Below are 132946 nucleotides of genomic sequence, written 5' to 3' on the forward strand. Positions count from 1 at the left end.
ATAATGATCGGTACACCACCTAATTTTAGCCGTACACTATTAAATGTGCATAAGGGTGTTGTACTGTACAATATTGTAAAGCATAATTGATGGTGTACGGCTAATATTTGATGGTGTACAGATCATCACCATTTTTTTTAATTGTTTGAAATATAATCAGCTTACATTATTACTCAGTCTAATTTAATAAGAATGGTATTTGGTTGTGGATATTATTTTGTAAGAGATGGTAATGGTACTGGATAAGCTATAAGAGTGGACGGAGCGCCATGCGATGGGGAGGGGTACCCGTCCGATACCGGTTGGCACACCGCGCCGACCCCCCGGTACCGATAGGGTGGGGAGGGTTTTGGTGACAGTGGTGCCGGTTTACATGCCTATGAATTCGAACGTTAGGAGCTTAAAAAAAATTAATAAGCACATGGGTCCCACCCCCCACGGCTCCTTCTCCTCTTCTTCTTCTTTCTCTTTTCTTCTTTGTATTCATTATGTTCTTTTTTTTTTCTTCTTTCAAACAGATCACACAACACACCCACATATATTATCATATATACACATATATTTTATCAAACAACAATCATGAACAATTTCTTCAACAGTCCTATATTTTTTGAAAACGGCCCAACACCCCCAAATATCCAATCAGACTCAAGTTCATCCGACGAGACGAAACGATATATTAATCTCTTCACAATGGCGCATTATGCGATTGAACAAGATGTCCGCGATACTGCCTCCTCTTCAAGAAAGTATACAAACAGAGACAATCGTGTCGAGTCGCACGACTGTCTTGTTCGAGGTTACTTTGCCGAGGAACTAAAATTTAATGAGAATTTTTTTAGAACACGGTTTCGGATGAGTAGACGATTGTTTGTGAAGATAGCTACAGATTTGGAAAGCAATTTTGAATATTTTCAAAGGAGGGTCGACGGTCGTGGGAAAATGGGGTTCTCGGCTTTACAGATATGAACATCTGTCGTTCGTCAGTTAGCATACGGTAGTAATCCCAACAGTTTAGATGATTACTTAAATATGTCGGAAAGATCGTCACGTGACACCCTTAATGCTTTTTGTGATGGAGTCATTAGGTTATACCGACATGAATATTTGCGTAGGCCAATGCGTAATGATATGCAACGCATTTTTGATCATCATGCGTCTTATCATGGTTTTCCCGGCATGTTACGTATATATTTACTTATATACGGTTATGTATATATATATATATTACGTAGTTTAGTTAATACTTTCGTTTTAATATATGTGTATATAGAGAGTCTTGATTGTACAGACTAGGCTTGGGATAATTGTCCAGTGGCTTGGCGTGACCAGTACACGCGAAGTGACCATTACGGGCCGACGATATCGCTTGAAGCAGTGGCGTCACAGGATTGTTAGATTTGACACGCATACTTTGGTGTTGCCGGTTCAAACAACGACATTAATTTGTTGAACCAATCTCCTTTGTTCAATACCTTTGAAGGCGGCACAACACCGGTGGTTCCTTTCACTGTATATGAAACCGAATATAAGTACCCGTATTTTCTCGTGGATGGGATCTACCCAAGATATGCGATGTTTGTGAAAATGATTCCTCATCCAACCGGTGAGAAAAGGATTCAATTAGCACCAACAGATGCTCGATTAGCAGAAAAAAGGATATGCGATGGGATCCCCCGGTTGCGACACACCATCAGATGCTCGACTAGCAGAGATACAAGACTCAAGCATTCACGAAGATCTTCGGATGGAGCTTATTGACCATATTCATCGCACATTTATCCCGTGCATCGATCGCTAGTTTAATTATGTATTGTGTTGTCGTTTTCGTTTAATATTGTACTTTTGTGTTTTAGATTGTTGTTTTATTTTAATATTGTATTAGTTTTAATTTATTAAATAAAAATATTAGTTTTTAAAAATAAACAGACATAAAATTAAATAGAATAGGATGAGGAGGGGAAGGAATGGGTGGTAAGATATTCCTAACATTAAGGGTAGGGAGGAGAAGTAAAATCGGGGTGGGGAGGGGTGACGAGCCGCTCTCCCACCCTAAGCTATAGTATAAGAAGTCATAACATCGAATTGATTAGTGGAGCCTTACCTAGAAATATTGGAGAAATAAATATAATTGTTCCTTCCGTTACTTTTATGATTCAATCGTCATGATTTCTATGCAACTTTTCACTTAGCATTTCATTTGTCATTCCATATCTAACGTACTCTTCGCCAAATTAACTTGATAGAAAAATTAGTCAAAGTGCATTCATATTCTCTACAAAAGAAAAAATAATTACAGGGTCTTGTAAAATATATTAGATACACATATTCAAATGAAAGTAAAGCTTAATTTGAAGCCTATGAAAAGTTATAATCACCTATAAGGCTATAAGGTGCTATAATAAAACTGTGTTTATCCAACTATCCAGTAGTATATCTGTATATATTTGAATCACATTAGTTAACAAACAAACCATAGTCCATGGCGGAGCTATGTGGTGGCCATGGCAACCCCACAATATCTATAAAACTCTATATTTTTAATACTATTTTTTATGTATTTATTTAGTTTAAAGGTAAATGACAACCCAGACTAATATAATATAATATTGTAGTTTAATTTTATGCATATTAGTATCGATCATTAAAAATGTTCGGCGACTCTAGACTGGAAATCTTGGTTCCGCCACTGACCATAGTTATAAAAAAAATAATACGGAGTAATAAATAATTTAATAAAAAAACAACCATATGCATATAATGATAGTGGTTATGTAGTTTTTCACTTTGTGATTTTTTTTTAGGGGTCATGGGTTTAAATTTTGTCACATGCAAATGTGGTGAGGGGGCCTTAGCAATGTTCTTCTCATCTACATATGGGAGAACAAACCTTTTATGGCATTGCCAAAATTCGAACCCGGCGTGGGCGCATCAAAGTTGGAGGTGTGTTAGCCATTTATCCGCTTTGTCTTTAAAAAAAAAAAAACTTAAGAAAGGATACAAACTTGCAATCGATTTCTGGTTTGAATTATAGTAACTTGGTTATACCGAAAGTCCGAAACCAATCACTTTACTTGTGGCATATCATAAAAAATAAAATAAAATATTCCTTTTGTTTAACAAACCCAAACCATGTCGTAATATTTCAAGACGATATACGAATAACGCCAAGACGACTAGGGATGAACAGATTTTCCAAATCCTGATCTCATCCTGATACTATCTTGATCCCGATCTCGATCCCGAAAAGTGGTACCGAATGAGACTTGGGATTGGGATTGGGATCGGTACCTATTTTTCTTAGTTCGCGGGACTTGAGACCACAGTATTAGGATTTGGAACCGGAATTTGGTATCAGGAAATGGTACCGAATGAGAAATGGAACTGGTGCCGGTAACAAGTTTTTGAAAAATTCGAAACTCGGTCGGTACTGGATGCCCATCCCTAAGACGACCATATCTCTATGTTCACCATTGTAATTTGACATATAAAGGCGTGTTTGAGATGGACGTAAAGTTAAGTCCACGGTCTCGTACCTTGACACAACATCACATAGCCTCGAAATAGTTGAGACCCCGAAAGCCATGAAATGTTGACTCTAAACAACTTAGAAAAGTTTGGATTTCCACATTGAAATTTTAACTTTTAATCTTATACGAGGGAGTTTTAAAATGCATTAATTTGAACTTTCTATATATAGCATGGAGAAGTTTCAATATTCTTACTCAAAATAGCAATAAAATAATATGCTTCTAAGGAAGAGTTACTGCATATAAAGAATTCAAGGATGGGGTCAGTCAAGTTGCACAATGTTTGAAGGTTTAAGTTGACGTCAACAAATTGTTTATCAAATCCACCATCCCTTAATCGGTAAGACTTCTCAATCACTTCTCAATCACAACTCTAGACCTCGCTATTTGGTCATAACTATAGACAAAAGGCAAGTTACATTCTTACACCTTTTCTTTCATCTAAAATCAATTGGAGCCCTTGTACTTGGATCCTATTTTTCAGTTTTCATGTGCAAACTTGGATTTATCAAATACCATAAAATTAGTTTGAATATGTTTTCAAATAAAATTATGTCATTAAATAGTTGTTAATAAGACATTAATTTTTAATTTTTAGTTTCAAAATTTTATATATATTACATTTTTAAATATATCACATAAAAAATAATAAAATGGTATATTAAAATTCTTTTATCTTTTAACCATAGTATGACTATATGAACTAATAGTGTGATTACACGTTGAGAAAAGGTTCCCTCAAGTTGTTTTTAACTTGAGAGGGTCAAGTTAAGAACATCTTAACCCTTAGATTAAATCCAAGGATCAAAATTATCTTGACCTTTGTTCAGATCTCTCTAACATCTCATGTTAGAGAACTTGAGGGAATCTCCTCCCTTATATGTTTAGTAAAAAAAAAACATGTCATTAAATATGGGTGAAGATTGGTACATATTTCATTCGTATACTAGCAAACATGTTTTAACTACTTACATGATTCTATAAAATATAAACGCTGAATAATAAAACTAGATAACTTAAAGTTTCAATTAATTATCTGAAGTGTATCAAAACTACTATCAACGTGATCTAGTAGCTAAATGTTTTAATATCGCTTAAATAACTTCAGGTTTGAAGTTTTTTAAGTAAATATGTTAAAAGAAAAAAGAAAAAAAAAGTGAATGGAGATGCCAGAAAACTTGTTATCCATGAATAATCTCCATGGACAAAACTTCATTGATTGACCCTCAAAACATCCACCAATATATGAATATAGTACTTATATCAGCAATCTCCAGAAACATTAAGGACTAAATATTAACAACCAAATAGTAGAAGAGCCTGAAGGTCAAGCAAGTCCAAACTTTTTTTCTATAAATAAAAAACATTAAAAAAGCCTCCATCACCTCCATGGTTCATGTGCAATTGTCCACCAACCTCTCCCCTCTCATCTCTCCCTTTCACAACTTACTAGTAAAAACTCATTTTATTTATTTTTTAACATCTTCTTCATACTCATTTCCATGTGATCTGCTTCTTCAAAAAAAAAAAAAATTCAAAAATATCACATCCCAACACACCCAAGAAAGAAAGGAAAAAAAAAAAAAAAAAAACTCTACTCTCATCCCCCCCCTCTTTCATAATATATACATACACATTCAATCCAATATATATAAATTAAAAACAACTCTGATGAATTCATCATCATCATCATCAATTCCACAAGGTCTAACTCAAGATGAATACAAAAACTTGCAACCATTAATAAACAGATACCACATGTTTGACAAAATGCCAAACACATGCACTTCTCTCATCACTCAACGAATTGACGCGCCGGCCCACGTGGTTTGGCCCTTAGTCCGTACCTTCGATAACCCACAAAGATACAAACATTTTATCAAAAGCTGTAAAATGGTCATCGGAGACGGCGGCGTCGGGAGTGTCCGTGAAGTCACCGTGATTTCGGGGTTGCCGGCTTCCACAAGTACGGAAAGACTGGAATTGGTAGATGAAGAAAAACATATTATAAGTTTTAGAGTTGTGGGTGGGGAACATAGATTGAATAATTATTTGTCAGTTACTTCTGTTAATGAATTTATTAAAAATAATAATGAAAATGGTGAAAATAAGGGGGAAGTTTATACAATTGTGTTGGAATCGTACATTGTGGATATACCCGCGGGGAATACAGTTGAGGATACCAAGATGTTTACGGATACTGTTGTTAAATTGAATCTTCAAAAGTTGGGTGTTGTTTCTATGTCTTGTTTGCATGGTGGCGGAGGTGGAAATATTGGGTGACAGTTTAATGATGTGCAGTGGGCGCGGCGGCGGATAGGTAAAGACTTTTTTGCTACTACTGGCGGCGAATATCCGGTTGGTGATGTGAATGATGATCTTAATTGGTTTTAGTTAGTAAATGTTTTGTGTTTTTTTTTTTTTTTTTTTTTTTTCTTGTTTGATCTTTTTTAACTTATAATTTCTTTGTTAATGAAATAAATTTTGGGGTTACTTTTTCCTTTTTTTTAACGGTAAATATTACTTTTACACTTTTTTTTTTTTATTGTGTCAATATAAATCTAATTTGGTTTATTGTATTTAACTAACCCGTTAAATTGAACGATTAATGTAAAAATGTATACGTGACTAACCATATGTGCTGTCGTGTATAAGTTTAGTAAAATTTTTCCATTAAACATAACGGGTTAGTTACATACAATTAAACAAATAAAAATAACATCCGTACGATAGAAAAAATATATAAGTTACTTACACTCACAACTACTTAACTCATAAATATTCCAGCGTGACTTATGTTTGTCGATCAATTGAGTAAAAAATCCTATGTCTCACGATCAAATGCAACCTTATTAAAAATCCATAGACCAACAACCCAATGACAAACTTTGAGGTTAATTTAGTTAGTTAGAAATTTCTAACATTTTTCATGTTATAGTGGTTTTTTAAATTGCCATATTCACTAGTTGGGTTTTTTTATATCATTGTCAACACCTAGTTGTTTTTCTTTGATATTATTGTCAATGTCATTACTACAGTTCATGATTTTGACTTTAGAAATTTGTTGATTGTATATTAAAGATTCTGAAATAGAGTTCAATGGTCACCATCAAGAGTTTGCTATCTAATTTAACAAATGTAATATATAATCGCCTAGTGGGTGCCATGTTTGATTCTTAAAATATGTTATCAACTATTTAGAATCATATATATCCATTGATATACATATGGAAAAGTTTGAATTGTTTCTGATTCTTATATAAAAGGACATATCATGTCGCATAAACCCTGTGGAGTCGTTGTTATCTCATTTTTGTTTAATATTACACAACTAAGGTCCAACAATAAAGATGTGTATTGCCATTTTTCAAGATTTTTATATGCATTGTATTCTACACTATCAAGTTATGATTTTTTTTTTTATATAATTAAATTTACAAGTTTGCTATCTAATCATTTGATATTGTGCTGGATAGCATGGGATGATGGAAGATTTATTTTCTATTTTTGAGTAACGTACTGCTTTATATCCATATATATAGATCATGTCACATGCTTGTAAGTTGTAACTTTGTAAGTGACCATACTTCTTTTTTGATTATTTTGCAATTAGTATATGTTCTGTTACAATTAAAACTCCCCCTTTTGGATGTTGATCAATTAAGTACTGAAATAATCTTTCTAGCTTCACATATACGGAGTAACATGTATTTAGTTTATTAGATGTGAAATGATGTGATATTTTCTTTTCACACACGTACGATGTGCAATTAGAGATCTAATATCCGCAGTTAATTTGTGACAAGTTTAATACGTTTGGTATAGACATTCTGTTACAAATATGCCATGTAATCCTACATTGTGATTCATAAACACATTGGGTTTAGAGTCTAAAAATGAGGTTCATATACAACGTTTACATATGAAAAAACACCTAAAGAATTACATAGAGGTAGAGTTAAATAAAAAGCTTGTGTTGGTGTGCAAATCTCATGTTGTACGTAAAGGAAGACGAAAAAGGTTGATGAAGTTGGGAGACTTGTGAGCAACAAGTAGAAAACATGTGACCATGAAGCTACTTCTAGCTACCTTAATACTTTTTGGAGCACATATATGATATATCCATTTCCTGGTTTAATTTCTTGATATGTGAATAGGATATTCAATAGTACTTTTCTTTTCTTTTTCTTTGTAGTCATGATTTTCAAATTTTGGCCGAGTAGTCGTGATGAAATGAATTGTAGGATTGAATTTATTAATAGTTGGATGCAATGAAAGATTGTGATTAAAAGTTATGAGTATTTTGAAGACGAATTACGGAGTAAATGTTATAAGATGTTTTAAAGGTGAGTGATTGTGGTAGATTAAAAAATGAACATTATATTAATTCAATATCTTTTTTAAGAAAATGTAAAGGTTAAATATATTAACGACTCGAGAACCCTTGGTTTTCTCAAGACGTTATGGATAAGTATATCATAAGTTCACCAAGAGCAAGACATATATGATGTCAAAAGTTCATGAAAAGTCAATCAATGTTTAAAGTTGGCATCATATATAACAACCACATGACATTTGCAACTATACTTTGAAAAGATTTCACTAAGGACTATGTTTAAAGTCACTGGATTGTCAATTAATGGTGATTACAAGATAGATCTCTTGAGTCATCTAAAGGGGACTTTGTAGTAGTCCTTGATAATTCTTTCCATTCCACATCTGACTCTATCGAGTCACAACCATGGAAAACCGGTGCGAGCTGAGAATGACACTCTTTTTTCGAACTTCATTAGAATGACACTCTTAAATGGGAAGATCTTCAAGATCTTAATAGAATTATGATTTCGAAAAGGAAATCAAAGAGTTTAGTTTTGGGCAGGATGAAGACGAATCTTATGGAACAAACAGGTGGTCACTCACTAGAAAAGAGCATTAGCTTAGGGAAGTACTCGGAGTGCCTCACCTCTCTCACCACTTTTTCTATCCTTTCCCACTCTTTATCTACTTGCAAGGAATGCATCACATCCCCTCACCCATCTTTTTATTTTTACTATACAGAATTTGACTATTTTCTTTCGGCTTGAACCGACGAGAAGGTTGTAACCAAAAGTAAGATAGTGCACTCCGACATGCCTTATGGAAATGGCAACTGTTAACTTAAAAGATATGAAGTAGCCTTAAATAAATAAAAATAATAATAAAAGATGTGAAAATGAAGCTAGAAAAGCTGTTTGTTCTTCACTTTTCCTATACATGACTCCAGCAGGGAAACTTGTGTGCTTGGAAAAGGTACATACATAGATAAGCTTAGAAACAGTTTATGACTAACAAGTCACGAATATAAGACAAAATGCACACTACAAAAGATGAATTTCATCAGCAAGAATTAGTTACATTACATTTAAAAGTTTCAACTATAGATAAAACTTCCTTTCATTTCATTTTATGATAGACAGAGTCCACAAGAAAATTGAATAAACTTATCTCAAAGCGAGCCAATGAGGCCAGCTAGAGGCGTGGGGTATTCCTCCAAAATTCAGGTTCAAGTCTTGATGGAGGTTTTTTTTCCTGGTAATTCATTTTGCTGGTTAAGACTATATAGTTTACATTGAGTGGTCTTATCCATATATGGTGAGTTAAATGTGATTCGAAACACACCGTTACAAAAAATAAAGATAAAAATATAAAAGAACTTATCTCAAAGCGAATAGCTTCTTCATACAGACAGAAAGGTTCCACCTTCAAAGTTTATTAATTAATTAATGTTCCTTTACCATAGTATAAAACAACCTTTATTTTGCAAATATACATGACTATCCCTTTTCTACTTAAATTTTTCAAAATAATTTCAATCTTTGCTCTCTATCATTTTCTCTCCTATATCTATAATAATATACCTCCATACAATCTCTCCTATAATATGCAAGTGGAACAACTAATCCTCACATACTTCTCACAAGATACATAGAATGACAAAATCTTGCAACATACCGCCGTACATCTCCTTCTTTCAGACTTGCGAAAGTCGAGTTTTAATAGGTTTTAGCTTTAAGCCCATGCTTTCTGGTGTATAAAGCTCGGGGGAGATGGACGTTGGGCTTAATGGGCTTCGTGGGCTTACGTTCATCTGAGAGGGCCTGTAGAACCCGTACCCCATGAGGAAATATTCCAGAGGTATCAACATGGCGTCTGGTTGCTCCTCCGTTACAATCGATCCACATCCTTGAACCTATAAAGGCATATGAGTGCTATTAATGAAATAATAATAACACTGGTTGTGTGGGACTACGAGTACATGTCCATACTATATGGAATGATTGAATATCTGAACAATTTGTTCGTTTTCAATTGAGACTAACCAACATTCAAGTTGAAATGCCAAAAAGTAATTCTATGGGGAGAGAATGGGGTAGTCTATTTTCTTCTCACATTTAACAAATGACAATAACCTTAATTGAACAAGGCCATATATGAAAATGTGAAACAGTAAAACAAATATTTCCATTTTTAGTTGCTTACCTCTACCAATGCACTAAATCTTCTGTCTAGTTTTGAAGTCATGTGAAGGGACTCGGAATTGAATGGAGAATTCTCCCCCACAAAGATCAGGGATCGACACTGCAATCTCTTCAATCCTTCGGTGATGTCTGGTCTCCTGAAGATAAGAGCAAACATTTAAATACACTGCAGATGACTTACAATCCATTTTACCCATTTCCTTTTTAGTTAGATATTTTTGCTTCTCTCATTTGACTCGATTTGATAGAGATCAACCATAATCCAAATCAATCCATTTGTAAAAATGGTTGAAATTGACACATCTTAATGATATTTTTAGGACAATAAGATAACCATCACAAAAGAATTTTACCCGTTAATGGCTTCAAGAAAGTGGAGCACGTTTGAACTCTGTCTCTCACTAAGTAACTGCACAAAGCAAATTTTGAGATGAGAACCCTAATTTAGGACCTCTATCTAATAAGCATATAGAATTATAAACAGATCACTTACTCTTCTACATGAATGAACTAGTTCTGTTTCTGGAATTATAGCTCCTCCGCGAACTTCCTGTAATTTGAGTTTATTACATAATAAATCATATACATATAATATTCAAGAACCACATTTGTACCATGGACTGGAAGGAGATATCTACCTTGCTGAAATAGCGGATTAGCAGTAATTCCTTTATCAGACCACACATCCCGTAGTAGTAAAGTATGTTTGCCAATAGCTGTAAACAAGAGCAGAATAAGTTAAAGAAGAGTTTCCTTACTCATTTCCCTAGAAAAGTATTGGAAGAGGGATAAAAAAGTTTGGGGGTTGGGTAACAAGTCAAAGCACGTATTTTTTTTACTGGTCAAAATGGGTTGGGTTGGCCCAAAACACTTATTGTCCATAATGCTAACTATTGAAGTATGATATTTTTTTTTTTGGGTAAACTATTGAAGTATGATATAAATTATATTGTTACGGAATTAATCTAATTTACTGAATAAAGAAACTTGGGAGGTTGTAAACATCACAGATACACATTGTACAGTTGTGTCGACCCTTCTGACCCGTTTCCTTTTAGCTTTTTTTTTCTTTTACCCAATTAACCCATTCCCCAAACTAACCCATTTATTTACAACTAAATTGGTCAAAATTGCCACCTCCAAAAAGCATGACGAGAATTAACCTTGTTACACAACCATTCCGTCCAAGAAGGTGCTTTACATAGAGGAGAAACAAGTATGAGACCAAGCACACGGCGTGTATATTTTATCTGTTAGCAAAAGATGCAAAGACACTCATCATATCTAGGAATCAGATTTTGATATTCTGTTCAATATACAACAGATATGACTTACAGCAAACAAGGTGAGTATGTATGCACCAGCTGTTACTCCCATGCACATAACAGCACCGAGTCTGGAAGAGTAATTCATGAGAAAAAGAAGAAGAAAAAAAGAGAAGAAGCACTTTGCAGTTTCCACATAATCAAAAAAAAAAAAAAAAAACAAGCGATATGTTCCGGCTGAAAATAATCATATACCAGATATCTAATAGGTAGAGGCATTGTCAAAATAGGCAGATAGGGTAACAGGTCAAAAGACTTAAGGTTTTGTATGCTTTGGGTCGGGTTGACCTAATATAGTTATTACCCAAATTTATCATTTCGTACAGAAAAGTAGTGTGCCATAGGACTTCTTCTATTTTTATGAAGGGGAAAATTACCCTGGCAAATTTGCTAAAAAACACTTTTAGGGTTAAGGCAATGTTCCACCGTTTAACCAGTTCAACCTATTTCCTTCTCAAAAGACTTTTTTTGATCTTACGTGTTTAACCTGTTAAGATGAAACATAATCCAAATTGACCCAAAGTGGTAAGACCATAGTAGCAAGTCGATAAACAAACTACAAACAACCTTTAAGGAAGTACATGATAGGAACTATACAAACAAACAAACAATTTACCCAAAATAGTCAAGAACCTCAGCAACCTGATCAGCTAAGTCGTCAACAGATAACACTGAATCATTAAAGGACATGGCAGCAGCTCCGACCTGCAAATTCTCTTAAGGAAGTACAACATTAGATAGGATGCAGTTGTAGAAATACGAAACTGCTTATTACAGCAAAAAGGTTATTTGAAATGGTGAAGTTACTGATTACGGACCTCATGGCCAGGGGGGCTAATATGGTATATGCAAAAATTATGAATTAACAGAGAAAATGCTTCAGGACATAAGAATAGACCTTGGAAACAAGACATATCTGTAATAACATGCAAAGAAATACATCAATTATGACTGGTACATGATATTTTCCAAACTTTATTATACTTGAAAAAGTAGGTTCACTTACGATTTAAAGCTAAATCGGGATATGTAACTAGAGCTGGCTTGTCCTGGTCCCCAAATATGGCAACAGTAACAAATCCATTGGAGGTTTTTACAAGGTGCTCCTGAATGCAATAGCAAAAATCTTTATTATTATGAGCATAGATAAGATGCCGAATTTCATCTGCACTTTTACTGAATGAAACTAACTTGCAAGAGCTTTACACTAAACGATAAAAGAACAAAAAAAAAGGTGACCGGCAACTATCTCCCAATCTTTTTTTAGATAATTAATCTTTTTTCATGTAGCATGTAACATGAATAAAACGGTAAGAAAGACGAGAACTGCATAAAGAACCAAAATGAAAGTCACAAGCAACTATCACCTTGATTATCTACAAGTGAATAATCTTTTCCCGGACCATATAAGTTAATCAGACAGAGACATAGGAAAGAACTAATAGAAACAAAAAAAAGGCCACTCGGAGCCCTCGCTTTAACACTCCAAAAATACAATTTGACCTATCATATATTCATATAATTTAAAATCAGACAAAGACAGAACTAATTTATGGCTAAAGGTCCCCCGCCATAACTTTTTGGCATAGTTTCTAATTGAATAAGACAAAGACACAACCAACTTATGGGCAACCGTCCCCTCAACCTGGTTGAGTACAATAACTCTTTCACCAAACTAACAATTTTATACACAATTATACAAGTAAAATAATGCTATAAAAATTGTATATCTTAAATAAAAACATTCATATTCTGTAATCCTGGAATATATAAAGTAAAAGTAGTTGAAATGTAGCATAGATATATTAAGGGTTTGTCTACGCCATGTGTTTAAGAGATAAAGACGTGCATATATTTATGGATGTCGTTTTCACTTGACCGCAACCGTTGGGCATGTCGTTAACAACAACGATATCCAATCATGTCAGGGTATAGAAGAGGTGGGATAATACCTCTACCTAGGAGATAGTCAAACCTCTACCGAGGGGTAGAGACTAGAGACACAACTTGTCTGCTTCCAGAAAGACCTTTGACTTAGGGATGTCGTTAACTATATATACGAAGAGCTACTACAAATGACAAATATCATGTTATTAGCTATTAGCAAAGATCCCCACTTCATTCACCTCACTACATGTTTGTTTGCTTTACAGGAATCCTTCTCTGACTTACTTAATACCGTATTTATAAACTATTACCAATAATCAAATTATTGAATTCCCGACAAACCCAACCAGTGAACCAGTCCATCATGTCATAGGTAAATCAACTTCACTTGGAGGCCAGCTAAAAAGATAGACAAACCAATAAATCTAGCTACACCAAGTTTGATCAATCAAATTCTTCAATCCTCATTAGCTCAAGATTTAACCCGGGATACTTTCTAAACGACATGTCAGCATATCGTCGAAACCAAGTATATTTGATTTACTTATTGGATGCATGAAAACAAAAGAATATACAAATCTCTCTTCCAAAGAAAACAATGGAATCAAAAGATAGTAAACAACAAGTTACAAATAAATGTATAATAAATTTAAACATAAAAATTTATAGATGATTAAACAATTTACCTACCATTTACTTAGAATTTACTGAACCACTTAAAAAGCAAACTTAAACAAAAAGAAAAACACAAAATATATTCTCCAAACTGAAAACAAAAACTTCTGATAATTACACTTTAACATATAAATAAAAAACAAACAATAAACTACATTATACAATAACAATATGCATCAAAATCCTAAAATATAAAACAACATACATTCCATCCAACATAAAAACTGAAATGTATGTAAATGTATATTGTAAATATAGGATATACATTCAATGAATGAATCATATATAAAGAAAACCCAGATAATAAAATGTACATTCATCACCAAAGTTATTATTAATAAAATATTGTAAATAAGCATTTTATGTAAAATAAATAAATAAAAATACGAAATGGGGTTTTAATGAAAGAGCAAACCTTTCCGGCAATAGAGCTGGTTTCCATATCAATGGAGATAGAATCGCTTGAATCCGCCATTTTATATATATTTATATCTTATATTATATATAAATATATACAAAAATAAATGGAAAAGCTCAGCTCGCTCGCTCGCTCTGGAGCTTTTTTTTTTTATGAAATTTGAGGAGCATTGGATTTGGTAGCCATGGATTTATATAGAAATCTGCGATTTATTCTCTCTCTATATGTATATATATATATATCCGTATTAGTAGCAAGATATATATACACACGCATTAATTTAGATGTGTATGTGTATATGATCTTTTTATAGATATAGATACAGTTGAGATGTCAATTTAGGTCTCACAAGTTTTTTGGTTTTTCAATGTGGCAACTAAAGTTTGAGATATGCAATTTTCGTCACAATTATTTGGATTATGTTTATTGATATATATGTGTGTATAACTAACTATATATAGCCAAGGAAATGATTAATCATTCTAACTAAATAACCTAAATATCTTCCTAATCATGAGATGATGAGACAAAACCATTGGGCAAAATTAGGAAAGAGACTTATGTAACGTGTTACCTTCTTATAGTTTAGGATGACTTTTAAGTTATTCTTTAAGAGGAGTTATCATTTTACTTATAACCATATAGGTGACATGTCAAGTCCGATTTTTTTTTTAGTTTTAAAAAATGCTACGATTTATGTAACGTGTAACTGGAAAGAAAAAAAAAATTATTGGGGAAAACCTTTAACTAAATCAAATCACATCTAGCAAATTGGGTAACTATATGATATTGATTGGGTTAATTACTTAAATGTATAGCTAATTTATTATTAAGAAAAATTGAAAATAAACATATAGATTTCTTTTGAGTTAAATTGTTCAGTTAAGAAACATAAAACTATAACGTTTTATTTTTGTTGTACTTGCCACTAGTTTCATTTGAAGTTTTTTTATGCTTTCTTCTACTCTAACAAAATTGACAAAGTGATCTGTTGACATTCTTAATCTATCACACGACCAGTTCAATGGATTTGAGAAAATTACTTATGTAACATATATTCATGTCCAGAAATATGAATGGTGGTGTCTTAAGTACAATTTCACTATTATATGGTGCAAAGTAATTGTCATGATGATATAGGTTTCATATGTATTCAACTATCAACTTATTCTCACATTTAATAATTAAGTTCGTGGTGTTGAATGGTGGTAGGAAAAAGTAGACGTGAACTAAATGACGTTAGTACTCTGGTAGTGTCTATCTTGGGGAGTTTCAATGTTTCATTACTTATTTACTAGAGGTCTAATATTTCTAAGGAAACGTTAATTTAAACATAAGGTTGCCGAAAGCTAAAATAAGAAAACTCAAACAGTTGACAACTTCCTACACGTTATACTAGCAAGTTTTTAAACTGGCCTATATGTTACTAATTAAATTCTATTAATAAACTTTGGTAAGACGCCAAAAAGATAATTACATTAGAAAAACAATATATACTAGACGCCCAAAAAATACAACTTCATACAATGATCAAATTAAGATCCACAAACGAGACAACTTAACGAAACAATGGAAAGAAATGCATGATCACTACTAGAGTACTAGGACGGGAAGTTCAAAAGTTACGTCATTTTGATGAGAGACCATCATATCATCAAACAAGATACATGGTTCCTAGATACATTTTAATAGATAACAAAGTATTGAAATATAATAACTATTTAATTTTTTATGACTTTAACTATACTTAACATTTAATTCTCATGGCTTAATATTAATATCAACAACTATTTCAATCAATGGGTTTTCTTAATATTGATTTTATCTTTAACTTTATCAACCTAAAGTAAAATCATCAGTTTGCATTGAATTTGTGTTTTGATTTATCCGATAGCTAGCAATTCTAAAAGTTTAAACGAGAAATGTTACTGACAATAATAATGGTAAAAAAGTTTAAAACTGTTAATGATAAAATACTTTTTTAAGCCTATCCAATAAATAATCATCATGATTATAAAAAGAATTTTAGCAAAAGTCCATATTTTAATTGCCAATTTAATAAATGATAATGGAAAAACTTAGAACTTTAAAACGATAAACGATTGGACCTCAACGATAAAAACATTTGCTAAATTTAGAAAAAAGTAAGTACGTAAGCACTCAATGCCGTCTTTTACGGGTTTGAGTCTCAATACCTCGACAGTGTATAAGGAGATTAAGATGTAGACAGTTTTGTCCCTACCACGGCGGAGTAGATAGATTGTTTCTATGTTTTTAGAAAAAAAGACTTTCTGCCTTGTAATGCATGAGAATTTGTTTGTAAAGACAAAATGACAATTACTTATCTAACCTTGTTGGTTTAACACATTATCTTGATAATAGTGACACTTTGTTAGTTTTACAACAGAAAATGAAATAAAATAAAAATATAGAGTTAAAAGACAAGTAAGTTGTTAAGCTTTTCTTCCACCACATCAATACACACTTATTGAAAGGCAAAATAGCAAGAGAAACAAATTTTATCTTTTCTCAATAAATAAATAATCATCTTTTCACTAAAATAAAAGAAATTACTAGAATTAATGAAGGTAAGGTATCATCACCATCGTAAACTACCACACTTAAAACAATGTTAAGATAACATGGACCCTGCTTCTTTGTTTCAAAACTATATAATGACTTATTGTATTGTCACAAAATTGAAGTAATCTTTCTATTATATATTGATAAGGTGCCCTCACTGAAATAATTTAAGTCCTTAACTAGCAATGCACAATGTCTCAGATATAATACCTATGTTTCTTCATGGACTAACACTACTTATGGCAACAAAATATGCAAATTTATGACATGTTTGCATAATCTTGTTATCTACATTGTTAAAGAAAAATATATTTCCATTAATCAACAATGATTGATCTTTTATTAATTATTATTTCATCTGTGTCGTTTTGTTTGTACACAAGCATGAAAGATGTTTTAAAATATGATTCCGGGACACATATATATATTTTGTGTTCTGTTCAAAAAGTTTTAAGTGCATAGATGGCTTGTATGATAACACTAGTGATGAGCTCCGTTTAATAGATGGGTAGTCTCAAAATATATTAATCAAAGCTAAAAAGTTGGAATTCAAGTATATTAAATCCCTATGACCAATATCATAATTTAATCAATACGAAAACTATAAAAGGAAACATATGAAAATTAATTCCATATAAATATTGATTCCAGATTACCTTTTTTTTTTCCAACTTTAGTTAAATGCAGTTTGTTATATCTAAACTTACTACAAACACAAACAACAATAGACTAAACGATTTAGAGTTAAGCTCAACAAAAAGAAAAACAAAAAGTGTACAGTATATAGTTTGAAAAATACATATCAATTCATCAACAAATACCATCTTAAACGTTTTAATTTTCTTTGAGTTATTCCACTCCGAAACAGTCCATACATGCACAACACAGAGTCGTAGATGAAGGTTAACATGTGTTGGCTTAAGATCTTCAAGATGAACTAATGCGGTCTTATTTCATGTGGCATTTAATTAAAGAGTGCTCATTCGTATTTTTTAGTCGTATATTATCAAACATATTTTAAGGTGTTATATTATAATGATGTGAAACATATTTTGGTGATGTGCAACTCAAAAAAAGTGGTATACAAATCACTACTTATACTTAAAAGCCACCTAAGCATTGGCATATAATTTAAAGAGTTATGAATCCATATAAGCTAGAATGATAACCACATCCTCATGGTTAACAAAATTTAAAAAATAAATGACCTATATAGAATAATTTAACAACATTAAAAGGAAATAAAAAAATACAATGACCAAAAAGGACAAACAAAAAAATACATAAGAGTTTTAGGCAAGAGATCCTTATCACTATATTTAAACATACATTTGAATTGAAATTTTACACTGATGGTATTTTTACAAAGAGATATAGTAGTAGCTAAACAAATGAGTAAATGTATGTTTTAAAACTAGACACTATTTATAGGTAAGCCAATAATAATGTGTGCAATTATAATGAAAAGAGAAAAAGGGAACTAAAGTGAGAGGTACCTTTCTATAAACAATAAAATGGTGAAAGATTGTAACTCGGACGATGATTAAGACATTTTGTATTAATGGATTGTTTTTAAGTCTTGATTAAGATCTATCAACAGTTAGGTTTTATTTAATATTGATATTGATATTTAATTAAATTAATGTACTAATGATTTATCTAAAAGTATATCATATAGATAAGAATTAGTTTTTCTTTCTGAATCTGCTTTCTCTATTAAGATATAAGGGTATCGACTTTAGCGTTTCTCAAAACAAATTAAGAGTATTTATCCCATTTTATTTTGCTTTAACACGTAATTATTAACAAAAAGAAATTTTACTCGTTTTTAACAGCAAATAAAATAGTAGCTATTAATCCATTTCAACAAACAAAAAGAAATTAATTTACTATCAAGAAGTATCTAGAGTGGTGTAAAATATAAATTACTGTATATCCTTTCTTCACAATATTTGAATAATCAGTTAATCAATTAATTACTACTGCTACTTTGTATTTGGGTTTTGTTTGTTTGTGTAGAATATAGAACAAATAAAACTTAAGTGCAACATATACAAAATAAAAAACCTAAGTGCAAAAATGAAACTTGATGTGATATAAATTCTTTCGAAGAATCAACGCAAATTCTGGTGAAGCCACACCACCAAGTCACCGACGCTCTACATAAATTTCCTGTCACTTTTAATTGGTCCAGCTCACGAGTGGGACTGGCCCCACCTCCACTTTAACCGGATCTTAGAGTTTAGGATTTAACTATAGTTAGAGACCGACAGGTTTCAATTGAAATTCCCAAATTACCCTTTATTGCTGTCTCTTCATTACAATGACATTTGTGAATTGTGTCACATTGCCCAAAGAGACAAAACATAAAATCAAAAAAGGTGAAATTATGAGGATGATTATGATTAGCAAACTTTCTTTTAGAAAATATTTTGTGAAAAAAGGGAAAAAGAAAAATTCTTCTAGGAATAGAATAGTTGACTATAAGTTAGGTGAGTAGTTTGGTAATATTGTATTTTGAACATGTCAAGATTATATAATTATATGAGCATTTTTTTTAGAAAGATTAGTTAAATTGGTTGAATGTTGGTCATCATAAGTAATTAAATAACATAACATTGTAATACTTGAGTAGTTATACCGATAATCATCATTATCATCACTTATGAATAAGGTTTTTTCGTGTAAAAAGAAAATTTTACACAAACAAAAAATTTATACCATCTATTAATGCTCAGATCCGTCCAATGAACGAGTAGTCTTAAAATATATTAATCAAAGTTAAAATATTGATTTCATTTTATCATTATCTTCTTCTCTTCTAGAGAAACGGCGAGAATATGTAAGGGATTTTTAGGTTGTATATATAGATAATAAATTTTATGAGAATTTTAAGGATAAAAGGTTTTTCTATTTACAATTATAATATAAAGGTGACCATTTATTGAATAAATATTAAAAATAAATAAAAGATTAGTAAAGAGAGATGATTATGCTTAAGGAAGTGGATTAAGGGTGCCAAGTGTACCCCCAACCTACTCTTTTAGTTATACTAGTTAATAAACCCGGTTTCAACCCGGGTATTTTAATAAAAATTGTTGACATGAAATAAATAAAATATAAATATAAATATATGTAATTTTTGTTATTTGATATATTATAATTTGATTTGAAGATATTAAATTAACTAACATATGATTTATATATATAAGTACACATTGCATTAATAAAACATAAAAAGACATTTTCAATTTAAAATAAAAATTTAAATAAGCATTTAATGGATTATTTATCTTTAAAAATGTTCAATAGTATATATGACATCATAAATAAATTAAAATCCTTTCGAAAAAAACTATAAACATGCCACATAATATTTTTTTTAAAAATAGTTTTATAAGACAATTTTTTTTTATTATATATAAAATATAAAGATTATAGATTAAACATGTAAAAAATATAAATACTACTGTAATTATCACAAATCTTAATGGACTACTCGGGTGTGTGACATGAATCTAGAAAAAATCAGCCGCTTATTTATGGACTTATCTAGGGATGTGCGTGGTCTGGTTTGGCCGGTTTTTGCTAAAAATATCAATCAAACCAATGTAAACGGTTTAACATTTTTTCAAACTAATCCGTCCAAATTGTTATGCCAAACCAAACCAACCAAAACCAATTAACCGGTTTGGTTTGGTCCGGTTAAACGATTATCATACTCTTGACATTCATATATAAAAGTATTTTGAAAAAAAATAAATATTAATTAGCTTGCTGATTTCGGGATCGTATCTTTAAAAATTTTAAATCTAGATATTGAATACGTTCAACTTTATACCAACTAATAGTTTATTATTTATAATTTATAATATTGATCGAATATTAATATATACATGTACATTTATATAGATATCTATATATAATAAACATACCATTGATATAATTTAATGGTCCGGATTGGTTAAACCGGTTTGATAAAAGTCTAAAACCACGAACCAAACCATAAGAGCGGTTTATTGAAAAGGCAAACCGACGGTTTAGTTTTTTGATTTTAAACCGACCAATCCGTCTAATTACTTCGGTTTAAAGAGTTTAGCCGGTTTAGACTAAACCGTGCACATCCCTAGACTTATCGTGTGAATTGAGATCCTTCCTCTCCTCTTGGTTACAAGTCGTTATTCTGATATTGTGTTCAGATGAAATTATCAAATGAACTTCTGAGTTAAAAGTCTTAAAGAACATATAAGCTCATCTTTGTTTTATGAGGTGATGGTTGTTCGGAAAGCATATATACGACTATACGAGGTCCTTTTGAACGGAAACACTCCCTCAAGTGTTGTATTTAATTTAATAGTTTCTATGTCTTTTTCTAGATTAATTATCGAATTAAGAAGGACACGTCAGACTGTGCCTTATGACAAATTATTCTGTCGTACCAGATGTAACTTTTTTTTTCTTTCGACACCTTTCGAAATATTATTTAATGCAGTTCCGCTATTAAAAAAAAATAACTAATATATCAAACAACTCTAAAAACATTAAAGGTACAACCAGCTACCGTTATCTTTATCAAACATATTATAGTTTTATTACCACTGGATAATGATCATGAATTCACTCAACATATATATGATTTGCTTTAATATATATACATATTGTCATTGTTCTAGTGGAACACTAAATTCTTTTATGAGAAATTGTCACAAATCGTCATTGTGGTTTGCTGGATTCGCATTTTCATCCCTGTGGTTTTTTTTATCATTTGGTGTCCCTGTACTTTTCATTTTCATTGGCAGTCGTCCTTGACACTAACAACCATTAGTTTTCATCCGTTAAACCCTCATGTGCATTTTCGTCCAGTTTGTAACCACAAGGACTATTTTTTTATAAAACTAACATCTTTGAGGTTTACACACTTCATCATATTCCCTCACAATTTACGCCACTATCTCTGACTGGCCGGTCACCGCCTGTCAAAGCCGAAAAAGTCGCCGAAAGCCGAGAACCACCATCCCATGCCGATAACCTCCATTTTCGACCTCCACCTCACCCAATCTCTCTCTAAAAACCCTAAAACGGGTTCCTTTTTCACCCTGGGTTGAATCGATGTGAACACCACCAACCCACCACTTGCCAATAGGCGGTTTCTTTTGGCTAGGGTTTGTGAGGAATTCGCGCCTGGGTGTTTTGGTACCAACCTTGGGTTCTAAGTCAAAGAATCGCGGGAGAAATCTCGAAAATGAGTTTTCAGGTGACGTCTTTCCAGCAGCAACGGTCAAAGAGAAGGGTGACCTAAATTCAAAGACGGGATAGAGATGGGGGAGGGGGAGGGAGGGAGGTGGGGCGGAAAGATGAAGTGAGGTGGTGGTTCTCGACTTTCGTCGAGTTTTCCCGTGGTGGCAGGCAGTGACCCGCCGGTTAAGGATGGTGGCCGAAATTGTGGGGGAAGATTATAAATTGTGTAAACCTCAAAGATGTTAGTTTTATCACAAATAGTCCATGTGGTTTAACGGATCAAAACTAACGGTTGTTAGTGCCAGGGACGACTGACAATGAAAATGAAAAGTACATGGATACCTAATGATATAAAAAAAAAGCACATGGATGAAAATGAGAATCGAACAAACCACATGGATGATTTGTGATAATTTATATTCTTTTATTGTTTTCTATTAGGTAAATTTTCATATCTATTGTTAGTTCCTTAGTTTTATTTACCAAATGATATGTGGACAACTTTAAGATTCATTAAAAATGTAAAGGATGTAAAATGTACATTTTAAAATTATATACGAAAAAGATAAATTTAGACTCGTGAGCAATGTTCAATTTGTTAGGACATGTTAAAAAACGTTGTACATTTAGAGTTAATTACTGAAATGGTACCTAACGTTTGCGTCATATTACTGGTTTCATACCTTTCTTTTCGAAATTACGCTGATCATACCCAACGTATGCAAATCTCCACTCGGACCATACCAGAAGCTAACGTCGTCACGTCGCCGTTAAACACCCCCCAGTGACTTGCACGTGAGGGGTAAAGATGTAATATCGCGTTTTTTAATTACTTAAATGGTACCTAATGTTTGCACGATATTGTTGATTTCATACCTAATGTTTCTTAATTACTTAAATGGTACCTAATGTTTAGTTATTAATTTTTTTTATTTGAAATTTGAATTCCGCTTTAAGCCAATGTCTTAAAAATTGGTATTTTAGTCATATCGTGTGGAAAAATTTATGGTATTATCGGTATTACCGAAATACCAGCCGGTACGACTATTTTTATTTTCTTTTATTTTTCTTTTATGAAAATTTTCCAAAACTTGTTACAATTTAACGAAAATAATCAAAATACACTTATAATCCACTCAAAAATAATACCAAATAGGTTTTTCATAACAAAATTGTAACACCCCGAGATAGGGCTCAAAATATTACGTAAATTATATATCACATAGTGGAATTATCGTAGAACATAAACTACATGAAAATAAAGGATTCGGTGAACCCAAACCAACATTTAAGGTGCAAGATGCAAAGTAAACAAGAAGTCATGAATGAGATTAAAAACAAGACATTACAACTAAAATCATAAGTATTTAATCATGGACCCTAAATGGACAACGAATCACGGATCCAAGGGAGTCCCAGTCCAAGCTCTAGCAGGAATCGACAAGTAGCCAATCAATACTCCAACTTCACACGAATACCTGAAAAGTGCACTAAACAAGGTCAACACTAGGTTGGTGAGTTCGTAATGATGGGTCACACAAAACCATCATCAATAATCATAATACATATAAGGACAACCAAAGCCTACAAGTAGCCTTCACGTGCTACACTATCAACACATCAAGATTTTGCGATATAAACAAGCGTGTAATAGTAAACACATATAACGCCAATGTCAAATAGGAATCGTATGCATGTCAATGACATAATGCGTATGATATGCATGTTAATGTCGTGATGCGTATGATATGTATGGCCATCATGCCATTTATGCAACGATACTCACATGTCATCATGACCAATGTGGCATCTCAAAAAGCTTCGGCGTATATACGCCTATATACCCGTATCAATACCGGTGCATACGTCTATACCCCCGGATATATATATATATATATACATTTGTCTCATCAGACAATCATATCATTCAAATGCGTGTTTACGTACCCCAGGGAGCGAACGACCTCGCACACGTTTCCCATACAAAGGGGTGAGAACGTTCCCGCTCACGTTTCCCATTAGCTTGGGGCTACGTACATCTCATCGATAACCAACAAATGCATGATACCTCAATCACAATCGATCAATCCAACTAACCAAATGTGTACATACACTTAGGAGGGTTCTAATTTCATTGGGTCCCAGATGTTTGTATACAGGGTCACCCACAGCCTTCCCACCACATCCAAAACCCAGTAAAGGTAGAAACGACCTTCATGTATGTACAACTATCCTAAATAACCACAATATCCCAATCATATGCATAATCCATCAAGCTAGCCATCAATCAACCCATAATTCAATCAACATCCACTCACACAATATTTAATCATAACGAGTGCAAGTAAATCAATTAATACCATCAAACCATCAATAAATCAATCAAACAAATAAACACTTATGGGTGCACTTTCCAGCCCGAATCTCAAGCGAGTAAGGAACTTCGGAACTCACCTTGGTTTCCAAGCTACAATAGCGCGTTAGCGAAGAGTTAGAAACGCTCAACAACCGCTATGTGTCCACAACCTAGCAATGCATATCATAATATTATCAAATTCAACTCTATAATCCTAAACAAGTTGATTTAGCAAGATTAAAGTCGAGTCACAATCCTCAAACGCTTAGATAACTTTCCCGCGTAAGAGTTAGACACGTTTGACTCTATATTTTTAGAAATGGAGGAATATTCAGCCCAAAAGAGTTATACCATGATAAAGTAGACTCTCTCACGATTCCAACGATAGGTCATACGTATAAAACGGACTTACGGTTTAAAAGTTACTAATACTAAACGAAAGTAAAGTCAAACGCTGAAGGTGTGAAAGTTGCGTCACACCCTTCCAAAGTTGCGGCGCAACTTTTGATCAGTGGGGAAGCCAAAGTGAAAGTTGCGACACAACCCTCCAAGGTTGCGACACAACTGCCCAGTTTCCCGGAACTACACGACCCAAACTCCATCCAAACTCATTTTTGAACATCCAAAGACCAATTTGAAGCTAGGAAACATGTTACAAACATATTCTTGACAAAACCCATCACCAAGTTCGTTTCAAAACATAATCCAACAAGAATCTAACCATAAAACTCAAACCAAACCCTAGAAAACTAAAAACAATTTTTGACACCAACGAGACAAGAGATGTTTAAATTCGACCAAGAAACATATTATGCAATGTAAAATGATGAACTTGAGCTAAGAAATGCTTACAAAATCAACCTGAAGCTTTAAATCCCTAAACTGGAGCTAAAATAGTAGAGAACACTTGAAATACCCAAAAACTCTTGAAGATGGGAGATGAGGAAATGATATTTAACTAATTTCTAACCCTTTTGATGTTAACTAAGGCCTTGAATCTGAAATTTTGATGAAAATATAACTAGTGTGTGTTTTGTGTGTTCTTGGATAGAAGAAAGAAAAGAGAGAGAGTGAAAAGGAAATGAATGGATGAATGAAAGGATAAGGTGGGGAGGGGATTAGGGTTGGGTAAGTTCTTGAATCATGGGTTGTGGGTTTGACCCACAGGTTGACCCGTCTACACTATAGTACATAAAATCATCTCTAGTTATCGCGTCACATAATAGTTGATAATTTGATCTGTCAAGCATATCGCCAGTCATAATGTCCCGAAATAAAACATTTTCATTAGTAATTTAAGTTATTAGTCAAATTACACGGAAAGTCAAAATGGTCAAAATTGACGGATGTTACAAAAATATAAGTTTAAAGTTCACAAATAACAAAAAAATAGTAATAAAGTATCATAAAAATAATTTTATAAAAAAATTCAAATTTTCTTTTTTCAAAATATAGGGAATACTGCAACAGTATTATCAGAAATATCCAGAAATACCAGAAGTATCGGTCAGTATTTACCGGTATTTAAAACATTGCTTTAAGCTCTTGTTGCAGTAAATATTGACCGGCATTTCTGGCATTCTTGGAATATTCCGGTATTACCATTGCGTTATTTCCGGTATTTTCGAAAAAGAAAAAATTTAAAATTTTTCTAAAATTGTTTTTATGATACTTTATTGTTATTTTTGGTTATTTGTGAACTTTAAACTTATATTTTGTTATGAAAAATATATTTGGTAGAGTATTATTTTTGAGTGGATTATAAGTAACAAGTTTTGGAAAATTTTTATGAAAGAAAAATAAAACAAATTAAAAATAGTCGTACCGGCCGGTATCTCCGGTAATACCGATAATACCATAAATTTTTCTACACCAGTATGACTAAAATACCAGTTTTTAAGACATTGTATTAAAGGGGAATTCACTTTTCAAAATAAAAAATTAAAAAAGTTAATAACTATACATTATGTACCATTTAAGTAATTAAGAAACATTAGGTATAAAACCAGCAATATCGTGCAAACGTTAGGTACCGTTTAAGTAATTAAGAAACGCGATATTACATCTTTACCCCTCACGTGCGGTTAACGGCCACGTGACGGCGTTAGCCTCCAGTATGGTCCGAGTGGAGATTTACATACGTTGGGTATGATCTGCATAATTTTGAAAGGAAAGGTATGACACCAGTAATATGACGCAAACGTTAAGTATCATTTCAGTAATTAACTCTACATTTTATCTAACAACTTCTTGAAAACATACAAAATTATCGGCATACAACAATATCATACATGTCTAAACAAATTACTTATAGCCTCATAGGTTAGATTTAACATTCCTTAAAATTATAGTTAATATAAAGATAGGATGATAAAAGTAGATATAATAGTCATTCAGGTAATTGAAAAAAAGATGGTTCCTTTAAAAGAGTAAGATTTAATATCAATTAATTTTGAATTGACCAAACAAATATTAGCTAGCAATCTAGTATAGCAGGCAACTCAACTAGTAGTTTTGGCTAACATGTGTTGATGGTTATATCTAAACCGATCTAAGCATCAATATGGGCATGTGTTCCGAATTTCCGAATTGCATAATGAATAAACTTTACGTCTCTTATTAGTATTATCATGAAATAAATATAGAATTGCAGAACCTGTAATTATAGTTTATAGTTTCTCTTAGTCAATTTGATATACAGGTTTTAGGTAAAATAAAACAAGTATTAAAGCAAAGCAAATAAAAAAAATAGGTTTACTTTAACCGAAAAGCACCGTGCATCATGAAAATCATCGTACATCAATTGGTTCGTGAATCTTCGTGCATGAATATAACCATTATCTTGTCTTATCTGTTTTACTTTAATACTTGTTTTACAATACCCAATCTCTTGATATGTATTCTAACTCAAATTTACAGTCACTCATGCACTCATGCTTCCATGGCTTGCTCAAGGAGTCTCATATATGCCCCGTTCTTTTTTCACTTAATAAATTTAATAATTAAAAACTTAATACATTTAGTCAAATTTTATTTTTATTTTTTTTACTTAATAAACAAAAATAATTGTTAATTATCTATTTTTTACTTAATAAATTCAGACATTATTTATACATTCAGTCACTTAATACATTCAATACTTAATTACTAAAAAAAAGAATGAGCCTCTATTGTTACAATATTCTTTACAAAATTCATGAAACAGCATTGATATTCCTTTCTTCTAAATATTTTACCTTTTAATTACAAACACAATACGACTACTATGTTACACGGAAGAATTTTGCAAATATAGTCATATAGATAATCAAAATCATTATTACGAGGTTGTAGGTTTTTTCTCAAAGATTGAAAGGGCTGAATAGGTTTGTAGATAATTTTGTATGTATTGCAAAAAGTATTTTAGTATATATACTAGATATTAGACCCATGTCCAACACTGGACACGGGGTTTACGATATTATTAATATTAGATCGATCTTCATACATTTAAGTCATAAAAGCTTACAATTTGAAGATATACGGCTCCAAGTGTTATACTTTGCAAGTTGTAGTACAATAATCATAGGTTCATCATTGTCATTATTAACTGAGACATATTGATGGAATTGTTTGTCATAGTCATTACATAAGGCACGTGCTATAATTATTTCCCTATTCTAGATTTGCTGGAAACCAGTTGTACTCATAATGTGATATTATTATGAAAAATAACTAAAAATTAAAATATAAACATACTTGTGATCCTGTACTTGACATTTAAGTATATGTATTTGATCATGATGCGGACCCTGAACATGAATAGGTTTATTCTCAATCACCTATCCCATGATAATTATTAATGACTAAAGATAAATATAAATTAAGTATTCGGGCTAAAAAGTGTAAATCATGGATGGAAAACAATGCATAAGCGGTGTCACACCCCACCTTAGGCGGAATCGTAGGATATGACGAAAAGATATAGCAATAGCACATGGACTTTATAATAGAGTCATACTAAATGAAATTCAAATAAATGTAATTCCACAAACGGAAAGTCTAGGCAACACGCCTCAAATAGCAAAGAAGTAACAATTTCAAATAGCGTTCAATGTTTCACATGCAATCTAGGAGTCCATGAAGGATCTCTTTATTGGTCTTCCTAAAGTCCATAAGCTCAATCTTCTTAAGCATTGTTATTACCTGAAAATGAATGCTCGAAAATGTCAACATAACGTTGGTGAGTTCGTAGGTTTAAAGGAATACAAATGAGTTTGCTGTGCATGACATATCAAGTTTTGGACAATAGTGTAAATATAAACATGTAGTAGCGTACTAAATACTGATCAATGCCATCATAGTTATCCAACAACACAATCCCCATCACTCCTGTTAACAACTCAATCATGCTTTAAATACCAACAACTACCAGTTGGAGTATAAAGTTGGTCGATAGTTATCCAATAGTCTTCAATAGATACCAAAGGACATCTATTGCATCAAAGAAATCAATACAAGCAAGCTAGCATACACATTTCATAATTACACGTATTTGTCCATGAAAACAAACAAGTTTTGGCACAACTAGTAAAGAAATGAAAAGTGTTTTGAGCATCATTTTCCCCCAAAGAAATAATATAAAAAGGGGCCACGAAACTCACCTCAACAAGCAAGTAGTTATGCAAATCCAACAAGGTCGCTAGAATCTACACAACATATAAATATGAACAAGTTACAATTATGGACATGGTCAAGAACCATCCATTGTAACCCGTATTTGATGGAATACACATATGGCTACTTTCAAAATATTCACAACTGATTTGTCATATATTATTAAGTTACAAGTCACATAACTTAATATATAATATTTGTTTTAATGATTTAAGATTAAATTCTACAAGTTCATATTAACTGAAATTTTTGGTAACTTTATCTATTTTTTTTTTGGGATGAAACGAACGATTCAAGATTCCAAATCTTAACTACTGTTACCTTAGAGTGTTATATACTTACATGAATTTTTACATAATTTATTTGGCACGTTAACTATTTTAAAAATTCAATGATTACAGACTAGTCAGAAAAATCACTGTTTGCGCACAGAAAAGTTTTATAAAAGTTAAGGGCCTTCGAAGCTTCAAAAAAATCCAATTTTTTTACTGTACAATCTTAACATCTCAAAAACGTTTCTGGAGAAAAATAATTTTCCAGTTCATAAAATCGACCAAGATATGACTATTTGAAGTCGACCAAAATCCGTTCGGAAAACTCAGCTTTGCGCAGTTTTGTTATAAAATTCGTTTGACAACCTTAAACTTCATATTTTGACACGAAACCACTTCCACCAGAAAGTAGACTTCCTGAAATTAATTTTAGACACCAAAAACGTGACTTAACCATCTTCCATGACCAAGATACGACCTCTTAAAGTTAACAAACTGAATCTGTCCAGATTCTGAAATAACTCAAACTTACTGTTTTAAAGACTACTACAATTAAATACTTATATAAAACTTTCAAATCCTTCCAACACCTATTTACATCTGTTATTATGATTTACATGCCCTCATAATTGTATTTCTTTAATTACATTAATTATTATGCTACAATAAATACGTAAACTTTTAACATTAATATGATTTATACTTTAAGCTTTTGATTTAACCCTAAAAAAAACCCTTTCATTCATTATTATAAATTTGCCATAATATATATTCATCAAATAGGTTACTTATAAATAAAGATTAATAAATAAAAATATATGCGTATATATATATATATATATATATATTGATAAATAAAAAGACTAATCTATATGAAAAGAGAAGACAAGTGATTTTACCCCAAGATTGATGATCTTCTTCTTAGATACCTTGAAAAAAGAATAGAATATAATCTTTAAGAATTTATTATTAATTGTAATTTAAATCAAGATTCAATAGAATTATAATTAAACTTACCAAAGTTTGCTTTGACAATGAGATGATTAATAATAATAGACAAAATATTTGATGTTGTGATTTTTTGTTGGTTGGTCGACAAAAGAGAAAAAAGAATCAAAAAGGGTTTTGTTTTTTTTTTTATATTTATTTAGGGTATAGTTATTATATATAGAGAGAGATAAGTGTTTTAGTTAGTTTATGATTAGACTTAATGCATCATAAGAATTCTAATGGAATTAAAATTCCTTGCTCACCATAAATTATTGTAATATATATATGACTAAAATTTTTTACTAAACATATGATATTTTACTATTACTATTACCATCTTACTACTTATACTAATTATATATTATTTTCATAAATATTGATTTCGTTCACCACTAAATAGCGTATACTAATTTATCAATGTCTAGAAATAAATATGACTAACAACTACAAGTCTATAAATTACGGGGATAGTTATAGTCATCTATGTTTAGGAAGATCAAATATCTCAATCCTAAACTTTTGAAATTCAAGTAATAGAAATCCCATATTGGAAATGATCACCACATTTCTATGCTTGTTATACTATATAGGCATATTGACTAGTCAAGAAATTTGGAATGTAAGTTAGAGACTATAATAAATTACCAGTTTTGGTGACGGATGTCACAAGCGGGAGTCAATTTGATGAAATTGAGCGATTCGATTACTTAATTAGTCATTAGGTTCTGAAATATTTTTTTTGTAGACAATATTTCATATATTGAAATTCTTTTAATGTAAATATTAAAAAATTATCTCAAGTTGATGGCTAAAAATAAAAATAAATTGAGTATTTAGGGCTAAAAGTGTAAATTGTTGATGAAAAACAAAAAAGTGTAAATTAATGAGGTTTTTTCTACAAATTAATATAAATACTAATATATTAATATATATGGATAATGATTATTAGAGCTTTTAATTTGTAGTTAATCTAAATGATGACATAAGCGGAAATAAATTTGATAAAATTGAATGATTTGATTGGTTAATAAGTCATTAGTTCAACTGTCTTATAGTATATATTAAGATTAAGATAACCATTTAAGGACCACCTTATTAATAGTAGATTTTTGGCTTTTTTAAACTTTGCCACCAAACTTCTTGTTTTTAGGTTTTGGCATAATTTTTACTTTTCTTTTTACACTTCTACACTATTAAGGTTTGAATTTTACATGAATATCGGAATGTCTAGCATACATTGTTTTAATCTGGTTCATGCTAGATAGCCCATTCCCCTTGATGACAAGCCTCTATTATCCAGAAATTTGGATGAGAAAACTCACTCACGCTTATATTTTTTGCTGTAACAAAAACATTGTCTTTTAAATACTTTTTAACCTTTATGATACGCTTTTGTAATGTACATTTATCATCATATATCGATCGTCGGTCTCATATACATTGCATATTTTACACATTGTTATGTTTCCCGATGCAACACCCGAGGTATAAAACTTGTTTAGAATAAAGCACTTCAAACATTTGGCTTAGAAAGTTAAAACTTTCAAATTTAGATGTATCATATTCCATTAAAAAACAAATCAAACTAATGGAATAAAAATGTCAATTATTAGAAAGTCAATACTAAATATAAATAAAACTTTATGTTGTAAGATCAATTATCCAACATATGATAATTTGAGTATATTTTATTAAACTTATTGCTTTTGTTGAGTCTTAAAGTATGTATTTAACAATGGTTTGCTAGAATGTAAACTTACAGAATATGAGATGATCCAATGCAGGTACGCAATGTTTCCCCCAACCGACATTTTGTTTTTCAGTCAGCAATAAAGAGAGATGATAGACTTATTAACAAATTACAAACAAAAACTTAAAAATTCGTATATAAGTGTATAACCAATAGAACATGGAGAGAGAAACATGAAAGAAAAAAAAGAAATTATTTTAATTGTTCCATATCACTTAACAAGTTAATTTGTAAATATTTATTTGTAATTTGTTTGTATCTTTAGCATTTCTCAGCATGAAATTAGGTTGTTATCGGTTATGGTTTCATTACTTTCATATGGTTAAACTCATAGTAATAAACATGTGACAAAACTTAGATACACGTGAATATATAGACACAAATAAATATTATATTTAGATGGTTACCCGTACAATGCAATGGTGTGTTGGTGGCGACGACTTATGGTAATAACGATGACTGGTGGTGATGACGATGACTAGTGGTGGTGACGGCGAGTGCTTTATGTAATTGATGTAAAAGAGGTAGTGAGGTTATTTAAAAAAATTAAAGATTGTGATATAATTTAATCATAAAGGTATTTTAGTAAAATCGCATATCCTAAAATTGTGATTGTCATCCGTGATTGTAATTTATATAATATAACTAAAAAAGGAGGTTAGGAGTACACTTGGCACCCCTAAAATATTTTTTTTGGTTTATAGAAATTGCTTACATGTCACTTTCAAGTCTTCTCTCAAAAATTATTATTTTTCATTTATTTAATCATGATGTCATAACAACATTCTTTCTTAAAATTAATATTACTTTTTTTAAAAAACAATTTATGATGCCATAAATTTTTATAGAAAATATTTCTATTCTTTTTTCAAAACTCTAATAATTCATACATGAGTTTTAAATTTTCGTCATCTATACAATTTTATCATAACATATATTTTTATATTATGGTGACATCATTAATATTAAAAAAAACTACTTGACAATATTAGACCTTTTCTTATTAGTTATTTGTTAATTTTACTTTTATTATTTAATTTGTGATGTCATAATTCTTTAAAGCATATATTTTTATTGTTTTTTAAAACTCTAATAATTCATACATGTTGTTTTACATTTTCGTCGTCTATATAATTTTGTCATAACATGATTTTTATAAAATTATGATGATATCATTACTATTAAAGAAAAATTTACTTATATTATCTAGATATTTTTTTTATTAATTATTTGCTTTTAAATGATTAATTTTATGAGAATATATTTAATTAAATTAAAGTATCTTAACTTTTAGAGATTTTAAAAGAGATGATGACTTTTAGAGAAATCAAGAGATAGAATTAGAAAAAAGAATTAATAAAATCCGTGTGTCATATTCGTAAGGATTTAAGAGGATTTTTAACCTAATGTTTAATAATATTAATCATTTTCTTTTGAAAATATTAAAATGAAAATCATAGACTTATTAGTTACCACTTATGTTCTTATGAACCCAACTATCATGCTACGCCAAGTCCATACCTGCCTTGATTCCTGGCCCATTTGTAATGGATTTTGGGTTTTAATGTTTTAAGAATGGATTAATCAAATCTTCTCAAATCTTTAAACCCATTCAATTTTACATTCTAGCATCTAGCTATTCAAATATATACTTAATTTTTTTCCATTCACCACATACCAATACTCATTACTTTGGACAAATATGCTACATAACATCCTTAAACAAGAACATACATCAAAAAATACACAACTATGGACATATTTCAATTTAATAAACAAGTGTGGATTAGTATAATACTAGATTTTAGACACATGTGTAATACACGAAACTTACGAAGTTATTAATGTTAGATATTAATTTTTTTATAGTTTGAACTTTAATATATTATTTTGATTAATAAAAACTTGATCTATATATTAACATTTTGAGTTTTATATTGGAATATTTTTTAAAATATGTTCATCGAAGTTGTTTACTTTGACATACTTAGCGATAATTGAACTTTCAAAAATCATAATAGGTCACTATCGTATTATTTATTTTATTATTACATATGATGTATTACATATTTATTTTACACTATTAAAAATAACATCTTATCTTTAGATGAAAGATATCTTAAATATTTCAATTATAATATGACAATGTTATATTTTATCCCATAATGAATTTTTTTTTTACTTGTTTTATTTTTTTATAATATGCGTCATGATCACCGTTACTAAAAAACCCTTCAATAAAAAATTAATTGTACAATTAATCTTAAAATCTAAATATATATACAATAAATTTTATTTATTCTTAGTTAATTAATTTTATGTTTATATGATTGAACATACTATTAGATATATATTAGTTATTATTCAATTAGATATATATTAATTATTACTAGATTTTTGGCCCGTGCGTTGCACGAGATAACACAAATTTATAACAAATAACTACAAAAAAACTCAATATAAAAAAGCAACTTTTATTGAAGAACGGACATTATTTTTGTTAAATTGAAGTAAAATGTCAACAAAACATGAAGTAAAAAAACCAAGAAAATGATAAAACAAATAAGGTAAAAGGGTGGGAAAGAAACCGGATACCACTATCACTACTTTACTCCCCACCCCATATGTACCTATAGGGCGGGACGATGTTCCATCCGGTCACCGTTGGGTCACCCTTAAAGAACTAAACATTGAATATATAGAAACATAAATTACTCAAACTAAGACAACATTTTTTCGCGGCTACTCTTTATGTAACCAAAACAACTAATAGTCATGGTGGTTAACAATTTACAAGCTAAAACGAATACATTATAAATTACATGTTTTAGATACATTTATAAACAGTTTTAAACATCCTACTATGTTATATAATAAACTTGTTAGGGAGGTTACACACTTCTATGTGTTTACACACAATCTAATAACTTTTTTTTTAGATAATCAATCCTTTTTGTATAACATATGATAACTTGAATCAAACGATAACAAAAACGACGACTACACAAAGAAAAATAAAAAGAGCATCAAAAATTATCATCTTGATTATTTATACATAATAACATGTTTTGCTAAAAAGTGTTGGATTGGAAGAGGCGGAATTGCGAACGGGCCTGTAAGCGACTAAGCGGACATGGTTAAGGCAATGTATTTATTGAATTTGCTCACTGATTATTAAAAATTTGATGATACTTATAATATTTTATGAGCTTTTATTTTGACAACCTTTTTTTATATACGGGGTTAAATTTAGTTATAAAATTAAACATAAATTCATATAATATAATATAGTTAAATAAAATATATATTTCTGGATTAATAATTGCTCACGTATTATACAATTATAAAAGAGAGATGAGAATATAATCATTTATTCATTATAAAATAATATTTAAAAATTTCGTATATAAGAGGTTTTATCTTCAAATTTAGGTATATAACAGACACATATTCACTTTTAAGATGAAATATTCAATATTATTGTGGAGGATTTCTATTCACAATTTAATTTATATAAAACGTATAAAATATCATATTTATCCGAACATTGTTTTAAAACCGTTATACATCATGCAATAAATTTGTATCAGAAATTAAAATTTGAATATAAATAAGAAATTTTATATTTCGAAAGTTATAAAAAGTATTAAGATTCATGATTATTCTGTTATTGAAAACTTGACAAAATCTTTAAAGTACATAAATTTTTATGAATTTGAAATATGTCAATAAAATATATTTGTGACGAATTCTTATTAATCTATTTATGTGATTTTAATATATAAAATTAAATAATTGTTGATATTTAGTTTTTGGTTTTGAAAATCAAATACCGATGACTTTGTAGACGAAGTGGCAAATGTTTTAATTATGTGTGTGAAGCATCACGGATTCGAGTCCCAGTTTAAGGTTTTTTATTTATTCATTTTGTTTTAAGCAAATGCATAGGTGACTGCTTATATGTTAACTTCTGAGAGACCAACAACGTAGGAACGCCATGTAGGAAAAAGATAATGCGCCGACACCAGAGTTATATATATATACTAGGTCTTTTACCCCGCGCGATGCGCGAAATATTATAAGTTATTGTTAGATTAGTGTTAATTTAAACCCTTTGACGTAGACACACACAATAACTAATATTTTGTTTAATTAGTTCAATGCGATTATTATCTATTTTGCAAACACATTAATAAAAACAAAACAATGTTAAATATGAATATAATAAATATATCAAATTATCAAAATGTTATGGAGATACATACGAAGATGAGAAATAATGTTTACACATAAATATAATTTAGATAAAAACGGAAAAAAGAAAATTAGATGATGCAAAATATACATAATTTAATAGAAGCAAATAAATAAAGCTACATATATTTAAGAATGATTTTCTACTGAAACAAAAATATCCATAAACATTTTTGTAGCAAAACACAATTGCATATCAACAAAAAAACCCATTTACACCAAATACTACATAACATTTACATTATTCAATGTTTATGAAGCTAAATATGATATGAGGGGTCATCTTATAACTTATCAAACAAACAACAACCCCCATAAAAACCTTCAAACTCAAATACGAAATCCATAAGAATTTGAAATAGTAAACCTTCTTTTCTTATAGTCGTGCAACCCGAATTTACTCAAAATTCACTTAGAGGAAAATAAATATATTATGAATCACGTAACAAAAGAGTTTTATATATGATATTAAAATATTAATATTATTAAAAGAGCTCACATAAACATCAAAACATTAAATGGTCCTGTGTGAAATTTTCGTTAGAAACTTTGGTAAACATTTTATTAAAGGAAATGATGACAAAATTTATTGTTTTATGCATTAGTATACAAAATAAACTTTGTGCTAGTTGATCGATGGAAAACAATAATGTGCATGGCAAATCTTTTTTTAATATAATGAAAAAGTATACTTGCCTTATAAAATTTAATCTAAATAATGAAATAAATATAGTTTCTTCTTTTTCACATATAAATATTGTGGAAAATTTATGGAGACGCCATGTAGCATAAATCTTACGTGACAATTTTTTAGAATAACTTTGAGTTTGAAGAATGCTTTAGAATGTTCGGTTTCCTACTGTTTTAATAATTATATAGATATACTAGGTCTTTTACCCGCATGATGTGTGACTATTTAAAAATATAATTGAATTCGATATTGGTAAAGCTTACAATGTAGACGTCAATCATGATTAATTATTTATTTATTACTATTATTATTATTTTTTTTTTGATTTAGTAGTATAATGCTAATGCGTTGGTTATCTTGTTTTTCTTTAATTTAGTTGTATAACACTAATGTATTGTTTATTTGTTAATATATGAATAAAATATATATCTAAGGTATGTTTGACAAAAATAGTTGTAGGTTGTATTTGTAATTTTTATTTTAGCTTTAAGTTGTAGTTTTTAAGCAAAGTTGTTAGCTATAATTTTTATTTTTTATAGGTCTTTAGTACGATAGTTTTAACTGCAACCTTAAGAGGTATATATGTGGTTTTAATAATTAAACACTTCATCTAAACTAAAAACTTCGTAACCGTTAGTTGGCGGAAATTAGTCTTTCATATATGTTCTATTTTTTAAACTTGATTTTTTGTAACAAAGCTCATATTGCGTCTAACGTAATTTTTTTTTCTCTAAGATTTGGGAAGCTATAAATACGATATGATTTTTATATTTAATTAAGAAATAATTGACTATATATATATATATTATAGGTAATATAATAACTATCTATATCTATATAATAAAACATTGGATATATATCTTTCAAATTTTTATTTATTATGTACCACTATATTTAATATTTTTTATTTCATAAATAAATTAATATTATGAAAAACAATATGGAGATGCCACATAAGATTTAAGGAATGTGACAATGTTATAAGCTAGTTTCAAATTGGAGATGCTCTATAACCATTTGGTTTCCTACTGTTTTAATTATTATATAGATATAGATATATATATAGAGAGAGATAGAGATTTTGTTAGATAAATATTAGTTATTATTGTAATGGATATATATTAGTTAGTATTATTTTTTCATTATATTAAAATTATTGGGTAAAAAGTGTAAATTGGTGATGGAAAACATAAAAATGTAAATTAATTAAAGTTAAAATTGAAAACAATAGTCAACTTTAATAAATCAAGAGTTTTGATTGGTCGATAAATTATTAGAGCAACTGTGCTTTAGTATAAGAAATGATTGTGAGAAATTTTGTATTGGATATACTTTTTTAACATGATTTGAAATGTACCCACATGATACATGAAATTGTATAGTTTCAACGCAGAGACGAAACTAAAGTTAACAACATGGAGCTCCACCAATCGCCGATTATTAGTAGTGATTTTATTCGTACAACTATACGTTCATATAAATATTAAAAATTTTTAATTGGATGAAAAAATTATTATATTAATTTTTAAAATAATACATTTTTTTTCTTTATATATATACATATATATATAAGTTACATGTGTGTCAAAAATTGTATCTTTAGTTAACTTTTTGACAATTTTCCTTTAAAACTCCTCCTAGTATAGAAAACAAATTTATTTATGATAAGAAAAATACCCCTAAATCGTGACACGTGGATTCCATTAATTTTTTTTAATCTCTAAGTATTGATTTTGTTACATATCATGTTTTTATAGTAAAAAAATTATTAGAATAATTAAGAGTTAATTACAGAAATCGTCCCTGTCGTGGTACTCAACTTGCAGGTTTCATCCCTAACTTTCAAGTATTACAGTTTTAGTCTAAAAAACTTTGCTCCGTCAACATTTTTAGTCTTGGCCATAAGCGTCCATTTAAAACCAAGTCACGTGATTCACACGTGATGGGTAATCTCGTAAATTGGCTTAATAATTCCCAGAGTTAATTACAGAAATTGTCCCTGTTGTAGACGGTCACTTGCAACTTTCATCCCTAACTTTCAAAAAATTACAGTTTTGGTCTAAAATTTTTATCCTCAATCTATATGAAAAGAAACATTTACACATACACACACACAAAAAAAATCCTAATTATCCAACTTCTTCTATTTCTATCAGATATAAATTCACAAACAATCTTAACGCACACACTACTCTCTTTTTGAAAACTAGAGATTCAAACTCTCTTGGATTTAAGTGTTTATGGGTTTTAAGTAATTGATATATTTTTTTACTTAGTTTTATTTTGTTTTGAGAACTTATAAAAACAGAAGACGAGCTAAGAATAATATAGATGGTGAGATTTTTCTAAGATTTGTTTGTTTATGAATTAATTGTATATAAATAATAGATCTAATATATATATATATATATATATAATTATATATTATGTTTGTATACAGATCATGTATTGATATGAAAGTAATGAGATTTGGAGTTTCATTAAATGTTGGATTAAATTTGTGTTTGATTTTGGATATGGGATTGTATTTGTGATATATGTTATGCATTAGAAATCAAAATGATTTTGCGTTTATTTTTATTTTGGATTTTGGACCAAAAATGTAATTTTTTGAAAGATAGGGATGAAAGTTGCAAGTGATCGCCACAACATGGACGATTTCTGTAATTAACTATGATTAAGCCAATTTACGAGATTACCCATCACGTGCAAATCACGTGACTTGATTTTAAACGGACATTTATGGCCAGGACTAAAACTGTTGACGGAACAAAATTTTTTAGACTAAAACTGTAATTTTTTAAAGTTAAGGATAAAACCTGCAAACTGAGTACCACGACAGAGACGATTTCTATAATTAACTCAATAATTAATTAAGAGGATATATCATTTTTAAAACATCGTGAATTTAGGAGGAAAAAAAAACACATTGTAGGTTTAGGGTAAATATTTAATTATATTGAATTTAATTTATCTTAATTCAATATATTTTTCTTGAAAGTAATTTAAGTGTCTATATATAGGAAAAATGATTATCAAACCTTAGATACTACTATTCGAAAAAAATTACAAATTAAACCTTTAAATTTGATAAACATATATAATCCGTACTTTATCTGTGATCCGGATAACCTAAACTTTCCGGTCTGTATATATTTATCTCCAGCCCCATATTCCTATATCCTTCCAATCCACAACCCTTTTTCGTTTTTTTTTTTTCCTAGGGTTTCTAATCACAACCCCCTTTTTTCCACACCTCATCTTTTCCACAATTCAATTCGATGGCTGAGGAACCCCAATATTCATCCGGCGATTTCACCACCGCCAAACGCAAATACGACGACTCAACCACCACCCCACCACTACGTCGCCCCACCGGATTCTCAGCTCCGATCCTCTCCCCTGATTCCGCCCCACCACCTGTTGCTGTTCATGATGAGATCGAACTCGCTAAACAAAAAGCGCAACTAATCGCTGCTCGTTTGTTTAACTCAGCTGAGGCTAAACGTCCTAAATTTGAAAACTCCGCCGGTGGTGGATATGATTCTAGTGATAATAAGGGTTTCAGCTCTGTTCCTAATGGTTTAATTTCTCTTATCCTTTAATTGTATATATATATAGTGTGTGTGTGTGTATATGTGTGTGTGTGTAGTTGGTTTTATGAATTGAGTTTATGATATTCTTTTGATAAAGATTGAATCTTGATAGATGTTTTCTAGAAAAAAAGTTGTATTTTAGTTTTCTTTGTATATATGTGTGTGTATGTATATTTTAGCCTTTATGGTTTTGGGTTTGTGATATGATGAATAGATTAAATTGTGATACTTTTATTAGTGAATAGAAAAGGTTCTACTTATTTAATAGATTTAGGGGTGTTTGGCTGGCTAGAAGAAGATATAATGTAATAAATAATAAGCTTTGTAACTAAGCTAACCCGAAAAAGTAAAAATTTACTTGTGTACTTTTAGTGAGTGGAACTTGGATGAGCTAATTGTGCAGGAGGTGGTTTAAGCAAGATGTGTGTAATATGTTGTGCTTTGAATTGAATTTTTGCCGGAGGGTTTGCATCATGGATGATTTGTATGACTAAAGTTACAAAAATATATACATACTAAGCGAATTTTGGTAGATTTGATTGATAGTTGCATAATTTAAAGTGAGTACATGTGTTATTTTTGGTGCCAAAGTTAACATGTGCGAGACTTATACAAAGCGTCGATTTTTATCTGTTTATATGTTACTTGACTGGTGGGTGATTATTTTAGGTCAAGATATCTAGTAGACTTGGCTGGGTTTGATGGTCTATTATTTGGTGTTGTTTCGTATTGAGAAAATGTATGATTTAGGTTTTCTGGCCTAGCTGTCTATAACATTGTCGGTTTACATGTTTATATATGATACGATGAGGAAGTGTGAAGGATCAAATTGGATCATTTGTTAATATTTGTTTTTAATAAAAATAGACTATGGACAAAAGCCTTATTCGTCTACCCCTGTATCTTCCGGCTATGGTTATGGAAGTACAAGTAAGAAGATCGATATACCAAATGGAAGAGTAGGTGTCATTATTGGTAAAGGTGGAGAGACCATTAAAAATCTTCAGTTGCAATCTGGAGCAAAGATACAGGTTACCAGAGATATGGATGCTGATCCTCATTCACAAACCAGGGGAGTTGAGCTAACGGGTTCTCTAGAAGCTATAGCCGAAGCTGAGAAGCTTATAAAAGACGTGCTTGCTGAGGTATATAATACAAAGCATGTTTTTGTAAATACTTCCTCCAGTTGATATGATTTTTCAGCTTTATAGATTTGGTTTGCCTTAGATGTTCAAGTTATTGGTTTTATGACTCAGGCTGAGTCGGGAGGTTCTGGAATAGTTTCCCGAAGGCTGCCTGGTCAGCAAGGTGGAGCCGAACAATTTGCGATGCAAGTTCCGAACAACAAGGTGCCTTGTGTTTGAAGCTTGTTTAGCTGACTGCAGCTTGTTCTTGTCCTATATATGTATTATATATGTTTTTTGCTTCTAGGTTGGTCTTATTATTGGCAAAGGCGGTGAGACCATAAAGAATATGCAAGCCAATACAGGAGCTCGTATTCAGGTTTGTTCAAGCTCTCTATAAACTTAAGTTTCATGGTTCTATTATCACAGCAATCCTGATTGTTTGGGCCCTGTTTATTAATTATATGGTCTATATATGTATGGATTGAATGTATCTTCAAATCTAGTTGATAAGCATATTTTTCTGTTGATTGTGATGTCCAAAATCAAGTTATTATAACTTAAAAGATTGTATTATTATCAGGTGATACCTCTACACCTACCCCCAGGCGATACATCTACTGAAAGGACCGTACAGATAGATGGGTCCAGTGATCAGATTGAGGCTGCAAAACAGTTGGTTAATGAAGTTATTAGTGAGGTATGTGTATGTATGCAAGGAAACCAAGTGTATGCTTGGATTCAGAAACTGCATGCCAAATTATACCTGCTTTCCAGTAGAGTTTATTGCTGTGTGAATCTGATTGCTTTGATATGATATATATGTGAATATAGTTGCTGTATTCTGATTTATAATGGATCCATTCTAAAAGAACATCTAACAATCTGTTAAGCACTATAATCTGACAAAAAATATCTGAATCTTGAATCTTGATGGATTGACCCTGTTGATACTTAACTCTAAACTGTTAGACCCCGTTTATAATTTGACAAGAAATATCTATACTGCGAAATATCTTATTGCGGAGATCATTTTATAGTAATTCCACAAACTTTATAGTTCACCCGACTATTCATGGATTGCCGCTACTTTGTTTTTCTTCCCTGTCTTCCACTTGTAATCTGAGGTTGCAGATTCAGCTGTTGATGCTCTTTGGCTTGAACAGCTCGGTTGGTTGATTTTTCCAGATAGAATCCAAAGTACTTTTTTATGGCGGTAATATATATCCTGGATTGAACGGTAAATGTGTGCAGATACATCTATTCCTGTATCCCATATTAAATAGTAGATCGTATGTATTGAATTGCGTCTGCAGGGCAGATGGAACGTTATCAAGCACTCTTGGTTATTAATTAGATTGGGTACCACTAACTTGTGATTTTGTTATATTAGGGGTTACCGTGAATTATATATATATATATTGGTTATATCTGTATGATATATTGAGGCAGCTATCGTTAAGCTAACTGAGAAGCATAGAGTTTTATATTAAATGATAATTTGTCACAGAATAAACGAGTTTTAGTGAAATTGCCATAATTATATGTATGTCTCGTTACTAATATTGCTGTAAGAACTGTTCTATGGGTGGTGGGTAGTTCGAGTTTTGGTGACGCCAACAAGAACCTGGTATGGCCAGAAACCTTCTTCTTAAGAACTGCAATTGTATTATTGTTATGGAGATCTGAGGTATGCTTATCCATATGGATTTTAAGGATATTGAATTGGCTAACAGACTTCTTGTAGGATTTTTTATCTTGATATTATCTGAGTCGTGTATATATCCAACTTCTTATCTTGCATCTTCACTGAATGTACCCTTTTGAAAGATTTTTATTTTTACCATGTCGATGCTTTAGCAGCCATATTAGCAACTATTTAGGGTTTGCCATATTATATTTGCTCTTTGAGAAGATTGTATAGTTGTGTATTTTGCTTTGTACCCATTCACTTCGCATAGGGAGAGCATGGGCTTCTGCTGGAGTATCTCCCTCGGTAATACACCCGACCCATACGGTATGTAGGCACCTAAACCTGTCTTGATATAATGAATACATAAATTTTTATCTTTGTGCTATTTTCTTGATATATCTATATATATATGTGCTAGTTGTATTTGGTTCCTAATTTTCTGCCTAATATGTAATTATGCTAATCATATCAATCAGTACTGCATGCATGTTTTGGTTGTGGTGTATGCATGCTGTTTCTTGGTTCATTTGGGATTTTAATAACTCTGCAGAATCGTATGAGAAACCCTGCCGGTGGTGGTGGATATTCACAGCAAGGATACCAAGCTCGTCCCCAGACAAATTGGGCAGCACCTGGTCAACAAATGCAGCAACAGGGTTACGGCTATATGCAACCTGGGGCCTACCCTGGTCAACCCACTCAATATACCCAACCACCATATGGGGGTTATCCTCGTCAACAAACTGCAGGTGGATATGGAACTGGATGGGACCAGTCGGCTTCTGGAGCTGCACCAGCTCAGCAAACTACCCAGGGAGGTGGCGGTTATGACTATTACAACCAGCAACAGGCTCCACAAACTCAACCACCTGGTGGCTCATCGACCCCTACAGATGCATCTACCTATGGTTATGGTCAGCAGGCTCAAGCTTATGGGCAAGATGGCTATGGAGGATATGGAGCTCCTCAATCTGGTTATGGTCAGCCACAGGCAGGATATGATCAACAGGGCTATGCTAATCCAACATCTGGATACAATGCTGCTAGCGAAACTGCTGAAGGAAAAACTGCTTCATATGGAGCTCAGGGTGAGAATGCTACTCAAGCCCCGCCGTCTGCCTCCGCACCTCAATCTGGGTACGCTCAGCCTGCTCAGACAGGCTATGCCACCCAGCCTCCTTCAGGATATGGTGGTTATGGGCCTCCTCAAACCAATCCTCCGGTTACACCAACCTACGGGCAGCAACCTCAGCAGTCTCCACAAGGTAGCTATGCACAGCCTGCTCCTTATCCGGGTGGTTATGCCCAGTCAGATGCTAGTGGTCAACGCCCTCCGCCTCCTGCTTATGGCAGTGGTGGATATGCCCAACCGCCATATGTACAGCAGCCACAGGCATATGGAGCCGCATATGCCAGTGGTTATACCCAGCAACCACCTGCATACTCTGGCGATGCTGCTGCTCCAGCAGCTCAACCAACTCAGCCTAGTGGTGGTGCAGTTGCTAAAGCTTCACCTCAAAGTTGATCGTTTTGAAGGAGGTATAAGAGTAGAAGGTGTCTTCGGCATTTGGTTAATATTTTGTGGTGGCTTAAGCAGGCGAAGTTCTTTATTGCCTCTGATAGACTTTGTACCAAGATAATCTTATTTTATGTTAGTAGAGTATTTTTATTTTGCATGTTTATCAAGTACCTGTGTATCTGACCTCTTTAGGCGTTTTATATATTGCAATGGATTGATACATTTGATTCTGCTCCGTACATTACTTATAATGTGATGTTAATGGAAATGTTTCAATAATAAACACTTCAGAGGTGCAAAACTGTTGTATGCAAAAATTAGTGTATGGTAACAACATTTGAAGCAAGAGTCTCCTGGGCCGTTGATGCGTCAAATGTGCAAACAAGATTGGTCACTGGCCATTTTAAACCAATATCTGCCATAATGTCATTGTCACAGGTTTACGTTACATTGGCACTTAAGCAAGCAGAATAATAAAAAAAAGAGATTTACGAATAAATAAAGAATTATGTCCATCAAGCAATTAGGAATTGAATTCGATATGGTAGGGTTTGCAAATCAACAATTCAATAAAACATAAGTTAAATTTCAAAATTGATTTGGTCCCAAGCCAATTCAATTTTTGAATATCGAGTTTGATTTGGTTTGATTTTCGAAGAATATATTGAACATCCTAGCACATTTAAGCAAATCAGTTGCTTGTTAAATATTCTTGAGGGGAAACCGTGTGAGATATACTTGACTCATAATATCGATGGCGAACCCGCAAGTCTATAAGTTAATGTGAAAAATAGGCTTATAAAAATTAAGGGACAATATGAGATTATAAAATCCTGAAATGCTTTTACGGTTCATAGTCAGTAATCCTGGTGGATCAACCCAATAATACGTATGTAGAGGGTTCTTTTTTTTTTTTTTTGCCCGCAAACAGATAGTGCAAGTGAACATGGAAACCGATAGGAATGCCACTTGCCACATGTGAATGTTGTCTTCCTCGTCTGGCATATCATCATTGCCATTTCTTACATTGTTAAAAAACTTCATCAACCCTTCACAATATGGCTGAGCACTTCTTGTATTACAGTAATCTAGATTCTCACTTTCATTACAGTTCACAAAACTTTTATCATACTTGTATATATCGTTGTTATGGAAGTGAAAAGGTATATTCTTTGCGAGATGTTTAGGTGGATTTAATGTCAAAAAGTCATGAGTTTGGACCAAAGATTGGACACAAATGATGGCCTAAGATAGTAGAGGAGGCAACATATGGGGTCGATCACTCGATTGGTCGAAGTTGGATAACAAGTCAAAATGAAAATGAAAATGGATTCAGGTCTAAAGGGGTGAAAACCGAAAATGAAAATGGAAATCAATAAAGTAAGAATAAATTAGAAGCAAAATGATTACACTCAGAAAAGTTAGAAAACAAACCAAAAAAAAAAAAACTCCAGAAGTCACGCTATATCTCCCGGTAAAAGGAGACAACCAACGTTCCTCCTTTTGGTCTTTGTGTTTTAAGTTTCGCCCAACCTGAGTTTTTATTTATGCATCTTCAGATTCACCCAGTTGAACCCTCCTGGAATCTATGAAAGATTATCCAATCTTACCCATTCATATGCCGGCGTGATAAGAAGTAGAACAAAAACTGGACAGCTTAACATAATAGTTACCCAAATAAAAGAACCCAAATAAACACAAGCCATTTTGTACTTAACAAAAGGAATGAGCACTATAATAGTAAACGCTACTGTTCAGTGGATTCACATACTTGTAACAAAACAGAGCTACCTCCAAAAGACACAATGCATCATCCTTTAAGCATGATATATAATATGGATCATTAGGTATGTGCTGCCTAATTAATAAACTTCCTCATCCCCTCAAACAAACTTAAGATGTAGAGTGGAATCCTTGTGGATGCGGTAATCAGCAAGAGTAGAACTGTCCTCAAGGCACATTTTCTTGAACATCAGTTTCTGCCCAATTGTGGGAACTCTTCCCTTATCCCGGATCTTGGCTTTCACAATTCTGATGGTGTCTGAGAGTTTGACTTCCAGGGTAATCTTGTTTCCGTATGTGGTCTTGACAAATATCTGCATCAATCCCCTTGATTTACGCATAAGTGTAAGGGTGGATTTCTTCTTGATTTGGAAATCGACAAGGGTACCACTGTCTTCGAGAACCATTTCATTAAAGATCAGTGCCTGCTCAGCACGGGGAACACCTACCTGAACCTGGATATCTGATTTCACGTCATGAATGGTGCTTGTGGGTTTGAAGAACGAAGAGATGGTCGTTCCAGTGAGCGTTTTGATGAATATTTCCATCCATCCATTTGATTTAAGCATAAGTGTAAGGGCGGAGTCTGTTTCGATGTTGTAGTCGGCAATGGTACCACTATCCTCGAGGACCATTTTGTTGAATATCAGTTCCTGGTCCTCAGGGGGGAAACCAGGAACCTTGGCTTTCACGTTGTGGATGGTATCTGAGGGTCTGACTTCCAGAGAGTAGGTCTGTCCTTTGGGAGTCGTGACATGTATCTGGATCAAGCTACTTGATTTACGCAATAGTGTCAATCTGGATTTCTTCTTGATGGGGAAGTTCGCAAGAGTATTGATGTCCTCAAGAATCTCTTTGTCAAAGATCAGTGCCTGCTGGTCAATGGGAATATCTTCCTTACGTTGGATCTTGACTTTCACATTGCCAACGGTATCTGAGCGTTTAACTTTCAAAGAGATGGTCTTTCCGGTGAACGATTCGACAAATATCTCTGTAGAAGGAAACATAAACGACACTTAAAATCTTAAACATTTCAACCTATTGAGAAACAGAAATAGGGAAAGATAACATAATCAATTTATATTGATATATATGAAAGAAACAAGGGAAACTCTACATTCTATAATATCATATTTCATGCAATTGGTAGTTTCAACTTTCCAATTATGTATTTCATTCAACTTTCACTTCACTGGAAACTTGACTGACAATTTTGTATTTCTGTATCATCTCCATAAAAAAGAACTACAAATTTCCAAAACTTGAGTGGACCGCTTTTCAACCTCAAACTTGATACAAATTAGTTTATTTGAAAAGAAAGATGATCATTGGAAAAGTAGCTCTTTTACAAAGCAAAAATGAATGCGATTGAACTACTTGCCAATCAGCAAGCTTTCATTACTCTTCAACACACACGAAAAACAACTAACAAGCGTCAATATTTGTTGAGAAATATTCATTTGAGCACAAGCTGTAAAGAAACTGAAAACCTAAACATAAATCAGGCCAACAGCAGAAAATTGAACCTGCAGAAATCGAGCCAATATCAAGGATTATTTTTATTTCTCAGGTGGCAAGAATATATTTCATATTTGTCCTTCACGGGTTCTAATTATTTTAATATATATATGGAGTGAGGAATGGGTATCGCTCCTACTAAAAGACATTAACTAGTTCATATAAATGCCGTATGGATTTACAAGATAAAATTAGAGAACCTAACATAATCTTAGACTCACAAAGACCCCTGGCTTTATAAATCTGATTCCTAGCCATCCACCCATTGTCTTATATCATAACTTTTATGAACTTATTAAATTCGCAAACTCACACACACCCTAACTGAACATTTGTTCCCAATAGGACTTGAACCCTTGCCCATTTGGCTGATGTCCAACTAAACTTATGCACACTTAAGATACATAGTGTTGCGCTCATTGGTCCAAAAGTAAGGAGATGAGGAGTGAGATTTAGATCATTAATCTCATCTCAGTCTTATAACCAAACATCCCCTTATATTGTATAAAGTAAACGAACATAATAGACACAAAACACGTACATAATACCCATCCAAAAACTACGTACAGACGCCACACTTTCTCCCCCTCTAACTTTATGTCGCTAGCTGACACCATATGGTTTACGGTTATGGGTTACCATGCCATCCTTCATAACCACTATAACTACAAACGGGTCAAGACACAAGACTAGTAAATTTATATAACGTTAATGTGAATCTTTTAGTTTTGTCCCATATTAAGAAACGAACTACAAAAAATCATCAATTTATATGTAGCTAGTGTCTCATTCATTATTAAACCCCTAACTAGTCCGTGTCAATACCACATCAGAAAAATCACCTCCTACCACTAACCGGTAACTAATTCCTTACAACATTCTCAATACATAACTAATCCATTACTTGTCTGGGATCCACCGAATCTCGAATAAAAAAAAAAGGCCTTGTAACGAGCCACTATATAACGACTTCAGCCCTAGTGATTAGCAATAAGAAGCGAGCGATGGGTGGATAACAAGGGCCTTGTGAGTGCTCAAAAACAAGCACACACACGTACATTGGTATTTTTTTGAACCTTGTCGTCTGCGTACGTTGGTGGAAGCAATTCAGTTTTAATAATGATCGAGTGTATATAAATATGATTATAATCTGTCATTACATTCGATCGATTATCATGCAAGCTTCAAAACCCACTTACTGCCTATCATATCATCATCTTAATAGATATACATAAAACCATATATACAATTAATAAAATAAAAATAAAACCCTAAATATACATATAAAAATTAATAATGGGAAGAATATCTATCTACTCGTATATAGTTACGTACTGTAATTATCGTCGTTGACTTCATTGGTAAGATTGTCACTGGCGACGACGACGGTCTTGGAATGATCATCGACGACGTTGACGTTAGTATCGTCATCTACTTCGGGTTTACGTACTGAAGGGGCTCGTTTCCCATAGAATGTTTTCGCCATTCTTTTTTAATAATAGACAGGAATAGTTAATAACGTGAGTACGGGACATATATAAAGCGTATAGTATACACGCAAAAGGAAACTTGTACTCGATGAGTCGGTGTTCTTGTAATCGGATTGGCTATTGAACCCGTTGGTTCAACCGGTTAGACCGGACCTGAACAACCAAATCCTTTTAAAAACATTAAAATATCTTAATCATTTGGTCGGGTGCCAATGAAGTTCAGCTCAGCTGGTCAGAGGTACTTCCGGTTTTACTTAAAATCTTGAATTTGATTTTTAAGGATGACAACACTTTGAGGATTTTTCTTCCGAATAATTGTAACGGGTCATAGTCAACAACTCGTTGTCTAGGGTACGTGCAAGGTTTCACCATTATACTATGAGGTTTCTCCGATGTCGTATAAAGACTGAATGTTCGGGGAAAAAAATCATTTGGTCAAGTGAAAAGCCCACCCCGCATCAATGTTTTAAATACTGTTACTAGCCATTGTACGGATTGATGCTTGATTCATTTGCCGGACTGTACCTCCAAACCAGATAACATGATTATAATTTTTTTTTTTTTTGTGTATAATCAATTTGTATAATTGAGAGAAAATTTATAACATGTCACTAAAAAGAGAGTTAAAGTATCGTTTATAAAAATAATCAATGATGTTTGAAATGTTTATGGTGTGTCAAACCGGTCGATAGCCCATTTGGTTCGTATGATGAGTAATTTGAGTGTGAAAATAGTTTGTTATCTTTTGCGTCATTTGAATATAAAATCTCCACAATTTGTTTCATTTTTTTAACCTTCACAATTGGCTTCTTGATATTGAGTTTTGGAGTAGGGAATGGATTAGCCAATCAACCAACAACACAAACAATCAATGTAATTACATAAGCCGAATCCTGAAAAGTGGTAAAACTAACATAAATAAACTTTGAATTTAACCGTACGTAAGTATTACCTAAATAATAAATACAAATGTAAATATAAGTATATAACACTTAATGCCGTTTTTCAAAGGGGTTAAATCTGAATATTTTAACAATGTATGAGTAAGGTTAAAATATATACAGCTTTACATATACCTATTATAAAAAAAGATGTAGTAAATACATCCATCCAAATATAAACAACAAAGTATAGGGACTTGAACGTCATATATCGAAATGGAAAAGGGAAGTTTTGCCGAAATATGACACTAGTAATTCACCATTGACGCCCAAATCAAAACCCTTTCTTACTTACGGCTCCTGCGATTCTCTCTAACCTTAAAGGTAAATATCCAATTTTACTCTTTTTTTTTAAAAATTTTTTTCTACTGTCGATTAAAGTTATAGAAGATATGTGACCTCGTTCCTATTTTATTATGATTGTATGCTTAAAAAATGTATTAAATTGTAATAATCTTTTGCTTTTATGCCACTTATTTCAAGCTTACCTATTTAGTCGGTAATCGGTTACTATAATGGCCGTTTAGATACAATATTTGGAAGTATAATATGACAGTATTTTAGAATTGTACAGGGGATCCTAGTTGAGAAATGTGGCTATTTCTGTTATTGTAATGTATAATAGTATGCACATTGTAACACAATCCCCTTTTTTGGTTGTATTCAAGTCTCGATAATCACAGTGTAATTTGTTTTTCGTTCAACACACGAAACTATATGATCGTGGAGCCTGAGATTAGGGGTATGCTCAGAAAACTAGGATAAATGGCCTGCAGTTATTGGTTAGCAAAGTTGATAAAACATGTCGCTTAATTTTCATCATAAACCATATTCAGAATTATACGGAAGCTGTCATTCTCATTTCATTGATCTCTACTTCTTGCTGGATAAATAGATTTAATCTTATTTGTGTCTGTTCAAGTCATTAAATCTTTTCAAACTATTTAGGTGTAGTTGTCTAGGGGTGTTATGGCATCAAAGCTGAATACTTTACGTTCAAAGGCGGCTGAAGTCTCAAAACTTTTATCCGATCATGGAAGCACCTACTACAAGCAGACACTTGAGAAGAATAAGCAATACATTCAGGATCCACCAACTATCGAAAAATGTCAGGAATTATCCAATCAGCTACTTTACACTCGTCTTGCCAGGTTTGTCCCGATTATTCAACTTGTAACACTATCGAAAAACAACAATCCAACCCCAAGTTTGTACAACTCCCAATCTGCAAATAGAATGAACTTACATTTTCTTGAACCTAGTAAGAAACTAACGAGCTCTTCGGTCTGATAGAATTTTACGAAAATAACTTTACGAGACAACAACAGTAGACTAAACACTAGTTTTTTAATAGTTGTATTATACTATTATGAAAGAGTTGGCACTCGACTTTTTTGACCTTTTGTCTAGATGAGTAGTCCACTTAGTAAGTTTTGTGAGTTGGTGGAAGAAACATATTACTAATACAAGTTGCTACCATCAAAGTTCTCTTGCCTGTGATACGTTTAGTATTTGATTTATTCACTGAGTGCATTGTTATAGTAATGGTGATAAACTAGTGAAATTTTGAGGAACGAAATCAATGTTTGAATATATTGTATCATTTTGGCTTTTTGACAAAACAAGTAAATTTTATATAGGTAGAAGTTGTGATTGTAACATTTCGCTCACTAATTTTGTGAAAGAGAATTTATTAGTACCAGAAATTTTGGGTCGTTTGTGAGAACGTTTGCGTTTTGACTTTGAATGTCAAACAAACTACTTCTAATCTCAGCCTTGATGTGATAAATACAAAAAGAAGCGGTTTTGTTTTAGAACAGCAAAAAGGAAGCGGTTTAAAACTGCAATAAATATATAGACATATAGTAACACATCATTGACGCTGGAACTCTAAAGATGACAAGCTCGGAGAGAGTTGGAAATAATCACTCAGCTTGTAAAAGTTAACAAGATGCAGAAATTTAGCTAAGTTATAAAACAGATTTAAAGGGTTAAACGGATTAAATGCGTATCTAACTATCTAAGTGCTTATGACCACCTACTTCATTTCTATTAGAAGAATATATCTTGTATTTTTAACAATATGGTTTTGGTTGTCATATTTAATACCAGGAGTTGATTACAAAAGAACAGTGAAAACGAACAATTACATGTCGGTGGGTTGGCCCAACGCAAGCAGACCTAACCCATTGTGAATCAGAACCCATTTTGATGGAATATCCTGCTTGTCCCACCCAGTATTCCACATCAATTCCGTCTTTCTGTTTGTTTTTCTATTAACCCATATGTTTCATATTGAATCAGTATCCCCAGGCGCTACGATGCATTCTGGAAGGAATTGGATCATGTGAAGCAACTAGTAAAGACAAGGGATCTTAAAAGGGAAGATATGGGTGTTGCTGCTCTTTTTGGGCTTGAGTGTTTTACATGGTTTTGTGCTGGAAAGATAATAGGCCGGGGATGTACCATTACTGGTTACTATGTTTAACTTCTGCAACCAAGGTTAGCTACTTGCCAATGTGCTTCAGGATAATAAGATAGACTGCTTAAGTGCTTAGAAACGTAGTTTTTCTTAGGGAGCGGATCAAATTCACCAAACCATGTTTTGTTATAACTAATGTGTCAACCACGGCCAAATAATCTGAATTTTGTTAACTTTACAACTTACAGTATTTGGTACCAGTGTTTGTGCGTGCATAGATTAGGTGATACATATACACCTCTTTTTCCGCCATATACTACTAAAACAAATGTTTCGACTATTTTGCCCTTACACCAAAAGGATGGTTGATAGATTAGCCAGGGGTAAAACAGTACACGTTAACATTGACCAAAGGTTCATCTTTAGTACATGTATTAACATTGTTAAATTCTGTTAGGACCCGAGAAAGTAAACATAAGCTGGGCAACATAATGTAGCAGTATTTTAAAAAAAAAAAAATACATAAATCACACATAACATTAGTGCTACATGACATGACATCTGAAGTGTGAAAAGGCAAGTTTTGTGGTGTCTTGTGCAAGTTTAATGTAAGCAGATGATGATTTAATGTTGTAAAAAAAATTACTAGACTACTAAAATGAAATTCATGTGCGAATCCTGGGAAAGAAATAACCACTACACATCAACACAACCTGCCTTACATGCTTGTATACAACAAAACAGAGCTACATCAAAAGATACAAGGCAGGATGATGATTAACAAGATATATATGTTGAACCGATAGAATACCAAGTGCAGGGTAGATTTTGTCTACATATTCAAATCTGCATAGAGGATGTCATCTGATTAAAAATCATCCTCATCCCCTCATGGTAAGCTGATATGATCCCACATCGGCCAAGTATGGGATTGGCTGGTGGTTTATAAACCTAGGTGTCCCCTCCTCCTTTGAGCTAGCTTTTGGGAGTGAGTTCTACACCTAGGTTATGGCATGATAAGAGCCTATTATGGGATGGGTTCGTATCAATTGGTATCAGAGCCAACCCTACCTTTCGAGGTTCCAACGTTCGGAGTGGTGGTCTATGGAGTGGTGGCTTGGACCCAAGGAGAAGGGTGCCAACGAGGACGTTGGATCTTCAAAGGGTGGAGTATTGATATGATTCCATATCGGCCAAGTATGGGATTGGTTGGTGATTTATAAACCTAGGTGTCCCCTTCTCCTTTGAGCTAGCTTTTGGGAGTGAATTCTACACCGAGGTTATGGCATGATACGAGCCTATTATGGGATGGGTTCGTATCATAAGCATAACATCTATGATGGATCCCGTGTGGATAAGTGAGTCAGCAATAGTATGACTATCCTGAAGCCTCCTGCCATTGAAGATCAATATCTGGTCGGGTGGGGGCAAACCAGCATCCTTATCATATAACATTGTTTTCACCTTCCATATGGTGTCTGAGGGTTTGACTTGCAGAGTGATGGTCCTTAAGGTCATGGTCTTGCAGAATATCTTTATCAACCCTAATGCTTTGCGCATAAATGTAAGGGTGGAATTTCTGTTGATGCCGAAGTCAACAAGGGTACCATTGTCATCCAGGACCATTTCATTGAAAACCAGCGCCAGCTCGTCAGAGTGGAGATCTTCCCGAAAACGGATTTCTTCTTTCACTTTTGAGATGGTGTATGAGGGTTTGACTTGCACAGGGACAATTGTTCCAGTGAGGGTCTTGACTCTTGACGAATACGTTCATCCATCCCTCTGATTTCCTAAGAAGTGTGACGGTGAAGTCTTTTTTGATATGAAAGTCAGCAAGGGTACCTTTATCATCAAGGACCAATTCATTGAAGATAAGCACCTGTTTATCGGGGGAAAACCCTGTCTGAAACTGAATTTTGCCTTTCACGCTGTGGATAGTGTCCGAGTTCCAGAGAAAAGGTCCATTCTTTGTGGTATTTGATGTTAATTACCCATTTGACATAGATCCGCATCAATCCGGCTGATTTACGCATAAGTGTGAGGCCGTTGCTTTCATTTCCGGCAATGAAGTGAGCAAGAATATCAATGTCTTCGAGAACTGTTGCTTCTGAGACTAGTACCTGCTGGTCACAGGGAATATGTCCTTTATCCCGGATCTTATTTTTCACGTCGCTGATGGTGGCTGAACGTTTGACCACTAGATCGATGGTTTCATCAGGTGATATCTTGACATAGAAACCTTGCACAAAAACAATGAATATCTGAACATTACATATGCTTCTTTGGAACTCAAATTAATTACAGTATCATTTCCTAAACTTGAGTTGGGCGCTTGGGCCTAAACTGAATAATCATAATATATTGCATTACATGTCAACATGAAAATTTGATACCCCATCCTTTTCAAAATAACGATCCGCCACTATTCTATTTTGGTTTGTTTCAAAATAAATATGATTTCTGAAAACAACATGGTAATTTAAATTTTTTACTGAAGCAGAATATCTTTAACACTATCTTTTCAACTATCTCGATTCGGATGCATCAACCAACGTGTGTGCAAAAACAAGAGTAAAACTTGCATTTAACTATTATCTAAGGCAATGATTTCTACATCTATTATATACACGGTGGACGGAAGGGGCAGTACACACTACACACTACACAATATCGAATTGCTTTAGTTTGAATGTAACTTGTTAAGAGTACCACCCCAAAAAACAGCAATAAAAAACTAACAATAAACATGCTGTTTTAACCTCATATTAATTATTACTTCCTGAACTAAATAGAGGTTACCAGCAACAGTAAAAACAATTACAAAATAGTTACAACTACACAAAGAAATCATCAATCAATATATTTCAAGAAATAAATAAACACATGTAAAATGAAAAAGTGAAGAAAAATAAAATAAATTGGACCCTAAGTTTTAATAACTCAAGAACCAGCTCCAAAATGAGAAGAAGAATAAAAAAAAGAGTAGGAAATGATAGGAAACTATCAAGAATCCTTACATATATTTTCATCATCGTCATTGAGCAAATCTTTATCGTCAATTCGTCATTAAACAAATCGCAAAAGTGGCGTTTCCGCTAACCATCTACCTTGCCGCATATGCTACCACCAATGACGAAACTTAGAGAGGTTTACATCCGGTCCTCATATTTTATACTCTACGACTAGTAGGTAAACTTAAATAGAGATGTCAGGACATCTCATGTCTATTTGAAGTTCCTCCTCTACCCACAACAAGTCAAAGTTGTGTAAGGATTATCTGGATGTATTTATATTTGATCAGATCATAATGTTAGACACGTCTCATAAAATTAGGGATGAAAACAGGCCAGATATGGGTCGGGTTTTAATAATCCGGACCCGGACCTGATTAAAATTTCCCGTCCCAAACCTGGACCCGGACTCGACGAGTCTCCGTTTATTTACTAACCATCGGGTAACGGGTTTTTTTACGGGTAATCGGGGATCTGTTATTATTAATGTCTTTTGAAATCTTCTTTTATTTTGTTATATAAAGACTTGTATCATAACATTTTGATTTTTAAAAAAAAAACAACTACCTGATTTTCTATTTTTATAACCTCCATCACTGAAACATAAATATCTAACTTCATGATTTTTTCTAGAAAGTATGGAACCATCTCTACGATTTAATTATAATAGCAATGTTAACTAAAATCACTGAACCGTTTATGTGAAATTAAAACTAAATTCATTATAGAGTTTCAAGCTTCATGGCTTTTATGTAGAAAATCATTTTCCTTTCTATAAATATTTATTTCATCTCTCTTAAACTAGTATGCATTTGGTAAGTTAGCATTTTATATCTATTCAGATAATTGGAAATAAACATATTAGTATGTAATATAATATATATGGGTCGGGTAAATGAAACCAAGTTTCATGTATACGGATTTTCATCTAAAACTATACCTGGACCCGAACTCGTATAAAAAAATAAAACTATCCCAATACCCAACCCTAGACCCGCTTACCCGAAACCAAACTTGGCCCAAAATTCTTGGGTTTTGGATTTCCCCATCGAGTACGGGTTTGTTTGCCATCCCTACATAAAATAGATGGTCTTCGTAATTTTCTTTACCAAGTATAACACAAAACACCCACGAGAAGTGTTTGGTATCCCAAATGCAAGATTGAATACCATTAATCTTAATTATATTATACGATTGAGAATTTAAACTGCTCAGTACAAGTCTTTGTTTATAAGCAACAACGTGTCAATTCCCAAAATATCAAATACTGTTTTGTGTAGCTCGACACTCGAATTTTCAACAACCAAAACTCGTGACTTAAACAACCATGGACCGTTGTTGGAAAGTATGAATTACAATACCCGGCCCAATTCCAAATAATGGGCCTGAAATAATATTAGTCCCAACCTACCCATTACTCATGTTTAGGGTTTCTCTCTCTCCCACTCTATATATTTCATCTTCGATCAATAAAACATGAGACAAAATTCACCTGCTAGCAGCAGCAGCCATCTTTATTTTTCATAGTGTAAGCCTTTTCAGTTACAACTTGTTTATGTTCTTTTGTATATACGATATTATATATGTATAACAGAAACAGTATTAATAATGATGATTATAGATGGAAAAGATGGGCTCTATTAATCGAGTCAACAGCAGGCGTCTATTTATTGGCGACTTGACTGCCGCTTAGAGCCTATATTCAATTCCATTCCGGTTTTAAGACCCATGAAAAATAAATCACTTTTTTTCATGACACAATATATCGGATAAATTATTATTGCTTTAATTTTTTTTTTTTTATAAAAAAAATGAAGAAGAAAAGGCATACTAGAAACAGGAGCTATGTTAAAAATGATAAAAACAAGCTGCCTTTTGCACGGTGCCGATATAATACATTTGCTACTTATCACGATTGGAGCAAAATGTTTCTTTTATATATTTTTCTTCAAATTACAAGTAGCTATATGTATATGTATATATAATATTTTATTCTTTTTCTAATATTATATTTACATTTGTGTACAATTGGAAATTCAAAGAAAGAATGGATAAATGTGCAGTGATGAGAAAGCTAACATGTAAGAAAAGTATTTAACTTTGTGTTGAATATTTTTCTATGAAATATTCTTGTTACGCTTGGCTTCTGAGCATACCCTATTTAGACATTCGTATTAATCGATCAATAAAATAAGAATCCGAGCACATCGCACTTTACATCTTAATCCATGAGTTATAGACCATTCAAGTGGAAAATGGAAATGGAAAGGATAATTAATTTAATTAGAGAGTGGAGAGGGTAATGAATATTGAACGCAAACTCTGCCTAATGAGCTCAAAGACGTAGCCACGCGTGTCTCTATATGTATTCAAATCACAAACTTGATAGACAACATATTGATATATTTAGGAAAATGATTAATCTAACTTAATTGGTGTGTAAAATCTTAAAAATTTTACATGTGGATTTCAATAATTCTCTTTTTTAATCTTGTTTCTTGATTTTTTCACATGTCACCATCTTATAATTAGACATATTTTTAAATATACCAATTAGGTTGATTTTTCATTATGGTATTTATGTCCAAAGTTAAAACTCCATTAAGTGCTGTGATTCCAATCATTCCATATGGGTTTTATGATTCAATAAATTTCTGTTCCTTTTTACCATGTTAGCATAGTATAGGGCTTCATAAAGCGGTCATTCTATAATCAAAAGGGTTTGTTAGTTGTTTAACATACTTGGGGATCAGAGGCATCGAAAATCGAGAAAGAAGATACATCGTACATACACTTGATATTGCTTTATTTTTTAAGGAGTCTTTGTGAGCTTGCAATTCGTATCCTCTTTTTATTAAGAGCAAAGGTACGGTGTCGATTTGTCAAATTTTTGGCAAAAATACATCCAATCAAGGCTTCATGTGGCCAAACAAAAAATAAATCAAATTTAACCAAAAGTTACCAAAATAGTGGGTGTAGTGGACTAAAAATTCATTTAAATAATAATTTTTTTTCCTCCTCCCTAATTTTTATCACCCATCTAATTTTTCTCCATTTTGATCTATCTATATACATCTATGTATATATATATTGCCACCGCCCTATCCTCTACTATTTTGGATTTCTTTTTTGTTCACAGCCTACCCAACCGATAACTCTTTTCTTTTTCTTGTCTGTCGATGCTTCTGTTTTCTTTCTTTGCCAAACTCCACACAACCACCATTACATTTGTTATATATATATATATATATATATATATATAGGGAAAGGTGAAAGTGGTGCTATCACACCTAAGTTGGATGAAATCCTCCTCACATAATAATTTTTTAATCCATAAATATATAATGAATAAATAATGGGCCCCCTTATTTTTTATGGATTAAAAAATTGAGATTTCACCCAACTTAGGTATGTGACAGCACCACCTTCACTTTTCCCATATATGACGTTGAAGATGATGATGGTGCAACAAAAAAGAGTCAAATTCCACACAACCCCCAAAGGAGTAGTTGCTATATTTTCGCCGGAAAATGAAGTTGTCGTCGGAAAGCATGCCCGTCGGAAAAGGGAAGAAGGAAGGAAAAAAGATTTGGTATATATATATATATATGTTTTTGATTTTTTTGACGCTGTTTACGTCGATCGATGCACACCCAACGTTCACTTGCATCAGCCAAATGTGGCCGATTGAATGTGTCGATGAGCAGAGCCAATAGTTGCCGATGAAGAGGTTGTAGTGTTGCCGATGGACTTGCTGATCCATTTTGCCGACTACACCCTTGCTCCTTATAGTCTACATAGTGTCCCCCTTTCTAATCTTTAAATCTTGTTAAATCATAGTATGGCGTGACCTTGACTAGTGTTGGCATTGAAGTTGTTTTGGTAATTAGTTCTTAACATATCCTTAGAGGAAAAAAAGCGTTGATTGGGAATATTCTTGAAGCATACGTCTCACGCGTTGTGTAGATTTTAGCAAACTCATTTTGCAGCCATGTTTTGATGTTTCTGAACCTTTGCTATAATGTTTTATTACAACAAATATGGGTTTGTAACATAATCATTAATCACATCATATTTGATATGTAATTATTTTATGTTTATAATTATCATTGCTACTTATTTTATGTTTGTAGTTATTTCACATTACTCATTTTTAATTTACAAAATTTATTCTTTTTCTTAAATTACTATATTACACCACTTGTTAACACAACTAATTGTCACGTCACCATCATTAACGCTGCATCATACGGTTGTCTAGTACATGTTAAAGTACTATCGACTAATACAACGGGGGTGCTTGGTTGGGGATATTGGGAGGTAAGGAATGCTAATGATTATCATTAATGATGTTTGGTTTGTTATACAATGAGTAATCATTACCCAAAACTGGTCTCTTTCCAATGACCTACCTCGGGCTCACCGTGGGATCCAATATGAATCTGACAAAAAACTGGTCCCCTGTGATTAGAACCTTTGAAATAGACCCTCCCAATGGAAAGCTGCCACTTTATCTCTCGATGGAAGGATCATGCTCATCCGCTCCGTGCTTGACAGCCTCCCAACCTACTACTTCTCTCTGTACAAGGCCCCGGTAAGTGTTTTATCCAAACTTGAATCTATTCGTCGTGCTTTCTTTTGGGGGTGGGGGGTACTGTTTCTAGAAAAAAAATACCTTGGGTTTCTTGGGACTTGATTGCACCTGTTGACATGGGTGGTTTGGGTTTGGGCTGTTTACACACAAAAAATCTTTCCTTGCTTGCAAAGTGGTGATGGCGCTTCCGCAAAGATCCCAACTATCTGTGGGGACGTGTCATCTCCGCCATTCATTCTTTAAAAAGGAAATGCACCCCGCTACCTCTTAAAAACAATCTTGTGGGAGTTTAGAAGGCAATTGCCAATCTAAACTCCCACTTAACCACCTTTGATGTTTCTTTGGAGAACTTGATCACAGGTAACATTGGAAATGGCAAGGCTATTCGATTCTAGCACGACACTTGGACTGGATACAAACCACTATACCTTTCTTTCCCTGACCTCTATGCTCTGGAAAAACAAAAAGGGTGCTCGATTAGTGATAGATGCACTGGTCGACACGGTCGTTTCTCACAATGGGAGTGGCACTGGTCAAGACCTCCAAGTTCCAGCACCGAGCTGCAACAACTTCAACTCCTACTTTCCCAGCTTTGGAATTACAATCTCTCAAGCTCAGAAGATACCTGGTCATGGAATCTCGACCCAAGTAAACATTTCACGACCAAATCTTTAAGAAACAAGCTTCTGAACGCTGTCACCAGCCCAACAAATTGGAACTTCCTTTGGACTAAAATGGCCCCCATAAAAGTCAATGTGATGTGCTGGCGTATGGAGTTAAATAGGCTCCCAACTCGCGACTGCTTACAACGGAGGAATATCCAAATTGCTTTAGCCATGTGCTCCCTCTGCAACAAACACTTGGAAACAGTGAGCCACCTCTTCATCCACTGCCAATTCACAAGGTCACTTTGGGCAATGCTCGTCACCTGGTGTAGACTCCCTAAAACAAACCCATCAACGATCAGGGAGCTTCTGAACTCACATAAAGACCCTCATGTCAATCCCAATACGAGTTCTTTCGTCAATCTTGTCATCCTCACCTTTTGCTGGATCACATGGAAGACCAGAAACGAGAGTGTTTTCTCTGAAAAAACCCCTAACCTGCGATACGCTTTCAAAGAACTTAAGACGCTCAGCTTCGATTGGCTCACCAACAGATCCCCGAAACATCAAATTGAGTGGTCAAACTGGTGTTGTTTCAACTTGTTCTAATGTGCTTCCACGTTATACTTGCTTGTTTTACTTCATGCTATTTCTTTGTTTTTGTACTCTAGCTTCTCACTAGCCTTCATTCTTAATAAAAGCTCGAATGTTCAAAAAAATTACCCAAAACTATATAATACATCATTACTCAATAAATTGAAGGTAATAAAACTAGCTAATCGATACCCCACTAAATGACTATATTTATAACCTCCTCCCACATTCATACGGTTACTTCATTTTTTATTTGTTATATAAAACACACGTGTATATATATTATAATTAAAATTATATAAAATGGATATAAATATAATATGACTTATATATATATACATATATTAAATATTCAATAATTCCATCAAAAATAACTAAATACAAAATATACTTTGTAATCAAGAAGTTATACGTTAACAATTTATATATATTTTTTTAACAAAAAGATAATTTTTCTATGATGCATTTGATTGATATTTTTATAAACCAAACAACATCAATTATAAATGATATACCAAGGAATACTTAATGTATTCCTTAATATTTTCTTTCCTTTCTCGTTGTTATTCCTTAACTTAAATCAAGCACCCTGAAAGTTTGAACCTCTACTTCAACACACACTTAAATATGACCACCGGCTTTTGTGCAAATTATTCTCTATTTGCAAAGAATCCAAATTCCAAACCTGTCTATTCCATAATAGTAGACTTTTGGCCCACGTGTTCAATCTTTCCGAAATAAGATTATATAGTTCTGTCATTTAAACCACTATAAAACCTCATTAGTGCCGACGCATAGAAGAATACATACTTAATGTTAATTTATAGAAACTTTAAAATTATTTTAATTGGTTTTCTGCAAGAAGGATGACCAATAGACCCTTATAAATTGACATGCTACTTGTATATCCATTATCAAAAGTGAATGTCATATATCTAAGAGTGTGAACCCTTTAAGGGCCCCTTTTGTAATTTCCAGATGTTCAAAACAACTTGAATCTAGACAATTGCTTTATGTTTAAAAAAACTAAAGCACCGTCAAAAATATGAGAACGAACCCCACTAAATCTAAAAATGCGAACACAAATATAGATAGAAATTCATTAAAATTGAACATTTCATCTGAAGATTCAAAAGTGTTTGGTTGGTACATACGTATCTCATATGACTGATTCTTTATGAGAGTATTTATAAATTTTAAGGGTGGGGTAAAGTTAAATATAAACTTTAGATTAAAAATCAATGCTCAAGATTTAATAATCGATTTTATATCTTAATATTTGATTTTAATTCAAAGGTCAAGATCGTTTTAACTTTACCCCTTAAGTTGAGATAACTTAGGATTCTCTACCCAAATTTTAATTACAAAGATTTTCTATTTTGTGTATGTTAGGCATCTCCCAATTAGGTGTAATACCACGACGTCAGTGGCACGACCGTGGGGGTGTTCTTGGAGGAGGGCGTCATGGGAAAACGGGTTGATGTGGTAAAGTGGAGACAAAGCATTCTCAATCTCAATCTCAATCATAAGGAAAAAAAAAAAAAATTCTTCTTTTTTTTTTTTTTTTTTTTCCCTATATGTAATAATTCCTATGCTTGATTTGGAGAATTCTTATACTTGATTTATTTATTTGGGAAAAATTAAATGTTACACTTTCATAAATGATAAAAAATCGAAAGTTGCTAACAATAATACTATCTATTTTAGATAATTCATATATTCGTTTTTCTAGTTTTAAGACTTCATACAAAGTTAGCTGCTAGTTTAAGCAAATAACCCCAATGTTGTATTAGCTCACCCATCGTGAAGTTCAAATGCATAACATGAAGTTGATACGTTGGTATTGTGATTTATCTTTTACCTTTGAGTTTGTACTAAGTAATGCTTTCAAAACCGATCATCATCGCGTCCTATTTCTCCAACATTAATCTAATCGTTCTATAGTAGTAGACACCCGTTTGATAGGTTCGTATCATATTAGGAAGATTTTCGATAGACGGCGCACTTGGATTTGGGTTCTCCAAGCTAGCCACCATTATTGTCGGCAAATGAGAATGCACAAAATCTACGTCGCAAACTAGCAATTGAGCTCTAAACCTGCTCTAACAAAGATTGTTAGGATAACATTTTGCTAGCCTACGCATCTTCATCAAGTCTAATCATATATATAAAGCTTATATGAGATTCCATTCTAATATCAAATGGTGATAGTCTGATAGAGCGAGTAACCTTGAAAGTTTATATGCTGGTGTTGAAAACTTGAAATCACTCTTTTCAATATGAGATTGAGTTTCACAAACATAACTATAATATATAACTTCATTTATACCACATTTTTAAAGGTAAAATGGTGAGTGCGGTTCAAATGAAACTCGATTTCTTGATCTATCCTTGTCGATACTTTAATTCAATGAATTATCCAAACAAATGGTCGATTTGTGTTGTATTGCATTTATTGTAATTTGCAAACAATTCGATTAGTCACTCTGGTTCTGAGAGGAGCATAATAGAGGTATATATATGCATTAGTGAGAAAATTATGTTGCTAAGGTTGCATTGACGTATACCATATACATATACATATACATATAGGAAATCGATTTATAATCTATATTACCTGTATTCATATGTAAATGCTTATCACATAAACCTTAGAGAAAATCGCGACAATAGCCAATTTTTTGTTGCGATCGTACCAAAATAGTCAAGGTTTTTCGGATGATCACAAAATAGCCAACAAAATCGCAATAAAAAACGGGAAATCGCAACAAAAAATGCCAAAATCGCAACAAAAAATGGAAATCACAACAAAAAACGCGAAATCACAAGTTGCAATTCGCAACAAAAAACCGAGTCAAAGTCAAACTGTTGCGAACTGCAAACTGCGAGTTGCGATTTTGCTTTTTTGTTGCGATTTCCATTTTTTGTTGCGATTTTGGCATTTTTTGTTGCCATTTTGGCATTTTTTGTTGTGATTTCGCGTTTTTTGTTGCGATTTTCATTTTTTGTTGGCTATTTTGTGATAATCCGAAAAACCTTAGCTGTTTTGGTACAATCGCAACGAAAATTGGCTATTGTCGTGATTTTCTATAAACCTTACCCCCATACATTAGCATAAGATTACTTTGGCTACAATTAAACAACTTCAATATAGTATACTTGTAATAAAAGAATCTAAATTTATTGTCTTCTGATAATAAATATCTAAATTAAACAAGTATAAGATACAGTACAAAACGTTTTGATTATAAACATAAAGAACGAGTATTGAGAAAGTGACGAGGCAATTCAAGAGAAAATGACTGGATTATATATGGGAGCTTACTAACATCCAGCTGTTCTCTACAAAAACAAACTAATTATCAAAATGGATAATTAATGTTCATTTTCAAAGCTCTCATCATAGTTTCCATTCCCATTTGAACCTTTGACTTTGTTCACGTAGTCAAACCAAACCATGATGGCAAAATCAACTATATGCCTCCATGACCATCTTAACACTCGGCATGCACAAGACATCACCCCAAGGGATGACCAAATTTCTCGTCCCGATTACGATACCAGAAAGTGATGTCAAATTTCAACTGAGACCGGAACCCATGTCGACTTTTGGTAGTTTATGGGATCAATATAGGGAAAATTCTAGAAAATGACGGTACCTTATCGGTCCCGCAAATCCATATGAAACTGGGATTGGTATCATGTTTTGGTGATTGTTCGGGAGGCATTAGTTTAACAATAATCTAACCTATTAATAAATCAACTTAGGAAATTCATGTAGGGGTGAACATTGATCGGTAATACAAGCGTTTGGTTCTTGCCAATGATGACTAGTTCAACTGGTCAGAGGCATCCCAGGTTTTATCCAAGGTCTTGAGTTCGATCTATAGGGATGACAAGTCTTCAGGTTTTTTCCTCCAATTACTTGTAACGGCTTATGGTCAACATCTCGTTGTCTAGGGTACTTACAAGGCTTTACCATTATACGGTTAGGTTTCCCTGATGTCGCATACCGACTGAATGTTCGGCAAAAAAAAAAGCTTTTGGTTCTTGTTTTCCTTTATAGTTCACTAGTTCAGGTTCGATTTGAGTTTAGGGTATTAGTTAATTCAAGTCAATATACTATAATAATGTTGATAATTACATTCATTTAATAGGAAACCAAAATCAAACCACAAAGTTCGTTTTTCTAATATCCGTTGGTTCTTTGTTTGGTTCGATTGGTTGATTGGTGCATATTTTGTCGTCGGTTGATTGGTGAAGTACACTTGTATTAAAAAAAATTCACCTCATTTTACATGTTACTTTTTATTTACTTGTTTGAGCCGATAACACATAACCAAGATATACACTTTCATAAGCAAACCACACGATATCGAGTGCAGCCCGAAGCATGAACAACAATTAGTATAAAGTGAACATGAATAACTTGTACTAGAGAGGAATATTCGTTCAATACGTATTAAAAAAAAAATGCAGGTTTTGGTCCTAGGAAAAGATACAGTGGACCCAAGAACAAGGATAGACCACCTCAAGGGAAACCGTGTTTTAGAAATAGGAAAAACATATCTCTGTCTTCCATATTCAAAGTGCATCATTTCATTAATAAATATGGTTAATTGCTAAGATTCCATGACCAAATGTATTATAAAAAAACTAAACACAAACACACACGAGTGAAGGGACACATGTCAGAACTCTCAATGGTCCAAACCAAGTCTGCTTGTCTTGAAGCAAAGATTATGCTTCAAAAACTTTTTAAAAAAATCTAGTAATGATTCTTGGAAGAAGATTGTAACTACTTGGAAGCTCCCATAAAAAACTTAAATTATATATAAATGACTTGCATTATATCCACAACTGTATTACTATAAATACATGCCTGGATTGCATTTGCAAAACTATTCTAAGCAAAACTATTTAAGAATGAACAAAAACGGTCATCGTACCACAAGTGGAGGTGGTACTTCTTCAGCTTACACTGGTGTCCGCAAGAGGAAATGGGGCAAATGGGTGTCTGAGATTCGTGAGCCTGGGAAGAGTTCCCGGATTTGGCTTGGGAGCTTTGAGACACCTGAAATGGCTGCATCTGCCTATGATGCGGCGGCATTTTACTTAAGGGGTGATTTAGCCAGGCTCAATTTCCCAGAAAGGGTGAACGAGCTCCCAAGGCCAGCTAGCTCAAGTGCAGAATGCATACGCATGGCGGCTCAAGAAGCAGCCTTGCAGCTCAGGCCTGCCATGCATGAATATGAGCAAGAGAAGGGTGGGTCAAGCTCAAGCCACACAGTGCCTACAAACATCGGACTTTCACCTAGCCAAATTCAAGCTATAAATGATTCTCCACTTGATTCCCCGAAATTGTGGATGGAATTGACTGATGCTCTTATGGCAGATCAAAGAATGTATTTTTCTAACGCTAGTAACTCTGATCATATGGGTGACTGGGAAGAGATACCAGACTATTCCCTATGGGATGCTTAGGTAACAAAACATTAAACCAATTTATTAGGAAGAGGTCACCATAACATTTATTTCTCTTACAGATGCATAATATATTGTTGCATATAGATTTTTCATTTGCCAAACACTATTTTCTATAAAAAAAAAACCCAAAACTGGTCAAACTTATTAAAAGTGATTACTTTTAAAGTTTAAAAAACACGACTTTTTGCCACAGATTTTTGGGTAGCGAAAAGATCTTTTAGGGTGTCATAGTTATTTATAAATTATGATTAGTAGTCGGAGTGTTAACATGAATAAAGCCTAAGGTCCAAAAGGCTACTTTTGACCTTCGGTGTGGCCTGATAATAAAAAATGATCAGCATGATTATTTTGGCAGTGTTTGGGACTCACAATTAACAAATTCATCTACAGCGAATTCCATCAGAAGAGCCAATTTTTTATAGCTCATTTGACAATATTATTTGAGATGGCTGCAGTACTAGCAAGGGCCAAGCAGTTAGCAAACTAAATTCGTTTGTGTTGTCTTTTATTATTTACTTTATATTTATTCATGATGTAAACAGCAATGTTTCATGTAAGGTTTGATATGCCAGTTATGTTGACTTCTATAAAATTAGTACAACCTTTATCATTTAGTTGTACAGTTCCTACTGGTACATCGCAAAACACCTTTGCGATTAGCAAGTTTTGAACTATGTAAAGACTCAATATAATGGAATAAACATGTTGTCAGCATCCTCAAACATAAATGTAGCACCCTCAATATGGCTGGCGTTTTTACCCACAAAGAAATGGATACACACTGTTAGTCACAAGTCTAAAATCCATGACCACTTAAGAGACTCAACTCTATAGTACTAGTTTGGCGAAACACCACTGCTAACCGTTGGTCAGTCTAGATATCAAAACTCAAAAGAGAAATTATGGAAGGCAAGAAACAGCCAAACAGGGTTGGCCAAGCCCCCTCAAGTCTACATGAGTTGTGTATAAGCGGATTTCTATATATTAGAATGAGGTGTGTTCTTTGTGGGGGAGTATGGTTCACTAAAATCAGATCGAGTTCAATGGAATTACACTACAAATTCCATATGAATATTTCATATCCTATTTGGTCTTACTTTCTGATGGAAATGAATTCCATCAGATTCCATTCAATTGAAATTCCTTCATGTTGTTAACAAAAAACCAATTCCTTCAACTTATATTCCATTGAAAAGTTACAAAACTTTGGGAGCCAATATACAAAGCCTAAAGAAAAGGCAAACTACAATAGTCTGCCTCAAATGAATAGTGTTCATTATGATAATTAAAATAAAATATACTTTAATATAATACGACGATATAAAAAATATAAATACAAATATAAATAAATGTTAAATTGTTAACGAAGGTACAGATTAATGAATTATTTAATCAGCATAACCACTATAGCAAGAGATGAATGAGTGATGTTGCAAGCCATCCTAGTTATTTATTATATCCAAACTCTTACGGCAGGATATGAATAGATAAAACCCAATAAATTATAAAAAAGGAAGTTATATAAAAGGAGAATCCTTTTGAAGGCATATATTACATCTTTAAGACATGTTTATTAAAGTGAATCCTAATTTTTAATGTGGCATATGAATCAGGCTTAGTGGATGACCCATTTGTTGGAAGTTGGAAGTATAGGGATTGGGCTTAATGGTTAATCCGGTTAAATGCTCTTTTAGTACTGGTAGATGCTTTTTATGATAAGAATGCTCAAAAACTACTCATTCGTTAAGTAAGATATTGTCTATAAAACCTCTAGCATACCATTTAAATTTGGAAGATACCCGTCCAAGTAAAGGTTATCATTCACTATACTTCTTAACTAAGTCTCTTAGATAGCAGAATCTATCAAATCTATTACCAGATATCTATCTACTGTTTTTAACAGCACAAAAGAAGTAGGCATGATCACGCAATATGACTCGTTTCCGCATATATAGACTTTAAATTTTGTTAATATAATTTGCAGACATATCATTTTAGTTTAGTACATAGCAAGATTTGCTTTAGCAAATAAAAAAAGTTATATCAGTAATTCTAAGCAGATGAAGGTGCGGTCTACTAACTTTTTTATATATTGCAGGACCTACTTCTACACCGGCAAACTCACTCCACATGTGACATGCCACCTCCAGTTTCCGATTTTGTCCTGCAACGCAAACAGTGATTTTACACTTAGAAGATCAACAGAAGGTTAAGAAAGGAACATGCAAATTTTTAGATTCACTTGATATTTCCAGCATAAGCCTACTAATAGTGAATAGTTAGACGAGTAGATCTCAAACTAGAAATTCAGAAAACATGTGGCACTTACTTGTGATCAGAAGGATTTGGCATAAGCTCATAAACAATTGTTGCAACAACATCTCTCTTCAACTGTCCAATGGATAAAACTGAACTTATGAACAAGCACACAAAAGGAAACAAAACAGAAGACAAGAACTATCAAAGGAAGAAAAATCTCAAAATGTATCTACCTGAGTCGCTTCACCTTTTAGCCCAATGTATTGTATTCTAGATGTGTCGCCACCATAACTATCAGGAAAATGCAACGTCAGATTTCCAACGCCTTGGAACCTAGAGTACCTGGTCAACACAAAGATGAGCATGCATTGACTCATTGAGAAGATAGAATACTAACATCTTATCAGTTTGCTATTTCAGAAGCAAAATAGATTTAAGAAAAAAAAAAGGTATTAACTCAATTGTACAATTCTTTTCAAATAAGATTTCTCAATCAGTACTTCTCATAATCATAAGTGAAAAGAGTTATAAATGATATGAAGTGAAAAGCAAATAAAACGAAAGTCTTTTGTGATTATAATAGAAAGAAAGGATTATGCACCTTGTCTGGTATTCTAACAGCCCTTGCATATTTTCTGCCAGATCCCACTCCTAAAAACATAAACAAACAAAACTATAAGCAAAAATTAAAATTACAACTGATAGGTTACCGACATGTTTAGCTTAGCCTACAGACCTGAATAGCTTGCATACTCTGAGCATCTGAGAAGTCAATTCCTTCACGGTTGATAAACCTGCATGCGATTAGTAGATTTAGAGTTTAGTTAGTAACTTTTTGAAACGTTGTGCAAGAACTAACATCTCATACGATGAGGCTTTCATCCAAATTTCTCGCAACCAATGATAACTATTTGTAGAATATATCTTTTCAAACATTGTTATTTCATACCAATTAAACAAAGCCCAACTAAACATATTAGAATGATAAAAAGACCTACAAGTTTTAATCTTTCTACAAAATGAAAATACTTCATCTAATGTAAGTAATTATACAAAATAGCCATTTCAAGGTTCAAATTGTGTCTTCTTTTCTCATCAATTGGATCATGAGTTTCATTCTTCTAATGGTCATAAAACCGAACCAACCTGTATGGCTGTATCTGGTAGATAACATTTTCTTGTTAACTTTCAGTATATGTATGCTCTAGAATGTTCTTTCATTTCTATGATAGTAGATTTAGAGTTAGTTTGAGCAGAAAACCATAGCCTTAATAATGGCAGATTGGCATAAACAATATTATTCACCTATTTTTTTTTATGGGAAATGACTAATCCTCCTAAATAATTAGCCTAAAAATCCTCCTAATCATAAGACGATGTTAAATGGCAAAATCAAGAGATAAGATTAAAAAAAAGAATTAATGGAATCCACATGTCACAATCATATGGTTTTCGGAGGATCTTTAGGGTAAATTTATGAGGATATATCATTTCCCTTTTTTGATAGTCTCCTTACAATGGTCACAAAACTAAAATGTAACTATAAGGTCGGTGTCTTTTCATTCACTAAAATGCCCATACACTCCAAATTTTACTTAGAAAATAGGGACCCCATAATGTATTAGGTGCCCATCATTTTCATCGCATATCATCATTTAGCACCTTTTGAGGGAAAAAAATTCATAATTAAAAAACTATTAGCAGGGATGGGGATTTTGATGATGGACTGGACCAATGGGGTACCATGACCAGATAATTAATTGTATACTGTACACACATGTGTAATTTCTTTGAAACAAATTTTAACAACAGATCAATTATATATGTAGCTAAAAAATTAGGGTTTCGAGGTCTACTTACGCTCTCATCTTGGAAGGACTTGTTCCATCAGCACCACCAACAACTGAAATGCTCTTTATCTTGACATCAGATGTAAATCTATCACAATCAGATCCCACAATCATGCAGTATTATAAATAACATTCTTATACAATATATTTACCATGTTTCATTAAAAAAAAAAAAAAAACCAATAACCACATATTAAAGTCATACCATATCATGAGAACTTGGACATTGTATAATACTCTTCTGAGCATAAAATTGTTAGATGCATTTGTACCATAGATTTTATTTCCATATCTTATCCCACATTTCCACCATACTGGTATCTTTACATATCAGGTTCGAAATTGTATTGTAAACCTTACATATACAGGATTTTCCTTTTTGTTTTGGTCAGCAAGTTTAAACGGTTCTAGAGAACTATAACTTTCAAACTCTTTAAAGACATGGCTGCAATTCACAGTAATTACTTATTAAGAAATAAGATGAATGCAAAAGGCTTATCTTAAACTTTTTATATTTAGGTAAAACAATAAGCGGCTAAGTTTTCTTCAAGTAACAAGGTTTGTATCTCAAGTGTCCCCAAGCACTACAAAGAAAGGCTCTGTTCACACAAACAATTAACTCTATAGTCTTGCATTATACTTGCAATCACTATTTCACATCTATTCTACCCCATTAAATACTCCAACTTTAACTTTGTTATATAACCTATAAGCATTCAAAGGAAAACAATAACAAACATGAAACAAAAAACAAAGCAAGTCAAGTTGCCAAGAAGAAAAATGAAAAAGGGATAATGTACCACTTACGGAATAAAAACAATTAACTCAGGATCACCCTCATTGCTTTCCAAGACACCCTGTACCGATAAAGAAAATCACTAATCATGTTTAGAACAAATACTAACAATGACTTCATAGAATGCAGAATTGGCAAGTGGGATAGTAAAAAGGAACGCCGAATTTTGCAAGAAACATCCAACCCAAACGAGATAGCAGCATAAAAGAGCGTTTGGTCAGAATTTAATGCCCGATTCAAAGGCTAAAATAACGAAGGGGGAAAAAGGGACACATACAACAAAGCATAATCAAAGGGGGAAAGTTCATCATGTTAAATTTAAGACTTTATGGTACTCTTTCCTATGGAAGTGCTTTGGATGAATACATAGCACATTGCACATATTGAAGGAATAACTGAACTTCAGTAATGAACTAGTACAACTAAACTAGTAGTGATCTTTGTTGCATACACAGATAAACACATACGTAAAATTCAAATGTCCTTTTTCTATTCAAATAATCAAATGAAGTCCATAGTAAAAATTAAACAGTTAGAAACTTGAGAATATTTTAACAAAGTATTGTTCAAGATGAAAGTGGTTTTATACTTTTATATGCATGTGAGAAGAAAGTTCTATCTCTCACTTTATGTACAAAGAAGAACGATGACAATGACTGCCATACTAGTCTTGGCATATAATCCTTCCACCCCAATGAAGTCATGTGGAAAAAGATCAGTGATAACATGATACAGAGAGTGTCAGGATCCTAATTGAATTCTGAAGGATGATGATGTGAATAAACAACACCCAAAAACCAGCTTGATTGCCAGAACTAATAAATATGACAAGAAAAAGAAATTAGTCTTGGACATCTTCATAAACTTATTCCACCTTCCATACCCAGTTCTAAGTTTTATAATATATTTTAGTCGATCTCCAAACGAACAAATCATTTCGGTACCAACCGCATCCAAATTTTTCAACATCAGCTTGAGATACAATACTTACAAGAAACACTTTAGTAAACCCAAGTACAAGAGCCACCCAGTGTATAGATGTAGATGTAAATCTTAATTTACATTTTCGCTTTTGTTACAATTTGAATAATCTCTCTGCCTTCTGACTTCTTTCTCTTTAATTAGTATCTTAAATCAGTGTTTACCGCAGGAAAATATATAAGATGCATTTTATTAAACCAATAGTAGCACTATCTACACCGTCGCCACTCACCATTGGTGGTGGCTGGCATCATCAACGACAATCTGGAAACGTTTTCACAATGTCAAGCTTAATGTTGTAGATCACCTGTTATCTATCTATTTACGACTATCCTTTTCTTTTCTTTTTTTTTTTTATAAAAAAAACACAATTCCTGAAATCAGCAGTGGATGCAGAAGCAAAGAAAATGGGAACTCGTAACGATTAAAAAACACGAGCAAGCAAGAGAGCGAGAATATACCTCGGAGGAGCTTAGGCGGTGCTCCCAGGCTTTAAAAACAGTTTTGACACTTCCAGGAACAGCCTCATTCAATGCAGACACCTATACAACCATATTCAAAATCCAGAACACATATAAGTTCCTATATTTGCGATATATATAATTATAATACATAATAATAGGAACTATAATCAGTTAATACTGAAAAAACCTAAATTGATATTAATAGATAATTTAGGTATAGATATAGAAAAATAAAGTAAGAATTAGGGGGGGGGGGGGGGGGGGGGGGGACCTTAGGGAAGTCGATGTGTTTGTAGAGAGACCAATCGGATGAACAATCGTGATCTTCGCAGCTATGATCATGTACGCACGCCATTTCCCCCCTTTCTTTCTACTCGAATTACTAATTTATTTCTCAAAATTTATCAGTGCGACTAGAAGCAACTAGAAAATGGAGATGGAGCTTTATAATTAGTCTCTCCTATATAGATTAGTACTCGTATATGTTATTAAGTTACACTAATTAATGGATTTTGCTAAGAGAAACCCAATCGAAAACCACAATTTAAATTATATTTTTAATTTTCACCTACTAAATGAGTGTCCGCACCTTATAGTGGTAAAAATAGACAATGTTCGAGATGGGATGTGAAATGAGGGGGAACGAATTATTAGTTAGGTTTTTGATATGTATTTGTGTGTGAGGGAGAAATAGAGTTTGAAATTTTTATAACGATATTTTAGTCAGAGTATATAAAATGGAAATAGAGATGTATTAATATAGAGGGTAATTAGACATATCACGTTTTAAAAGTTTAAAGAGGGGGTGCCAGTTTATTTTTATAAGGTATTATAGATGAGGAGTTTTGCTTTTGGTGATTATCGGGAGTTTAAATAGTGATTTATTCTGCATTATGGTTCTTTAGTGCAGACCTAATTAAAACAACTCGTATGATAAAACTTTTCGATATTCATGATTAATTTACACCTTTTAAATAAATTATTTAAGATCAAATATTGAAGATAAAATGTACTTTTAATGTTTTTGGTTGTATATCGTTAGTCTCTAAATATATTTTAACATGTCTTTTCAATCAAAACTAAACCAAAAGATATGCTCGGCTTTTGCAGCAGTTCATTAACATCATTGCTTAACCACTACGGTTATAACACGATATATTGGTAATGGTCAATCCACCCGGTTTTGGACTAATATATGGATTGAAACTTCAACATTAGCGGGTAGGTTTCCTGGCTTGGCATCACTAAACAATAACTTTGATTGTTTTGTAGCTGATCGTGCTACACCTAATGGGTGGTTATGGTAATGGTTTAGGGAATCACAGGTCGGGAGAAAGCAATCACAGCTACCTGATTTACATGTCGCTTTGCAATCACTCTTATTGAATAAAAAACTGATTGTTGGTGTTAAAACCTTAACGTCAACTCTTGCTTTCAAGTGATCAATGACATAAGATATGATTTAGATCTTTCTATCTTAGCATGCGAGTAACACCAGACTTGATGGAATCCGCTAGTGCCCAATAAGATCAATATCTTTTGGAGATTATATTATCGTAGAAATATTTTCTTCTAACGATATATAACCTTAGTCGAAGAGGTATTAAAACCACATTTATATGTTGTTTTATATGTCATACTAGTGTGGAATTTAGGAGTCTTCTTTTCACATGATGTGTTTTTTTTAACCGAGTTTTGTTCTACAATGACATTTGGGCTTCAATTTGATGTCCCCATCATTAGTCCTTCTGATTATCTTGTTTTTATGTCGGAATGCAAGCATTACAAACTTACAAGACCGTATTGGATGCTATTTGTTTTACTTGGTGATGGTCGTTGTGAAACCATATCGGAATTACATTGTTTTAATGGCAATACATCCTCTGTAGTTTTTTCACACCAACTTAGCTGCTTGATGTTGCTAATGGCATAACAATTGGTACACCATAGGTTGGCCTCTCAATACATCAATGGTGTATGGGAATGCTAAGATTTAGATAGTATTACCTCTACTATATATAATAGTGTGAATAGATTGCTTTGAGATCTTATATAAATACAATATCTTTAAAGTATATTTCTAAGATATACTCCCTCTGTCCTATTTTAACTGTTCAAATTTGACTTGTCAAGTAATTTATTTTTAATTTTGACCGTAATTTTTTTAAAAATATTTTATAACTTGCTATAAGATATATGAATGGATTGAGTTTTAAATACACTTTTTCATTGATATAAATTTCATCAACCAATATATAACACAAACGAAGATATTTATTGTCAAAGTTTAAAAAACAAACTTAGAAAAGTTAAAACAAGGCATTTAGAATGGGACGAAAGGGATTATATATTACTGGTTTAGACATGAATATATGTGGCCTTCGATATGAATATATGTAAATGGAAAGAAAAAAAAAGAAGTTCAGATTTAATAAAGGTAATTATATATTCTAATTAATTAGCTTGTCTTAAAAGACCGCAGACTTTAAGCAAGTGGGAGGGCACATTTATTTTTTTTCTCTCATATGTATATGAATGAATGAATTTACCCATGAGCTAGCATCTGGCTTGCAGGCTTCCTCAATCTAACCACCCAGCTTCATCTGTATCTATCTCTCGATCTCACCATTTTTAGATAAAAACAATATATATATACTCCAATTATTATATAGTAGCTAGGGTATAAACAATTAAATTAAGAAAATTTTTGATATGTATCCAAACTCTAATAATAGCTCTTCATCATCTGCATCTCATCCTTCAAGAGATCCCAACAACAATCATAATATCATTGATAATAATAATGGCAATAACAACAACAACAACAACAGCAATGGAGGAATAATAGGTCTTGCTCGATATCGTTCAGCTCCTGTTTCCTTCTTAAATAACGCGGTAGATTCTGTGATCATCAACGGACAAAGTGGTGGTCATCAACAACAACAACTACCACAACATAATAATAATAATACTGGAAATCACATGGTGGGCATGCCTACGCGTTTTTTCTCACCGGCGCCCCCGCCTCACACGACGACGTCTTCCCTGCAGGCTGTTGACGATGATGATCGGTTGCAAAAAACTACACCGTTTCGTTTAAACGAGTTTGCAACCGCTTTTAATGCTTTAAAAGGTACGTACTCCTGGCTATATATATTAATTAACTAGTAATTAAGATGTTATAGGAAATACAAAAACCAACTGGGTTGAATCAGTGGTTGGAGCTGATGCCTCTGGAAACAGAGGTCATGGGTTCGATCCTCACGCCAGCAAGGCTGGAGGTCCTTTTCTACCTATGGTAGAAGCTGGAAGCAGCCTCTCTACCTTTGGTAGGGGTAAGGTTGTCTACATATGAACCTCCCCATACACCGTTGAAGACGGTATTGGGACCCAAAACGGCAACGGGAGTTACTTATCTACTTATGTTATAGGAAATACAGACGTTAATATATATCGTCCTGTATATACATTTCATTGTAACTGGCTACTAATTGTATGTGTGCGGAATTAATGCACATTAATCAACCAGTAGTATAGTACTTATCGGATTTTTACCAAATTAATAATTACAGGTGGTACTACGACACAGACTCCGTCACCGTTATTCCGTCATGGCAGCTCCCCTGCCGGTTTTCTCAACACGCTTGTTTCTTCTACTACTCCCTCCGGTACGTACGTATATATATATATATGCTCTCACCTAGTTATTACAATCGTCGTTAATTCAGTTCCATATATATATATATGTATGTATATATACTACTAGTTTTTTACGAACTTCGGTTAAAAGTTTATGCATTTGCTTAATCAATAAACATAATTAAGCTAGCTAGCTAGGTCTTTTCATGAATTAATTAGTTGGTTAATTAGTTGATTCAATAAATTATACGGAGTATTACAATGTGATTTTGAGAATTAATTGATCGATGATATGAGCTAGCTAGGTGGCTACATATATATAACTCGCATCAAGTTAATTGAAGGTGAAATATATATATATATATATACCATAATTAATTCTGTAACTAATAAGTATTTGATGATTAATTTGAGATACAATTTTCATTTAAAAAATGTAGCTTATATATAATTAAAATTACCGAGTTACTAAGATGCTAGAAATCTTATACTGGTCGATACAAGATATATAATAAATCTCAACTAATAATTAACTTGATTATTTTAAGCTTAAATTACTCGTACAATTTTTGGGTAAAGACTTAAAAATTACAATTACGTTACAATATACCGTTATAATTAAGATGCAAGATCATCATCAGAATAAATATACTCGTATTTCTATTAATGCATGCAAACGAACTAACATAACATTTAAAACGAGATCGATATATTACTACTTCTGTACATCACGCGAATACGTACGTTATTAGGTTTAATTAATTTCTAGATGAACTTGCCTAATCATTGTTGTGTATGTATTTAAAAGACTAGCTAGCAGCAAATATATAGATTGATACTTGTATTCATAATTTTTAATTTTCCGAGACTCGGTTAGAAGATGATCACACGAAACAAGAATCAACAAATAATTAATAACGACCAATAATACAATGTTGAGTCGTTCACTGTATGTGTGTGCAAGTGGGACTTAAATATATCATCCATAGATTTTTAACTAGCTAGGTCCATGGTTTTGCGGTTTTGCCTTTTGGGATAGTTTATTAATATTTAAAATATTAATTAAGTTGATGTGATGATATTTAGTTGAATTATATCTAATTAATCTTCTTCTAGACTCCTTATTTTGAGTTTTTCAAATTTTGCTAAATCTAATCAGACGGGTAGCTGCATTAGTATATACATTTAAATTGATTATAATTATAGTAATACTATAAGAGATATTACTCGGAAACAATAACTAGTCATGAGTATAAATTTATTTATTAAAAATCTAGTAATATGCTAAATAAGAGGACATACAAGCAAGACACGGGTTATTTGACTACTTTTGGTTTAGAAAAAATAATTGGAGTAGGGAGTCTTGCAAGGAGCCAGGGCTTAGCTAGTCTGCCTAAAAAAACGGACGTGTTAGATGGGTTATCACTAGATTGTGGAGTTAGGAGCTCGTACATCTTAAGTAGTGATCAGGTTATTGTTCGTATTTTTAGACATAGAAACGCCGCATACCTAGTTTATCTTAGTTGGCCGTTTAACAAAAAGTTGATTTAGTATAGAAAACGCTTATTGATATCCTAGCTAGGGCGATCGATTAGGGCAAACAAGTATCGCATATATTAATCAAAAAAAAAACAATCTAATAACGAATTGACGAAACAGGTAAAACAATTAGTTATTTTAAATTCTGTCACTAAAGAATTAGTTATGAAATCTGACACCAAACGTCGATATATACTCAGATTAGATAGTAGATATAATAATAATTAAGATAAATAATAAAGTATTGCAAGTTGCATGCAACAAGTTGCAAAAACATGCAAGTTGCTATTTGTTTATAGTTTATGAAAGTTGGTGGATTCAGAGCATCAATCATCATCATAAGCATTCGTACCTGACCAATCACATGTCTTCTATTCTACCCCACAATTACCCCACTCAAGTCAAACTTAATCACGTACATTTCCATTGTATTTCTATCTCTATAAGGAATATAACTGTTGGAATATCGTCTATAAAATAACACAATTAATGCGAGTATGTAAAAGTGTGTTAAACTAAACAAGCATAAATAAAGAGGAAAATATTGTTGCTAGCTAAATATTACTCGTAATTGCCTTTTTACTTGATACACCATATGCTTTCTTGCTTAGTAAAACTCGATTGAGCATATAATATAACTACTTAAGCTATTACGAGTATATTACACACGACGTATAGTGGTACAAATTAAATTGGTTAAATGGGAAGGCATGACTAGTTTTTATTAACCATTGTGACATATATATATATATATATATATATATGACTATCACATGAGTATATATATGCACTCCGTATGTCCTATGTCGTACGTCTAATAATTAATAATGGACATGCATATATATATATTGTTGTAGAAGGTGGAAGGGGTGGTTCAAGATTAAGCTCCCAACTAAGCTTCACGGGAACAAGCAGCTGTTTTTCTCAAATATCCGAAGAAAGTGATATCGTCAATTCCCTCGTGTTTTCATCCTCGTCTCCACATAACAAAAGAGCTAAAACCAACACTACTACTAATGGTCTCAACATTACGGAAACCGAGGTACATACTTTGATATAACTTCAATAATTAATCTATATATTATTAATCTCAGTATATATATAAGAGCTTCTCCGATCCAATGCTGCATGTTTGTGGTGAGATTCGTGATGTAATTATTAAAGATTATAGAGATATATTCACAACTAATGTAAAAATTTAAATTATTCCCAGTTGAATTTTGGGTTATCTGAATCTGCTCTAGAGGCAGCTACAATGGAAAAGATGATGGACCTTCCGCATGACTCCGTCCCTTGTAAAATTCGCGCCAAGCGTGGTTGCGCTACGCATCCTCGGAGCATTGCCGAAAGGGTACGTAATTAAGCATCTATATATCCTAGTGAAATATGGACTAGTATATCTCTTTAATTAAATTTTTTACTCTTTTAGAGTACCTCATCACTTATTTGTAAGTTACCGGCCAATTGCAAGTCCTTAATTAATTAAGGTGGTTAATGTTTTCTAATTAATTCTCAATGCATACATATATATATATAGGAAAGAAGAACAAGAATAAGTGGGAAGTTGAAAAAGCTGCAAGATCTTGTTCCAAATATGGATAAGGTATTTATTTCATGTAATCCCTTTGGTTCAATATATATACTTATTTAAATACGAGTAATATTTAATCGGGTGGCCGGTAATTTCTTCAAAACATATATTAATGATCGATATACTAACATATATAACATGTAGTATAATAGTTTACTGTATTCCTACTATATGTTAAAACATGCATGTTTGGGTAAAGATTAATCCGAGATTCTCATGTCATCATGACCAAATTAAATTAACATAATTAAGATTGAATAAGAATTAAACAGTTTACATTGTTGTGTTGACGACATATATGCTTTTCAAATGAACACAAACTATTTATTACTAGTAATGTCTCAACCGAACCATTGTGACTTTTCACCAATACTCATGGCTATTCCCTTTTCCCTAACAAATATAACTGTTTAATAGAGTATATTTTTAACGTACCAAACCCTTTGGCTTACATACGTATCTATATAAGACACTATAACACTTATGACCAACAAGACGTACTGGTACATTTTAATTAAATTATAAGTCCGACATTTTGGGATACGTATTGTATGTCAAACGACTTTATAAGCATGCAGCTTTGAGTGTGAATAAAATACATTCTTTAGTTTTTAAGGGAATCCAATTAAACTTATTTTCATATTGTTTGCATATGCATTAAATGTTCCTATCGGAGTAGGATATATCATTTAATTGCGACATCAATATATCAATTAATATATAATTGGGCGAAAACTCGTGATCTTCTAATTACAGCAAACAAGCTATTCAGACATGTTGGACCTAGCAGTACAGCACATAAAAGGCCTTCAAACTCACGTTCAGGTTTCTAATTTACATACCGCCTTTACGTATAATTAAATCATTCGATCGTTTATTAGTCATAACGCACTATATATACAAGTTCATTAATTTATTGTGTACGGTCGACATGATGATTTGTATATATATGAATGGTGCTTCTCGTGCAGAGCCTACGCGAGGAGCTCCAAAATTGCTCGTGTGGATGCAAACCAAATTGAATATGTGATACTTGCAAGGACTTCAGTTAAGGGGGTGTTTTTCGTAGGGTACAGATACTTGACATCAACATAAGAAATGAGCAGAATCAAGAGCATCTCGTTATAGGCATGGAACCAGAGATGAATCGTACATCGATCAAAAGAAATTAAGCAAGATTGTCTCCACTTTAATTTACTTTCTTTCTTTCCTTCTTAATTTCTATTTTTTGTTTGTACAATTAACATTAACTTAATTAGAGCCTTCGATCAGATTCAGACTACGTATATGGATCTAATTCTTGTTTAAGATTTTGTAAAGGATTTAGTTAAAAGTTTATGTAATTATCAAAATTCAGCACTAGTTCTCGAGATCCGCCCACTTTGTACATTAATAATCATGTCATTTTTTTATTTTTTTTTTACAAATTTGTGTTTAGTGTCTGTATGTAGTCTTCACTCTTAAACCATATCAAGTTGGTTTGTTACCATCCTGAATTTCTTTAAATTCTGGTTCGAACTTTATTAGATATAATTGTAGGGATTGTTAAAGAAATGTTCGAAAATGGTTATGCACGATATACTCCGATTATATCCCGCTTATATCGGAATTAAAAAAAACTTGTCCTTTTTAAATAACTTGAATACACAAAACTTTTCATATATTTGTCTAATTCGCACGACTACTAGTTTTGCACCTCGTGGTGCAAGTGCCACTTCGATCAATGTGCATCGGCATTAATTCAGTTCACTTTTGTAACACCTAGCTTTAATTACGTACCTAATGTTCAAACCATTATTTTTTCTATCTTTCAACTCTTTCATATTCAAATTTACTACTAAACTATCATATTTTACAATACCTTATAATACCTATAATATATTCAATTTTTAAAAAAAATGAATCTAGTGTTTCTCTCTTCATCAAGTGAACCATTTCAACTAAGATGTTTTAACCTATTGATTTCACCTTCTATCTTTAAGAGTTCACTTATTCCACCTATAGCTCATTTCACCCATTAGTAGTAATGCTTGAATGTTGATGAAATGAAAATGGCGGTATAAAAGTGAAATTCGAGAGGGGAAGAAGATGAGACCTAGAGCAGAATAGAATAGTGAGTCTAATTTATTTTAATTAAGAAGAGAGAAAAAAAAAAGTTATCGATGAGTAGAATGTGATGATAACATGAGAAACATAAATAAAAGAGGAATGATAAATCTATAACATTATTTGGACATTTATAAGAATGCATGTTTTATAAAGTTGTAAACTGCACAATATAATATGTACATCAAAGTCTACCGTAGAGATATCACTCACCTAGAAAAAACTTTTGTCCTTTTATCCAAACTAACTTTTGATGACATGTGTTTCTTTTATTTTTTTATATCAATTATTTTTACATCACCATCAACGTCACTGCCACTGTCACTACCTGTAGTCACCATCATTACACCACCATTGTTACCACCATTGTCGTCGCATTTTACGGGCATATATCTTGTTTCCTAAAGATGGGAAGGACCTCCTTCCAAATCTATACATTGAATTTTCAAACCCTAAATTGTTATCTGACTGATTGCTTTACCAATAAAAACAAAAAAAGAAAATTCATATTCTGTCAGTCAGGTTCATTGTCTTCTAAGAATATGGAAGCGAGAGAGGGACAAAGCTCAACAACAACAGGAGGAGGAAGATACACACTGCTGCCACCAGCAGCAGGAAGAGGAGGATTAGCATCGGAAGACATACTATTCTGCATCGATGTGGATCCCGAATGCCTTGTCGAAATGAAAAACACGAGCGTCATCGGCAGGCCTTTCACCCGTTTGGAATCCATAAAACAAGCCATCCTTCTTTTCGTCAATGCTAAACTCACTATTCACCCCGATCATCGTTTCGCTTATTGCGCCCTCGGCAAATCCCCTTTTTGGGTACTACTTTTTTTTTTACTCTATTTATTATCATACCAAACCCTAATTCTGATTTTTCATTGTTAATTGTTTTTACTTGTGTTTATATATTAAAGCTAAAGAAGGAGTTTAGCAGTGAAGTTGAGTCTGCGATTGCTGCATTTCGAGGGATCAACGTTGATTCATCTGCTGCGGGTCATGCCGATCTCACCCATCTTTTTAAAGTTGCTAATCATGAAGCTAAAAAATCCCGTGCTCAGAATCGTATCCTCCGAGTGGTGAGATTTTCGTTTTATAGCTCCTTGTACGCTCATATATATACATGTCTGTCCTTTGTGCCTTTTATGTGCCTTAACAGTTCTAAATTTGAGCTGATATTACCATTATTTGATGTGCAGTGCACAATTGAAGTTAGGACCGGTAATTAGGTGTACTCATTGCTTAGCTGTATCGCTTTTTTGGTAACAAAAGAGTGTTAAAATTCCACACTGAACAGTATATACAAAGTTGTGATACTAAAATACTATTATATAGCCTTGAGTCCTTGAAAAGATTGTGATTTACAATGAACTATTTTTGACTAAATCCAGTTGACATATAACAAAAGATGGATGATGTTAATGTCAAGATCAGTAGGTACTTAGACTCAATTCCCATAGTATTGGATAACGATAGTGAAGTAAGGATATGATTATGTGTGAACCCTGCGTAGATTACTAGATTAGAGTCATTAGAGTATTAGACCGACGTTGGTCAGATTATCTAAACCTATAGTTAATTGTTGAAAAGTTGAATGGAAAATTCTTCGTGACCACCTCAAGTTACGAGTTAATTCTGATTTATTACTACACCATTAGTACATTACCCAAGATTGTCATTTACAAGTGATTGTAAATGTGATAAAGTTAGGTGTTCAACTAATTCAATTTCAATCTCCAGTTTTAGTCTCATGCCATACACATTTAAACGGTTATAATAATCACTTATGATAAGCAACATGAACAGACTCCCGATCTATCTATTGTGCAAGGAGTACTGCAACTTGAATTTTGTCGAAAGCAATAGTAAAACTAGATCATATAATCAGCTACTCTAAATTAGGTCAACATAATCGCATCTTGTGATCCATCAGGAAGGTTCATCTATGATCTATCTAAGTGAACTCTAAGATGTTTAGCCGACGGTTTATGAAGAAACAGTTAACATAAAATAGCTACAAGTAGAAAATCTACATCAGTTGATCATGTCGTCGTCATATTATTTCAAAAACAATATGACAGAATATGGATAACATCAAAATGATCAAGGAAAAATTAGCTTCCATCACTCATCATCCTCATGTCCTCATCACTGTCTTTTGCAAGTTACCACTAGTTTTGGCTTTTTAAGTCTAAGTTTAAGAGAAAGAGAATATATATTAATGTGTTTATTGTGAATAATACACTCTAACTTAGTTAAAAAGAATATAAGACATTAGAAGAGTGTCATCTAGTTAAGTCAATATAAATCTGGAATAATATTAGACTATTAGTGGAGAATAAGGTTTTGAGTAAATAATAAATTGAACGCTACTTTGCTTAGTGGCTTACTGGGATTTATTGACCATATACCGACCCATGGCATCTTTTTTTCCTTTTGAAATGTAGACACCCAAGCTAATTAAACACATGTTATTAAAAAGAGACTGTATTATATGGGAGCAATTAGGCCAAGTATGTGGTGTTGGCCAAGAAGGCGCACGTGAGGAGGATGTAAGTTGGGATAATGAGAATCTTAAAGTGGACATGTGGCAAAACCATGCTAGTCAAGATACAGGATGATGTACCCATGACCGACTTAGGAGTTGCACCTATCACCAATAGATTGAGAGAGGGGAGACTGATGGTTTAGGTACATTCGAAGGAGACATTGAGTCAATGAACTGATTAAAGCCAAATAAGATTATAATAAAACATTACACTCATATTGTATTCTTATATCTCTCTTCCTTTCATACTTCTGTGATTTGCTATTGGTTTTCAGAAGACGACGTGACTTGGACATCTTTTGTATAACCTTAGTAGTTAGTACATCATGATCAACTTTGAGTCATTCCTTCTATTGTTTTAGTTATGTTTTTTTCTCAAAAAGGACTGAAGATCATATACTGATATACGTGTCAAAGTCAAATGCTGTTCATCTATTATGTTGATTGATGAGAATAGACAACTAGACAATCTGCAAATGCAATGTCAAAAGGGCTGGCGCATAGAAAGTATTGGTGTTTAATCAATGTTGGGGTGTAACAGGTCAAAACAGGTCCAGATCAAGCCAGGTAGCCTTATCATGTGGGTCAAATGGATCGGTTTAGGCTGTATTGAAATTCTATCAATTTATATATAATCTATGTGTTAAATATGATTGCACAAACTACATTTTGGATAGAGTGTTTTAGGAGGTTTTATGCATTCTAATACACTTGCATTAACTTTTGAAACTTGTGTGACTCGTTTCTTTTGCCGGGATCTTTTAAACTAACCCATTTGACTAGTTAGGGATAAAAATCACATGAATGGATTGGCAAGTTAAGTGTAGCTTTAGCCATGTAGATAGATGAGAAAGGTACCGTATTCATGTCCCTAGTTGGAAGATTTATGAATGATATATCTTGTTTTTCTGAAAGCATGCTACATGAGATAAACGTGTTGAGTATGCTAGTCATATGGACAAACATTGCAAGAAGAATTAGAGCCATCAAATCACTAAATCGTTAAAAGAAACTGCAGTTTTACATCCTTGTAACCAGACTTGTTTGAACTCTATGTTGTTCCAGATCCTACTCTACTGCAGGTCATCAGTAGCACCTCACCACCAATGGCCCACAACCCAAAAGCTTTTCACAATGGATGTGGTTTACCTCCATGATAAGCCAGGCCCCGACAATTGTCCACAGAAGGTATATGACGGTCTGGTGGACGCCCTTGATCAGGTTAGTGAATACGAGGGCTACATCTTTGAAAGTGGCCAGGGACTAACACGTGTCCTCTTCCGTCACATGTGTGTGCTTTTATCACATCCACAGCAACGTTGTGTCCAAGATGATGTTGATATTCCCAAATCGCTTACAAGGAAGTCACCTGTAGTTGATTTATCCTCTTCTGATCAAGAATGTGTTCCTGTGCCTAGTCAGTGACTTGTTTCTTGGTAATGTATATCGAAATGCTAGATTTCTTGTTTTAGTTGTCTAAAACACTAGATATAATGTTTGGATTATCGAAAGCATAATTGGTGTACTTATTTTGTTAATCATGCATCTCGAGCTGGTATTATGGTTTTTTTTTTTTTTAAGAATCCAAGACTTCTTTCTACTTGTCTATAAAGAACTGTGAAAATACACCCAGGATCAGTCATGATGTTCATTTTTCCCACCACATATATTTCATATCAGGATTCAGGACCCTTGTTTACATGCATAGCACATGTCGATACTGAGGCATATGTATATATCTTACCATTGACAAATATCACGCAGGCTCTGTTTGAACAGCTTCTATGCCTGTTGGCTGAGTCTTTGGATGCCTGGTCTGAGTGTGTTAATTGGTTGGATTCGGTTCCTGCTTTAGCCTGTCCTTGACCTAATAGCTATGAGACTCTGGTAATACCTGTTGTTGATCCTCATCTTGTACTTGTGAACAGCAGCAGAGGCCGCATATGATAAGTTATTCCAGAATCAATGTGAATATCGCGCCGAATAGGATTAGCTCCCAACCCATCGATATGATGAAATCTGATGACTTTGTAATGGTAAGCAAACCAGGGCATAAAATTGTATGGAAGTGTAATTCGTCAAGTTACTCTCGAACGAATTCAAGCCTGATTTGAAGCTTGTTAAGGAAGTTAGAAGACTCTTGTATTAATTAACATAAGTAAACTTGTATAATATAAGTTGTATGCTAGATATTATTATTATTATTATAAATAACTGATTAATTATTCTCTAGATGGATCGTAAGTTAAAAAGTTTATGTATATTTTTTACAGTTATAATTGAATGTATTTAAAAATTACAATATATACAAAAATAATATTATAAAAGCACAGATTTAATGCTCAAGTCTCTAATACCACTCACGGGTTGAGATGGAGTTCACTTGTATGACACGAAACAAACCAAACTCGAGCTTCCTTATAATTCAACTAGTCGTGCTCGAGCTTGGCTCCTTACAGCCCTTATTGCCTAGTGCTTGAACCCTTTGTCAACGCCGTATAGATTTTCTGTGTTTGTATTTGTGTATATTTTTAAAACGATTATATAGCCAAATGGTTTACTAACAAACCAGATCAGTTTAAGCAGACATATTAAACTTTTTATTTGTAAAAATATGTAATTTTCAAGATACTGAAATCATGACTTTTAAAACGTAAAGTGGTCACTAAAACATAAAACCTCATTTGCCTTTTTACCTGTTCTGTAGTTTATTCATATATTACTTCCTTAAAAATCCTCTAATGAATGGAATCATCCATCATCATTTAATAAGTTCATAGTAGAAATAATGCTTAATATGATGTCAATGCGTCAATATAAAACGCTTGTCACTGAAAGATTGGCTTCAACACCGTATGTTATGAAAAGATATGTTTCCTTGTGTTGAGTCATTCCCATCTGTCATAGAAATGTTTCACAGATTCACATATATGTTGCAATTTTGACTGCCTCACATCAACTAGAAAGACCAAATAAGCGTCCTATAGAAACGACTCCAAAAACTGAACTTGAGCACTCCAGTAGAAAAAATGTTCTAGACTTGTTTTTTTTTTCTACTTGCTCAAGTCAAGCAACAAACACGGACCAGAAAAGATACAAAATCGCACATGTTCTCTGCAAGAGAAAACGTGCATCAAAACTTCATTTGCTATCTGTTAACCACGAGAAGATTCAGTATAAGAGCATAAGTGTAAACATAAGCAAGTTTATGAAACAAAACTATCACAAACTTCTCACTTGCCCACATTTCTATCACAAGCTTAACCAGCAATTAGATTGCCTCATCTTTGGGCTTCTCAAGTTCAACCAAATCATCGTAAGAGACGGGCACACGGATTCTTTCATGAACAGGTCGTTTAGGTGGCTGCTTATCTTCAATGTGTAGGTCTCCAATTTGGACTGTAGGTTCTACCTCTGCAGCATGAGAACCTTCTGCTTCAGAAGGGATCTGTTTATTTTGGTTTGGCGCGTTCCTCAAATCTGGTCGTTTATTAAACTGTTTCTGCAAAAATTATAAACCATAAATTAGATTCTTATATCACACATTAGCATATTATTCTAAGTCAAAATCAGGATCAAAGGGAATGTGACAGGAAAGGAGCAAGCTAAGCCTGGAAGACTGCATACATATAGACACGAGACAAACTTGGCAATCTGGCTGATGCAAGAGAAGACCTGTCGGTAGTCTAATTTTCTTTCACCACTATCCTTAATCAGGAAAGGATCTTTATCTTTATATATACTAAAATACAACTGACCTAACCACTTGTTAACCAATCAAAAAGCTTAATTGACCCTTAAAATTAATTTTGCACGTGTCATAATTGTAACTATAAACTAGAAAATATGAGCCCATAAAAAAACTTTAATTAATTATTACAAAAGTCGAAAGAATTATACTTTTAAATTACCAGTTTGTTATTTCTTACAATTTTAAATTTGAATTTATAAGGTTTTCTTATTTGCATTTATTTAATAATTCATTTTATTTTCAAAATGTCATTAACTTCCCGTGTATTTGACATGGGACTAAATCTAGTATCAATCTAAAAGTCTAACATGTCGGGAACTGCGATGGCAATTTCGACCCATCCACTCGTGAACAGGTCAATTTGGGCTGTGTGTTATCTCATCAGTGTTAAATATAAGTTTATCTAAAAAGCAAACCACTCAGATGGGTCAAACAGGCTGAAAGTGGCCCAAAGTCATAAAAAAATGTTTGTTTAATCATAATTATCCATAAACTATCTATAGATAATACAAAAAAAGTGTGTTTGAGTCTACCAGATCTGATCTAGGCCATTTAGAACGATATTAAAAACAGCCCGCCCATTACACAACCCTGACCCATCCATGCTCTCATCTGTTACTTATTAAGGCATGTAATTACCTCAAAGCTGCTAAAACTAAACATTTTATTTCTTTGCTAGCTTTTATTACCAGTCCAGTGATAGACAGTTCTGGACTTGGTGTGTAAAGCATTTGGAATGACAATCAGCATGATAAGCATTATCAATATTTAAGCTACCTAGCTAGGTATTTTCATGAATTAAGTTGAATAGTTGATTCAATAATTTATAAGGAGTACTAGCACGGTATCCGCGCAATGCAGCGGTGGTGGCCGTGATGGCGGTTGGTGGTGTCGGCGACGGGTGGTCATGGTGGCGATTATTGATGGTGGTGAGAATGTCGAATGGAGCAGGTTGATGTAAATGTAAAGGTGATGGTGGAAAAATTTAGAAGATAAAGGACCCATGGTGTAAATTAATTTATTAAGGGTGAAATGGTCATTTCGCAACTCTTCTTTTCAACAAGGAGTGTATAATCTTTATATAGAAGTATAGATTACAATGTGATTTCGAGAATTAAGTGAAGATGAAATATATATATACCATAAATGATTAATACTGTAACTAATAAGTATTTGATGATTAATTTGAGAAACAATTTTCATTTACAAAATGTAGCTTATATATAATTGAAACCTAGTTATTAAGATGCCAGAAATCATATACTAATCGACACCAAGTTAATACAGTAAATCTCAACTAACTAGATTTCAAAATTAAATTACAATTTTTGGGTAAAGAATCAAAAATTACAATTACATTATTACAATAATGCAAGATCATCATCAGATAAATATACAGTACTCACTTTTTTTATTAATGCATGCAAATGAAGTACCATAACAATTTAAATGAATCAAGTATTTATCCTCAAAATTTTTGATCAATTTAAATAAACATAAAAACTTTGTCAATTTATTTGTATTTATACCATCCATTAATTTTTTAAAGAAATCGATAACTACTACTGTACATCACGTGAATACGTTTTTAGGTTAATTAAATTTCTAGATGAACTTGCCTTAATTATGTATGTATTTAAATAAAGACTAGCAGCAAATATATATACTGTATTCATAATTTTTTTCCCGAGACTCGGTTAGAAGATGATCACACGAAACAAGAATCAACAGATAATTAATAACGACCAATAATACAATGTTGAGTCGTTCACTGTATGTGTGTGCAAGTGGGACTTAAATATATCATCCACAGATATTAAACTAGGTCCATGGTTTTGTGGTTTTGCCTTTTGGGATAATATTAATATTAATAAATATTAAGTTGATAAGCATTAATTCATGAAAATACCTAGCTAGGTAGCTATGATAAGCATTAGTATGCTGATTTGAAAATCAGCATACTAATGCTTATCATAGCAATTCAGTATAAATTGATGTGTAAAGCAAGTAAAAGAAAGTACGAACAAACCTCAAACTCCTTTCCTTTCTTCATGATCTCCTTAAAAGCATTTGGATCACGAGTTTTAAGGATCCCCCACAAAATTCCCCCACCAGTTTTATAACGTCTTCCATCTGCAGTTTTCTGACCACCACAAGCCTGAATTGCATCCACCTGATACCATTTCATCATCGTTAGGCAATCTAAGATACAAGAGCAAAATAAGCACCCAACAGCGATGTAAACAATCTCATCTATAAGAAAGACCAAAAACAGAGCCATATTATACAGTACTAAGATATAATCAAAACATGAAACATATTTATGATCCCAAATATTAGTAATTCATCAAAAGCTTCCTATCATGCTTCTTATCGAGTGACACTTTTTCATTTTATTCATGCGTTTGGAACTGGATTGTGATTGTGTCATGTATAAATGTTTTTTTTTGTAATCTGTATTCATACCAAGTGATGAAACTGCAAAAGATACTCCAAAACAGGTGAGACATCATTCTACACCAATAGGAAATTATGAAGTAATACAGCCAGAAGAAATCTCAGCTCAGGGATCCACATTCTGGAAGAGAAATCTGCGATTTTTGGGAAACAACATTGAGCATCAGCAACTAAGAAACTAAGTAATCTATATAGATTTAACACCACTGCAGCTCTAGGCTGTTCCTCTCACCTTCAACTGCAACAAGGAGTGAACATTTGACTTACTTTCCAAAACACTAGAGATGCATTTTTGACCCATCCGCTCATTTTTCAACCACTACGAAACCTTAGGCTAAACTGTACTAAAAATTACAGCCTAACAACCAAAAAAACAGATTGGAGTAGGTCACAAAGCCACACGGTTGTCAATTATATGGTCACGGTCATGTTAGTTCAGTATTAACAATCCATCAAATTGTCGTATTGACAAGGCAAAGACCCTAGAAATATTCAACAAGAAAAAGCTAATATAATCTGATAAACTACGATATGGATATTGTATACGAATACTTAGATAATGGACAATACCTCTTTCACAAGATCATTCAGAGCAGGCACACCAAGGCAGCCAACAGCAGTCCAAACAAGGTAAGACTTCTTTTCTTTCAAGCGTCTACAAGTATCCAACACAAATCTGCAACGACATAAAATTTCATAACTTTCAGATTTAATTTTTTTTACATATTACAAACAATGAAGGCTAACTTCGTAACAATAAAGAAAATACCTGTTAATATCCTTGACATCAGCTTCTCCACCACCACCACCGCCTCCTTTCCTCTTCTTATTTCTCTTCTTATTTCTACGTTTCCGGGCAGTAGTCTGAGGTTCTTGAGCAGCTACATTACCTGTAACGTTTCTACTTTGTGCCGACTCAGCTTTATCATTAATCTCAACCAATTCTCCTTCTTCCACATCCATCATATCAACGTCTTCAAAATCCTCCACATTTTCCACATCAAAGAGCGAATCGAGTAAACTTGGCTCCATCTATCTATAAATAACATTTCAACATCACAAAACTAATACCCAAAAACATGAGTATATAATGGGGCAGGCGTTTAATGATACTTGAAAACCAATTAATAGAAACTACAAACAAAAACTAAAATCATTATTACTTCAGAATTTCATTGACACGCAAACTATCAAACAACTGGTGTGCAACTTTTAATCTATCTCATCTTAAATAACAATTATTCATATATGTCTACATATTATAATATCACAAAATATAAAAATGTAAACCTAAATCAAAGGAGGTTTAGAAAACAATTATAAATATATATAAATATAAATATATACGTCAGTGGTAGGAAGTAAGAGAGGACGAACCAGTAATTAAAACGTCGACGTTTGCGATCGCCAGCGGCGCTCAACAAGTGTGCAGTGTGTTTATTATGTAAGGAAAATCGATTCTTCTAATTCCTTCTCAGTTGTCTGATTATATACGAGTAGTAGATGTGTTTGTAGAATAAGCGCCCAACTAGTTGTTAGGTCACGGTAAACAAATAGCTCACGGTAAATGAATATCGCTGTTAATTACATCAAAATTTCACCAAAAGTCCAAAAGTTAGGCGGTTGGGCTTATAAAGCTTATTTGTTTACGTAAACGTAAATAGGTACAAGCATAATTCGGCGACGGCGACGGTATAGTACTGTCAGTATTGGGTGGTGATGTCATCGAATATTCGTGTTGAGCGGTGTAAGCTGATGTAACGGTGATAATGGAGATATTTTAAAAGATAAGTACTTGGAGTGTAAATTAACAATATAGTGGTTTAGAATGTAAATTAAGTCATTAATAACAAAGTTGGTAATCTTTAACAACATTTTCCATATGTGGTATTTAATATTTATTGAGGGAGATTTCGAACTTTCGCTTGTAACCATTGTGTAATATTTTTCCAAAATGGGGAGTGGGATAATTATTATAAAGAAATACAAATTATTCGTTTACGCACTTATCTGGAGATGGAAAAAAATATGAAAAACCGGGTTGGAAAAATCTAAACTGAGCCCAGTTAATTTCGGGTTTGACCAAAACCGTCTCGAGCTCTGGAAACACTCAAACCCGGGTACAAAAACCGTTTCGGGGTTTGGAAACGGTTTAAAACCCGTTTTGGTTTTTTGGACTTTTGGACCGAGTTCAAATCGGGTCAGGTTCTTACCTTTGACCAAAAATCGGGTTCAAACAGATTCAGGTTTGGCCAAACCCCAGTTTCTAGCCGCATTGACTAAACCCGGTTTAGGTTGAACAATCGCCTAAGAAATTAAAAGGATTTCCTTACACGCCTATGGGGTTTTTTGATTATACTTGTACACACAAAAAAAAAGTTTGAAATTAATGTGCATTTGTTTAAGCACTTCTATGGTATTGGACCTTATTTATAACGAAATGATCGAGCTATATATTATGGAAGATTTGATGTTGGTATTTGATATATTTAATAAAAAGTACTATGAAGTAGGAACTCAAAGTTTTTTCTATTTGATATATCATTCGCAAACAGTCCCGTCTAATAAAAGTTTATAAGTTCATTCTGAATTATCCTTCAATATATAGTTGTATGGCTTTCAAAAACGAAATTATAACCCTTTTAGTCCATATATAATATCATGTTAATGTTAATTTATCTTTGTATATGAAACTCATTTGCAATGAGGCTGAAGTAAAACCACCATCGATAACCAAATTATGCCCTGTTATAAATCCGGCTTCATCACTAGCTAAAAATATCACAGCGTGTGCAACATCTTCAAATCTTCCACATCTCCCATGTAATAAACTTCCTTCATTACGTATGATGTTGCTCACTTCTTCCATCGTCATATCCGGTTTTCCTAAATGCTCTCTATATGATTTCACAAGCATTTCTGAAGGGATTCCATGTGGCGACACACAATTTACTCGGATCCCATGAACTCCTAACTCACACGCCGCACTTTTTGATATCCCAAGAATAGCTCCTTTTGTTAATGTGTATGTGTGTGATGCAAGACCTCCCATGATTGCGGCCGAGCTTGATGAGCATATAATGGAACCTGTTTTGTTGCCTGTGGAAATCATGGCTCTTGCAGCATGCTTTATCCCATGTATTACTCCCTTCAAATTTACATTGATTAGGCTTTCCATTTCTTTCATTTCAAGACTTGTGATGCTCCTTCCACTATCTAAAACCAAGATATCGCGACATGAATTAGTTTTTTTTTTTTTTTGGTAAAAGGTTTCACCCTGGTTCATTTTAATTAATGTAAAATACAAATGGTACGTGTTTGAATTTGTGTTAGGTAAGTTAAAAATATTGAAAATTATGTGTTTGTGTTACCAATTAGTCCCGCATTGTTGAAAATGATATCAAGTTTGCCTTTCCAAGATAGAGCAAGTTGAACAGCAGATTCAACATCAGATTCTTTGGAGACATCACAATGTATATAAATGCCTCCAATAGACTTGGCAAGAATAGTCCCAATCTCGTCTAATACATCCGCAATTATAACATGTGCCCCGTTTTCTGCCATCAACGTTGCAGTTGCACCTCCTATTCCTCTAGCTCCACCGGTTACGATGGCAACTTTTCCTATCAACCTTCAAAAAAACCACATCAGCCACCAAATTACCTATAATGGCGAGGATGAGTATATTTAACTAATTAAATACCTAATTAAAATGTACCAAAGAAGGAAAAATAAGCAGTTGAAATGTAACATATATCAATAAGCGGCTTCTCATTATATGGTCACATAAAACACTAATTGTATCTTGATTGATACTGTATTAGAGAATGTAAAAGAATTGAAGTAACCTAGCTAGCTGCTAGGTGGGTAGCTAACCTTTTTGTCTCTAATTTTTGTTCACCATCATGTTTGTAATAACATGTCCCCATGTTTGAGTTTTATGTATGTAATCAAAGCATTTATGTAAGATATGAGGTCGCTCTATATATGTAAGGAAGAAATTAGGGAGCTAAGCTAGATGGGTTATCGTTGATAAAATATACGTGTCACGCTTTTCTCATTCTTCTTAACTAGCTACTTTTCACCTATCAATATGAGTTGCGTTTGAGTGACAATATTAATTGATCAAATAAGCATGTGTAGAATGAATGATAAGGTATATGGCCGGCAAACTAACGCAACATGGCAAAAGGAACAATAACATGATGAAACATTAGGCAAATTAATGTTATGGGTTCTGTCTCATATATACATGTAATTAAAAATAAGAAATACCTATATCCGTTAAGTATAAAATCTTGTAAACCTTTATGAACGCAACAAACTTTAGATTAGTATAAATTTAAAAATACACACATTTTATCTTTATTTTTCTATAAAGGAACGTCATCCATTCACTTTTCTCAAATAATAATATTATATCTAAACTACCTCACCATTTAACACACTTATTACCTAAGATGTATGGTTTATCAAAAAAAACTCAGAACGAAATAATTTCATCATTTATCCCAACTCCTAAAAACCTAAACTACCATTTTTTACAGCAATTATCTTTAGGTCAATAAGACAATAACCTACACTATTCACAGTTACCAACATTAAATCTCTCACCCTCTCTCCCTCCCATGCCTAAGTAGCAATCCATGTCTAAATTTCTCATGTCTAGCCCATGCCTTGACGTTTGCGGCGGTGTTTACCGCTAGGCATGAGCATGCCTAGCTTCATGCCGCTCCCATTGCCTAGCTTCATGCCGCTCCCATTGCCATGATTTTAATATTTCATCTACCTATGTTCCCATTTTTTTAAACCTTAAACTTCTTTTATTTTTTTTTTTATTTCATTACATGAAAGATTGATTTATAAACCATAAGGGTTTTTTTTTTTTTTAATATTTCCTCATGTTGCCTCCATTCTTATTTATAATAGATTTTCTTTAAATACAAACTCAGTTCGTTGTTATGAATAGTAATCATTATTAGGTCTATGTGAGTTACACACAAATCAAGTATAAATATTAGCAAAAGTAATTAAAATATCTGGGTTTAACCGGGCTGATTAGTGTGTTAAATACAAGAAGATTTATATGATACAGTAAGTTGAATATCTATATTGTTTTTCAAATTCGTTGATAAAAACTTTAAGTCAACTTTAAAATATAAAAATGAGTGATGGTTTTAATAGGTCTAAATTACTTGGTCTACAAAAAATAATTAAACATACAAATTTCGTATTGGCAATGAAGAGATCAGTAATGAAAATTCAAATATACAAAAATATTAACTTATTGCAGCAACAGATTTTTATGTTTTTTTCAAACATGTAATAAGCTCATGAGAGAATCTTTCACTTTAGGCTAATTATCATTTTTGTAAATTTATACTCGTATCACATCGATGAATAACAAAATTGAAAAAGAGTTGATGAGGGAATATAGGAAGCCGGTCTTTTGAATATCACCAAACAATATTTCTTTGATTGGGAAATCATGTGAGACGTCCACTGATGGGATGGAAGGAACCATTCCAGTATGGTAAGAGCATGCTTGTTTTCATGTCTTTCAACTTTGCAAAGTGGTGAAAGACCATAGGTGTTTTAGTGCAGTGTTTGGTGTGTGCTTGGTTACACATATATGGACATCCCTTCGACGTCTCCTAAATACCTCATGTCATGGAGCGAGAATTTACATATTTCGGGTTGATGATGTACCCCTTCGACCCGCTATACGAAACTTACATAACACGAAGGCTTCCCACGAATGGCCTAAGCCCGGAGGCACTTTAAATAAGAGATTAATACAAATCTCTTCCTAAAATATAGTAAATCGTATCCCAATAAAATAGGGATATAGATGGCAACTAAATTAAGATATACATGACAAGGGTATATCGAATCCAAGAAGGGAGGGAAAACCCTAACCTTTTCCACCAAAAAACCTTCTCCTATAAAAGGAGAAAGATTTTTCTTTCATAAGCACGATTACACAATTGGCCAAAAAACCCTAACACACACATATCGGCGTAAAGTGACATTGCTCATACCTTCGAGGAATCGCCAACAAAATCTAAAACCCTCTTCAAATCAACCTCCTATCTATGAAGCATCCGACGTGGCTTGGTGCATAATCATTTGGCACCACCGTGGGACCGATATCGTCTCACAACGAAACCCACCATCAATACCACGACACCGATTCACTAAACCATGTCGAACGCAGGTCCAGAAACCCCGCTCATTGTAGGCATCATCCAAACGCCCGTCTTTATAGATGGCGTATCATCTCCATCATTCAGCACACCAATCAATGGGACTCAAAGCTAGCCCGATTTCACAGTCATCCCTCAGTCGCTGCTTGACTCACACCTTCCGCCCAGGTCCTTCCATACAATATCAAAGAAGGAATAATAGAGAAGGACCCTCGAGGGAAGTAGAGACGATCAACGTAGAGCAACTCCTAAGGGATAAAGCCATGCTCAAAGAAGCCTTGAGGTTTGTCTACAGACAAAGGGCAGCGGAGAGAGATGGAAAAGCACTCAATTTCGAAGACGAAATAGATGAAGAATGGGAGGTAGAAAACCAAGACGGACAACTAACCCGGAATAATGCACGTGACCTCCGGAGCCCTGGAACCACTCCCTTATCTCAGCAAAGGGCACCAGGAACAAACAAATATATACTCACCATCTAACTCTTCTTCCCCAACCGGTAACAAGCTTAATTACAACCTTCACCTTGAAAAGTACACTATCAGGATATGACTACACAACTATATGATTCTCATTAATTTCCTTAAACAATGGGCTAGATTCCTCTCCAACCGGAGGAGGATCAACCAATTTCCTCACATCATCCAAAATCTCTCTGTTAACTAGGGATCAACCCCTTCTCCATAAAAACAAATCGATTCTTCCGATCCCTAATGGTCACTCCCCCATTTACAAAACACCCAACATTATTTGGCCTATTTTGGATAGTAACCCAATCACCGGCATCACAAATATTTGTAAACCTCTTAAACAAGTCAACAGTCCTAAAAAGCTATAATTTTTGAATGACCCTGGGGATGCCACCGTAAAAAATGGTTCCCATAATGTCTGAGCACGCTAATGAAGAATGGGATGAAAGCTCTAATTTTGTCCCGGATGAACGTATGGTGTGGGTTGAGATATCAGGTATACCAAAAGGTGCATGGTTTGAAAGTAATTTCCAAGTTGTACTGGGACCATGGGGGAAATGTATTTTCGTGGCCTGTGAATGGGGTGAAACGTGTTCTATGGGAAAGGTATGTGTTTTCACGCAATCAACTAATTTTATTTATGAAGAGTTGAATGTTGTTTTAGATGATAAGACTTATGACATGACATATGGATTAGAGAGTGTGCTGTTTGGGAACCCAATATGCATAAATATCCCCAACTACAAATTATGATAATTGTGGAGGATTCACTTGTGGATAATGCAAATGTTAATACTGCGAATAAGGTCTCCTTGGAAGACAATCAGAGTTCTAGTTCCGCAGAAGTTACAGAAAAAATGTCATCTTTTGACATGAGCAGTGCTAGGGGAGAAAGATCAACACTTCATAATAAAGGTTTGGATGATTACGATGTCTTTCTGCTCAACGGGTTGTTACATCAAGGTAAGTGCCTTGTTAGGCCTGCTAACGTTGTTGCAAATGAGAATTTAAAGGCTTCAAGTGAGACATCAATTAACCAAGATCAATCTATTAATGAAGTTACTGATAGCGGAGAACAAAATCAAGTGGAAAATCATATTGGTAAACATTCGTTTTCCAGTGTTAAGTCTCCACTTACACCCCCGGCTACTGACCAAAAAGTTGTTGAAGAGTCGTGTTTTACATGGCTCGATTATGTTTGTCCACTTATTACCGATGAGCTCGATTCTGAAAAATGCTGGAGCTATAAAGATCCAGATGGGAACATTCAAGGTTCGTTTTCTCTCACTCAACTACATACGTGGAAAGATTATTTTCCTAACGATTTTAAGATTTGGAGATATTATAGGAGTGTAAAGGATATTGTTCTCCTACGTAGTGAATTAAAGTCGGTTAGATCTCTTTGTATTTGTGGTATGATGCAACGGGTGTTCGGTTTTGCTCATGGCAGGTCATTCTTTTGTCGTTGTTTTGGGATCTTCCTTATGTTTTTAGTAGCCATCGGTATGCTACGTGTTTGTCTTGTACCGTTAGAACTTAGTATGTTCTTTTTTTCCATCGTTTATTTGTCGGATCGTGCTTTATACTTGCTAGTTTCTGACTAGCTTTTATTTTAATAAAATTTTAATTGCTGTTCAAAAACAAACAAAAAAGTATACCCAATAAAATATGGGCCCCCAAAGTTATAAGTCCTCCATATTTTATATATTGGGCTTAAGTTCTGAAAATTGGAGCTAAAATTAGATGGTCTAATCCATACAAAGCAAAAGAAAATAAGCACTGCCGCTAAAAAAATAATTAGGTGACGCTTAGAAAGAAAAAAGAAAAGGCTCATAAAGAAACCTCCTTAAAAACCTTGAGTCACCAAATTATAACAGCAGATCAACAATAACAGCAGATACCTTCTTTGATTATTTTGCTTTTTAAGCCCTTAAGCCGACAATAACAGCAAAAACCTTAAGCCCACATGGATAACACATACAGTTTTCTTCTTATATATTTTCTGAGTAGGTGAATAACGTATTCCATAGTAAGAGATTTAACATGATTGTTCATCAATAGTTTAATTCAATTTAATAATAACGTGGGTGTCCACTAGGAAATGTTACCAACGGTTGATAATATTTTGAATAGAATAAACTAAAACAGAAAGGAAAGAAAGGAGACAAATAATTGATCTGGTGTTTGTGTTGTTGCATGTTGATTGAACAAACACCATTTTCATTGGAAGAAAGTGGTTTTAATGAATTTGGTTTTAGCAATCAGTTGAAACATTATTTTTTTACAATGAAACTTTATTTTTTGTTTGTGTGTGTTTTTTTTTTTCATACTAAAAAAATACTCCCATGCAACGACAACGTGATGGTGCAACGAATAGTAGTGAAGATAATTGATATAAAACGGACACTGTATTTTTTTTAAACAGTTAAGGAATAAATTATGTAAATTAATAAGATAGAATAAATTCATTGGACGAAAACGAGTAAAATAGTTTAACATTGGAAAAGATGGTAAGCACAAATGAAGTATATAAATTCATTATTTTATAGATAGATGTTTTTTGTTTCATTTGTGTTATAGACTTATAGTATTCTTAGTTTCTTACTTTGTAAAGAATACTGATGTTTTATATTTTGATTTATTTATTGAATAATGGTCTATGCAACAAACTGCACATGATGTTTTTGTACAACAAAAAGTAATATACGAGTACTATTATTAACAAGGGAAAAGAGAAAGAATAAATGATTAAGTTACTACATAAATTTGATATTGACTAAAATTTTGAAAAAATTTAATATAAAAATGACATTTTACAAATATTTTGTTAACTACGATCTTAAAACCAGGAGTACTTAACATTGTTTTGATTAACTAAAAAGAAGGGAAGTAATATTCGTATCACTTTAATTGATACATTTACCATAACTGTGCATCAACTACTTGTACATTATATTATGAAATGTGTACAGTGTGGTAGATGTATCAAATAAAATGGTACGAATATCACTTCTCTAAAAAGATGACAACCACTTAATTATTCAACTTATATTGAACAAGCATTTTGTTTCTATTTATTTTTATCGAATTAGTTTTTAATGGACTTTATAATCCATTATTGACCTGACCCTAGGCGTGATGACCGTATTATAGTAAAGTCATTTTACATCGTCGTAATCTATTTTCCTTTATAAAACAAACTCCCTTTCCCCTTCTTAATTTTAAGACTTGAAATGACACATTTATCCTTCATTTTAATACATCTTTATTTTACTATAGAATAAAATTAATGCTCTTAAAAAAATTCAACCTCTATCGCTCCCTCACGCCGAAACACATAGCAAAACCCTAACTCAAAATTCGTCCCCCTTCTCCCCCTTTCATATCCCACTCAACAATTCATCACATCTCCGACCGTAATGAAATTACTTTTACGTTAATAATCACACCATCACTGTCGCCGTTATCACCGCTGCATTGCGCGGACACCAATCTAGTTATATAAAACAGTGGTTGGTTTCAGTTTTATTCAAATAAAAATATATCATTTTAATTATTATTGATGTTCTTTTGCAGTCATGTATTCAATTTTGTTTCTTCTCCGGATTACCATATTTCTCATCGTGTTTATAAACTTTGATCATTCAATTTTCTAATAACTTAAGTTTATATGAAACCACCATACTACTACAAAGTATATATATGATTGTATTAGTTGGAAAGCACCCTGCTTTCAAATATATTTTTATATGGAAACGTTCTTTTCAAAAAGACGATTAAGAGCCTTAAAGTTACAATAATGATGAAGAATTTGGTTAATACTTCACCACTCTAGATGACCGCTGCTGTAGTTAATTCGATAAAATGATAAACCGAGTTATTAAAGGTGTGACAATAAATCATACAATTTTGTTGTATATTAAATAGTCTTTTGTTAAACGTGTAACAATATCACCAAACTCTTATACGTTTTAAATAGACAACTCTGTTCTGGTTGTTGTTTTTTACTTTTTTTTTTTTTCCTGTGATTTCTAATTTGTGTAAAAAACAATAAAAGAAAAAAATAGAATAAAAGTCGCATTTAGTTATGAAAAATGTTTTTTAGTTTTTCATTTCTAATTTTCTAGAAAATGAAATGAGTTTTTCATCTCTAAAAAACAAATGAAAATCTTAAAAACGCGTTCAAAACTAGAAAATAAAAACAATTTGAGGTTTTCAAAATTTAGAAAATGAAAAGTGAAAACAATAATAAAAGTGTTTTTTTAATTTTTCATAAAAAAAGTGGAAAACAATGTTTTTCGTTTTCATGGAAAACATTTTTGAAAACTATGATTTAAACGTGTTTTCTATTTTTCATGTTTTTTGGAGAAACAAAAATGGAACAATGGGTGTTTTCCACTAATTCTCTTTCCTAATCTTGTCTCCTGATTTTTCCACATGTCATCATCTCATTATTAGACATATCTTTAGGTTTACCAATTAGGTTGATTTATCATTATCCTTCTAAAAAACACCAAGTAAAAGAATTTTTATGGATCAAAGTTAAAGGATATTGATATGTCAATATCATTATCGCTACGTACCTCATTGACATAAATAGATATATCACTTCATCATGTTTACGTTGATGTTATTTTCGCACTTGATGTCATTGATGACCGAGGTTTTAAAAATGCACTTAGTTTCAAATTTTTTGGTTACTTATAGTCTATGGGAATCGATTTCACTAAATTGTTTTCTCATTATTTTGTTGGTCCATATGAAAACTCTTAAAATATGTATTGGATAATATGTTTTTAAAGTTGAAACTCACATGTAAAACGCTATAAAAATGTATGTTATAAATTTTATTTTTTTTCAAAAACCTTATATTTAGTCATTTGTTCATATATAAATAGAAACGTGAATAAATTAACTTACAAGTTCATAAAAGCTAGTTTTGAAAAAAATTTCTTTTACAACATACAATTTTATATCGTTTCACATTTAAATAAATTTTTACCGGATAAATGATCAATACATAATTTAAAAATAATCATCGTTTTTGAAAAGAAAAAAATTCTCAAAGAAAAAGTCGAAGATGCTTTAGATTTATAAAATGGGTAGTACGATAGAGATATATTTAAGTGAAGCCCTATTGGTTAAAGAAAGCAAGTAGAGTGTTTGGCAAATGTGATGTACAAGTAACCACTTCAGGTGGGTCCATCGTCGACGTATAAAGATTAAAATATCTTTGTGCGTTTAGCGGACTTAAATTGCCCGCATATCAACATCATTGAAAAACAATCTGTGGTCTATCATGTTTCACTTTACCTCCAAGTCTTCACTTTAATGACTTTTCAGTCCTTGACAACTTCTTAATTTTGTACTTATGAACAAAATGATCACGCGTTTTGGCAGATAGTTTAAAGTTATACTAGCTATTATGCACTAAATTGAACAATAAAAGTTGCTTATCTAGTTGTATTTTCAAAATTAATCAATAACCTCGTTTTGTAACTTGTAAGTAAATATGAGTAATGTATATTTCTTTTTGTTATTAATAATTTATTTTTACCAAAAAACAGAAATAAACTAAAGTAACTAAGGAACAGTTGAGGTTGTTACTAGTTACTACACACAAACATAAATATTCTAGCATAGAATGAAAAGTAAACTTATTTCGTGATCAAGTTTCGCGATTGTTCGCATCATATCGACCTTTATTACTTATTCTCCTATTCTAAAACATTCATTTCATTATTGAATTGTCCCAACAATATGATACATATTTTATGTTTAATATTATAATTTTTTGAATGTAGTTTTCCATTAAAAGTGGTTCGAATATGAAATTTAATAAAGTGGGTCTAAGGAATATTCATAGAATCAATATGTTTTGTATATTGATACAAAGGACCAGAAACATCAGAAAAGCAAAATACAAAGCCCTTTACGCTAAACTTTTTAAAGTTTAAACCCAAACCATTTTCTAAAACATGCATCAAATACTTGTACATTAAGCCGCCATAACCAAAAGTTTTAACTCTGACAGCAAATATAGCACTGATCGATTGTAGGTACGTACACTAAAATATCTATATCTATATATATGCACCTACAGCCCATTCAGACTAGTAAACCAAAAACACAACATTTCTAACAATCTTAATTTCCATACAAATAAATTTTTTTGGTACAACGATACTAAAAAAAATTATAAAAAAAAAAATGAGTCGTTACCTGATCAGTCTACTTGCTATATCGATCATAGCCGTTGTTCACGCCCATGGGCGCGAACTGGCTAACGATCATCTTAGATTGCCGTCGGAGAAACATGATATTTTCGACGAGGGAAAAGATGACTCATTTGGTACCAAATGGGCCGTTTTGATTGCTGGATCTAATGGTTACTGGAATTATAGACACCAGGTGACGATACTAGCTTAGCTAGCTAATATATATTCAACTTGTTATATCAAAGAAAAACTTAAATTTATGAAATATCTATTTGCCAATATTTATTGACTTCGTCTTTTGTTTGTTTTGAAAGCAAAAATTTATTTACAAACATAGATTTTGTATCAATCGATTTAATTTAGTAGCTTAAAGTTCATTAATACTGCGAAAGTTGTTATAAGTACGAAGAAAGGTCCGCCACCAAGTTATTTGCCTAGTTCATGATTTTGAATTTGAGACCTCTTACGAGAAAACATGACTGTTTTGTCACTGGACTACTTGATGATAGTTACTTGTTTGTATTTACTTCTTGTTAATTAGTGGATTTATAAACTCGTAGTATTGAAATATTGATGGTAAAAAGTAACGTGTAGTGTTTGTATAAAAGGAATAATTGGTCAAATTTATGCGTTTAAGCTACGTAACGTTTAGGACTTTGTCTTGAGTATGAATGATTTTTTTATTTTAGTAAATAGCAAGGTTCAATCAAGATTAATATTATTTTGTTGGTACTTGATAGATATTATGATGATTGATGAGAACATTAGAAGAATAAAGCTATAGAGAATTAAGAATTTGAAATTTGTCTTTATGTTAGCATGTTACTTCACTTGTGTTTAAAATTAAACATCGTTGATGAAAATTATGGAACAATATATTCAATTTGGTGAATTTGACCCGTTATTAACTGCTTTCGAGTGAATGATCAACTGAATACTTTGTTTGTTATATTTTGTAGTTGATGAAAATTATATCAATGAAAAGTACATTAAAAACTAATTAAAAGCTAATTAATTCCTTTGGTACTACATACGAAAGGGAAATCATATATGGGTTGTTCTGTTCTTGATAGTGCTTGACTGAAATACCTTTGGTTGTATGTATGCTACAGGCAGATGTTTGTCATGCTTATCAAATCTTGAGAAACGGTGGTGTAAGGGAGGAAAACATTGTTGTTTTCATGTATGATGATATTGCTTATAATTGGGAGAATCCCCGGAAAGGAATCATTATTAACAGTCCAGATGGCGATGATGTATATCACGGAGTCCCAAAGGTTTGGTTTTTAATTACTATTAAGAATGAACCTTGTTTTATATTTTAAGTGATAAGATTTTATCTTTTTTCGTTTCCTGATACGTCACGTTGTTTGAAACAGGATTACACTGGCAGCGAGGTCAATGTTGACAACTTTTTTGCTGTTTTGCTTGGTGATAAATCTAAAGTCAAAGGAGGAAGTGGAAAGGTTGTGGATAGTGGACCGGATGATCGGATTTTTGTTTACTATACTGACCATGGCGGTCCTGGTGTTCTTGGTTAGTGTCTCCCTTATGATTTATAAAAAAAGTTTCATTTTGTTGTTGAGTTCATTAAACTGACGTTTATTGTTCTGTTGTCAATGTTCACAGGAATGCCAACATATCCTTACCTATACGCAGATGATCTTAACAAGGTCTTGAAACAAAAGTATGACGCCGGAACATACAAAAGCTTGGTAAAATTTTGATTTCTTCTTTTCGTCTGATAACATATATATTGGTGCTGAATTTAGAATTTACATACATCCATATATATATGTTATTTGTAGGTATTTTACCTTGAGGCTTGTGAGGCAGGAAGTATTTTTGAGGGTCTTCTTCCTCAAGGTTTAAATATCTATGCAACAACGGCCTCTAACTCATACGAGAGCAGTTGGGGGACTTACTGTCCTGGGGACTACCCTAGCCCACCCCTCGAGTATGACACATGTTTGGGTGACTTGTATAGTGTTGCCTGGATGGAAGATTGGTATGTTAAAATTACTACAATACATATTGACCCTGTTTAGAAGAATATAAAAATGGCTTTATGATCATATAAATCTTGTTTTTTTTTTTTACTGATTCTGTTTTTGTTGCAGTGACGTACACAACCTGCGAACAGAAACCATCAGGCAGCAGTATAAACTGGTAAGATCTATTGACGTCATGTGACTTTTTGCATTATTTTTAATGTTTGACTTAAGAAATGACAACCAACTCGAAATACATGGATGAATGAGATGAGTTATTTTGGCCGTTGGCACTTGGCACACATCTTATGTACGCATACAAAACACGAACAAACAATTATTTTCTCTAATTTATGACCTTTTTTTTGAACAAGGAATTTTATGATATTGGAAGTATCTTATTGATGAAGCATTTACAAATTCATTCTGTGTCGATGGTTATTAAATTTTGCAGGTTAAGGAAAGAACCTCAAGCGAGAACTCATATTATGGTTCTCATGTGATGGAATACGGTGACTTGCCACTTAGCAAAGATCATCTGCATTTGTATATGGGTACAAACCCTGCAAATGATAACTTCACTTTTACCGAGGAGAACTCCCTCTCACCATCACCAAAAGCTGTTAATCAGCGTGATGCCGATCTTCTACATTTTTGGCATAAGGTTTGTCCAACCCCAACCTTGTAATTTCCTTCTGTTTTACAGTTCACTTCACTAGATGAGTGTGTCAGGTAGGTTAGTTTCGTATTGAAAAGGCTCATGCTTTAGTATGGGTCAAAATGGGCCGGGCCAGTTTGGATTTACTTGTTAACATTGTTTTTCTATTTCCAAATATTTTTTGTAGACCATGACTGTATTAATATGATTACAAACACACTTACTATTAATATTTAATATAGTAATCTACATTTTTTAATATTATGATTTAGGAGGTTGTGTTAATTAGAAATAGACCTTGGGCGACTGTAATATGATTTAGGAAGTAGTATGCATTAAAGATAGACTTGAGGACACTGTCGACCCGTTTGTCCCTTTTCCGTTTAGTTAAACTTATTATTGGACCTATTTGAGATAAGACACAACCCAAATCAACTCATGTGTAAGTACTTGTTAGGAAATTGACACAGCTATACTACACTTATAGATTGTTTACTTGACAGTATCGTAAGGCTCCAGAAGGTTCTGACAGGAAAACTGAAGCCCAGAAAAAGTTCTCTGAAGTCATGTCTCACAGAATTCACATAGACAACAGTATAGAACTCATCGGCAAGGTTTTGTTTGGATTGGAGAAGGGCCCTCAGGTTTTGAAAACCTACAGAACTGCAGGAAAACCTCTAGTTGATGACTGGACCTGCCTTAAAACAATGGTAATTATTCTTTAAATCATCACTTATTTGCAGCCTTATAACATAAATGCGACAAGTCAAAAGTATTTAAGCTGACCAAAGCATGTCTCCTTAATGTACAGGTGAGGACATTTGAGACACATTGTGGTTCCTTATCACAATACGGTATGAAACATATGCGGTCCATTGCTAACCTGTGTAACTCAGGAGTCACTAGTGAGCAGATGGCTGCTGCATCATCACAAGCATGCACCACCTTCCCCTCAAACCCATGGAGCTCACTTAGCAACGGTTTCACTGCATAATATTTTATTTCTTGCAGACTGGTGGTCCCATATGTGTAAATTGTTCAAATATCATATATTTGTGGTTTTTAAATCAGCCTTTTAGCGGTATCTATGGCTTCGTTGTATATAGATCCTGAAGCTTCTCCATATAGTAGTACTTAGGTCCACCACAAGACTTACTATATGTACTCAAGCTTTATGTAATGCTATTAGCATTGATATCCATATCATGCACTTGCATCTGTACAGTATAAATCAATTGCAGTGTTAACGTCTTGAACAAAGGTTAAAAACCAGCAGCTTCGTCATGTGCCACTTAAAAACTTCCTACAGAAGTGAAATGTTGCAAAGTTTATGATTTCTTTTTCTTCAGTGTTTTCCGTTTCAAGACTAATTCATGCTTGTTAGATTAGAATTGGTGTCATTCTTCCAAGTAGTTGTTCCTTTGTATTCAAAGTGGTTATTATAACCGACATTTATACCATAATGTATGTGAGTAGTATACTACAAAATACAAACTTCACGTACATATTAAATAACAAACAAACAACGTATACCGTTCGTTCAACTAAAATTTGAAGACCCGAGCCTCCTTTTTAAGCCAACCGAGATACGAAGAATGTTGTTCCCTATGGTTCTATCAATTCGGTCTCATTGTAAACAGTTAAGGTTAAGCAATCTTTGTTTGTACAAAAATGGCAAGTTCTTTACTAAATATTCAAGTGAAAGTTGTTACATGTACAGATGTACTACTGTCGACATGGTGTCTGAAATTTCATTTTAAAAAAAAGGGACCAAACTATCATAAGATTAAAATATAAAGCCTCTGACAGCAAAGTTCACTGATTACAATAAATATCATATCCATCCAATCATCCATCAATACCACAGAATATATATCTATATCTATACTACATACATTATTATACGAGTATTTATACACATACACATACACACCTAACAAAGTGAAGTCAACCATTCATCAATCATACCACTGAACCCAAAAAACATTTTTTAAACATTGCTGCTAAATGAACTTGATCAGTCTACTTGCTATATTGATCATAGCCATAGTTCACGCCCACGGGCGTGAACTGATTAATGATCATCTTCGTTTGCCGTCGGAGAAACATGATTTCTTCGACAGCGAACAAGATGACTCAGTTGGCACCAAATGGGCCGTTTTGATTGCAGGATCCATTGGTTATGATAATTACAGACATCAGGTAATCATCTTTCCTTTATAATTAATATAAGTATATTTGTTAATATATATATAGATATAAATTTATATCTGTTAATATTCTTTTGTTTCTTTATCTATATTGTTGCTACTTGAAAATGGTACAATGATTGATAAGAACATTAGATTAAAATTTGCCCAAATTTTACTATATAAAATTTGGCGGTAGTTTTCGGGAAGAGAAAAAAGCCATAGTGCTTAAAATGAAACATTTTAAAAGAGAAATCCAGATTCTAGATTTAGCAACTAACAGCTATTCTAGATATAGAGCTAGTTAAGTGTCTGAAGTATTTGTAGCTCAATTCCAAACTTGTGCGGCTAAAGATCCTCCGTGAGTGATATATCTAGAGCTAAATAGCAATTCATAGATTAGTCTGTCCTTGATAGTGATAAATTAATTGAAGTGCCATTCGTGGTATGCTGCCTACAGGCGGATGTTTGTCATGCTTATCAAATCTTGAGAAACGGTGGTGTGAGGGAGGAAAACATTGTTGTTTTCATGTATGATGACATTGCTTATAATCCAGATAATCCTAGGCAAGGAATCATTATTAACAGTCCAGATGGCGATGATGTATATCATGGAGTCCCAAAGGTTTGTTTTTTATACAGAGCATTCATTATATTAAGAATGAACTTTGTTTCGTATGATTGTATGATTTGTATCCTAACAAGTCATTGTTTAAAACAGGATTACACTGGGAATGACGTCAATGTTAACAACTTCTTTGCTGTTTTGCTTGGTGATAAATCTAAAGTTAAAGGAGGAAGTGGAAAGGTTGTGGATAGTGGTCCAGATGACCGTATCTTTGTTTACTATAGTGACCATGGTGGTCCTGGTGTGCTTGGTTAGTGTCTCCTTTGAACTTGAGATAATTATAACCCATCCGTCTCAATCTAAGTGTCTTAGTTTGACTTTTTGAGTCTATATTTTCCAACTTTGACCTGAAATATATATGTTTGTGTTATACCATACTTGATGTAAGTTATATCATTGAAAATACATTCAAAACTCAACCCATTCGTACATTTTACATCGAGCGTTATATAACACAACCAATAATATTTACAGTCAAACTTAAAAATGATAGACTCAACAAGTCAAACTAGGACATTTTGCTTGTTGGGTTCGTAAACTGTTGTTTATGGTTCTGTTGTTGATGTTCACAGGGATGCCAACACTTCCTTTCTTATATGCTGATGATCTTAACAAGGTCTTAAAACAAAAGCATGCTGCTGGAACATACAAAAGCTTGGTAATTTTTTAAATATTTTCATTTCCCTTCTGAGGCAATGTATATATGTATGTAATGTAATATTCACTAGTACAGAATTTGGAAATTCATATATTTGTTGCTTTTAGGTATTTTACCTAGAGTCTTGTGAGTCAGGAAGTATTTTCGACGGTCTTCTTCCACAAGGTTTAAATATTTATGCAACCACAGCCTCCAACCCATACGAGAGCAGTTGGGGCACTTACTGTCCTGAGGACTTCCCTAGCCCACCCCCCGAGTATGACACATGTTTGGGTGACATGTATAGTATTGCCTGGATGGAAGATTGGTATGTCAAAATTACTACAATTGTCTTAACACGGTTTGAAAGAATATGATCGTATGGATCTTGTTTTTATTAATTCTGATCTTGTTACAGTGACGTACACAACCTGCGAACAGAAACCATCAGTCAGCAGTATAAACTGGTAAGATCTACTGACAAAAGTAATGTTTACCATCATAGTGGCTCAAATATGTGAATGAAAGAGAAGTTATTTTGGCACACATTTTATGTAGCTACACCAAGTTTACACAAAGTAGTTCATCTATTGAAATTTATTACACAATAGTGAAATGTTTACCAATTCACTTTTTGTCATTGGTTGCTTAATTTGTGCAGGTCAAGGAAAGAACCTTAACCGACAACTCTATTTATGGATCTCATGTGATGCAATACGGGGACATGCCACTTAGCAAAGATAACCTGTATTTGTATATGGGTACAAACCCCGCAAATGATAACTTCACTTTTATTGATGAAAACTCCCGCTCACCATTACGAAAAGCTGTTAACCAGCGTGATGCTGATCTTTTACATTTCTGGCATAAGGTTTTCACCACCCAAAACTCGTTCTTTCCTTATTTTTTACAGTTCATTTTACTAGAGGGGAATCTTTGGCAGGCTGGTTAACGAGACAAAAGGGGTTCAGGTTGAAAAGGGTCATGTTTTAGTACGGGACAAAACAGGGCGGGTTAGGTTGAGCTGCTAACATTTTTTGTCCATTTTAAACTATATTTCATAGAGAATGAATGCGTTAATTATGAATTTAAAAAACACTTCTACAAGAATATCTACATCTTTGAATAAAACTATCAAGTAGGTCGTATACACTAAAAATAGTTTGGATGACTAACGACCTGTTTGACCCGGATCTCTGATAGTTATAGTTTTATATTTGACCTGTTTGGAAAGAAAAAACAGCCCAAATCAACTAGCAGAAGAAAATGATTTGAAATCGCCACTTCTACTCTAATATATTGTTTTCCTTCCAGTATCTTAAGGCTCCAGAAGGTTCTGAAAGGAAAGCTGAAGCTCAGAAAAAGTTTGCTGAAGCCATCTCTCACAGAATGCACTTAGATAACAGTATAGAACTCATTGGCAAGGTTTTGTTTGGATTGGAGAAAGGTCCTCAGGTGTTGAACACCGTCAGATCTTCTGGAAAACCTCTAGTTGATGATTGGACCTGCCTTAAGACGATGGTAAATCATTTCTTGTCTATAACCTAATAACCTAATCCCTTTAACCATTAATTTTAGAAGTACATTAATCGACCAAAGTATGTTCTGTTTACGAATAGGTGAGGACATTTGAGACATATTGTGGATCCTTATCACAATACGGCATGAAACATATGCGATCCATTGCTAACCTGTGTAACTCAGGAGTCACAAGTGAGCAGATGGCTGCTGCATCATCACAAGCATGCACCACCTTCCCCTCAAATCCATGGAGCTCACTCAGCAACGGTTTCTCTGCATAATGTTCTTGATTCCATGAAAATGGTGGAGTGGTGGACCCAATTTCATCTATTGTTTAAATATCATAACTATGGTTTCTAAATTGGCCTTACACCTTATACGTATATATAGATACCATAGCCTCTTCATGTATACTCAGGCCCACCACCAAACTACTTCTATATAATCTGTGTATTGCTATTGCTGTAGACATTGATATGCAAATCATGTACATGCATCTGTAAAATATAAATGAATTGCAGTGTTTACGTTTGGAACAAAGGTTTAAAGAAGTCGTGCCACTTGATAATTTCCTGAAGAAATAAATTGTTGAAAATTTATCAAGTTAAATACAGGAGCGCATCTTGCATTCATACTTGGAGGGTATCCTTTTTACCTTTTCATTTTTCTCTTCTTTTTTATACTCCCAATTTCCGACGGGAATGTATGATCTTATTTATGAAGATTCGAGCTGTTTTCTAAACGAACCTGACATACAACGACTTTTATCAACTAAATCTGTCATTACTTATCATTACTGAATCTGGACCATACACCATTGTAGACGGATAATATTTGGAAAACTATTTCTGTATCTATGAAATTAATTAAGTCTAATAGCCAGTAAAAATGTACATCGTCTATGAAAAAAATTCATCTACTTGCGTATGATCCCAAATCAGCAAAGTTTCCTCCCACCAATTCAACTTCCTTCTTTTTTCCTCAAGACCTCCATTCAACTTGCAACTCAATTTCTCAATAACCAAAAAACTTAGGAGCAAGGAGAAACAGTGGCTCTAAACTTCCAGGAGAAAACTTCCTTGCAAAAAGATAACAAACTGAAGAAGGTTCTCCGTTATACATACAGTCATGGTTTTCATGAAGCTTCTTCATGAACTCCTCTGTTATATCAGACTTCCCAAACGTGGCAGGGTGTGGACCACCTCTCGACCAATCTACCCAAGTCAAGCTACGATTTGCAATCAAATCCGGTGTCTGAATAGTCAACAGGGTATGAAAATAATGTTCGTCCACATAACACGCAGGTCTGCAAAACTCTTCAAACTTTGGATAGTAAGTCAAATCGGAGATAATAACAGAAGCAAGATTCCGGTTGATCTCAAACCATTGGGATCCTTTTCTCCATTGTGAGATGTTGACTTCTGGCAACATGTTGGGGTTGTAGCGTCCCCTGCCAACGGGCCCAGGGTCATCAAAAGCTCCCATAAAGCTGTATCTAGAGTTGGTAATGTAATGGTAGGTTAGAGTGAAGTTGAAGAGAGGAATGCATGATTCAGATACAAGAACAAAGTATTCGTTTGACATATCGAGAAGAGCATTTGCTAAGAGTCGTCTTTCAGCATCACACATACTCATTTGACCCCATTCTGCTACCTGGCCAGAAAGTATTTGGATAAATAAAAGTACTCAAAACAAAGAAAAGAATGATTTCAACCGCGGATGTCAGTTTCTGCCGATAGACTCATTAGTGTGCCAATTTGGACTGTATTATACGTCAAATGGTAGTCAAAGTGTCAAATGAGTTGATAATTATTTAAAGTCAATTTTGTAGTTCATACAGTGTCTTAAATCATTATGTTCTCGTATTCAGGATGATTTTACTGTAACAAATATTTGTATGATCATAACAATAATTGTTTTATGATCAAAAGTAAACATTAATAATTTAAAACAGGCAACCAAGTGTTTACCGGTAACCCAATCAGACCAGTACTTAAATTAATAGTCTGAACCAAAATCTGTCTATACCCATACCCAACCCGCCCATCGTGCCACCTCAAATTACTATGTCCTTCTATCAGTTTAAGGTCATATATGATGTAATTCTACCGTCTAGTTATCTTTACAGAGATACTTTTTTCAATATGATATGAACATAGGGAAATCAAGAACAATGTGCCTAAAGGTAATAAGGTACCTGACTTGGTATTTGTCTCCCATGAAAAACAGAAGCGGGCGGAATATTAGCTTTATATGATGGAAGTGAATGAACGTAAATTGAATATAGGTGTTCATGTCCCTTAAAAAACCTTTCCCACAATGGAGCCAATGGTAATGGCCCTTTAGTTAAGAACATAAAAGCAATCTTTGGGACTCTTGTAAATGGATAATTCTTCAACTGTGGTACAAAAGAAGCCCTCCAAAAGAGCTCTTTATCGCTCATTGTATGCAACAACTTGGAAGGAGATTTGATCCATTGATCAAGATTTGTCTTTGGTTGTTCTTGGACACATGGTTGTAGAATGGGAGTTAACGAAACTAATGTTGTGTTCACTTCGGTACGAATCATGTAAATAATAAGCAAACAAATTGAAAAACATAAAAGTAGAAATAACAAAAGTAGTGGTGTAAGTTGTGGCAAAACCCTTGATTGATTTGGTTTAACTACATTTGTTGTAGCATTTGGGTCTTTGCCTTCTTCCATTAGTAACAATCAATCACAAACTGTATTATAACTCATTAATCCTTTCTTGCACCCTGAAAAATCATAACCACTCCAAAAAGTTACAATTTTTTTGGATCTATCAAGGCATAAAATGAAGTTGGCTGATTTTTCATGATATGGGTATGTTGAAATTTGCTCAAGAAAACATAAAAAGGAAAACTTTTTCAGAGAAAAGACATTTTCGAACCAGAAACCAAGTGCCAACAGGCATTAGTTCTAGTAGTATCAGACTATCAGTTTTACCTAGCATCTCAGTAGTCAAAGGTTCAATCCTCGTTGTACTCATAGTTTCTCATATTATAAGTTTAGTTAGACTGTTTCAAACCAAAAAAAAAAAACAGGAACCAAGTGATTGGAATGTTGAGTTTCTCTTGAAAAAAACATAGAAATGAATACTTTGTTTTGAATATAAACCATTACAGTCAGAAACTAATGATGGTAATGTTGAGACTTTTTTAAAGAAACATAAAAATGAAGACTTTTTCCCTAGAGAAACACCATTAGTGAGGGAATGTTGAGATTTTCTTTAAAGAAACATAGAAATGAAATACTTTTTAATAAAAACACTATTTAGAATGACCGAATGTTAAGTTTTTCTTCTAAAAATCATACAAATGAAAGACTTTTGTAGAGAAACAACATCAATACAAAAAACTATGTGATGGCATGTTCAAATGTTCTTTAATAAAAAGGAAAGATTTAAACTTTATAATCACATAATAGAATAAAACTTGAAAATAAAGAAAGTGACGTGAACAAGAACATACCATAATGAGGGAAAGCAAAACTTGACTATCCAATGAACATTAGTTGTTGTAGTAGTATGAACTTTTTACAAATTAGTTGATTGATAAAAAGGACTTGTGACTTGTAAAAAGGTGGAAGGAGGTAAGAAACACAAGTCCACAAATGTGGGGAATAAATCAACATATATAGAGTATTATATATACAATTATTATATTAATATTAATATCGATAGACTAGTACTAGAAGACAAAAACAAGAAAGTGTGAGTTGCGCAAAATGGCAAAGACATTCAAGGAATGTGTTGTTTGTTTCATCACTTTCTTTATAAGTCCGCCCACCCCATTTTCCATAACGTTGAAAAATTTGATGAAATCAAAGACAAAAAAGTATACGGAAAGACTGATACTTGGTGACAATGTTTAGGTTTTATAACAATTAATGGAGTGAAGAAACATTTACTTATGTTTTTTAATCAAAATTTTTGTATTCGACGCAAGGTTTTTAAGATGGTTAGGAGGGAGGGAGTGTTCGCGGGGAAGGAGAAACCTGCTAGCGAGGCCGTGCGGGCACACCGCCGCCGGTGGTTACCCGCAGGAGAGATGGTGTGTTAACCCGATGGGGGAAGAGAGGAAAGAGACAGGGGGTAAGAGAGAGGAGAGTGTTTATTGGGGGAGAAAAGTTAGTGGTGGGTCCACTCATGGTCAAAATTTCGACTGTTCCCCTATTTTATTAAAGGAAAAAAAGAAATTCTTTTAATTATTTAAACCTTTTAACCTTTTTCACTATAAATATACTAACATTTTTAACACAAAACACACATCAATTCTACCATTTCTCTTTTTTCTTCTTATTTTTTCACCAACTTTACAAAAATTGGATCAAAAGAAAACTAAAAAAAGCCCATTTGCCAAAAATAATCGTTTGTTTAATTTCCCTTAACCCCTCCCAAATCAACACTTTTAGGTTGTTTTTTTTTTTGTTCAAATTTTATTTTTTTTTTATTTTTTTTTTGGGGGGGGGGGGGGGGGGGTGGGGGGGTAGGAAATGTGTGTTTTTAATTTTAAGTATTTTAATATTATTTGTTTTAGTTTTTAATGAATGTTTAATGTTGTTATTTTATATAGTTTTAAAAGTTATATAGTATTAAAAATAAATTAAAAAAAAATTAAATAGTATTAAAAATAAATGGAAAAAAAATGATCAGATGGAGATGAGGGAAAGTGGTGCTAGTGGTTTGGAGAAGATTGGAGAAAATTGAGGTATCAAGTTTTAATTGGTTAGTGTTGGGGAGAATGAGTAACCACTCCCTTCCCCCTTATAATATATATATATTTTATTTCACTAAATACATCTCCTCACTAAGAGCATTTACCACACCAAGCTAAAGTCATCACTCGTCAACACATCACAGCCACACCATAAAAAAAAAGTAGTTGGATAAAAACCCTCTGATTCCATCTACCAGATGATACCTACACCATAACCACACCATCTGCATAATTATAATTTTATAAACTATACATTATAATATCTCAATAATCAATCAAAAAAAATAAATAAATAAAAAACAAAACTCCACTACCTTGTACACCAATCTATCGAATGGTTAACACCACCACATGACTTTCTAGTTTCCACGTTGATCACACCACACTCATTACTAATGCTCTAACTTTTATTTCATTTTCTCTTTCTTATAAAATTAATTAATACCACACTCCTCCATCAAAAAATGTACACCCTCATTGAATTTTATTTTATTTTATCTCTCTTATTAAATCAACTAAATCTTTTATTTATTACAAAAAAATTATTATAATCTTGACTCCATGATTACACCCTATAGTCCTATATATTAATTTCCATGCTGTTTTTTTTTCTCTCTAATTGAATCAAAACTTTATGTTTAATAGTCATTTATTGAATGTATTAATATGTTATAATCAACTTCACCATATTGGTGGTTTTCTCAGTAACTATTTCAGTCCAAGTAAAATCAAATCTGAACAAGACAGGTAAAATCAAATTGAAACAAGATCTCAAGATCTTATGTTTCTGTAGATCTTATAGAGATCTATCATTTTACATGATCTTGATCATATATATTTACGATCTTAAGATGAGCCTTGGTTCTACAATACCTTTTTGTACTAGTCTATAACAACCATATTTTATTACAATCAATTGTTTCAGGAATAGCCAACCATTTAAATATATTTAAATTATAATTGAACCTTTACTAAGTATTTAGTGAACAAAAACATACTATCGAGCAAAGAAACTTGTTGTGTTTTCCATCTTTTTTTTTTTAATGTTTTGTAACTTCATGATATTTAATTCCAATCTCTTAACGGTTTAACGCTAACAAACGTCCTTATATACTTAGAGCATCCGTTGCGAGTGGGGTATTTGTTCTGTGACATATTTTACCACAGTGTGGTGTCCGTGTGATTCATATTGTATCCGTTGTGATGACCCAGGTATAGTCAATATGCCAAGATAGTCAGGTGATAGTGAAAAAAAGGTTGATAATTGGGTGATGTGAGATGTGATCTATATATACCATGATATATGGACTATAATTAGGGGTGAGTTTGGGTCAGTTTTGGCCTAAAACAGAAACCCGGACTGATGTTTTGGGTTTTTGAAAAACATAAACCATTGGATGTAGTTTTTGTTCGGTTCGGTGGGTTGGTTCTTGTTTCAGTTTGAGTTGGTTTTCGGTTTTGTTTCGATGTTTTTTTTGTTTTTTTTTTGCGCTTTAGAGTAAATGACACATTTTTATAATGCAACAAATATTAATGTTTGTAATATGTGATTATCACTTTTCATTGATTTTTTTTTCCTTTTGTGTTTGTTCATTTTGGACAGGAAATAGACCTTGTGTTTTACTCACTTTCAAATTAAGTAAATATATAGTTTTTTTGTTTTGTCAAATAGTGAAATATTAATTGTAAAATATAAACTATATATTTCTTCTTATAAAGTATATCCACTGAAGAAGTATAAAGATATGAAATACCACTTAGATGGGTTGGTCAGGGGTATCTTCTAAATCCACTATGTGGGCCTCGGAGGTGAGTTTTCCTCAAGTAGGGGCGGATGGAAGCATATAACACCGGGGTAATGCCCCTATCACTTTGGGCCAATCACTTGACATGTGTAGAGTTTTTGGTTATAAAAGATAGAAAATTCCATACTTATTCAAAATGCACCCACATGAAATTTACCATGCCCCCTGTTTTCAATGAACACACCAAAAGCACCCCAATGTCTTAGTATTGGTTCCGTATTGACTTCCCAATACGGTGAGCACCTTTAGGTGTGAGCCGTATTGGGTTTGTATTCGAGCTCGTATTGAGCCTTCCATGGTGGTGGATACAGAGCGGCTGGGGGAATTTGGTTTTTTTTTTTTTATTCATCAACGGCTAGTTTGGTAAAAAAAAGTTTGTTTGAATTTAATATTTTTTTTATTCAAATAATCTTAAACAAACACATTACTTTATTAAAACAAACACATTACATATTAAAAATAACACAATTAAAACACGAAATACATTACGATACGATTACTCGTCATCATCTTTAATTGACATTTTTCCTAAACCACGATAAGCGGTTTCATTTACCCACCATTTGTCATGTTGCAGGCACTTGACTTCCCACGTCGTTTTGTCTTCTCCGCAATTGTCGTGGTACGATTCGGCCCAAGTGCATTGGTCGGTCAATGTGTGACCGGCCTTAAAAATATCATCAACCACGCTCTTGACCTGCTTGATCTCTTGTTGCAGAAACGAAAAATAATGTCCGTGGTTCGAGACCTTGCAGCCTGGTGCTTGTATTGCCTCAATCATTTGCTCGCATTGTCATCTTTTCTCCCGCAAGAAACCCATGACCCTAGAGATTTCAGTTTGAAGTAGTGTGTCCTCTTTGACATCATCCATGATTCTTTTTTTCATCTCATCTTCGGTCAAACGAGGTCGGTGAACATTCTTTTTAGAGGATGATGATGAGGACGCCATTTGGTTAAAAAGAGTGAATTGTATTTGTAGAAGAATGAAAGTTGGAATGGTAATGAAACTGAATAGTACTCTGGGTTGGTATTTATAGAGTGACAATCCAGGCTAGCCGTTCAGGGAATAAAAGTATAAATGTTTTTGAATTATTTGGCCGTTTTAGGGACTATAAGCGTAAATATTTTAAACTTTAAATTTTGAACGTTAGAGGAGCGTCTTTTTGTTTCTATATATACTGGCATTGATCAAACATTTCTGATCAACACACAAACTCTTAATATGGCTTCCTCATCAAATGCCCCTAACCAAAAACCACCAAAGGTTCAGTCGTGAGGCTGTTGAAGCTTTCTGATATGTTGGTACAAGCAGTTTGTTGGGTTGGGAAATGCATTTCACATCCTTTGATCCAACACCTGCATAACAAAAGATTTTCGGATTCAGTCCACATTTGTCTCGACATTTTGAAAGAATGAGTTGAAAAAAGTTGAAAGAAGTTGTTTTATATAGAGTGACATAGGGACTAAAAGTGTAAATGTTTTGAATTATTTAGCCGTTTGGGGGACTAAAAGTGTATTTTTTTAAAAGCAAACATTGGGGGACTAAAAGTGTAAAATATAATATTTGTGTTTATTTTCTAAACTATATTTGTTGTTTTATTTATTAAAAGTTTGAAAATAAATATGTTGGAGTGTATTGGTTAGTATTGGATGTATTGGGTATATGGTGTGAATTGAGGAAAATGTATTTAAAAAAGATTTTGTTAATGTGGCGCTGATGTAACACTGTATTGTTTAGTATTAGGTAAGACCATTGGGGGTCCTCTAAAATAACTTTCATTTTAGTTTTCTGACATTAAAAATAAACGTGGGTCCGCTTAAGTAAAATACGAGTAACCTTTTGCTGGTATTTTCTCATCTATCTATTATACTCACAAAATGACAAAAAATGATGGTGGATACTAAAATTATATGGTTTTGTTTAAAAAGTTTAAAAATTACATTTTGATTTGCAAAACACAAACGTGACCTATACATGTATATATTTACTTTAGTAATTTTGTTATATGCATTCATTTACAATTTTATTGAGTATTAAGTTTTTGGAAAGTTTAAAACTATCAAAAAAAAAAAAACAAATATGAATGGATACAGCTAGAGAAATTACAAATCATAGATATAACAACTAAATTGATGAAAAAGACAGTAACTAGATGAGTTTAACATCTTACTAGTAACACATCAAAGACATATAAGCGTTTTAAAGACATTTTAGTAATAAATATACGAGTCTAATATTTTGAGTCCTAACTAATTATATGAATTATATTCTTGCAAGGAACTTTGGATATATTTTTTCTTATTGTTTTTCGATGAGAAAAATAAAAATAGATGAGGTTTGTAAGGCTTTTTTTACACAAAAATATCATATTTTGTTTGTCTATAAATTAAATAGCACATATTTTTCTTTCGTCATGGGCATTAAAACTCAGGATTGGCTCTGGATAAATATTTAGTGGTAAAAATGTTGTTTCGATAGATGTTTGGCAATTCGTTTGTTTCCAACGTAAAATTTTTGCCCCCACCCTCCCAAATTCCTGGATCCGCCACTGTCTCAAGGTCTCGAGTTCGAGTCTTGGGTTTCTCATCTCAAGGTATTTTCTATGAGGAGGGGGTTAGAGGTCCAGCGATTTGTTGGTTAAAATTTCCTCCAGCACGTCTGAATCGAAACTAACTTTACAAAAAAAAAAAATTAATAAAAACAAAAAATTTACCCAACCATTTTCAAAAAAAAAAAAAAATTTACGCAACCTACAATATATCATAAATAACTATGGACTATGTATAATGTAAAAATTAAAGCATTAATGCAAATGAAAAGAACTAGTAATACACATAAATATTAAAATAAAAATATGTATGATCGATTTCGGTTCGGTTTTGAGATCGTTTTTTACATATGAAACCGAAACTCAAACCGATCCGTTCGATTTTTAGAAAACAAAAACCAATCCAATCGGTTTGATTCGGTTTTTGGTTTTCTTGGTTTGATTTTTTTCAATTTTTGATTTTGTTTTTGGTCACCCCTAACTATAATGAAGTTGGCCATGACATATCATTATGTTAATGACTTTTTATAATAACATGATAAATATGAAAAAAAATCAATAAGAACTATCGATTTTAAGTTCCATTATCTTGCAATTAAGCAGTTAAGTAGGAGGACTATGAGCTAAAAGATTAAAGTTATTTCACTATGGTTTATGGACACCAAAGGCTTCTGCCCGGGCCACCATAATAGAAGATAGGATCAGAAATATAATCAACCAGATACATAATATCATAGCAACGATCTTCATCTGTGACGGCATAAGTCCATTCAGGCATCATCAGAGGTTGCGAGTTTGATTCGATCCGCATGCGTGAGATAGTCCCTGAATTATCCATAAATGCTGGTGGTGTTTGGCCATTGCCCATCTGTGTGGCCGTGTGGCCGGGATGAGTCTTGACTCTCGTGCTATAAACCTCACCGCCCCACTTGACCATAATCCCTTGGTACCTTAACAAATCAAATAGATCACCTGGCCAATACCCTATGTTTATGTACTCACCATAGTTCACCCACCAATTGCCTGTTTCTGGATCCTATTTATTCACAAAAATAAAATGGATATAAACATAAACATGGATGTATATTTTTTTATTTTTTTTTAAAATTGTTATTGTAAGCGAGTAGAGATGTTTAGTATCATAACTTAAAATAATGTCCAGCAAATGTATTTTTTTTTTTTTTTTATTTCCTAACTTATTGATAACTTGGCTTATTTTACCAGTACTTCTAGCGTAGGAGAAAAATTGTGACCCGTTTATAGATAGCTACCTGGAAAATGTAAACCGTGATCACATACGGAAGACCATGAAGCTTAGAAACGGGATAAATGGCCGCACCAAGAGCTATCTCATGATTCACTTGAACGAACCCGGGACATGTGAGATCAAAGCATCCTGTTGTCTTTGACCCATCTGCCTAGTAATGAACAACATCAAAAATTAATCACCTGATTTATCTCATACTTTGTCTGATCAAGAGAACAAACTTTCATTTTCTCTACCAATTTATAACAACCTACAGATTTCTCTCGCAATTTTTATTATTAGTACTAATAGTTCTTTTTCATCTTTGATAAATAATTACCGTCCAATAAACATATAAACGAGTTTCATGGTCATTGTAAACGCTTGGATTTACCTGCATAGGTATAACATACACATGTCTCAAATGAAGGATATCAAAGCAAACAATGGAATTCTCACAATTGATGAATAAAAGAAACTGCTTACCGCCCAACCGGTTTCAACAAGTTCAAAGTCATGAGAACCGCCATTTTGTACAAGGACACAAGATGTACTGTACTCGTCTTCTTTCTCAACGTACGGAGTCCATACTTTGATGTCACATTTGGCCCCTGAGTAACTGATCATTTCTGTCAATACCTCTTCCACCTATTTAATCATCGACAATAAATTCATGTTATTGCATAATGACTCTTTCTTTCAACACAAGTGTGATATTTGAGATATACGAGTAATACAACTTGATACAGTTTGCTATCAATGATCAAGTATGTATGTCACTCTTCTATAGAAGTCTAGATTAATTGACAGATGGAATTAAGTTAAGTTTGATTTACAAACCGAATGGTTTGCCAATGAGTTTGAATTGCCCAATTGCGTCTCATGATTCTTCAACACGTTAGGTTTCTTTCTCCCATAGCCATCAACGTTTAGAAAACGCTTTTGAATTCTTCGGATTGGAATTGTTCCTTTTGGGCAACTTCCATTTCTATGCCACAGTTGTGATGTTATCACGATTGCATTGTCTTCCCTTTTTGTACCTTTTAACGCTTTTTTCATCAGTGTGTCATCTTTCTTCAAAACACTTGTAGGCGCCATCTAATAAAATGGTAACTATACTTATTGAAGTCCATTTTTTGTGCTATATGTACTAGGAATCATAAGGTTTATAGTCAATGTGATTTTCACTTTTGCAGGAACAGAGCCAAGAAAACATTATTATTGTGGGAAAATTTTGAAAAAAGATAGTACGCGAGAAATGAAGAGATCAACAATACTTGGATAATATGATTCTTGAGAGCAGGATGGTTAAAAGCAGGTTGCTTGTAGATATCAACACAATCAATTACGTCTCCATCTTCACTCTATATATACATACATATGCACATTGTTAAGTAGTTTAGGAACTATATATATAATACAAGTAGTTCTCTTCTAATTTAAAAGTTTAATTAGAACATACCAAAATGCTTTTCACTTTATGCTTTTTGGAAAATGTTTTGCTGGTTCTATTCAAAGGGATGCTTCTTGAGATAAACTCATCATGCTCCACTCCACCACAAACTAAAGAGCAACAAAAGTATATTCCAAATGACAATAATATTACTCTCCACTTGATCAGTCCCATTTGCTAGCTAGCTTCAATGGAGAACATCATATATGGCACATAAAAGAGTGCTTGCTAGCTTTATGAATGTGAGGGAAAATGTAGATTTGTTTTCTTTTGGTGTGGTGGTGTTATATGCATCTATGCATGATCCACCTTCTAAATCATCCGAATGACACTTTTAATTTGAATCTCTAGTGTTGGATCTAATTAACAACTTTATGTTTATGTTGATGTGACCTGGCTTCCTATAAATAATCTTTTACTTTCTCTCAATTGAAGGCTCGCTCTAGAAGTCATTCATTGCGAATAAGTTTATTTTTTGCCTTGACCGTCGTTCTTTGTGGCACTATGCAATGGCATATTACCAAATACCGAACTAATTAATAGATCAATGCACATTAAACAGACTTACATGTGAGTGATGCACTTCCGGCCATTTGGTTTAACTTTTCATCATTATTACTTCAAAAATAATGAAGTGGAAGAGGAGTACTGAAACAGAACTTAACCGAGCTCAATGATTATACTGAGCATTAGTCAAAATAATTATACCTACAAAGATGTTAAAGAAAAAACACAAATATATTAAGTCAGTGCATACAGTATTGGTCGGGCCTTTACATCTCGGTCTCTTCTTCTATTTCCACTTAATTAACAGTGTCCCGGCCAATACTTAAAAATATATAGGAAATTATGATATATGCTTTGGTAATGAAGCTCGAATATATAATAGTTGAAGGATAAATTAGACTAACGTACACAAATTCTTCTAGCTAGCTACTACTCGGTTCTTAAACTTTTTGTCCTTTTCAAGGTATATGAATGAAGTTACAACTGAGGTTGCTTAAATTGATACAGTAACATATTGTGTCAATGTGAGATTAGTTCGATGAATAGACGCACTCTTTGTCTGCCGGGAGAAAACTAAAAATCAAATTAACTCCGACACTGGTGCTTCTTGGTGTATATTGGAGTAGTATAGGATTAGAGTAGATTTGCCGTTAAAATAAATATATAATTAACATCTTGTGTGGATGATTTGTAAGCCCAAGGTATATGTTGAATTCTTGCCAAGGTACGTATCTTTAACAAAATCATAATGTATATATGTCACCACAAACATAGTTTGAACATAAAAGATACAAATATAATCAAAATCTAAGAAATGTAAATTATAAAGATCAATATATATTAAGTTCCATTAGAAGAGAACATCCAAGTTTATTCACTATGGGCACCTAATATTTCTACCCGGGCCACCATAATAGAAGATAGGATCAGAAATATAATCAACCAGATACATAATATCATAGCAACGATCTTCATCTGTGACGGCATAAGTCCATTCAGGCATCATCAAAGGTTGCGAGTTTGATTCAATCCGCATTCGTGAGATAGTCCCTGAATTATCCATGATTGCTGGTGGTCTTTCGCCATTGCCCATTTGTGTAGCTGTGTGGCCGGGATGAGTCTTGACTCTCGTGCTATAGACCTCGCCGCCCCACTTGACCATGATCCCTTGGTACCTTAACAACTCAAATAGATCACCTGGCCAATACCCTATGTTTATATAGTTACCATAGTTCACCCACCAATTGCCTGTTTCTGGATCCTACATATTTATTAACAAAATTAAGTCACACAATAAATATATAAGCATGGAAGTGGAAATATATTTATGTTTTCCTGCTATTACTAGTAATTTTTAGCTAGTATAAGTGCTTAAATTTTTAGTATCAAAACTTAAATTAATAATATTGTCGATTTAATTAGGGACCAAGTGTATTGAAGCTTTCAAACCAGTCTATTTCGATCATTATTACAAGCTCCCTATAAATCGTTTTATATGTATGTTTGTTAATTCTTAAGGCATAACTTTTGTAATTTTATTACAATGAAGTGATGAACCAAGTTTTTTTTATGAGCCAGCCCAACCCATCCGGCCCATTTTAGCCCATATAATATACGTTTTTTTGAACTTGGTGCCAAATCCTCTTACCTTAGAATCTCTATTAATATTTCATTCTCTAGATAGCTAGATACCTGGAAAATGTAAACCGTAATCACAAAAGGAAGACCATAAGGCTTAGAGACGGGATAAATGGCTGCACCCAGAGCTATTTCATGGTTCACTTGAACGAACCCGGGACATGTGAGGTCAAAGCACCCTGTTGTCTTTGATCCATCTGCCTAATTAATATATGAATTACCTTTAGACAACCCAAAAAGTATGCATAACTATATATATACCAGTCTATATATACTTCCATTTTCTTTACCAATAATAACAGCCTAATAATCTCATAGTTGTTACAATTAGTACTAACATCTTCGTTTTCTATGCAATTATCCTTGGTAAATATTTACCGTCCAATAAAGATATAATCGAGTTTCATGATCGTTGTATACGCTTGGATTTACCTGAAAAAGGTATAAAACAAGATACATATTGGTCAAAGTCATGACTAAATAATATCTATATATAGGCATGAACTATGAACCGATCAAATTTGTAACAACTTAATTTACTTCACAGGCCTCGTTCTTGAATAATCGATAGTTTGATACATCAAAGTTGAGTATGTTCTCAAAGCTATTTATCAAATCAATGACAGAAACTACATACTTACCGCCCATCCGGTTTCAACAAGTTCAAAGTCATGAGAACCGCCATTTTGTATAAGGACACGGGATGTACTGTACTCGTCTTCTTTCTCAACGTACGGAGTCCATACTTTGATGTCACATTTAGCCCCCGAGTAACTAATCATTTCTGTCAATACCTCGGCCACCTATTTAATCATCAACATGATTAATTCATATTCAGGCCCGTCTCATGGATTTTAGAGGCCATGTGCCATATAAAAAACTTGGGCCTTTTAATACCCAAAAATTTTAATTGCTATTAAAAAGTACTATATTAGTATATGAAATTTGTTATAAATATCCAAAAAATTGCAAAGTAAGTTTCTTCCAATACAAGTGTAACATTTGATATGAAAAACAAATTGATGGAAGTTGCTTATCAATAACAAGTGTAACATTACTCTTCAATAGAAGTCTATCTTAAATGACCATTAATGGAATTGAGTTTAGTTTGATTACAAACCGAGTGGTTCGCCAATGAGTTTGTAGTGCCCAGTTGCGTCTCATGATTCATGAATTCACTAGGTTTCTTTCTCCCATAGCCATCAACATTTAGAAAACGCTTTTGAATTCGTCGGATTGGAACTGTTCCTTTTGGACAACTTCCATTTCTATGCCATAGTTGTGATGTTATTGTGATTGCATTGTCTTCCTTTCTTGTATCTTTAAATGACTTTTTCATCATCGTGTCATCTTTCATCAAAACTTTTGTAGGCGCCATCTAATGAATTGAAATGCTAACGATAGTTTAGTTATTGAAATGTTGTACTTGTAATCGCAAGAGTTTAATTAGCTAATATGAAACTAAAGAATAAAAAAATATTTGTGGTACATAAGAAAGGAAGTGAACAATACTTGGATCATATGGTTCTTGAGAGCAGGATGGTTAAAAGCCGGTTGTTTGTAGATATCAACACAATCAATTATGTCTCCATCTTCACTCTATATATACGTACGTGCACATTAATAATGTTTGTCTACGTAATTTATTAAGAAAAGAAAAGAAGAAGAAGAAACGCATGCAAACACTTGACAATTGGCATCAACAGAGTCTTTTTAAGTGGTTGTATCCCAAATATCTCATGCATCATTAAAATCAAATTAGACTTGCAAACTTTTACTAGATAACGCTTATATTTAAACAAATGTATTAAATTTAAAAACTATATAATAGCTCTCTTCTAATAAAAAGGCTTAATTATATTAGAACATACCAAAATGCTTTTGATCACTTTATGCTTTTTGGAAAATGTTGTGGTAGTTGTATTCAAAGGGATGCTTCTTGGTATAAACTCATGCTCCACTCCACCACAACTTAAGAGGCAACAAAAGTATATTCCAAATGACAATATTACCCTCCACTTGATCGGTCCCATTTGCTATGTTTTGATGGGAGAAAATGACATAAAAGAGTGACTTAAAGGGAGATAAGTTTGTTTAGTTTTGTGGTGTTCTGTGCGTGATTTACCTTCTAAATCATTCAATTGACACTATTTTTCAATTTCAATCTCTAGCTAGTGTTAGATCCAATTAACTAAAAGTGAGTGTTCACCTTTTAAATCATGATGATATAACATTTCGGGTTAGTGGATTATATATTGGTATCATAAGGTCCCATGTTCAATTACTTTTTTCGTCTTAAAAGTAAGTGTTCATTTGCTATTTTTGTTTGTCCGATAAGAAGCGTCAATCTTTAAGTATTGAGAGATCATATAACACTCCTAAAAACTAATGATGATATCCTATTGGTTGATATTGACTTTTTTAAATGAGTTAATTGCAGGATTAATCCCTGTCGTTTACTCATTTTCGTGGTTTACATTCCAATTAAGTTTTTTTAAACAAATTCGTCCAAATTTGTCACATTCTTTGCAAGTTACGTCCCTGTGGCTAATTGCGTTAGTATTTGGCAGTTTCGTAATGTTCCACCCTCAAACAGCTTTGTAATTGCACGATTCGTCCATGTGGTTTGTCCATTTTAGTGGTTTACATCCCTACTCATAAATTTTCGTGGAATAGATCCAAAGTACACAAATTTGTTGCATGTTTCATCCCTGTGATTGATGTCATCAATTTTTTCCCGTTAAATGGGATCATGTGCCACACATGTGAAGATATTTTCGTACATTCTCTCCGCTCCTACACGAAAAGTTTTTCGAAACAGACGTATTTCAAGGGTGTTTTGTCAAACAAGTTTTGGAAAAAAAAAATTTATAAAACCAGTGAAACCGGTATTTGAAATACCGGATTCAAATTTTCCAGTCAAATCCGGTATTTGAAATACCGGTTTCAAAAAGAGGAATTTGAATCCGGTATTTCAAATACCGGACTCAAAGCATGATGTGACAAGAGAGAGAGAGTGGGACAGTGGTGGTACAGAGCACAGTGATGACGAGCAGACAGACAGACAGACGTGCAGGCAGGCAGACAGTGACAGAGCATAGTACATCCAGTCCGGTTTTTACAATACCGGTTTCAACCTCGAGTCCGGTTTTTCCAATACCGGTTTCAACCTAACCCTAACACGTGTCGATGCCTGGTGATACCCTAGTTGATGTGATGTGACCTTGGTTCAGAGCTGTAGGAAGATGGCAGTAGGAACAGTACGAGGTGACTATGAATCCGGTAATTCCAAAACCGGTTTGAAGTTGAGACAAAAAAAGCCCATGCAACGTAGCAGACTATGTATTGTATATATACATGCATATTTTACTCATAGATGATCACGCAAAAACATATATTTTTCATAAACAAGCAACAAACAATTTATCAAAGCAGTATTTTCATAAACAAAAAATGGCCTCTATCAATGTTAGCTGTGTTCCCAGAAACCCAGAGTTGTTGTGGCTACAAGCTGCAGATGAACATCGGTCATACAACATCTCCCATGACCGTGCCCTCACAGAAGAGCCACGTTGCAGAAGAGGTGATGGAAGGCTTAACAGACTACTGCAAGATGGTGTGACCGACGAGGTTGTACGTTATATCAGGAGTGCTGGGTTTTACGAACTCTTCCAGGCATATACATGCCAACTTGATCATTCTTTGATCATCGCGTTGGCTGAGCGATGGCGTCCTGAAACCAACACGTTTCACTTTCCTATCGGTGAAGCGACTGTCACCTTGCAAGATGTGCAGGTGATATGGGGTTTACCCATACAAGGACCACCGGTGTGTGGTAAGTGGGTTACAGAGACCCGAAATGTTGAGTATTGGAAGAATTTGTGTCAGGAGTATCTGGGTATTTACCCGGAAGATGACGACTTGCGCAAAGGTCGGATGAAGTTTAATCGGTTGGCGGGTTCGATTACTTTTGAACATTGGGACCCGAATGATGAAGAGCATTGCCAACAAATGGCTAGACGGGTTATTTTAGCTCTTATTGGTTCGCAGCTGTTTCCTGATTCTAACAGCTATGATGTTAGTCTTAACTATTTGTCGTTTCTGGGAGACCTGAGCATAGCGGGTCGAAGGAGTTGGGGTTCAGCAACCCTTTGTTGTTTGTATAGGAATTTGTCTAAGGGGACTTGGCCTACTAGACAAGGCATTGATGGACCCTTGTTGTTGTTGCAGTATTGGGCGTGGGAAAGGTTCCCACGCATTGCCCCACGAGTCACGCCATTCAAACCGGATGACGGAAAAGAAGAAGAGGTGTATGAATACAGAAGCTGTTTAGCAAACAAGTGGTGTGGAGACCACTCAAATCGGGATACACCGGGACACTGTATAATTTCGTTTCGTTCTTTTTTCAATGCGCTAACACCTGACCAGGTAATAATTAATATGTTTTAATACGTTTTAAGTTATATTTACTTATTAATCTCTAAGTTATAATATGTTAATATCTTTGAATACTTTTTAATTAATGCAGTTCGAATGGATTCCGTATACCAACTTCATCAACATACTCCCCGCGAGTTGTAAGACTAGTCGAAGCATATGGAGATACATGGGCCCCTTGATTTGTTGGGAGGAAGTGGAGTTCCATCTAGCAGATAGAGTTGCTAGACAGTTCGGCTTGATACAAGCCATTCCTGATAATGATGCTTTGGTGGCCCCAGCACAGCATAAGACCCTCATCAAAATGCGAAAAGCGAGGGTCGATTACTGTGAAGTACATGCCGACTATATCGACCAGTGGAACAACCGGGCGCAGCGGATCCACCAGGGAGACCGAGGGGCCACCTGTGCACCAGGGTATATGCAGTGGTATTTGGAGCATACCGTCTTAACAGTCGGTAAGCCCGGTCAGCAACAGCCTCCAGGCCAGTACCCTCAATGGGGTGTTACCCAACAGTTTTATGTAAGTGTATTTTTGTTAAATAAACCTTACTATTATTAAATATTTATTTGTTACTAATATTTAAATGTGCGCAGCAAGACAGTTTGGTACAGGTTGACGAGCGAGCTCGTCAACAACAAGAAGCAAATCCGCAGATAAGTCACTTGTTTGGGGATTTTAGAACAATAACGAGGGAGACATTTTCGTTGACTCAACAGGAAGAACGAATGAATTATTCGTCTCAAAATTGGCAGTTTCCTGAGCCACAACCATTTGAAATGCCTACCTCCCAAAGTTATCAAGCTCCTTCCAGTTCTGGTGCTGGTCCTTCTAATTGGGCAGGTGGTCCTTCCAGTTTTAATACCCAAACTGTGTTTAGGCCGACACCCAATTCAGGGTTTCAAAGTTACCAACCGGGTAACCCACAGGCTGGAGCCTCGACTTCAGCAACCCATCAAATGTTCCCGGGTAATTTCTTCATGGGTAGCTTTCAAACCCCGAATTATTATACCCAAAATGCAGGACCAACTAATCTGTTTGATCTCCCTCCACATCATTTTAATCCTGATTTTTACTACGGAACTGGTCCACCGGCTCGAAATATTTCTCCTTATCCGATGCAAGACTTCTCTCCTTATATTGGTTCTTCTCAACTGCCAGCTACAAATCTGGCAAATGATGAAGGAGAAGAAGAAGACGACGTGTTCGAACCAAGAAGAAGTAACCGAGAACGTGGCAATCCACCGGGATGTGGAACTGGGGGGCATAGATAAATTATATTTTTCTTGTAATTTTTTCTTAGGTTTGTGTTAATAACTATCTGTATATTTTATAAATAAATATATTTTTTTAATAATATTGTTTAATTGAATTATTAAAAAAAAAAAAAAAGCAAAATGGATATAAAACTTACAACAAGTTAAATTAAATTAATATATTCAAAATAAAAGATATCAAAGTAAGGATAAATGGAATACGTAAACTTAAATAAACATAATCAATGTAGCCAGTCAACAAACTGTAGCCAGTCAACAGACTTGTCACATCACCTGAAGACAACAGGCTTAATCAATGTTGCTTTTTGAATCCGGTTTTTCAAAAACCGGATACTGCAGGTTTCTGTCAGGTTGATATGATCGTGAATAGGGGTAATGGGTACTAAGTTCGAAACCAGTATTTCAAAAACCGATTTCAAAATAAATGACCAAAAAATACAAGGATGACGTAAAAACAAACATAGTTTTGTTGATGGTTAAGATTTTGGCTTATATCCCAATTAAATAGTTTTTTTTTAACTAACAACCATTATTCTAGTGTTTACGTATGTATATATTTTTTAATGTTTGTTTTATGTATTGTTATGTTTACTTTGTATTTTAATCAAAACACACTTTTATTCATAATTTAAAAATACATAGAACTTATTAACGACAAACATACAACATAATAATACATAGAACACATTATTTCATCATCTCATGGACTCTTTTGGCCGTCATGATGAAGTTGTTGAATGTGTAAACCGCATTAGCAAGTTGGTCAATAGCAATTTGAATTTTCTCGTACTTCCCCTGCAAATAAGTAACATATTGACACTCAAGATCAGTACAATGCCCGGTTTGTATTTAAGTATTTCTTCAGCACACCATTTCTTTTTCGCTGCCAGTTTGAGACCAATTTCAACAATTTCCTCTTTGGACTTTTGGTGGTCGAGGATATCAGCCATGATACTGTCATTCACTTGATCGACAGTCATTGGTGGTTTTTGGTTACATGATCGAAAGACATTGGATGAGGAAGCCATTTAAGATGTATAAGATTTTGAGAGTTTGTAAGAAATATCTCATAAGGAGCCAATATTTATAGCTAAAATATTTACACAATTAGTCCCTATAACATTTTAGTACCTCAAATTCAAAAGATGTACAGTTTTGGTCCCTTAATCCAAGCTATAAATACAAACTCATAGACAGTTCATTTGCACGACGACACATTTTCAATTATTTTACAAATTCACACACTCTTGCTAACAAAATGGCCTCTTCA

General features: G+C 33.2%; 17 protein-coding genes and 1 non-coding gene across 20 annotated transcripts; 10 read left to right on the plus strand and 8 right to left on the minus strand.

Annotated features, from left to right (window-relative positions):
- The first annotated feature begins 1032 nt into the window (after positions 1–1032).
- Positions 1033–1761, plus strand: LOC122593828. The gene is made up of 3 exons (XM_043766281.1): positions 1033–1177; positions 1316–1393; positions 1484–1761. The coding sequence occupies exons 1-3, from the start codon at positions 1033–1035 to the stop codon at positions 1759–1761; spliced, it is 501 nt and encodes a 166-aa protein (XP_043622216.1).
- Positions 1762–5152: 3391 nt separating this feature from the next.
- LOC122602353 (abscisic acid receptor PYL2) lies at positions 5153–5950 on the plus strand. Its single transcript, XM_043775053.1, has one exon. It carries the CDS (start codon positions 5202–5204, stop codon positions 5811–5813), a length of 612 nt encoding a protein of 203 aa, XP_043630988.1. The 5' UTR covers positions 5153–5201; the 3' UTR covers positions 5814–5950.
- A 3299-nt stretch (positions 5951–9249) lies between these two features.
- Positions 9250–14542, minus strand: LOC122602345 (protein NDL2-like). The gene is made up of 11 exons (XM_043775044.1): positions 14351–14542; positions 12380–12479; positions 12192–12289; positions 11990–12078; positions 11384–11444; positions 11212–11298; positions 10687–10764; positions 10542–10598; positions 10402–10457; positions 10050–10185; positions 9250–9759 (listed from the first exon to the last, which is right to left on the minus strand). The coding sequence occupies exons 1-11, from the start codon at positions 14408–14410 to the stop codon at positions 9541–9543; spliced, it is 1041 nt and encodes a 346-aa protein (XP_043630979.1). The 5' UTR covers positions 14411–14542; the 3' UTR covers positions 9250–9540.
- Positions 14543–40340: 25798 nt separating this feature from the next.
- On the plus strand, positions 40341–45297 carry LOC122597261 (far upstream element-binding protein 1-like). Its single transcript, XM_043769877.1, has 6 exons — positions 40341–40725; positions 41607–41884; positions 41996–42088; positions 42171–42242; positions 42447–42563; positions 44107–45297. Exons 1-6 carry the CDS (start codon positions 40425–40427, stop codon positions 45079–45081), a joined length of 1836 nt encoding a protein of 611 aa, XP_043625812.1. The 5' UTR covers positions 40341–40424; the 3' UTR covers positions 45082–45297.
- Positions 45298–46780: 1483 nt separating this feature from the next.
- On the minus strand, positions 46781–49903 carry LOC122585751 (polyubiquitin-B-like). The gene is made up of 2 exons (XM_043757878.1): positions 49711–49903; positions 46781–47848 (listed from the first exon to the last, which is right to left on the minus strand). Exons 1-2 carry the CDS (start codon positions 49859–49861, stop codon positions 46959–46961), a joined length of 1041 nt encoding a protein of 346 aa, XP_043613813.1. The 5' UTR covers positions 49862–49903; the 3' UTR covers positions 46781–46958.
- Positions 49904–51030: 1127 nt separating this feature from the next.
- On the plus strand, positions 51031–53466 carry LOC122585153. The gene is made up of 3 exons (XM_043757262.1): positions 51031–51130; positions 51755–51957; positions 53111–53466. The coding sequence occupies exons 2-3, from the start codon at positions 51776–51778 to the stop codon at positions 53292–53294; spliced, it is 366 nt and encodes a 121-aa protein (XP_043613197.1). The 5' UTR covers positions 51031–51130; positions 51755–51775; the 3' UTR covers positions 53295–53466.
- Positions 53467–58295: 4829 nt separating this feature from the next.
- Positions 58296–58394, plus strand: LOC122586215. Its single transcript, XR_006321920.1, has one exon. It is a non-coding gene; the product is annotated as a small nucleolar RNA R24 (small nucleolar RNA).
- An 8482-nt stretch (positions 58395–66876) lies between these two features.
- LOC122586008 (ethylene-responsive transcription factor ERF021) lies at positions 66877–67549 on the plus strand. The gene has a single exon (XM_043758125.1). The coding sequence runs from the start codon at positions 66911–66913 to the stop codon at positions 67514–67516; it is 606 nt and encodes a 201-aa protein (XP_043614060.1). The 5' UTR covers positions 66877–66910; the 3' UTR covers positions 67517–67549.
- A 1890-nt stretch (positions 67550–69439) lies between these two features.
- On the minus strand, positions 69440–74303 carry LOC122584821 (PITH domain-containing protein 1). Its single transcript, XM_043756885.1, has 9 exons — positions 74141–74303; positions 73867–73947; positions 72436–72485; positions 71639–71716; positions 70515–70572; positions 70380–70429; positions 70012–70120; positions 69849–69910; positions 69440–69683 (listed from the first exon to the last, which is right to left on the minus strand). Exons 1-9 carry the CDS (start codon positions 74222–74224, stop codon positions 69641–69643), a joined length of 615 nt encoding a protein of 204 aa, XP_043612820.1. The 5' UTR covers positions 74225–74303; the 3' UTR covers positions 69440–69640.
- Positions 74304–76581: 2278 nt separating this feature from the next.
- Positions 76582–81660, plus strand: LOC122593840 (transcription factor bHLH128-like). The gene is made up of 7 exons (XM_043766291.1): positions 76582–77002; positions 77442–77541; positions 79915–80089; positions 80261–80398; positions 80585–80650; positions 81395–81463; positions 81610–81660. Exons 1-7 carry the CDS (start codon positions 76582–76584, stop codon positions 81658–81660), a joined length of 1020 nt encoding a protein of 339 aa, XP_043622226.1.
- Positions 81661–83168: 1508 nt separating this feature from the next.
- LOC122585977 lies at positions 83169–87596 on the plus strand. 2 transcript variants are annotated; one of them, XM_043758092.1, is made up of 4 exons: positions 83169–83571; positions 83667–83828; positions 86363–86733; positions 87062–87596. In XM_043758092.1, exons 1-3 carry the CDS (start codon positions 83287–83289, stop codon positions 86720–86722), a joined length of 807 nt encoding a protein of 268 aa, XP_043614027.1. In that variant the 5' UTR covers positions 83169–83286; the 3' UTR covers positions 86723–86733; positions 87062–87596. The 2 variants fall into 2 exon arrangements, with proteins under 2 accessions (XP_043614027.1, XP_043614025.1); XM_043758090.1 differs by lacking the exon at positions 87062–87596 and having other exon boundaries at positions 83170–83571; positions 86363–86835.
- A 795-nt stretch (positions 87597–88391) lies between these two features.
- LOC122584683 lies at positions 88392–93008 on the minus strand. Of its 2 annotated transcripts, none has more exons than XM_043756730.1 (5): positions 92883–93008; positions 92275–92537; positions 92076–92181; positions 91078–91221; positions 88392–88799 (listed from the first exon to the last, which is right to left on the minus strand). In XM_043756730.1, the coding sequence occupies exons 2-5, from the start codon at positions 92535–92537 to the stop codon at positions 88569–88571; spliced, it is 744 nt and encodes a 247-aa protein (XP_043612665.1). In that variant the 5' UTR covers positions 92883–93008; the 3' UTR covers positions 88392–88568. The 2 variants fall into 2 exon arrangements, with proteins under 2 accessions (XP_043612665.1, XP_043612664.1); XM_043756729.1 differs by having other exon boundaries at positions 92275–92541; positions 92883–93007.
- Positions 93009–94164: 1156 nt separating this feature from the next.
- LOC122593848 (short-chain dehydrogenase reductase ATA1) lies at positions 94165–95434 on the minus strand. Its single transcript, XM_043766299.1, has 3 exons — positions 95382–95434; positions 94877–95136; positions 94165–94721 (listed from the first exon to the last, which is right to left on the minus strand). Exons 1-3 carry the CDS (start codon positions 95432–95434, stop codon positions 94165–94167), a joined length of 870 nt encoding a protein of 289 aa, XP_043622234.1.
- An 8860-nt stretch (positions 95435–104294) lies between these two features.
- Positions 104295–108249, plus strand: LOC122599004 (vacuolar-processing enzyme-like). Its single transcript, XM_043771454.1, has 9 exons — positions 104295–104592; positions 105512–105676; positions 105779–105935; positions 106029–106114; positions 106208–106407; positions 106520–106568; positions 106845–107054; positions 107552–107758; positions 107860–108249. The coding sequence occupies exons 1-9, from the start codon at positions 104392–104394 to the stop codon at positions 108040–108042; spliced, it is 1458 nt and encodes a 485-aa protein (XP_043627389.1). The 5' UTR covers positions 104295–104391; the 3' UTR covers positions 108043–108249.
- Positions 108250–108971: 722 nt separating this feature from the next.
- Positions 108972–112563, plus strand: LOC122599014 (vacuolar-processing enzyme-like). The gene is made up of 9 exons (XM_043771464.1): positions 108972–109250; positions 109698–109862; positions 109959–110115; positions 110438–110523; positions 110631–110830; positions 110921–110969; positions 111164–111373; positions 111817–112023; positions 112122–112563. The coding sequence occupies exons 1-9, from the start codon at positions 109056–109058 to the stop codon at positions 112302–112304; spliced, it is 1452 nt and encodes a 483-aa protein (XP_043627399.1). The 5' UTR covers positions 108972–109055; the 3' UTR covers positions 112305–112563.
- Positions 112564–112856: 293 nt separating this feature from the next.
- LOC122585539 (glycosyltransferase BC10-like) lies at positions 112857–115591 on the minus strand. The gene is made up of 3 exons (XM_043757668.1): positions 115516–115591; positions 114221–114780; positions 112857–113676 (listed from the first exon to the last, which is right to left on the minus strand). The coding sequence occupies exons 2-3, from the start codon at positions 114725–114727 to the stop codon at positions 113038–113040; spliced, it is 1146 nt and encodes a 381-aa protein (XP_043613603.1). The 5' UTR covers positions 114728–114780; positions 115516–115591; the 3' UTR covers positions 112857–113037.
- A 6178-nt stretch (positions 115592–121769) lies between these two features.
- Positions 121770–124409, minus strand: LOC122593857. The gene is made up of 8 exons (XM_043766310.1): positions 124385–124409; positions 123826–123926; positions 123641–123727; positions 123204–123461; positions 122850–123011; positions 122704–122757; positions 122389–122535; positions 121770–122153 (listed from the first exon to the last, which is right to left on the minus strand). The coding sequence occupies exons 1-8, from the start codon at positions 124407–124409 to the stop codon at positions 121770–121772; spliced, it is 1218 nt and encodes a 405-aa protein (XP_043622245.1).
- Positions 124410–125120: 711 nt separating this feature from the next.
- On the minus strand, positions 125121–127994 carry LOC122593865. Its single transcript, XM_043766322.1, has 7 exons — positions 127974–127994; positions 127474–127560; positions 127082–127339; positions 126603–126764; positions 126340–126393; positions 126016–126162; positions 125121–125584 (listed from the first exon to the last, which is right to left on the minus strand). The coding sequence occupies exons 1-7, from the start codon at positions 127992–127994 to the stop codon at positions 125201–125203; spliced, it is 1113 nt and encodes a 370-aa protein (XP_043622257.1). The 3' UTR covers positions 125121–125200.
- Between the last annotated feature and the right edge of the window lie 4952 nt (positions 127995–132946).

The sequence above is a fragment of the Erigeron canadensis genome, chromosome 1 (genome assembly GCF_010389155.1).
Source record: "Erigeron canadensis isolate Cc75 chromosome 1, C_canadensis_v1, whole genome shotgun sequence".
Classification (NCBI taxonomy): domain Eukaryota; kingdom Viridiplantae; phylum Streptophyta; class Magnoliopsida; order Asterales; family Asteraceae; genus Erigeron; species Erigeron canadensis.

Bases quoted from the DNA above. Each gene is read 5' to 3' on its own strand.
- LOC122593828 (XM_043766281.1), top strand. From the start codon at position 1,033: ATGTCGGAAAGATCGTCACGTGACACCCTTAATGCTTTTTGTGATGGA. The intron at 1,178-1,315 runs GCATGTTACGTA...ATAATTGTCCAG, and splicing joins GTCTTATCATGGTTTTCCCG to TGGCTTGGCGTGACCAGTAC. The intron at 1,394-1,483 runs GTTAGATTTGAC...ATACCTTTGAAG, and splicing joins AGCAGTGGCGTCACAGGATT to GCGGCACAACACCGGTGGTT.
- LOC122602353 (XM_043775053.1), top strand. From the start codon at position 5,202: ATGAATTCATCATCATCATCATCAATTCCACAAGGTCTAACTCAAGAT.
- LOC122602345 (XM_043775044.1), bottom strand. From the start codon at position 14,410: ATGGCGGATTCAAGCGATTCTATCTCCATTGATATGGAAACCAGCTCT. The intron at 12,480-14,350 runs GTTTGCTCTTTC...TATTGCATTCAG, and splicing joins CCAGCTCTATTGCCGGAAAG to GAGCACCTTGTAAAAACCTC. The intron at 11,299-11,383 runs GTAAGTCATATC...TTTTGCTAACAG, and splicing joins ACATACTCACCTTGTTTGCT to ATAAAATATACACGCCGTGT.
- LOC122597261 (XM_043769877.1), top strand. From the start codon at position 40,425: ATGGCTGAGGAACCCCAATATTCATCCGGCGATTTCACCACCGCCAAA. The intron at 42,089-42,170 runs GTGCCTTGTGTT...TTTTGCTTCTAG, and splicing joins TGCAAGTTCCGAACAACAAG to GTTGGTCTTATTATTGGCAA. The intron at 42,564-44,106 runs GTATGTGTATGT...ATAACTCTGCAG, and splicing joins TTAATGAAGTTATTAGTGAG to AATCGTATGAGAAACCCTGC.
- LOC122585751 (XM_043757878.1), bottom strand. From the start codon at position 49,861: ATGGCGAAAACATTCTATGGGAAACGAGCCCCTTCAGTACGTAAACCC. The intron at 47,849-49,710 runs GTACGTAACTAT...TTCCTTCTACAG, and splicing joins AGTCAACGACGATAATTACA to AGATATTTGTCGAATCGTTC.
- LOC122585153 (XM_043757262.1), top strand. From the start codon at position 51,776: ATGGCATCAAAGCTGAATACTTTACGTTCAAAGGCGGCTGAAGTCTCA. The intron at 51,958-53,110 runs GTTTGTCCCGAT...ATATTGAATCAG, and splicing joins CTTTACACTCGTCTTGCCAG to TATCCCCAGGCGCTACGATG.
- LOC122586008 (XM_043758125.1), top strand. From the start codon at position 66,911: ATGCCTGGATTGCATTTGCAAAACTATTCTAAGCAAAACTATTTAAGA.
- LOC122584821 (XM_043756885.1), bottom strand. From the start codon at position 74,224: ATGGCGTGCGTACATGATCATAGCTGCGAAGATCACGATTGTTCATCC. The intron at 70,430-70,514 runs GTCTGTAGGCTA...TTATGTTTTTAG, and splicing joins AGAGTATGCAAGCTATTCAG to GAGTGGGATCTGGCAGAAAA. The intron at 69,911-70,011 runs GTAGATACATTT...TCCATTGGACAG, and splicing joins TAAAAGGTGAAGCGACTCAG to TTGAAGAGAGATGTTGTTGC.
- LOC122593840 (XM_043766291.1), top strand. From the start codon at position 76,582: ATGTATCCAAACTCTAATAATAGCTCTTCATCATCTGCATCTCATCCT. The intron at 80,090-80,260 runs GTACATACTTTG...AATTATTCCCAG, and splicing joins TCAACATTACGGAAACCGAG to TTGAATTTTGGGTTATCTGA. The intron at 81,464-81,609 runs GTTTCTAATTTA...CTTCTCGTGCAG, and splicing joins GCCTTCAAACTCACGTTCAG to AGCCTACGCGAGGAGCTCCA.
- LOC122585977 (XM_043758092.1), top strand. From the start codon at position 83,287: ATGGAAGCGAGAGAGGGACAAAGCTCAACAACAACAGGAGGAGGAAGA. The intron at 83,572-83,666 runs GTACTACTTTTT...TATATATTAAAG, and splicing joins TCGGCAAATCCCCTTTTTGG to CTAAAGAAGGAGTTTAGCAG. The intron at 83,829-86,362 runs GTGAGATTTTCG...ATGTTGTTCCAG, and splicing joins AGAATCGTATCCTCCGAGTG to ATCCTACTCTACTGCAGGTC.
- LOC122584683 (XM_043756730.1), bottom strand. From the start codon at position 92,537: ATGGAGCCAAGTTTACTCGATTCGCTCTTTGATGTGGAAAATGTGGAG. The intron at 92,182-92,274 runs GTATTTTCTTTA...ATGTCGTTGCAG, and splicing joins GATGTCAAGGATATTAACAG to ATTTGTGTTGGATACTTGTA. The intron at 88,800-91,077 runs GTTTGTTCGTAC...TAATTTTTGCAG, and splicing joins AGAAAGGAAAGGAGTTTGAG to AAACAGTTTAATAAACGACC.
- LOC122593848 (XM_043766299.1), bottom strand. From the start codon at position 95,434: ATGGGGACATGTTATTACAAACATGATGGTGAACAAAAATTAGAGACA. The intron at 95,137-95,381 runs GTTAGCTACCCA...GTTTTTTTGAAG, and splicing joins CAAAAATTAGAGACAAAAAG to GTTGATAGGAAAAGTTGCCA. The intron at 94,722-94,876 runs GTAACACAAACA...TCTTGGTTTTAG, and splicing joins CAACAATGCGGGACTAATTG to ATAGTGGAAGGAGCATCACA.
- LOC122599004 (XM_043771454.1), top strand. From the start codon at position 104,392: ATGAGTCGTTACCTGATCAGTCTACTTGCTATATCGATCATAGCCGTT. The intron at 106,408-106,519 runs GTATGTTAAAAT...TTTTTGTTGCAG, and splicing joins GTTGCCTGGATGGAAGATTG to TGACGTACACAACCTGCGAA. The intron at 107,759-107,859 runs GTAATTATTCTT...CTTAATGTACAG, and splicing joins GGACCTGCCTTAAAACAATG to GTGAGGACATTTGAGACACA.
- LOC122599014 (XM_043771464.1), top strand. From the start codon at position 109,056: ATGAACTTGATCAGTCTACTTGCTATATTGATCATAGCCATAGTTCAC. The intron at 110,970-111,163 runs GTAAGATCTACT...TAATTTGTGCAG, and splicing joins TCAGTCAGCAGTATAAACTG to GTCAAGGAAAGAACCTTAAC. The intron at 112,024-112,121 runs GTAAATCATTTC...GTTTACGAATAG, and splicing joins GGACCTGCCTTAAGACGATG to GTGAGGACATTTGAGACATA.
- LOC122585539 (XM_043757668.1), bottom strand. From the start codon at position 114,727: ATGGAAGAAGGCAAAGACCCAAATGCTACAACAAATGTAGTTAAACCA. The intron at 113,677-114,220 runs GTACCTTATTAC...CTTTCTGGCCAG, and splicing joins GGAGACAAATACCAAGTCAG to GTAGCAGAATGGGGTCAAAT.
- LOC122593857 (XM_043766310.1), bottom strand. From the start codon at position 124,409: ATGGCCGGAAGTGCATCACTCACAT. The intron at 123,728-123,825 runs GTATGTTCTAAT...ATGTATATATAG, and splicing joins ATAAAGTGAAAAGCATTTTG to AGTGAAGATGGAGACGTAAT. The intron at 122,758-122,849 runs GTAAGCAGTTTC...ATACCTATGCAG, and splicing joins TTGTTGAAACCGGTTGGGCG to GTAAATCCAAGCGTTTACAA.
- LOC122593865 (XM_043766322.1), bottom strand. From the start codon at position 127,994: ATGGGACCGATCAAGTGGAGG. The intron at 127,340-127,473 runs GTATTGTTCACT...TCAATTCATTAG, and splicing joins TCAAGAACCATATGATCCAA to ATGGCGCCTACAAAAGTTTT. The intron at 126,394-126,602 runs GTAAGTATGTAG...TACCTTTTTCAG, and splicing joins TTGTTGAAACCGGATGGGCG to GTAAATCCAAGCGTATACAA.